Genomic DNA, 104,883 nt, shown 5'->3' on the forward strand with positions numbered 1-104,883 from the left:
TCCCCTCAATGTTTGGCTGGCAAAGCTAAAAGAGTCCAACTCCTGGTTATAAAACTATGATTTTTCAGGCCCAACCTTAGGCAGTTACAAAGGCTTCGCCTGGAAGGTCTCATAAGGAAAAGCTGCTCTCCCAACACAGACTGGTATACAGTCAATGAATCACAGTCACTGGCTGCAACTGTAGCCAAGGACTGTTCATGTCCTTTCACATATTTGCATTCCTAGCCCACGTGATGTTTATTCTTAGGTCTCTGAGGCCTTGGGCAGAGGTCTTCACGCTCCTGTGCTGGGACCTTATAGGAGGAAGAGGGGAATCTGAAGACACTTTTCCCCACTGATTCAGTATCCAGTACTTTTCCACTCCTAGACCCTCGCCCTTCCATGACCCCAGGGTGCATCAAACTGCCACAGCTGGGTCTCCCTCAACAGTGTAACAACCCCATGTCTTTGGTGAGCCACGTGACCTTCAACTGGTGCACTGGTCCACTGGAGAAAACAGAAGATGGAGAAATATACAACGGAACTTCCAGTTTTAGCTTCTTGGTTATGCCATCACAGTAAGTGATTAAATTCTTACCTCTTTCATTTTCGGCTTGTTGCTTTAACTGGCTTCTCTGACCCTTCCATGTTCAGCTCTCCCAGCTCAACTGAGCTCCTCCTGACAAGACTCATTTTTCCATTCCTAAAACAAACGCCAAGAATCACAGTCCTAAAACCTGTGACCACAGTGAGCAAGTATGGCTAGTGCTTGAAAAAGAAAATGAGTTTTAGTAAATTTGCTCCCAAATATTTTATTAATAAGTTTTATATAAAAAAGATAGAGATGTGTCACACTGTAGAAAAGGCATTGAAAGCATGTGTATGGTTGTAGGTTCTATTTTCTCTGCCAAATTAACCAGCCATGATGGAGTTAAGAGAGTATCATTCATATTTTTTGGAATACTTCAAAGTACAAAAAGCAGTGTTAATATTTTAAGTGCAAAGAAAGTTTATAATAAAATAGACTTTAAAAATTACAAATAAAAATCTGTACATCAAGGATATTTTCCAGGCCTTCCTGTGTGCATAGCACGGATATAGAAAGAGAAGGGGAACTGCCGAGAGAGGACCCGTCACATCAGGTGTTGCAGGTCTGGCCCATTTCAGCTTGCAGGACCATCTCCTCTTTTCTCAAGGGGAAAGTGTCGATCAAGGTGAAGAGGGCCACAGGCGTCACCAGGGAGACATAGCGCTCCCTGTCCATGCCGTGCTTATCCACTAGCACCATACTGAAGGAGTAGAGTGGGATTCTCAGCAACAGCCTAGGGCAAAGAAAAGAGAAGCCTAGGTCAAAATTGGCTCCCCGAGGCTTCTGGTGGACCCACTAGAGTCCTAGAATGACACTGTGTGCAGAGAAAGGCTTAATACCACAAAGGACTGAATTACCCTTTAGACCCTTGCTACTCAAACCTACTGGATTAGAATCTATATGATGAGTAAGAGCCACTGAAGACTGGTGTGCACGTGACAGGTTGAGTAGCATGGCTTTAGAGTCTAGTGGCCAGGAAGACTTTAGACCTGCAGTGGTGCTATGTACCAATAGGTGCTCCAAGGCATGTATGACAATGCTAACAAAATTTTTCTGTATTAAACTGGAGTCAACCCCCATTCGCAGACTAGGTTTGCACAACCACATACCCACTAGAGTCATTGGTTATCACTGGTTATCAACACAAGTTTTGGTGTTCACAATGGCAGGGGGTGTGCTACTGGCCTCTAGTGGTTGGAGGCCAGGGCTGCTGCCTAACATCCTACAATGCACAGACCAGCCCTCTCCCCACCAAAGAACGATCAGGCCCCAAATGTCCATAGTGGCAAGGTTGAGAAACCCTGGCCCAGGTGAAGCTGATTGAGATGACGTTCCAAACATTGTAGCTCTGGCCCATCGAGCTCACAACTGCATAGAGGGAATCGAACTGGCTCTTCACCCTGGGCTGAAGGACTTGGTTAATTAGAATTTTTTTTATACCTCAATTTCAAAAAGCATTTGAAGTGATTTCAAGGGCCTGTTTTTTTTCTATTCTACCCCCATTAGAATTGAAACTGTAAAAAAGAATGTATTTCAGTACCATGTTTAGATGAAAAAAGCCAGAGAAAGCAAACAGATAAGCTGAGACCAAGGGAAAAAAGAGCACACTCAGCTAAACTGAACAACAAAATCTGGAGAAGACACTTTCTTATGCCTTTTATGAGGGACTTTCAAGGAAGATGGGAATACTTTCTATCTTATCCCCATGGGAAACTAAATTGCTAATCCACTTCTAGTGAGTAGAGATAAAAGCGTTACAGTGTCTGCACTGGTTTCTTGTGGTAAGAAGAGGGGACCTCAAGAAGTGCATTAATGAGTTTTTGAACATGTAAACGTAAAGCATGAAAGTGAGGTGAGAATGTTAAGAAGAGGAATATTTAGAGTTTGGAGGCAGGGGGAGAAGGGGGAAGTCCTAGGGCAGGGGTGACCCAGGAAAACAGAGAAATAGGAAAGTCTGGAGGGAAAAAAAGGCTATGCAACTTTGTGGTGGCTGGAACCTGTGGGAAAGGACCTGGAGCATGGGGTGGTCCAGTACTTAAGTCAGGATAGAACCCCCCCACCATGGTGCTACCATCTACCACACGCATTCCTCCTGTGAGCTTTGTGCCCTGACTAACAGAATATTATGAGGGAAAACTGCCATGAGAGGAGATGAGTGGTCAGGGCAGCAGGCTACCAACAGGTACAGAAATGCATCCGCCATGGCTAAGAGACCACAGAAATTCAGGGGATGGATAGACACCCGATGGATGAGGGGTGGTACCCAGCCACAGTTCAGAGTTACACAAATGTCAGACTGAAATGAACTCCTGGAGAATCTTCTAGAGAACTAGACAAAAAAAAATACAACCCTCCTCCTCCTCCTCCCACGGACACACCAAATCTACAACTACATATGGAACAATATTCTCTGCCAGAAAGCGAAAAACTAGGACTCTTGCATATCAGGCAAGCGAGAAGGAAATCACACCAAAGTGGGTAGAAGAGGCTGAGACACAATCTTGTCCAAAAACCTAGCAATACATCCAGCCCCAGTCACTGCCCCCACCCACGTGGAGGGAACTGGAAACCTGGAGTTTCTCCCTGAGGAGCAAAGGGTTCCAATCCCACATCAGGCACTCCAGCTTTTAAGACCCACGCCTGAGAGACAAACCCCAAAATATCTCTTTGAAAACCAACAGGGCTCACACCCACAAGATCTGCTGGGCTGTCGCAAACTCAGAAACACCCCAAGACACAGTGCAGAAGTATCCGTTTGAAAAGTACCCACACTTTATGTGAATAGGCTCATTTAATAACCTTAAAGCATCAGAGTGGGGCAGGGATGTGCCAGTGGAAGCAGTTTTCAAACTCCCCCTCCACCTTGCTAAAAGCCAGCAGAAACCATCTGTAATCTCTTTTCCAGCGGGTTGCCACCTTTACGTTCCATCTAGCAGAGACATCTTCTTGCATTCCTCCTGCCTTGCTAAATCCAGCAGCACCTTACATCTCTCTCTCTCTTGCCTGGCTCCAGTGGCCAACAGGCCTTATGCTTGCAGACCCTCAGGACTGCATCTACTTGCTAAGCTGCTGCCTGAGGGTCTGCCTTCCAATCAGCCTGAATCTAGGTGCTGACTGATCCTCTCCATTGGAGCACTAACAGGTCTTGGCGCACCCTGAAACTCTGGGAGCTATTACAAATAAAATAAGCTATATAGACAATCACAAAGGTCTGAGAGACAAGAGTTAGGGCAGGGTTGGATAATAAGTTTTATCTCCTACCTGAGGCCACTCCTTCAAGACCAGAAGCGGCTGTTGTGTATTCTAATGCATAGAAACCAACAGAGAGCCAAGTAAAATGAAGAAACAGATGAATATGTTCTTCCATATATAAAACAGATAAACAGGTAAGATAACCAACAAGGACCTATTGTATAGCACAGGGAACTCTACTCAATATTCTCTGATAACCTCTATGAGAGAAGAATCTAAAAAAGAATGTATATATATACACACACACACACACACATATATATAACTGAATCACTTTGCTGTACACCTGAAACATAACATTGTAAATCAACTATACTCCAATAAAATTAAAATGTAAAAAGATAAGGCGATTGTCAAAACTTAAGCTAAATAAAAACTCAGGCCAAAATTCAAGCCCCCCCCCCCAAAAAAAATTAAGAAGGTCAAGATGGTGACAGCACACCACTAAACCAAACACAAGACCCTTTTCAGTGTGGGACCTGTGTGCTTGCACAGGTCACACACCCATGAAACTGGCCCTGGGTCTACAAGTCCACCAAATCTTTCCAAACAATGCAATCATGCTAAGCCAACCTCAAGTTCCAGGATATGACAGTCAAGGAATAGCTAATTACAATTCCTAATGCTATGAGATGTCTTTCTATTACCAGTTCACTCTTGGCAAAATAAATGCATATCAAGTAAAATAGATAAAAAGGGACCTACTGTATAGCACAAGGAACTATATTGAATATCTTGTAGTGACCTATAATGGAAAAGGAGATGAAAGAACAGAAAAACCTCAGGAAAAAAACTTAACGAAACAAAGATAGGTAATTCACCTGATAAAGAGTTAAAAGTAATGGTTATAAAGATGCTCACCAAACTCAGAAGAATGAGTGAACATGGTGAACTTCAAAGAGAGAGAAAATATAAAAAAGTACCAAAGAGAAGTCACAGAGCTGAAGAACACAGTAACTATAGTGAAAAATACACTAGAGGGGTTCAAGGGCAGGTGAAGCAGTGGAAAGTACTGGCAAACTCAAAGACAAGGCAGTGGAACTCACCCAGAGAACTAAAAGAAAAAAGAATTTGTTTTTTTCATTAAGATAACTTAAGAGATTTATGGGACACTACCAAGCACACTAACATTCACAGTATAGGGATCCTAGCAGGAGCACAGACAAAGCAGCAGAAAACTTATTTTAATAAGGAACAGCTGAAACCTTCCCTAACCTGGGGAGAAAAACACAGATCCAGGAAGCCAAGAGAGTTCCAAAAAAGAGGAACCTAAACAAACCACACCAAGACCCATTATAATTAAAATATAAAAAGCTTAACGTCATGGAGAGAATCTAATGAGAAAAAACAGCATGTTACACACAAGAGAATCCCATAAAAATATCAGATTTTTCAGCAGAAACGTAGCAGGCCAGAGGGAGTGAAACTGTTTATTCTCCTGAAAGATAAAAGCTTATAACCAAGAATATATTATACTACCCAACAAAATCATTCAGAATTGGAGAGATGAAGAGTTTTCTAGAGAAGCAAAAGCTAAGGGGAAGACCACCAATAAACCAGCCTTATAAGAAATGTTAAAGGGACTTCTTTAAGCTGAAAAGGGCACTCATTAGTAATAAGAAAAAGTATCAGTATAAATCTCACTGTTAAAAGGTAGGTATACTATGATAAAGGAGGCAAGAACATACAATGGAGCAAAGACAGGCTCTTCAATAAATGGTGCTGGGAAAACTGTACTGCTACACGTAAGACAGGAAAATTAGAACATTTTCTAACACCATCTACAAAAATAAAATGGATTAAAGACTGAAAGGTAAGAACAAATCCTATAAACCTCCTAGAGGAGAACACTAGGGAGAATACTCCTAGGGAAAACACTGTGACATAAATCACAGCAATACATTTTTGGATTTGTCTCCTAGAGTAATGGAAATAAACATAACCAAATAGGACCTAATTAAACTTAAAACCTTTTGCACAGCAATGAAAACTGCAAACAAAATGAAAAGACAACTTATGGACTGGGAGAAAATATTTACAAACAATGTGACGAAAGGTTAATATCCAAAATATACAAACACCTCATGCAGCACATTATCAAAAAAGACAACCCAATATCCCTACCCAATGGGCAGGATACCTAAATAGACAATTCTCCAAAGAAGACATACAGATGGCCAACAGACACATGAAAAGATGATCAGGATCGCTAATTATTAGAGAAATGCAAATCAAATCTACAAAGGAGTTCTCACACCAGTCAGAATAGCCGTCATCAAAAAGTGTACAGGGCTTCCCTGGTGGCGCAGTGGTTGAGAATCTGCCTGCCAATGCAGGGGACACAGGTTCGAGCCCTGGTCTGGGAAGATCCCACATGCCACGGAGCAACTGGGCCTGTGAGCCATAACTACTGAGCCTGTGTGTCTGGAGCCTGTGCTCCGCAACAAGAGAGGCCGCAATAGTGAGAGGCCCACGCACCGCGATGAAGAGTGGCCCCCGCTCGCCGCAACTAGAGAAAGCCCTCGCACAGAAACGAAGACCCAACGCAGCCAAAAATAAATACATAAATAAATAAATTTATATTAAAAAAAGTCTACAGATTTTGGGGGAAGTGTAGACACATTCATTCTCTAATTGTGGCGATGGCTTTATGGGTGTTTACATATGTCAAATCTTATCACACTATGCTTTAAGTATGTACAGTTCATTGTATGTCAATTGTACCTTATGATCTATAAAACTCTTAGGCCATGACTTAGCAAAGTTCTTAAAATATCAAATGTATTGAAGATGAACAGTATGAAGAAATGCAAATGATAATGGCCGGTATTCTCCAGTTATACTAAAATAAATATGAATATTATTTTCTCAAAAAAAAGTCTACAAATAATAAATGCTGGAGAGGGTATGGAGAAAAAGGAACCCTGCTACACTGTTGGTGGGAATGTAAATTGGTGCAGCCACTATGTAAAACAGTACAGAGGTTCCGTAAAAAGCTAAAAATAGAGTTACCATATGATCTTACAATCCCACTCCTAGGCATAACTCTGGAGAAAACTTTAAGCTCACCTCATCTCATGAAAACACCAAAACCACAACTGCTGAACAACCACCAACAAAAAAACACTGGAACCTACCAAAAAAGATATTTTACATTCAAAGACAAGAAGAAATGACAACTGAACAGTAACGGGTGGTTTTGCAACATAATCAAATCCCATACCTGCCAGGTGGGTGACCCACAAACTGGAAAATAATTATATTGCAGAGTTTCTCCAAAAGAATGTGAGTCCCAAGCCCTACATCAGGCTCCCCAGCTTGAGGGTCTGACATCAGGAGGAAGAAGCCCCAGTGCATTTGGCTTTGAAGGCCAGTGGGGCTTGAGTGCAGTAGCTCCACAGGACTGGGGAAAACAGACTCCACCCTTGGAGGGCACACACAGTGTTTCACGTACACTGCGACCCAGCAGAAAGCCTGGGCTGTACCTACCTACAAGTCTTGGAGGGTCTCCTGGGGAGGCAGGAATCAGCTGTGGCTCACTGCGGGGGCGGGGGGGACCAAGGATACTGGTGGCAGAGGCTCCAGAGAATACTGTCAGAATGAGCTCTCCTAGAGGTCGCAATTTTGGCATAAGGACCTGGCCCCTCTCAACAGCCTTCAGGCTCCAGTGCTGGGACGCCTCAGGCCAAACAAACCAGCAGAGGGGGAATACAGTGCTACCCATCAGCAGAGAGGCTGCCTAAAGTCCTCAGCCAACAGCCACCAATAAACACACCCCTTGACATGGCTCTGCCCCCCAGAGGGACAAGACCCAGCTCCTCAGTTCCTCACAGCAGGAAGCCTGTATAAGCCCCAGGACCAAACTCACCCACCAGAAGCAAAGGGAGCAGGCACCAGAAGCAAAACGGAGCTACGATCCTGCAGACAGTGGAAAGGAGACCACAAACACAGAAAGTTATAAAAAGTGAGATGGCAGAGAAATGTTCCAGATGAAGGAACAAGATAAGAACCCACAAGAACAAGTAAATAACTGTAGATTGGCAACCTACCTGAAAAAGAAAATGATAGTAAAGATGATCCAAGATCTCGGAAAAAGAATGGAGGCACAGATCAAGAAGATACAAGAGATGTTTAACAAAGAGCTAGAAGATTTAAAGAACAAAGAGCTAGAAGATTTAAAGAACAAACAGATGAACAATACAATAACTGGAATGAAAAATATACTAGAAGAAATCAACAGCAGAATAATTGAGGCAGAAGAACGAATAAGTGAGATGGAAGACAGAATGGTGGAAATCACTGTCATGGAACAGAAAAAAAATGAAAAGAAATGAGGACAGTCTAAGAGACTAAACCAACTAGAAGAAGAACAAACAAAACGCAAAATTAGTAGAAGGAAAGAAAGATCAGCAGAAATCAATGAAATAGAGATGAAGAAAACAATAGAAAAGATAAAACTAAAAAGCTGACTCTGATAACATAAACAAAATTGATAAACCTTTAGCAAAACTCATGAAGGACAAAAGCGAGAGGACTGGAATCAATAAAATTAGAAATGAAAATGGAGAAGTTACAATGGACACCACAGAAATACAAAGGATCATAGGAGACTACTACAAGCAACTATATGCCAGTAAAATGGACAACCTAGAAGAAATGGACAATTTCTTAGAAAGGTACAACCTTCCAAGACTGAACCAAGAAGAAATAGAAAATATGAATAGACCAATCACAAGTACTGAAATCGAAACAGTGATTTAAAAACTTCCAAACAAAAGTCTAGGACCAGATGGCTTCACAGGCAAATTCTGTCACCTATTCTTCTGAAACTATTCCAAAGATTGCAGACGAAGGAACACTCCCAAGCCCATTCTATGAGGCCACCATCACCCTGATACTAAAACTAGACAAAGATACCACAAAAAAAGAAAGTTACAAGCCAGTATCACTGATGAACATGGACGGAAAAATCATCAACAAAATACTAGCAAACTGAATCCAACAATACATTAAAATGATCATACACCATGATCAAGTGGGGTTTATCTCAGGGATGCAAGGATTCTTTCACATCTGCAAATCAGTGTGATACACCACACTGACAAATTCAAAAATAAAAACCATATGATCATCTCAATAGATGCAGAAAAAGCTTTTGGCAAAATTCAACACCCATTTATGATAAAATCTCTCCAGAAAGGGGGCACAGAGAAAACACACTTCAACATTATAAAAGGCCATATATGACAAACCTACAGTTAACATCATTCTCAACAGTGAAAAGCTGAAAACATTTCCTCTAAGATCAGGAACAAGACAAGGATGTGCAATGTCGCCACTTTTATTCAACAGTTTTGGAGGTCCTAGCCACAGCAATCAGAGAAGAAATACAAGGAGTCCAAACTGGAAAAGAAGTAAAACTGTCACTGTTTGCAGATGACATGATATATATATAGAGAGAGAATCCTAAAGATTCTACCAGAAAACTACTAGAGCTCATCAATGAATTCAGTAAAGTTGCAGGATACTGAATACACAGAAATCTCTTACATCCCTATACACTAACAATGAAAGATCAGAAAGAGAAATTAAGGAAACAATCCCATTTACCATCACATCAAGAAGAATAAAATACCTAGGAATAAATAGACCTGTACTCCGAAAACTTAAGACGCTGATGAAAGAAACCGAAGATGACACAAATGGATAGAAGGATATACCATGTTCTTGGATTAGAAGAATCGATATTGTCAAAATGACTATACGACCCAAGGCAATCTACAGATTCAATGCAATCCATATCAAATTACCAGTGGCATTTTTCACAGAACTAGAAACAAAAAAAAATCTTAAAATTTGTATGGAGACACAAAAGACTCCAAATAGCCAAAGCAATCTTGAGAAAGAAAAACGGAGCTGGAGGAGTCAGGCTCCCTGACTTCAGACTACAATATAAAGCTATGGTCATCAAAACAGTATGGTACTGGCGCAAAAACAGAAATATACATCAATGGAACAGGATAGAGAGCCCAGAGATAAACCCATGCACCTATGGTCAGTTAATATATGACAAAGGAGGCAAGAATATACAATGGAGAAAATACAGTCTCTTCAACAGTGGTGGTGGGAAAACTGGTCAGCCACATGCAAGAGAATGGAATTAGAACGTTGTGTAACACCATACACAGAAATAAACTCAAAATGGATCAAAGACCTAAATGTAAGGCCAGACACTTTAAAACTCTTAGACTAACATATAGGTAGAACACTCACTCTTTGACATAAATCACAGCAATATCTTTTATGATCCACCTCCTAGAGTAATGAGAATAAAAACAAAAACAAACGAATGGGACCTAATTAAACTTAAAAGTTTCTGCACAGCAAAGGAAACCATAAACAAAATGAAAAGACAACCCACAGAATGGGAGAAAATATTTGCAAAAGAAGTGACCAACAAGGGCTTAACTTCCAAAATATACAAATATCTCATGAAGCTCTATATCAAAAAAACCCAAACAGCTCAATCAAAAAATGGGCAGAAGACCTAAATAGACATTCCTCCAAAGAAGATATACAGATTGCCAACAAACACATGAAAGGATGCCCAACATCACTAATCATTAGAGAAATACAAATCAAAACTACAATGAGATATCACCTCACACCGGTCAGAATGGCCATCATCAAAAAATCTACAAACAATAAATGCTGGAGAGGGTGTGGAGAAAAGGGAACCCTCTCGCACTGTTGGTGGGAATGTAAATTGATACAGCCGCTATGGAGAACAGTATGGAGGTTCCTTAAAAAACTAAAAATAGAACTACCATATGACCCAGCAATCCCACTCCTGGGCATATACCCAGAGGAAACCATAATTCAAAAAGATACATGCGCCCCAATGTTCACTGCAGCACTATTTACAATAGCCAAGACATGGAAGCAACCTAAGTGTCCATGAACAGAGGAATGGATAAAGAAGATGTGGTACATATATACAATGGAATATTACTCAGCCATAAAAAAGAATGAAATAATGCCATTTGCAGCAACATGGATGGACCTACAGATTATTATACTAAGTGAAGTAAGACAGAGAAAGACTAATGTCATATGATATCACTCATGTGGAATCTAATTTTTAAAAAAATAATACAAATGAACTTATTTACAAGTGAAACAGACTTACAGATATTGAAAACAAACTTATTGTTACCAAAGGCGAAGTGTGGAGGGAGGGATAAATCAGGAGCTTGGGATCAATATATACACATTCCTATATATAAGATATATAATCAACAAGGACCTACTGTATAACACAGGGAACTCTACTCAATATTCTGAGATAACCTCTATGAGAAAAGAATCTTAAAAAGAATGAATATGTATAAGTGAATCAGTTTACTGTACACCTGAAACATGACATTGTAAATCAACTATATTCCAATAAAACAAAAAAAAAAACATGCATGCATCCCAGTGTACAAAGCAGCACTATATACAATAGCCAAGACATGGAAGTAACCTAAGTGTCCATTGACAGATAAATGGATAAAGAAGATGTGGTACACGTATACAATGGAATATTACTCAGCCATAAAAAAGAATGAAATAATGCCATTTGCAGCAACATGGATGGACTTAGAAATTATCATATTAAGTGAAGAAAGACAAAGGTGGACAAATATCATATGACATCACTTATATGTAGAATCTTAAAAAATGATATAAATGAACTTATTTTTACAAAACAGAAATAGACTCACAGACATAGAAAACAAACTTATGGTTACCAAAGGGGATAGTAGGGGGTGGAAAGGAGGGGGGGAAAATTAGGAGTTTTGGATCAACACATACACACTACTATATATAAAACAGATAGAAACAACAAGGACCTACTGTACAGCACAGGGTACCATATTCAATATCTCATAATAACCTATAATGGAAAAGAATCTGAAAAAGAATACATATATATGTGTATAACTGTATGACTTTGTTGTATACCTCAAACTAACAAAATTGTCAATTAACTACTTCAATTTAAAAATGGTTAAAATAAAAAGATTTTTAATTTTAAAGGTATTAGTAAAAGTAGTGGATTTATAAAGCTAATATAAAGGTTAAAAGACAAAAGTGGTAAGATAACTACAATAACTGCTTAAGGGATACACAGGATTAAAAGATATAAAATGTGACATCAAAAACAAAACGCGTGTGGAGCTTTAGAATGCCTTCAAACTCAAGTTGTTATATTTATAATGGTCCATTTTAAGGTGATAAGTTAAATGTAAGCTTCATGGTGACCACAAACCAGAAACCTATAATAGATACACAAAAGATAATGAGAAAGGAATCTAAGCATACCTCTAAATTCATCAAATCACACAGGAAGAGAATAGAGAAGAATGTTACAGAGGACCTATAAAACAGCCAAAAAACAATTAACAAGATGGCTGTAAGTATCTACCTATCAATAATTTAAGTGGACTAAATCCTCTAATCAAAAGAAAGAGTAGCTGAATGGATAAGAAAAAAACAAACACCTATCTATATGCTGCCTACAAGGGACTCACGTCAGATGTAAAGACACACACAAAGTGAAGGAATGGAAAAATATATTCTATGCAAATGGAAACCAAAAGTAAGCTGGATCACTGTTCTTATATCAGACAAAATAGACTTTAAAACAAAGACTATGGGCTTCCCTGGTGGTGCAGTGGAGTCCGCCTGCCGATGCAGGGGACACGGGTTTGTGTCCCAGTCCGGGAAGATCCCACATGCTGCGGAGCGGCTGGGCCCGTGAGCCATGGCTGCTGAGCCTGTGCGTCCGGAGCCTGTGCTCCGCAATGGGAGAGGCCACAACGGTAAGAGGCCCGCGTACCGTGCAAAAAAAAAAAAAAAAAATTTGGGTTGCTCTGTAATTACCTTTTGGCTGTTGAATTCTGCTTTTTTAATGCACCATTACTCAGAGTCTGAACACCATGATTCTGGCTTTTTAAGTGTTACCAAAAGTTGTTAAAATGGGACTATGTACCAGTGCCCTGGAAGCATGGGGGAAAAAGAGGCCAAGCCTGGAAAGGCTAAATTGGAGGCCTGCCCTCTTAAGAAGACCAAGGATTGCTTAAGTCCTTTTTGCATTCTGTCCCCTTCCCGTCCCACTCCCACCAAGGGAAAAAAAACAAAGACAAAGCAAAAACACCTGGAAGGGGAAGGAACCCTGGTAATTACCCACTGCATCATGTATTCGGACAAGGAGCCACATGCCAATTAATAGTTATAATACTCCCAGAATAAAAGTAATTAAAGGTTGAAGGTTGCCTGGAATCAAGACTGAATAGAGAGAAATCAGGGAACCTGATCACAGAAAAGCACTTTTATAGGTAATAACACTTAAGAACAGAACTTCCCCCTACCTGAGCTGCAGAGCTAGGGCTGGAGGCATAATCTTTGCTCCTATCCTGCCGATGAGGGTCGGGAACACACCTACCAGCTCCACTACGGTGATGTGTCGAAGATCCAGGCCACATTGTGCTTGCTGGAAAAAAAAAAAAACAAAATAAACAAACAAAAAAAAACCCAAGCAGGGAGGTGTGAGCATGGCTAAAGAAAATTCCATGTCAAACTACAGACCCACAGGAGCAGCACTGTTCTGTTTGGGGAAGTTTATTTGCCCACTCCAAACTGTCCTGAAGATAGCTGAGAAATTCGAGTTCAACTAGTGGCTATAAAACCTAAATAGCTTCCTAGAGGAATCATTCAGAAATGGCTTGGCAGTGAGATTTTGAAAACCTAAGCAAAATGGCAATGTATGTATCTCCAGATGGGCTGAGACTTTGCATGAGGCAAATTTCCTAAAAAGTGTCCAAGACCACCCCCAGAGGATTCTAATTTGTCTTTGCAAGGACAAAAGAATATTTCCAGTGTCCCACTATCTGCCCTTGTTTTCACCCCTCACACCCGCCTTCCCGAAGCCCCCCGCAACATGAGCGTGGTGAAGAAATAAGGATAAGCGATTCCAACCCTCATCTGATGCCCTGGATTTTTACATCTGGTGACCTGGCCTTGGCGGTTGCCACCCAGGGAGAGCCCTTGACGGCCTGGCTCTGGTGACCAGAGGGGCTGGAATTCCTGGGTCCCATGCGACTCTAACAGTTCTTGGTGGGCTACCACCCCTGGGGCATTGCACAGACAGCAGACTGAAACACACCCCCAGTGTCTGTGGAAGAGGCCTCATGTTTTTGTCCTGGATCATCAACCTTAAGGGCAGGTTTCAGGCTTGGCGTACATCTAGAGGCCTATAGAGAGGCCCTCGGGGAATGCAGGCCAGGGATGCCATCTTTGTGTTCTCCCTCTAGAGATTTTCCCTGTTACACCCAGGCAGGGGAGGTGATACATGGTCCCACCCACTACAGACTGAGGCTCCTGGCCCTTCCAGACCAGAAAGCCTGTTTGGGAAAATTTGAGAGCTACCTGAAGTGGGCCCTCCCAGTGCCACCCAGGCAGGAGCCCAAGTTATAGCCCTAGGCACTGTGGAGTGTGGCCCACATCTGATAGGAAGGGTTTGTGAGAACACCTGGAAGCTGTGTAACCCAGCAACTCTTAAGCTGAGAGGAGGGTGGGCAGAACTGATGGCTGCCAGGGCAAACAAACTGGCCCTGTTCAGCCAGGGAACTTGCGGCACGAGTTGGCTTGACTCAAGGCTGCCAACAAAGAGCATTAGTGGCATTTGAGGTGTTTTTCCTGCTGTGCCCAGGAAGGGAAACTGATTCCTAACCTCACTTATTACTGAATACTATACCTTCAGACCACCTGACCAAGGAACCTAACCCTAACACACAGGAAGCTGCATCGCCCATCTAACAGCCATGCTTGCGGTGGCACTTGAATAGAGTACAGCCCATGGCTTTCTCTGTCTGCAAAGGAAAACTGGTGGCCTCACCTAACCAAAATATTCAGTGCACACTCTTGCCTGATTTGAGTCCCCAGACAATGAGCCACGCAGGCCCTGGGTCCCGTCCTGCTGCTTTGCCAGGGCAGGGAAGCTAGTTCATAGCCCCACCTACTGCTGGGAATAGTAGTACCCAGTACAAAGCATTTAGTAAGCCTGACCAGAATCCACACAGTCATGAAGCCCATCCTACAGCTGCATTTGGGCAGGGAACCAAGATAGCAGTCCTATTCAGCTGCTCTCAGCCAGTGGCACGCCCCCACCGCTAACCTCAGAGCTCGAACAGATGCCTTGACCAAACTGACCCTAATAACGGGCTCCACCTGCCCAAGGATGCTACCAGCAGACATGTCCAGAAACCTAAACAGAGCTGACTGGTGAAGAACTGTCTCTGCCAAAGTAAACCTGAAAGTCTGGAAAAAGAGATCACTTATTCAAATGAACAGACACTGGTATAAAGAATCAAGGATCATGAAAAAGCAAGTATGTATGATACCACCAAAGGTAAGTAAGAAAGGGCCGATAACTGACCCTAAGGAAATGGAGGGCTGTGAAGTTTCCAAGAATTCAGAATCATCATCTTCAAGAGGTTTCGTGAGCTACAAGAACAGACAACTAAATGAAGTTAGAGAAGTAAACAAAATGAGTTCAACAAAGAAATATAAACCATGAAAAAAATCATAGAGCTGAAGAATAGAATAACTGAACCAAAGAATTCAATAGAGCACTTCGGACTTCCCTGGTGGTGCAGTGGTTGAGAATCCGCCTGCCAATGCAGGGGACACAGGTTCGAGCCCTGGTCCGGGAAGATCCCCCATGCCGTGGAGCAACTAAGCCCATGAGCCACAACTACTGAGCCTGTGCTCTAGAGCCCACGAGCCACAACTACTGAAGCCCATGTGCCACAACTACTGAAGCCCATGCACCTACAGCCCATGCTCCCCAACAAAGAGAAGCCACCGCGATGAGAAGCCCGCGCACCACATCGAAGAGTAACCCCCACTCGCCACAGCTAGAGAAAGTCTGCGCACAGCAACAAAGACCCAATGCAGCCTGAAATAAATTAAGAAGAAAAAAAGAGCTTCAAAAGCAGACTCAACCATGCAGAAGAATCAAATCCTGGAAAACAGGCCATTTGAAATTATCCAGTCAGAGGAACAAAAAGGAAAAATAATGAAAAAAGATGGAAGGGAGCCTAAGGGACTTATGGTACACAAAGAAAAATATTCAAATTTTTGGAATTCCAGAAGGAGCAAAGGGACAAAAAGTGTATTTAAGTCAATAATGGCTGAAAACTTCCCAAACCTGGGGAGAGAACTAGACATCCAGATTCAAAAGGCCCAAAGGATCCCAAATAGGGTGAACCCAAATAGGGCTACACCAGGACGTATTATAATTAAATTTTCAAAAGTCAAAGTCAAAGAATTTTAAAAGCAGCAAGAGAAAAGAGAGATGTTACATACAAGGGAACCTCCATAAGACTATCAGTGGATTTCGTAATGGAAATTTTCAGACTAGAGGAGAATGGTAGGACATATTCAAAATACTCGGGGCGGGGGGAGGGGGACTTCCCTGGCAGTCCAGTGGTTAAGACTTTGCCTTCCAATGCAGGGGGTGTGGGTTCGATCCCTGGTTGGGGAGCTAAGATTCTGCATACCTCACAGCCATAAAACCAAAACATAAAACAGAAGCAATATTGTAACAAATTCAATAAAGACTTTAAAAATGGTGCACATGAAAAAAAAATCTTAAAAAAAAATATTGGGGGGAAAACTGTCAACCGAGAAATTCTACACCCAGTGAAGCTCCCCTTCAGAAATAAAGGAGGGATAAATACTTTCCCTAAATAACGAAAGCTGAGAAAATTCATCATCACTAGACATGCTTTACGAGAAACGTTATAGGAAGTTCTTGGAGTGGAAGTACAGTCAGCCCTCCATATCCACGGGTTCTGCATCCACAAATTCAACCAACCGTGGACCACGTACTATGTGTACAACTGGAGGATCCTTGGATGTGGAACCCACAGATACAGAGGGCTGACAATGGGATATGAGCATCTACAGATTTTGGTGTCCCCAGCAAGTCTTGCAACCAGTTCCCTGCAGATACTGAGGGCTAAATATAAAAGGATGATAATTAACATCATAAAAACATAAGGCAGTGTAAAACTCACTGCTATGGAAAATATAGTCAAACTTGGATTCTGTAATATGGTAATAGTGGTATGTAATTCACTTACAGCTCTAGTTTAAAAGTTACAAAACAAACATGGTCAATGGAGACAAGATGGCAGAGTAGGGGAACATGAGCTCACCCCTTCTTACAAAAACACCAAAATCTCAACTAACTACTGAACAACCATCAACAAAAAATATGCTGGAGGGACTTCGCTGGTGGCGCAGTGGTTAAGAATCTGCCTGGCAATGCAGGGGACAGGGGTTCAAGCCCTGGTCCGGGAAGATCCCACATGCCATAGAGCAACTAAGACCGTGTGCCACAACTACTGAGCCTGTGCTCTAGAGCCCATGAGCTACAACTACTGAGCCCACATGCCGCAACTACTAAAGCCTGTGCTCCACAATGAGAAGCCACCACAATGAGAAGCCTGCACACCGCAGGGAAGAGTAACCCCCGCCTGCAACTAGAGAAAGCCCACACACAGCAACGAAGACCGCAGCAAAAATAAATTAAAAAACAAACAAACACTGGAACCTACCCAAAAAGATACCCTAAATCCAAAGACAAAGAAAAAGCCACAAGATGGTAGGAGGGGCACAATGAAATCCTATACCCACTGGATGGGTGAACCACAAACTGGAAAGTAATTATACAACAGAAGTTCTCCCACAGGAGTGAAAGTTCTGAGTCCCACATCAGGCTCCCCAGCTGGGGGGTCTGACAATGGGAGGAGGAGCCCCCAGAGAATCTAGATTTGAAGGCCAGTGGGGTTTGATCACAGGGATTCCACAGGACTGGGGGGAAACAGAAACTCCACTCTTGGAGGGCACACATGAGGTCTCGTGCTTACCAGGACACAGGGAAAAAGCAGTGACCTCGTAAGAGACTGGGCCAGATGTACCTGCTAGTATTGCAGGGTCTCTTGCAGAGGCGGGGGCGGGAGGGGGCGGCTGTGGCTCACTGCGAGGACAAAGACACTGGTAGCAGTAGTTCTGGGATGTACTCATTGGCGTGAGCCCTCATGGAGGACGCCATTTTCTCATCAAGACCTGGCCCCACACAAGAGGCTGTAGGCTCCAGTGCTGGGACACCTCAGGCCAAACAACATTAAATGCTCCAACATTAGCATCATTGAAGTCCCAGAAGGAGAAGAGAGAGAGAAAGGACCTGAGAAAAATATTTAAAGAGATAATAGCTGGGGCTTCCCTGGTGGTGCAGTGGTTGAGAATCTGCCTGCTAATGCAGGGGACACGGGTTCAAGCCCTGGTCTGGGAGGATCCCACATGCCGCGGAGCAACTAGACCCGTGAGCCACAACTACTGAGCCTGTGCGTCTGGATCCTGTGCTCCGCAACGAGAGGCCGCGATAGTGAGGCCTGTGCACCACGATGAAGAGTGGCCCCCGCTTGCCACAACTAGAGAAAGCCCTCGCACAGAAACGAAGACCCAACACAGCAAAAATAAATTAATTAATTAATAAACTCCTACCCCCAACATCTTCTTAAAAAAAAAAGAAAGGAGATAATAGCTGAAAACTTCCCTAACATGGGAAAGGAAACAGTCACCCAAGTCCAGGAAGTGAAGAGAGTCCCAGGCAGGATAAACCCAAGGAGGAACATGCCAAGACACACAGTAATCAAATTGACAAAAAGTAAAGACAAAGAAAGAACATTAAAAGCAACAAGGGAAGAGCAACAAATAACATATAAGGGAATCCCCATAAGGTTATCAGCTGATTTTTCAACAGAAACTCTGCAGGCCAGAAGGGAGTGGCATGATATATTTAAAGTGCTGAAAGGGAAGAACCTACAACCAAGATTACTCTACCCAGCATGGATCTCATTCAGATTTGGAGAAATCAAAAGCTTTACAAACAAGCAAAAGCTACGAGAATTCAGCACCACCAAACCAGGTTTGCAACAAATGCTAAAGGAACTTCTCTAGGCAGAAAAGAAAAGCCCACAATTAGTAACAAGAAAACTACAAATGGAAAAGCTCACTGGTAAAGGCAAGCATACAGTAAAGGTAGGAAATCATACACACAAATATATCAAAACCAGCAATTGTGAGAAGAGGAGAGCACAAATGCAGGATACTGGAAATGCATTTGAAATTAAGAGGAGCAACTTAAAACAACCTTGTTTATATATAGACTGCTGTATCAAAACTTCATGGGGACCACAAACTGAAAATCTACAGATCACAAGAGAATAGAACAAAAGAAGAAGAGAAGAAAAAAGACCCACAAAAACAAATCCAAAACAATTAAGAAAATGGCAATAAGGAACATACATATCAATAATTACCTTATACATAAAGAGATTAAATGCTCCAACCAAAAGACAGACTAGTTGAATGGATCCAAAACCAAGACCCACATATATGCTGTCTACAAGAGACCCCCTTCAGATCTAGGGACACATACAGACTGAAAGTGAGAGGATGGAAAAAGGTATTCCATGCAAATGCAAATCAAAAGAAAGCTGGAGTAGCAATACTCATATCAGACAAAATACACTTTAAAATAAAGACTGTTACAAGAGACAAAGAAGGACACTACATAATGATCAAGGGATCAATCCAAGAAAAAGATACAAGAATTATAAATATATATGCACCCAACATAGGAGCACCTCATATATAAGGCAAATACTAACAGTCATAAAAGGAGAAATTGACAGTAACAATAATCATGGGGGACTTTAACATACCATTTTCACCAATGGACAGATCATCCAGACAGAAAACCAATAAGGTACACAGGCCTTAAATGACATATTAGACCAGATGGACTTTATTGATATTTATAGAGCATTCCATACAAAAGCAGCAGAATACATGTTCTTCTCAAGTGCACATGGAACAATCTCCAGGATTGATCACATGCTGGGCCACAAAGCAAGCCTCGGTAAATTTAAAGAAAATTGACAACATACTGACAACAATGGACAACAAGCATATTTTCTAACCACAATGTGAGGAAATACTATAAAAAAACAAACACATGGAGGCTAAACAATATGCTACTAAACAACCAATGGATCACTGAAGAAATCAAAGAGGAAATGAAAAAACACCTAGAGACACACAAAAGCACCATGATCCAAAACCTATAGGACTCAGCAAAAGCAGTTCTAAGAGGGAAGTTTATAGCAATACAATCTTACCTCAGGAAAGAAGAAACATCTCAAATAAACAACCTAAGCTTACATCTAAAGCCACTACAGAGAAAGAAGAACAAACAAAACCCAAAGTTAGCAGAAGGAAAGAAAAAATCAGAGCAGAAATAAATGAAACAGAGATGAAGAAAAGTTCAATGAAACTAAAAACTGGTTCTTTGAAAAGACAAACAAAATTGATAAGCCTTTAGCCAGACTCATCATGTAAAAAAGGGAGAGGGCCCAAATCAATACAATCAGAAATGAAAAAGAAGTTACAATGGACCCCACAGAAATACAAAGGATCATAAGAGACTACTACAAGCAACTATATGCCAATAAAATGGACAACCTGGAAGAAACGGACAAATATTTAGAAAGGTACAACCTCCCAAGACTGAATCAGGAAGAAACAGAAAATATGAAGAGACCAACCACAAGTAATGAAATTGTAACTGTGATTTAAAAACTCCCAACAACCAAAGTGTAGGACCAGCTGGCTTCACAGATGAATTTATCAAACATTTAGAGAAGAGTTAACACCTATCCTTCTGAAACTATTCCCAAAAAACTGCAGAAGTAGGAACACTCCCAAACTCATTCTATGAGGCCACCATCACACTGATACCAAAACTAGACAAAAATAGACAAAGATAACACACACACACACAAAATAACAGACCAATATCACTGATGAACATAGACACAAAAATCCTCAATAAAATACTAGCAAACCAAATCCAGCAATACATTAAAAGGATCATGCACAATGATCAAGTGGGATTTATCCCAGGTATGCAAGGATTTTTCAATATCTGCAAATCAATCAGTGTGATACACCACATCAACAATTTGAAGAATTAAAAATCATAAGATCATCTCAATAGATGCAGGAAAAGCTTCTGACAAAATTCAACACCATTTATGATAAAAACTCTCCAGAAAGTGGGCATAGAGGGAAACTACCTCAACATAATAAAGGCCATATATGACAAACCTATAGCTAACATCATACTCAATGATGAAAAGCTGAAAGCATTTCCTCTAAGATCAGGAACAAGACAAGGATGCCCACACTCTTGCTACTTTTATTCCAAATAGACTTGGGGGCTTTCCTGGTGGCGCAGTGGTTGGGAGTCCGCCTGCCGATGCAGGGGACAAGGGTTTGTGCCCCGGTCCGGGAAGATCCCACATGCCGCAGAGCTGCTGGGCCTGTGAGCCATGGCCGCTGAGCCTGCGCATCCGGAGCCTGTGCTCCGCAACGGGAGAGGCCACAACAGTGAGAGGCCCACGTACCGCAAAAAAAAAAAAAAGAAAAAAAAAAAGACTTGGAAGTCCTAGTCACAGCAATAAGAGAAGAAAAATAAAAACAATCCAAACTGGAAAAGAAGACTGTCACTGTTTGTAGATGACATGATATATATAGAGAGAGAATCCTAAAGATTCTACCAGAAAACTACTAGAGCTCATCAATGAATTCAGTAAAGTTGCAGGATACAAAATTAATACACAGAAGTCTGTTGCATTTCTATACACTAACAATGAAATATCAGAAAGAGAAATTAAAGCAACAATCCCACTTATCATTACATCAAGAAGAATAAAATACCTAGGAATAAACCTACCTAAGGAGGCAGAAGACCTGTACTCTGGAAACTATAAGATGCTGATGGAAGAAATTAAAGATGACACAAACAGTTGGAAAGATGTACCATGTACTTGGATTGGAAAAAATAATATTGTCAAAATTACTATACTAGGGCTTCCCTGGTGGCGCACTGGTTAAGAATCCACCTGCCAGTGCAGGGGACACGGGTTCGAGCCCTGGTCCAGGAAGATCCCACATGCCACAGAGCAACTAACCACAATGGGTTCGAGTTGTGTGCCACAACTACTGAAGCCCGCGTGCCTAGAGCCTGTGCTCCGCAACAAGAGAAGCCACCGCAATGAGAAGCCCATGCACCGCAATGAAGAGTAGCCTCAGCTCACCGCAACTAGAGAAAGCCCGCGGGCAGCAATGAAAGCCCAATGCAGCCAAAAATAAAGAAAGCAATAATTCAAAAAAATTTTACTATACTAACGAAAGCAATCTACAGATTCAGTGCAATCCCTATCAAATTACCAATGGCATTTTTCACAGAATTAGAACCAAAAAAAATCTTAAAATTTGTGTGGAGACACAAAAGACCCTGAATAGCCAAAGCAATCTTGAGAAAGAAAAATGGAGCTGGAGGAATCAGGCTCCCTAATTTCAGACTATATACTACAAGGCTACAGTCATCAAAATAGTATGGTACTGGCACAAAAACAGACATATAGATAAATCGAACAGTATAGAAAGCCCAGAAATAAACCCATGCACCTATGGTCAATTAATAGATGACAAAGGAGGCAAGAGTATACAATGGAGAAAAGATAGTCTGTTCAATAAATGGTGCTGGGAAAACTGGACAGGTACATGTAAAAAAGAAATGAAATTAGAACATTATCTAATACCATACACAAAAATAAAATTAAAAAGGACTAAAGACCTAAATGTAAGACCAGATACCATAAAACTCTTACAGGAAAACAGGAAGAACACTCTTTGACATAAATTGCAGCAATATTTTTTTCTATCTGTCTCCCACAGTAATAGAAATAAAAATAAACAAATGGAACCTAGTTAAATTCAAAAGCTTTTGCACAGCAAAGGAAACAATAAACAAAAAGACAACCCACAGAATTGGAGAAAACATTTGCAAGCAATGCAACCTGCAAGGGATTAATCTCCAAAATTTATGAACAGTTCGTGCGGCTCAATATTAAACAAACAACCCAATCAAAAAATGGGCAGAAGACAGACCTAAATAGACATTTCCCCAAAGAAGCCATACAGATGGCCAAGAAGCATATGAAAAGATGCTCAACATCACTAACTATTAGAGAAATGCAAATCAAAACTACAATGAGATATCACCTCACACCAGTCAGAATAGCCATTATCAAAAAGTTTACAAACAATAAATGCTGGAGAGGGTGTGGAGAAAAGGAAACCCTCCTACACTGTTGGTGGGAATGTAAAATTGGTACAGCCACTATGGAAAAATTAAAGTATGGAGGTTCCTTAGAAAACTAAAAGTAGGGGCTTCCCTGGTGGCACAGTGGTTAAGAATCCTCCTGTCAATGCAGGGGACACAGGTTTGAGCCCTGGCCCAGGAAGATCCCACATGCTGCGGAACAACTAAGCCTGTGCACCACAACTACTGAGCCTGCACTCTAGAGCCTGCGAGCCACAAATAGTGAGCCTACATGCCACAACTACTGAAGCCCTCATGCCCAGAGCCTGTGCTCTGCAACAAGAGAAGCCACAACAATGAGAAGCCCGTGCACCGCAACAAAGAATAGCCCCCGCTCACCAAAACTAGAGAAAGCCTGCACAGAGCAACGAAGACCCAACACAGCCATAAATAAATAAATAAATAAATAAATAAATTTATAAGGCAAAAACCCCCTAAAAACAGAGCTACCATATGATCCCGCAATCCCACTCCTGGACATATAACTGGAGAAAAACATGGTTCAAAAGGATACATGCACCCCAATGTTCATTGCAGCTCTGTTTACAATAGCCAAGACATGGAAGGAACCTAAATGTCCATCGACAGATGAATGGATTAAGAAGATGAGGTACATATATACAATGGAATATTACTCAGCCATTAAAAAGAAAGAAATAATGCCATTTGCACTAACATGGAGGGACCTGGAGATTATCATACTAAGTAAAGTAAGTCAGAGAAAGACATATCATATGATATTGCTAACATACGGGATCTAAAAAAAATGATACAAATGAACTTATTTACCAAACAGATATAGACTCACAGACTTAGAGAATGAACTTATGGTTACCAGGGAGGAACAGTAGGGGGGAGGGATAGAGTAGAAGTTTGGGATTGACAGGTACACACTGATATATTTAAAGTAGATAACCAACAAGGACCTACTGTATAGCACAGGAAACTCTGCTCAATATTCTATAATAACATAAATGGGAAAAGAATTTGAAAATGAATAGAAACATGTATAACTGAATTACTTTGCTGTACACCTGAAACTAGGACAACATTTTTAATCAACTTTATTCCAATATAAAATAAAAAAATTTTTAAAAGGTAACTTAGTAAAAAAAAATGGTAAAAATAACTAAAACTACAGTAATTTATTAGGTACACAATATTAAAAATTGTAACATCAATAACCTAAAATGTGAAGGGAGGAGAAGTTAAAGTATAAAGCTTAAGACTTTATTGAAGTTAAGGTGGTATTACTTTAAAATAGTGTGTTTTAATTTTAAGATTTTCTAGAATGTAAGCCTCATGGTAACAAGTGATACATCTGAATTACAAAGAATATGATAAAGTCAAAGCATACTAGTACCTCACAACATCAAAACACAATAAAAGAAAGCAGGGTAAGAAGGAAAAATGGATCTAGAAAACAACCAGAAAACAATTAACAAAATGGCCTAAATCCTTATTTACCAATAATTACTTTAAATGTAAACAGATTCAGTTCTCCAAATGAGAAACAGAATAGCTAAATGGATTTTTTTTAAAAAAGATTCAATGATATGCTGCCTACAGGAATGACTTTAGCCTTCAAGACACACAGAGGCAGAGTAAATGGATGGAAAAATATTTTAAGCAAATAACTAAAAAGTCAGGGGTAGTTAAATCAGACAAAATAGGCTTTAATTTTTAAAACGGTAAAAGGAGACAAAGAAGGTGATTTTATAATGATAAAGGGATCAATATATCATGAAGTTATAAAGATTATAATTATTGATGTGCCCAACATTGGAAAACTGAAATATCAATACATGAAGCAAAAACTAATAGAGCTAAATAAAAGGAGAAGTAAACAGCAATACAGTAATAGTTGGGGACTTTAACACCCTACTTTCAACGATGGATAGATCATCCAGACAGAGAAATCAATAAGGTAAGAGCAAATTTGAACAACACTATAGACCAAATATAATCACAGAATATCCTATCCAACATCAGCAGAAAACACATTCTTCTCAAGTGCACACAAAACATTTTCTAGGATAGACCATATGTTAGGTCACAAAATAATTCTTAGAAAATTCAAGAAGACTGAAATCATACCAAGTATCTTCTCTGACCACATTGGTATGAAACTAGAAATCAGTAACAAGAGGAAATTGGAAATTCACGAATACATGGAAATTAAACAACATTCTCCTGAATAACATATGGATCAAAGAAATTAAAGGGGCAATAAAGTATCTTGAGACAAAAAGTGGAGAAACAACATACCAAAACTTATGGGATGCAGCAAAGGGGGAAGTGCACAACAATAAAAACATTAAAAAGCAAGAAATTTCCCAAATAAACAACCTAACTATGCCTTAAGGAGCTAGAAAAAGAAACTGAGCCCAAAGTTATTAGCAAGAGGAAGGAAATAATGATTAGAGAAGAAATAAATGAAATTGAGAACAGAAAAACAATAGAAAACATTAACCAAACTAAGAGTTGGTTCTTTGAAAAGATAAACAAATTTGACAATCCTTTAGCTAGACTAACCAAGGAAAAAAGAACTCAAATCAACAAAATTATACATGACAAAGAAGACATTACAACTGATACAACAGAGATACAAAGTTTATAAGAAGCTATTGTGAAGAGCTCTACACCAGTAAACTGGACAACCTAGAAGAAGTGGAAAAATTCTTAGAAACATACAATCAAGAGTGAATCATGAAGGAATAGAAAGTCTAAATAGACCAATTACTAGTAAGGTGATTAAATAAGTAATCAAAAATCTCCCAGTGAAGAAAAGCCCAGGACCAGATAGCTTCACTAGTGAATTTTGCCAAACATTTAAAGAAGAATTAACACTAATCCTCAAACTCTGCCAAAAAAAATAGAAAAGGAGGAAACACTTCCAAACTCATTTTATGAGGTCAGCATTACCTTGACACCAATGTCAGAAAAGGACACTATCAGAAAAATACAGATCCATAACCCTGATTAATATAGAAGCAAAAACTCTCAAAATACTAGCAAACTGAATTCAACAGCATATTAAAAGGATAATTCAGCATGACCAAGCGGAATTATACTTAGGATGCAATGATGGCTCAACATACACAAATCAATGTGATCCATCAGATTAATAGAATGAAAAAAATCATCTCAATATATGGAGAAAAAGTATTTGACAAGATACAACTTCTGTTCATGACTAAAAAAAACTCTGGTAGACAAAGAAGGTACCTCCCACAGTTTACATCATACTCAGTGGTGAAAAGCCAAAAGATTCTAATGGCATTTTTACATAAGTAGGGAAAAAAAGAACAATCCTAAAGTTTGTAGAGAACCACAAAAGACCCCTAAATAACCTAGCCATCCTTAGAGAATAGAACAAAGCAGGAGGCCTCACACTTTCTAATTTCAAGCTATACTATAAAGCTATGGTAATTCAAACAGTATGGTACTGGCCTAAAAACAAACAAAAAAATCAAATGGAACAGAATTGAGAGCCAAGAAATAAACCCAAGCATACACAGTCAACTAATATTTGACAAAAGAGCCAGGAATATTCAATGGAGAAAAGACAGTCTCTTTAATAATTGGTGCTGAAAAAACTGGATATTTACATGTAAAAAAAAAATGAAAAAAAGCCCCTATCTTATTCTACTTATAAAAAGGAACTTGAAGTGGATTAGAGACTTAAATGTAAGATCTGAAACCATGAAATTCCTAGATGAAAAAACAGGAAAAAGAGCTCCTTGATACAGGTCTTGGCAATGATTTTTGGGTATGACACCTTAAGCACTAGCAACAAAATGAAGAAAACAAACAAGTGGGATTACATCAAACTAAGAAGCTTCTGCACAGTAAAAGAAACTATCAACACGTGAAAAGACAACCTACAAAATGGGGGAAAAAAACTGCAAACCATGTATCTGATAAGGGGTTAATATCCAAAATATCTAAAGAACTCATACAACTCAATAGCAAATAAATACATACTCTAATTTAAAAATGGGCAAAAGACCTTAACAGACATTTCTCCAAAGAAGATATATGAAAGGCCAACAGATACATGAAAAGATTCTCAATATCACTAGTCATTAGAAAAATGCAAATCAAAATCATGAAGTATCACCTCATGCCTATTAGGATGGCCATTGTCAAAAAGACACATAACAGCACTGCTGCTCTACATGGATGGAGCTTGTGTGCTGTTGGTGGGAATGTAAATTGGTGCAGACACTATGGAGAACAGTATGGAGGGTGCTCAGAAAATTAAAAATACAACTACCATATAATCCAGCAATTCCACTGCTGGGTATTTATCCAAAGAAAAACACTAACTTGAAAAGATATAAGCATCCCCATGTTCTCTGCAGCATTATTTACAATAGCCAGGCTATGCAAACAACCTCAATGTCCACTGATGGATGAATGGACGAGGAACATGTGATAGGTAGAATGGAACATTATTTAGCCACAGAAGAGTGAAATCTTGCCATCTGCAACATGGATGGACCTTGAGGGCATTATGTTAAGTGAAGTACAAGAGGAAAAGGTAAATATCATATGATCTCTCTTATGTGTAGAATCTTAAAATAAAAAAAGAAAAACACTGAGCTCATGGATACAGAGAACAGATTGGTGTTTTCCTGAGGTGGGGGCTGGGGGTTGGGCAAAAATGGGTGAAGAGGGTCAAAAGGTACAATTTACAGTGATAAAATGAAAAAATTATGGGGACGCAATATACAGCTTGGTGACTCTAGTTAATAATACTGTACTGTATATTTGAAAGTAGCTAGGGGAGTGGATCCTGAAAGTTCTCATCATGAGAAAAAAAATTTTCGCCACTAGGTATGGTGATGGGTGTTAAATGGACTACTGTGGTGATTGTTTTGCAATATATACAAGTATTGAATCGTTATGTTGTACACCTGAAACTAATGTTATATGTCCATCATACCTCAATTTTAAAAAAAAGAAAATGGGGCTTCCCTGGTGGTGCAGTGGTTGAGAGGCCGCCTGCCAATGCAGGGGACACGGGTTCGTGCCCCGGTCTGGGAAGATCCCACATGCCGCGGAGCGGCTGGGCCCGTGAGCCATGGCCGCTGAGCCTGCGCGTCTGGAGGCTGTGCTCCACAATGGGAGAGGCCACAACAGTGAGAGGCCCGCGTACCGCAAAAAAAAAAAAAATGTTCCAGCCCCCAGAGCTGGCTCTTGGCAAGAGCCTCGGGAACGTGACCCACTCAACCATATGCCAGAAAATCTCATCGGGAATGCCAATGGCAGTAAGGGAACAAAAAAGTAATTTAAGATGAATATGACTAAATGGGAAAAGAAAATTTAAACTGCTGAATTATTGGAACACCAAGTTTTTATTACAGTTCCACTGAAATATCTCTGGGGTGACAGAATTGGTAGACAAGTTAGAAAAGGTAGAAATATACATTTTTATTATTCTAACTGAATCACATAAGCCAATCAAACCTTTCCTTGAAGGCTCTGCTTAAAATGCCAATGTAAATATGTTGGAGGGGTCACATATAAACACCTTGGTAGCAAATATCTTATCCAACTAGTTGATTAGTAATTTAGCAAGTACCTGAAGGAATAGGATAGACTAGGGCAGGGGTCAGCCAACATTTTCTGTAAAGGACCAGATAGTAAAGGTTTTAGGTTTCATGGGGCTGGATGGTCTCTGTCCTAACTACTCAGCGGCACCTTTGTGGTGCTAAAGCAGCCATAGAGAATATGCACAAACGCATGAGCCTCGGCTGTGCTTCAATAAAGTTTTACTTACAAAAGCCATAGTTTGCCAAACAGAGGAAAAGCAAGTTGTCTGGCTTTTTCATTTTTCCATGGAACTAAGAAGAGGTCAGGGGACTTCCCTGGTGGCAGAGTGGTTGGGAATCCGCCTGCCAGTGCAGGGGACACAGGTTAGATCCCTGGGCCAGGAAGATCCCACATGCCGCAGAGCAACTAAGCCTGTGCACCACAACTAGTGAGCCTGCGCTCTAGAGCCCTCGAGCCACAACTGCTGAAGCCCGTGTGCCCTAGAGCCCAGGCACCACAACTACTGAGCCCACGCACTGCAACTACTGAGCCCACGCACTGCAACTACTGAGCCCACACACTGCAACTACTGAAGCCCACATGCTCTAGGGCCCGCGTGCTGCAGCTACTGAGCCTGCATGCTGCAATTACTGAAGCCTGCGTGCCTAAAGCCTGTGTTCCGCAAGAAGAGAAGCTACCACAATGAGAAGCCTGCGCACTGCAACAAAGAGTAGCCCCTGCTCACCACAACTAGAGAAAAGCCCGCATGCAGCAACGAATTTCCAATGCAGCCAAAAGAAAAAAAAAAAGAGAGAGGGAAAGAAAAGGTCAGGAAACGTATGGTTGTGAAATAGAGCCTGCAAGGCCAATTTCCCACACAATGGAGTGGTGCGGGCTTGTGCTAACCAAAGAGCAACTCCCTAGCCGGGATGAGGCGACACAAGGTGGACGTCAGGTGGCAGGGATTGGGGTTAAAGATGAGATGAATTGGGTTCCTATCAAAGGAGCCCAAAATGTTTTATATGGCTCTTCAGAGTTCATGGGAAGTCCAAGTACATGGGGAGAATAAACAAAGTTTTATCATTATTCATTGTCTTAATGCTGAAATGAGAAGTTAAATTGTAGCCTTTGATTAAACCAAGATTGTTCTAAAAACCTAGTTCTATTCACTGTAATACATGAATGAAACATTCCTCCCAAAATGTGCAGCACCGTGTCCATGACCCAGCATAACACCCTACCTCTTTAGCATTCAATCAGACTGGCCACTCTTATTGACAACACGCTTCAGGACAGAAATCAAACAAGTTCTAATTCAATCCTTTCAATTTCTAGCTTGTTTGGTTTTTTCCCCAAAAGACACTGGTTGCCTCATTCTGTAGCTACAAAACTTACACAGCTAAAAAGGGCACATTCCCTAGCAAAGCGCCCCCCATCAAACTTTGAAGTTCTTAGGAATCACCTGAAGGTCTTGTTAAAATGTAGTTTCTGATCCAGCAGGTCTGGGATGGGGGTCGAGAATTTGCATTTCTAACAAGCTCCCAGGTCATACTGACGCTGCTGGTTCACAGAGCACACCTGGAGAACCGCTTCTCTAAAGGATGGTTACCCCTCTCTGAGGAGCTCCGTGAGAGCTGGGGAAGCTCCCTGCAGCAGGATGTGGGGCCCGAGGGCTCCTAGACCCCTCTCCTCCCTCGAGCCAGCCTTTAGGGCCAACAACTGCTCGATCGCCTCCCTCGCAGGCATATCCTGGACGGGTTCAGCAAAGACAATTCGCTCTTTGGCTGAACCTGGACAGCATGTCAATTAGGCTTATTAGTGAAGACGACCAAACCTCATTAGTTGGAAAACCATTGGGTTAGCTCTGGGGAGTCAATGTTAATTAGGTTACGCCCCAGAGCCAGAAATGAACGGGGGGAGTTCTGAAGTGCCGGTTCCTGAAGCTCCCGGGAAATGGATGAGGCACTGAATCTGGCCTTTGCTTTGAATGAAATGACTGGGCCCTTCCTGTGCAGAGGTCTCCCTCCCGCCCTGGCCCTGCTGCAAGGACTCACCTGCAGCATCCCCAGCTGCAGCCGGTAGAGGAGGTTTCGGGCTGTGGGCGTGGACACGATGAGCAGTCTTCTTTTCTCATAAAACTGATCCAGAAGCGCAGCGGCTGTTCTGACGCCGACATTGACATTCATGGCTGTAATCAGAAATGGCCAGACAGGTCAGAAACTCTCTACTGGTTCTGGCTCAACACGGCCTGTGATGAGACACAGAACCATATGTGTAAGAAGTAAACCCTGAGATAAAGATTCAACTAGAAATATTAGTTTATTCGGGAGGTGGTCCCAAGGAGCACTGGGCTGGGGAGTGGGGAAGCGTGTTAGTTTCCTCTCGCTGCTATCACTTGTCACCACAAACCCCGTGGCTTAACAAACACACATTCTCTCACAATCCTGGCGGTTCGAAGTTTGGGACGGGTTTCACTGGGGTAAAGGCGAGGTTGTTGGCTCGTAGCCTTTCCCCCACCTTCAAAGCCAGCAGCACAGCATCTTGCAGCCTCTCTCCTCTCTGACCTCCGCTCCCCTCGTCGTTTTCTCTGACTCTGAGAGCACGTCTGCCTCCCTCTTATAAGGACGCTTGTGATTGCATTGAGCCCACCTGGTTAATCCACGCTCTTCTCCCCATCTCAAAATCCTTAACTTAATTACATCTTCACAGTGCCTTCTGCTACGTAACCTAATATATTCACAGGTTCTGGGGATGAGGATGTGGGTATTTGTGCTAGGCCTGGGGGGTGGGCATTCCTCTCCTGCCTCAGGAAATGAGACAGGGAAGGAAAGAGGGATGTTCTTTGTACTTTGATGTATGAAATTGAAGAGCCTCGGGCATTTAGCTGACGTATGTGTCTGTGTCTCTCTGTCTCTGTCTCTCAGCTAACTCTGAATGGCTGGGATTAAAGGGAAAGCATAAAGATGAGAAAGTACCAGGAAACGAGAAAACAGTGAAGTATAGAAATAAAAGACATGTCTGGAATTTTCTGGCCAGCCCAAATTTCACACTATGATCACTACCCAGCCCAATCTGTGTTCCTCAATAATAACTGACAGGTATTGAGAGTTTACCCTGTGCCAGGCCCCGCTCAGTTCCACTGTTGAATAGATGACCTCATTTAATACTTACAACCACTCCAGGAGTGGGCAAAGTATTATCCTCCTCCTTTGACATTAGGAGGAAAGATTCCAAATGCCCAAGGTCTGCGGGACTTTCCAGCCAGTGCTGCAAAGCAGGCATTCTATCATCTGTGCGCAGCAGTGTACTGGCTTTGTAAAAAAGATCCTTACATTTGTAGAAGGGAGGAACAAGGGTACAGACTGTGCTGATTCATAGTGCCGCTGATTCATAATGGGCTCTGGGCTCCCACCTCCAGCTTCCTCCTTACAGGACATGAGCGAGAAATCAGAAGATAGGCAGAGGCACAGGAGGAGGGCAGGTGAGGTGGGCTGCCCGGGGATCCGAGGACTGTTTTCACCCATCCGATGAAGAGGGCTGGCACCGAACCTTTCACGGTATACAGAACGAAGCCCTCCCTCCTCCCTGTACTGGAAATCTGGGCCAAAGGGTCTTCAGGGTCTGCTGCTGGCTGGAGACAGGGCTGCCGTCGTACCTGCACAGGTGGGCTCTGTGCCAGACCAGGCCAGGTTGGACTGACACACTCGGGCAGGGCTCCCCTGGAGCTCGTAGCCTCCGATGCAGGAGAATTCACAGGTGGCCCCGTAATTATCGCCGTCGCTGGAGCACTTCATGTAGCCATTCTCTGGGGCGTTGAGTTTGCCGCAGCGTCTGACTGTGTGGGACACAAGCCCAGAGGGGGCTCAGTGCTGAGCTCCCCGCCACAAAGTAACCAGGGAAGGGGAGGGTTCAGAAGCACCAGAAAACGAGCGAGGGGGCAGGCATGGGGGCAGGCATAGCTCTCTGGCCAGTGGGTGGGCCTTGGGATGGTCATTGTTCATACTAACAAGACCACTGAGATGAACTGATTTAGCCCCCTGTGTTCTAGATGAGGAGGTTGAACTCAGAAGAATAAGGAGGAAGGATGGTTAGTTAAGTAACTGCCCATTGAGGCATAAAATAAACCTTTTTTTTTCAGGTAGACCAAGAGTTCTAGAACACCAAGAACATGGTCTCCTGGTGACCCCAGCTGGGGCGGGGGGTTCTCCTAACCTCGTTCATATCAATAGAAGGACTTACAGGCTTTAGCTGGTCACCGAAGCCCAGGGGTGGAAAAGTTATTGAATAATACTCTTCTGGGACAGCCAGCTGTGGGCTCACGTGAGACAAACTCACTGCTCTCTCGGACTCCTTCAATCTGCCAGCACTGGACCTCATCCGGATCGGAATTGTGAAATTCAGGCATTAAGATAGCACCCTTCCCCTAGCCTCATGATCAGAGGCGAATCCAGAGCTGGCTAGTCTCCCTCTGGCAGTGGCCACTCACAGAGGGTTCTTGCTTAAGGCTCTGTTTCCCTTTGTTCTTATAAAGAGAGAAAAAAGCCAAGAACCAGTCATCTTACCTCTTACTTTAACTCGAAATTTGCAAATGCCCTTGTTCTCAGCTCTGTCATACACTGTGTATTGGATCTTGTGGTCTCCTTCTGGAAAATGTGAGCCTGGGGGTAGGCCTTTTAGGATAACACTTAAAGGGGGAAAAAAAATCAGAAACACCAAAGATGATCATTGTAGGCCTAACAACAACTGGGCCGTGATGGGCGTAATGATCAAAGAGGGGCATCACGGGCATTTGTTGAGTACCCATTCTGCCCAAGATACAGAGACTCCAAGGGACAGCCATTAGACCAGTTTTACTACTTGAATTCTCAAAGAATAGAATTTCCTGAGCTTTACTCTGTTTTGGAAGAGCGGTTTGAGACCAGAAAAATGGAAGTCCCCAGTTCCTGGGAAGTTCAGATTTATTTTTCTCCTTGGAATGTAGAACAGAGGATGGGGGATGCTCAGAACCCAGGGCCCAACTCTTCCTTCCTTTGTTCCAAGGGGGACCTGCATTGCCTCCCAGTTGGGAGAATGAAGGAATTTTCTGTGAGGAAAATCATTTGAGAGGGAAGTCCAAGCACTCATTGGCAATTTGGGCCTGCAGGGGGCGCTAGAACTTTCTCTGCTTTTTCTATCTGGGTGGAGACCTTTCCTGAGCAAAAGGCAAGTTCACTGTGATTCCTTGGTGATCCTAATAATAATAATAACTTAAGTTATTATTATTAATAATAAGTTATTATTATTATTGTTCTTTGCACGTACATAAACCTTATACATGTCAGGCATGGTTCTAGGCATTTTACATATATTAGTTTATTTAATCCTCACAACAACCCCATGAGGTAGGCATTATTATCCCCATTTCACAGATGAGGAAATTGAGGCACCAAAAGATCAAGGAACTTGCCCAAGGTCACACAGAATGGGTGACTCCTGCATCTTTCTTCTTGGTTGTCTGATAAGAACATCAGTAGGTACAACATGATCAAATGCCAGGTTTTGTTTGTTTTTCAATAGATAATTTCCCTTCTCTATATACTTCTTAGAAATAATGAGAAATATTGGCTAATAACAGGCATGTGAAATTATCACTGTCACCATTGAGGAGAACCTTCCACATAGGTGGACAAGGTAGCTGTTTACTTGTAAAAGGGTGAAGTGAGGGGTGTTAGGAAAGTGCCAGAAATCCCACCATTAGAGACGCGTCAGTTTGAACCTTAGATGCTTTAAGGTCCTCAAGAAGCACAATTTAAAAGCAGATGAACCTGAAAGGAATCAGACTTCCAATGTGAGTGGCTGCTCACCTCTTGGAGACACTCTTTCATCTGACACGCAAATAACAGTCATAAGGAGTAACTGAGGGAGCTCATAGGAAGCACTTGTCTCAGTGCCTGACACTAGAACCTTCCCTCCTAGAAGGGGACTATATAACAGGAGCTTCCAAAACACATGGGGAAGAGAAATGTCAGAGAAGCAAGGAGGCCAAGCAAGAGCTGAAAAGGGGACAAGACGGCCTTCTCTGAACCCCTCCTTCTGCCCAAGGAAGCGTCCTGCTCCACGCCTCCGCCGGCTCTGAGCTGTAGAGCTCAGGAAGCCGACAGCTGCTCTGAACAGAGGCGTCGGGGCTACTAAGACGTGCCTTCAAAATGTCACATTTCTGGGCTTCCCTGGTGGTGCAGTGGTTGAGAGTCCAGCTGCTGATGCAGGGGACACGGGTTCGTGCCCCGGTCCGGGAAGATCCCACATGCCGCGGAGCGGCTGGGCCCGTGAGCCATGGCCGCTGAGCCTGCGCAGCCGGACCTGTGCTCCACGACGGGAGAGGCCACAACAGTGAGAGGCCCGCGTACCGCAAAAAAAAAAAAAAAAAAGTCACATTTCTAACCATAACACACAGGTTACCCACAGACATGAATATCCTTGTTTGATAAATCATCTGATGACCTGATATTGTGTGTTTATTGTACCAGATTTCAATAGCGATCACAGTTGTGAAAAAAATGTAAGAACCTATTATGGGCTAGGAGTTAGCCAGGCATTGTGCTGGGTCCCAAAAGATTCAACGATAGTTAAAACCCAATCCCTGATTCTATCAACTGTGATTTATTTTTTCATCCCAATTGCCTAAAGTTTCTCCTTAGGGGTTTGTGACATGTGTATACAACAACAAATAAATACTTTTCTTAATACTCAAAGTTTATCTTTGAGGAGTTACAAGGGGAAACATAACAATTATGATCTAAGCTAGATGGTGCACAGGGAGATCATTATCAGGCTGCAGGAACAAAATGTCCTGCTACGGGTGAGAGACTCAGGCTCTTGCTAGTAGAAGATGTTCTATTATGGCTAATAATTGCTTTAAAACATTTCCTCTTGCCCAGCCTGGGTTGACAGGATTCTAGAAAGTCTTTCCCTGCTGTATGGCTCACCAGGGGGTAAGTCAGAGGTATTCTTTGCCCACAGATGGAAACTCGGTAAGGAGGTCTAGCAGGACGGTGAACTTTAAGGCATGAATGTGAACGTGCTGACATGAAGTAGTGGCCTTCAGGGAAGGTGGGGGCCCAGCAAATAGCCGCAGGGGCACAGGCCCATATGCTAGATTAGAACAACATGTGGCTGAACTTCACCGAAGGGAACCACCCATTTTTAAAAACATTTGGGATGTATTTCAAACTACTCATGCAGTTGGTCCTGGAGAATGGGGGAAAGGAAGAAGGCAGAAGACCCCGTCTCTTTTTTCTTTCTTTCTTTCTTTTTTTTGCGGTACGCGGGCCTCTCACTGTTGTGGCCTCTCCCGTTGCGGAGCACACGCGCCGGACGCGCAGGCTCAGCGGCCATGGCTCACGGGCCCAGCCGCTCCGCGGCATGTGGGATCCTCCCGGACCGGGACACGAACCTGTGTCCCCTGCATCGGCAGGTGGACTCTCAACCACTGCGCCACCAGGGAAGCCCCCGTCTCTTTTTTTTTTTTTAAGCTGCTTCTTTAAGTGTTTAATGTGGTTGCAAGTTTTAAAAAATAAAAATCAAATGTTTTGAAAGAAGCAGGTGCCAAAACACAAGGGATAGACTCACAGAGCACAAGGGGGGCAACATCGGGCTCCACCTGGGAGACACAGAGGTTCCCAGCGAGGTGGTGGCTTAGGAAGGTCTGGGGAGGGGCCCCTGGCAGGCAATGGGGGTGAGTCTATCCCTGAATTTACCAGTTGGCTTCCTCTTCCTCCTTCCGTCTCTTCTCCTCCCTTCTTCCCACCACCCTGTCGTCTTACTTCCTTTCTTTCCTTTAACAGATATTTACTAAGTACCAACTAGGTGCTAGGCATGGTTCTGGGCATTAGGGATATGGCAGCGAACATACTGTAGTGGAGACAGGCAATAAACAAATACGAAAGTGAAAAATATAGTATGTCGGACGGTGAAGAAAACTAAAGAAATGAATGAGGAATGGCTGAAAGAGTGCTGTACCGAGTCTGAAAGCATAAATTGACCAGCATAGATACACTTCCTGACTCTGGGTAGTGAATGTCTCACATAAAAGCGGCAGCATCATTCCAGTTGCCAAGTTGCACTTACTCAGTGAGAATGCCATCTGCTGTGTCTCTTCCCTCAGGGGTCTCCCAGGACACCCGGACTGTCAATTTATTGGGTTCCGCAATGCGTTCCTTCACACTTGGGCACTTGATTCTAGGAGGTTCTATATCTGCAAACAGAACCAGAATATTCTCGCCATCAGCAGGGAATATCTCATCAACCTGGGGTTCAACACCCAGCATTTGACATGCCCAAAGGTCTAGGTGCTCCCCACTTTTGAAGGGTTTCTTCACCCCTCTGTATTTCTCTTCCCTCCCTTCATCTTGCCCCTTCTTGCCTGCTGAGTTTTAAAGATTGAGTACTCACCTGTGCATTGCTAAACCTGCAATCAGCTGGCCTTGCTAGGTGTCTCGTGGGGTAATTTATTAGCTACAGCAACTTCTTCCCCAGACTTCCAAACTTTGCCTGCTGACTTGGCAATATGGCAATTACTCAACTAGAAGTCATTCAGCCATTGTGAGTCCCTCCCGCTTTAAAGACAGCGTCACAGGAGACTAGAGAAAGGTGCCTTAGGTATCATCTAGTTCCATTCAATTCAAGGCAACAAATCTTCAGTGAGTACCTGCATTCCCCAAGGCATCATTCCAACTGCTGGGTTTGGGCAGGCACAAAGGCAAGAGAACCATGTACTTCTCAGAGTCTACAGTCTGTTGGGGGATTATGTTACCATATGTGAAATATGACATGAGGTATAAAATGACACTGCCCCAGGCTACATAAAAGTAAATGCTATAGGGACTTCCCTGGTGGCGCAGTGGTTAAGAATCCGCCTGCCAATGCAGGAGACACGGGTTTGAGCCCTAGTCGGGGAAGATCCCACATGCCACAGAGCAACTAAGCCCATGCGCCACAACTACTGAAGCCCGCGCGCCTAGAGCCCGTGCTCCACAACAAGAGAAGCCACCGCAATGAGAAGCCCACGCACCACCATGAAAAGTAGCCCCCGCTCACCGCAACTAGAGAAAGCCTGTGCACAGCAACGAAGACCCAACGCAGCCAAAAAATAAATAAATTTATTTATTTACTTATTTAAAAAAAAAGTAAATGCTATGGAGGCTTAAAAGAATTACCCAATGCTCTCATTTTACAGATATGGAAACTGAGGCTCAGAGTGATTAAGGCCAGGCATGTAAATAATGATAATGTGAATTATAGCCCAAATTAGAGCACTTACCCCTGGAACCAGCTCTCTCTCTCCTGGCTATGTCTATCCCCAACATACTCCTCAATATCTTAAACAATGATCTGTCTGGGTCCACTCTCCCCTCCAACTGCCACTGGACCACACCTATGGTTTTGTATTTCGGGACAGCAGTTTTACCTTGGTTCTGACCCTCCAAAGACTTCCCAAAGTTCCCCAAATAGTTTCCCTACCTGGTAATAGAATTTCTGCCCCCTCACTATCAAGGATGGATTGATAATGAGGGCTAGAAATAAATGAGATGTCAATTTCTTACTCCCTTAGATTTCATCTTATTATAGCTAAAGTGAAATCAGAAGAAGGGGGAATTCAAACTTTGGCAAATTCTACTGGATGATTCTGAATAGGTAAAGAATGTATTTAAAGAGGGCAGAGTAAATTAACGACATGTAGATTTGCATTGCTTTACATGTCAGCTGGTAATTATTTACATGCTACTACAGCCTGAATGAAAATGAAATGTCATTCGATTCTGAATTACAAACATCTTTGAGAGACTAAATGCACCAAGTAAAGTCTTCATATACTTTCTCCTGTGTCTTGTCCAATAACTTCTCATTTAATTTAGGGTAAGAAATTATGAATAATTTGTTAAACAATTTTATCTTCAGCTATCCAAATTCATTTTCATTCTATGGCATGCTTCAATGGAGTGTGAATTTACAGCCCTAATACACTAATCCTAAATTGAATAACTACCATATTTTACTGAATCTAAGTCACTATCGATTGTGAGATGCATCCTAATTTCAGGGATAGTAAAATGTGAAAAAGAAACATGCTTCTTAGAATTGATAAAGTTTATAAATGTGATGGTGCAATGGAAGCTGCTTTAAATACATTAGAGGTGTCTATTTTCAGTTGATACGTTTTTAAAAATAATCCCCCTTTCTGGTTTTACTATGATAGGTAATAGAAGACATACTTTACAATTCAGATGAACATTTCACAGCTTTGGGTGAATCAGGAAGACAAGTGTACAATACCTGCCCCCTGCTGGCCAAATACAGTTGGCAACCTCATAATAGAAGGCATATTTATTTTTTAAAAATTTAAAGCCGAAAGGGAGGGCCTGAGGAGAGGAGATAGATTTCACTGTAAAATTACTTAGTGTTACCAGATTTTCTTGGAGTGACATTGTCAGAGTGAAGAGATACTCTTACCCTCTGTGTCATGTAAACTAAACAGCTGGAGGATAGGCTGGGTTGTTTTCCCTATAAACTTGACATTGTCACTGAGCAAACAGCACTCCAAATTAGGTTACCTGGGTGAAGAGTCTCAGAGCTTCTGAAAGCCAGCTTCTGACAGCTAACAATGATCTGCTGAAACTGGCCTAATTTTTCAGAAGTGGTGTTCCTCCAAGCCAGAAACAAGAAGAAATAAAGCACTAAAAATAATAGCTAATATTTACTGAACCCTCCTACCTGTCCACCCCAGGCGGAGTACTATCCCTGCATTATTTCATTGAATTCTCGCCACCACCTACTAGACTAAGTACCGTTATTATCATCCCCATTTATAGTCTGGGAAGCATCTCCTCTCTTCTGGAATTTCTTTGTGGTCTGAGATTCTAAGCCATGATCGCATCTTTTTCAATTATTTTAATCAGCCGAACACTTCTGTATGTCTGCCTGCTGCTGACCTAGCGTTTTCCTCCATCCTCTGCACACGCATTCTTCCATGGTCGCCGGCTCCAGCTTCCCCTTACATCCTTTAAGAGCGGCAGCAGGACTGAACTCTGTTGCATCCTCCAGCATCATGGCCTCTCTTTCAGCTCAAGAGACCAGCTGGCCTGCCCTTCCCCAGATGCTCCAGGACTGAAGCCTATTATTATACAGCCATGGCCATCATTGCTTTTTCTAAGTTATTATAAATTTCCATGAATGAAATAAATGAAGTTACTATAGAAACATAATCATGATTCCTTGTTGAGTCAGGATGCCCCCAGAGCCAGTTATTGTGTGGCAACTGTACAACTCTGCACAGAAAAGCCTGGCCTCTGCCCCACTCACTGGAGACATTTGACAAACTGTCTCCCTCCTCTGTGCTCTAGTTTCTTCTCTGCATATAAAAATATCAGAAACAAATATACTGCACTCTATCAACTACTGTTTATCTGAGAAGCTTAACTATATACCTGGGAATATTGAACACGTCTAACCAAGTAGGTGGTAGGTGGTAGGTAGTGGAAATAAGAAAGAGGGTGAAAAGGGCAATGTTCTGGCCAACAGATAACAAGGGAAAAAACCCCTTTAAACTAAGGTTATAAATTAACTGCATCCTAAAATGTTTGCTTAAATAATGTTTTCCAGTGGAGACCTGTATTTGAACATGACTGTTAGAGGTATGAAGAATAGGCGCTTCAGAACATAACAGTAACTTGTGTCTGGGACTGCCTGACCTGGGGTGGGGATGCGCGTTCTTCACTCCCTCCACCTCATTCTAAGGCAAGGTGATATTCTTTTTTTTTTTTTTTTCTCACTGTTGTGGCCTCTCCCGCTGCGGAGCACAGGCTCAGGACGTGCAGGCTCAGCGGCCATGGCTCACGGGCCCAGCCGCTCCGCGGCACATGGGATCTTCCCGGACTGGGGCACGAACCCATGTCCCCTGCATCGGCAGGCAGACTCTCAACCACTGCGCCACCAGGGAAGCCCAAGGTGATATTCTTATCTCAAGAATGTAAAGGATCATCACAGCTGCTCACAGCAAGCAGACTCCATTTAATGCTCCTTTCCTCTCTGATGTCCTCCATAACTCATTCCAACTGGATTTACGTTTGGGAACTATCTTATACATTTTCTTTATTAAATACAACTGATTATTGCAATGAGAACCTCAATTTTTATGCAAATTGTTTCTATAAATACTTTTACCTATACGGTATATAATATGATTTTTTGTTGAATTTTAAATTTTATTTTATTGAAGTATAGTTGATTTACACCAACTGGCTTTTTAACTAATCTTTTTCTCCCTTCTTTTCTCCCTTGATCTTTTACACCAACTTCTTCTCAATCTGTACAGTCGATGTGTTCACCTGCTCTCCCATCCCCCTTCTTTTTTTAGCACAAAAGAAGTTTCCCCGGGCCTGTGGCCCTCCAGAATAAAGACTATATTTCCCAGGCTTGTCTGAAGTTAGGTGTGGCCATGGGATGGCTTCCACCAGTGGGTTGTCAGAAGAAGTGATGGGCTTTTCAAAAAGTATGTGTGGCTACCCCCGCTTCCACCCTGGTTTGAATGTCCATGGGGTGGGGAGCCGGGACAGCATCTTCGACTGTGGGATGAAAGCTGCAAGTTGAGGATGGAAGGACAAATGAGAAGGAGTTTGGGTCTAGGACGCTGCCCCGGACAAACATTTATACGAGAACAGAACTTCTATCTTGTTTAAGGCATTATGACTTTGGCCTTGTTAACAGTACGTGAACTGGGATACAAGCAATCACACCTTTTTGTTTTTCAAATTTGGTATGGCATCTTCCAAGATGTATTTCACTAATGATTTCTAAGCTCTGATTTCTAACAAAGGATACTCTGGTGAATTTCCTGCAAAGATGGCCACCCATAATCCCCTTATATACATGCAGCTCCTCCTAGCAAGAGGTGGAGTCTGTTTCCCCTCCCTCTGAATCTGTGCCAGGCTTGTGACTTGCTTTGACTAATAGAATGCAGGGAAAGTGACCCTACGCCAGTCCCAGGTATAGGCCCTTAAAGAGTCTAGCACCTTCGGCTGTTCACTATCTCAGAAGCCAGCTGCCATCTAAGGAAGTCCAACTATCTGACTGGACAGGCCATGTGGAGAAACTGAGAAATTATGAAGGGAGAGAGAAAGAGACTCAGTCAAATGCCAGCCAGTACAGCCGCCTCTGAGTGAGATGCCAGACATGGGAGTGAAGCCAACTTGGATCCTCCAGCCCCAATCAGGCACTTCAGCCATTACTATGTGGAACAGAGGTGAGCCACTGAGCCCTGCCGAAATTCCCCAACCCAACAACTGACCACACAAAACTTAGTGGTTTCAAACAACCATGGTATTCTTCACGGTTGTTTGGATGGGGAATTTTGGCAGGTTGGTGATGGAGGAAGGAGGCGGTCATTTCCTGGGGCACAGGAAGAAAGGGCAGAGGCAGAACAAACCTGGACACGGAAAACTTGCCCCATTGCTTGCCTCCCCCAGCTAGAGTGTAATCCTTGCGGATGTCTCTGGAATGTGGTTCCATTTCTTTGGCACCATGAGGTATTAGAAAACTTTCCCCAATGGACAGAAGAGTCTAGAAGAGAAGCAAAGAACTCCACAATTAGAAGTCACTATCACCAGAAGCAAGATACCAAACTAAAAATTGCAACTTGTTGCAAAGCTGAAACTAGCTTCCTGAAAGTTTGCAAGAAAATGTGTATTTGTCAACCCAGGAAAAATTCGATATGAGTTAAGAGCATCTACAACAACGCACTGACACATTTATTCTTAGCCCCATGATATCTGTATCCTCAACTGAATCTCGGGAAATAATACCATTCAGCCCAGCAAACTTCCTTGTGGGTCATTGGGTCAACCCAGCTGTCAGATGATTGGGAGGCCAGAAACGTATTCCATCAATTTTCATATCTAAAATCACAGATTTTTTTTTATTCCAGACTTCCATTTGTGTTAACTCTCCAACTATTCTATTCTGTAGGAAATATAAAACAAGCAAAGAGTAATTCCAAAAACCAAGTTGGTCTGTATGTGGACCTCTGTTAAAAAAACGAAATGGGGCTCCCTGCATGTCCAAAGATACCTGCTCGGTTTTCATTGCCCATGGATTTTAAACTTACTTGAATTTTGGTCTCTTTCTCTTTTGGCCTAGGAAAAACTGTTGGTCTAAAGGAGAAATCGTGCGTCTACTCAAAATCTGGTCTCTAGATGGGGCCTTGTAATTCTAACTGTCCATTGTTCTATCTAAATGCCAATGTAAACGAAATGAACTAAAAATGGAAAAAAGAAAAAAAACATCCCCCCAAACAATAGTTATTACATTCTATGGTTTACTTTTTTTTATATCAATGGAAGTTGCGGCTCTCTAAATATTTTACCCTCCTGCAATTTGCAGTATGTTGTTTCTCCCACACTGACTGATTTCTATCTATATCTGTTTCTGAAATAACCATGGATTTGAGCCCACTGCCAGAGTGTGGGCTGCCTAAGAGAATGAGTTTTAACTTGCGGTCCTTTCAAATTAGCCAGACCACAGAGTGAAAAGTGAAAAGACCACCACCTCAGAGTGAAAAGGAAGCCCAGTGTTCTCTCTTCCCTCCAGATCTGGAGGAGAACTGAGACGATTTCCTCAGCACTCAGTACAGCTCTGGCCCAGAGGCACTGTTCAAGGCTGTGTGGAAATCTGGGAAATGCTCGGCCACCATGTGTCAGCTCCTAAACTAGGCTGAGGCTCTGAGCTGTGCTCAAGGACCCCTGAGCCTTGCCAACACACAAACAAAGTCATTAAACGAATTTAATAATACATTTAAAGCCAAAAGTATCCATGACAGCCCTGCAGTAAAATTCACCGGGGAAAAGCTCCAGCTTATCTGTCACAAAATCTAAGAAAGAATTGCCTGCTTGCTTTGTCCGTTTCTCTCCTTTTCCTGGGAGCTCATTGCTCTCTTGTGGTTCACGGGTCCCCTTTTCACCATTACCCACCCCCCTCACTGCGCGCACAAATTCCCCTTCCCCCAAAGATGCCTGAACCTTGCCCTGGCCCGCTCTAAGATAAATGCCCTGAAACTGGGGTTCATTTCTTAGTTCTTTCTCTCTCCCTCTGGGAAGTTTCCAGGCCCATCTGGTCTGGCTTAAGACATGCTTGTTGCTTTTTGAGAATAATCAGCATTTTCTTTCCACTGTTGCACACAATCTGGACATCTGAACAGTGTGATCCCTAGAAGATTCTGCCAAAGCTTGCTCAGCATGAAGATGTGTATCTCCTCCCATCCCATCACCTCTGGCCCTTCCAATGTGAGGAAAGAGAGAGTCCAAAATGGGGGGGAGGGCTTGTTTTGAAGAGCTAGCTTGCACATACCAAGTCATAGGGGAGAGAGTGAAAGCAACATCTGCGACGGGCTCTTCTGACCTGAACATCTGGCCTGAAGTCATGTCCTTCCAAAGGAGCGTGTCCAGAGCTCACAGCCTGGGCGCTATCCTACCCGCACTGGCTGAGCGGGGCTGCTCTGCGTTCTTCTCCTTGCCGAGAAGTACAGCGATTCACAGGGAGACGTCTAAGACCTCAGCAAATGGTTGCTGTGCCGAAGATTCTGTTGGTGCTCAGTTTTTCTAGCATCTCCCTTTTACTGCCTGTGCTAAAAGTCACGAAATGACATTTCTTGGACTCCTTCTGCCGGCTGGGTACCAGCTAGGTTTGCCAATGGAAGGCACTCTCATGAGAATAGAAGGCAGGAAGAAGATGGAAGCCCTTATGCTTCTGGTGGGGGCTTCAGTGAGGGCTTCCTGGGCCCCTGGCTTCATTCTCATCCATGATGGTGTCAGGTACAGACATGTCAACATCAGCGTGAGCTTCTGGATTTGGGGTAACACTACCAGGCCACTTTTGCTCCCCTAGCCCTCGGTTGCTATGGGTTTCTGCTGTAACTAATCCCTTGTAACAATATTTTTTCTCTTTTGCTCCTCCAGCTCTTCCTATGTTTTTGTAACCAATGCCCCTTATTAAATTCTCCTCTGCTGGAAATACCTAGAATAGTTTGTCTTCCCAGTTACGGATCAATTCAAACTCCTACCTAAATCCTAGAAAAAGAGAAGCTCAGAATAAATCTGAGTCGGTTATCTGAGTAATTATTTGGACCTGGTGCTCTTGTCAGATGGATACAAGGTAAGGTCCAGGCTGTGACTCTGATGTAGAAGGTTTTTGCTCGCATTGGTAGGGAACCATTGACCAAAACTGCCTGCCTTGGCCAGGCACGATGACAACCGCTTGCCTGGGTTGTCTCACAGCAGGAGGTCCCGACAAAGAACGCAGCGCTGCTGCTGAAAACTAACTGGGCGAATTCGGGAGGGGCCAAAAGGAGGGAGGACAAGACATGCCAGCCCATAGTATGTTTGTAAAACTAAACTGGGTACTTCCCTGGTGGTACAGTGGTTAGGAATCCATCTGCCAACGTAGGGGACGTGGGTTCAAGCCCTGGTCCGGGAAGATCCCGCATGCCGCCGAGCAATGAAGCCCGTGCACCACAACTACTGAGCCTGCGCTCTAGAGCTCAGGAGCCACAACTACTGAGCCCACGTGCCACAACTACTGAAGCCCTCGAGCCTAGAGCCCGTGCTCCACAACAAGAGAAGCCACCACAATGAGAAGCCTGCACACCACAACGAAGAGTAGCCCCGCTTGCCACAACTAGAGAAAGCCCACGCGCAGCAACAAAGACCCAAACGCAGCCAAAAAAAAAAAAAAACAACTAACCTGGAAGAATTCGGGAGGGGCTGAAAGGAGGAGGGAGGAGACGATATGTCCTGCCCTAACCTCCCAGAAACCCTCACGCTGGAATCCATCTTGGCTGAGAGATGCGTGCGCCACCAGGCAGGACCCTGAGTCAGACCAAGCACGAGCAAGATGATTGGCCAGAGACAACCCAGAAAGCTAACATCACCACCATGAAACCTGAGACTGCGAGCCACGTGGCAGAGCCGTTCTCCTGGGTTCCTTTACCCTCCTGCTCTCCTCCCAGGCGCCCCTTCCCAATAAATTCTTCTGCTTTGTCAGCACGTGTATCTCCTCGTACAACTCATTTCCGGGTGTTAGACAAGAGCCCACGCTCGGGCCCTGGAAGGGGTCCCCCTTCCTGCAAGAATATCTTGGCCAGGTCCCCTGGCTATAGCTCATTAACCACATAACTGCAGAGTAAGAACGGCTGATGCTGCCAGGGGATACAGTGGACAGTGGTACCATCATGAACACACCCTGGGGACCAAGGCCAGAGGAGTTGGTGTACAACTGCCCCCAGAGGGTAGCATCCAGTTTCAGTCTCATTCCTGAAGTATCTGCTCCAGGCTCTGAGCAGTCAGGAAGGAGTCCTTGGGGTAAAGCACACGGGCAGACTGAGCTGAAGGACTCTCTGGAGGATGGGCAGACCCAAGCAGGGTAGGAGCCAGGCTCCTGCGGCCAGCTGCCTCGGCACCTCAGTGCCAGAGCTGTCTCCGGATCCAGGGACTTTGAGCCTGAAAGCCTGGAGACATAGGCTTGGCTCTATACAACATCAAGCCAGTCAGGTGACCTCTCAGGCCTCATCCGTAGACGGGGGATTGGACTAGAATGTTCTGCTGCGGTGGGTCCTGGCAGCTCTAACGCTTTATGAGTAAACAGTCTCCTGGGACAGCGGTTTTCAACTACTTGGGGGAGTTTTGGAAAAATACCAGGGCCCCAGATATTCAGATTTAAATGGCAGCCAAAGTTGAAAACCACTGTCCCAGAGCAGTCTGCCCCAACGTTTAAAGGACATAGGAATCCCCTGGGGATCTTCTTAAAATATGGATTTTGACCTGCCAGCTTCGGATGGGTCCCAAGATTCTCCATTTCCAACAGGCTTCCTGCTGGTGCTGAAACTGCTGGGCACTATTTTGAGTAAAAAGGTACTAAAGTTCTTCCCAAATTTGATCTTCTAAGGCAGGTTCTCAACCTTTAGAGCATCAGAATCCAGCAATCCTGCATGTCCGGAAATCTGCATTTCTGATGTTGATGTTTCTGATCAGGGGACCATACTCTGAGATCCACTGCTCTCAGACAATGGTCCTGGAGCCTGGCTGCATATGAAAACCACCTGGGAAGCTTTTAGAATGCCCCTCACCTCCTCCAGCTGTCCCACATCAGACTATTTGAATCAGAATCTCTAGGGTTGGACCAAGCCATGGCTAGGTTCGAAAAGATACTCAGGTGATTCTAATAAGTAGCAGGGGCGGGGGTGGGGAGAAGGGACCCACTGCCCCTAGATGGGTGATTCTCAAGGAGTTGGGGGGAGTGATTTTTCTCCTTCCTCTCCTCTCTCCAGGGGACATTTGACAACGTCTGACATTTTTGGTTGTCACAAGTGGGAGTTGGGGGGAGATGTTACTGGCATCTAATGGGTAAAAGCCACGGCTCTGCTAAGCATCCTGGAGTACAAAAGACGGGACCCCAGGACGAATAATTATCTGACCCCAAATGTCCATTGTTCCAAGATTCAGAAACCTTGCCCTAGAGAATCCCAGGCTACACCCCAGATCTACTGAATCAGAAGCTGCATTTTTACCAAGTTTCCCAGGTGATTCCCAAGTTGGAGAAGCACTGCCTCAGATCAGCGGCTCTCTCTTAAAGCACTTTGAAATGCCCTGCGAGGCTCATGAAAGCACCAAGTGCTGGGGCCCATCCCCAGAGTTTCTGATTCAGCAGGTCTGGGGTGGAGCCATGAATCTGCATTTGTAAAGATTTCCAGCTCCCCGAACCACAACTAAGAACATATATACACTACGAAACGTAAGGTAGACAGCTAGTGGGAAGCAGCCGCATAGCACAGGGAGATCAGCTCGGTGCTTTGGGACCACCTAGAGGGGTGGGATAGGGAGGGTGGGAGGGAGGGAGACGCAAGAGGGAAGAGATATGGGAACATGTGTATATGTATAACTGATTCACTTCGTTGTAGAGCAGAAACTGACACACCATTGTAAAGCAATTGTACCCCAATAAAGATGTTAAAAAAAAAAAGAACTAAGAACTACTATTTGCCCAACAAATCCAGACTAAGGTAAAATAGCCAAATCCCTTCCAGTTTCCAAACTGAGTGTTTGCTGACTACCGGAGTCGATGACAATGGAACTACGTGTGCCAGCTGAAAGACACAGAGATGCTCTCTGCGGGAATGTCCGGCCAATGTCAAAAACTCTGCTCAGTGCTACAGGGCAGATCCCTGAACTAAAGCAGCGGGATTACCCCGTACCTCTGCCAGCCTCCAGCTGCCTCAACGGCAATCCAAGAGAGAGACAAAAGTCAGAGGAAAGCCATGAGCCGTGAAGTCAACTCTAGCGTAGAGACTGAGGCTAGGTCTGCGCTGAGCCAGAGAAATAGGGATGAAGAGAACCACTGAAAGCAAAACGGGGTGCTTATGCTTTACATTCGGGACATAGATGCTTCCTTAAAAATCCACTGTACGGACACCCCCTGCTCCTCCCAAAGCAGGCGCCTCCTGAGGGCTGGCGATATTCTCTTACCAACACAGGAGGCTGGTCGGCCACTCCACGCCTTGTTGTCCATACACGTGACTGTCTGCTCCCCTTTCAATGTGTATCCTGGCGAGCAATAGTACTCACACCGGGAGTTAAAGTAGGCACCGTCGACGCACTTAAACCCTCCATTTGCTGGCATGGCAAGGGTAGGACATCGCTTTTCTGAGAAAGAGAAAACCAGAGATTCAGTATTACTTAGATTTTGTTCATGGAGTTTCAGAGTCCGGAAGCTCTGAAAGCATAGGGTGAAGTTAATTGAAATATAACTGATAGAAGTAGAGAAATGATAGATAGTGTAACCGAGCGGGACCCTATGGGCCCTTCCCGGGGCAGACCCCTCCCCCATACCCTCTGCTGTAGCTCGTCTCTGAAGACCCAGATAATAGCATCTGATGCATATTCCCTGAGTTTTTCAGATGCTAAAACCACCACCAAATGGAAGAAATTAACTACTTGATGATCATGAGCACGTAGCCCCCAGACCTTCTGGCGCCTAGAATGTTAACCTCCGTTTCCTCACCGTCAGCCAATCAGAGAATTGTGTACAAGCTGAATTGTGGACCCTGCAACACCCCTCCCTCACCTGGCCTTTAAAAATGCTGTGCTGAACCCTTTCAAGGAGTTGGTGGGGCGGTGGGTTTGGGCTCGAGCCACTCGTTCTCCTTGCTTGGTCCTGCAATAACCTTTCTCTGCTCCAAACTCCGATGTTTCGATTTGTTTGGCCTCACTGTGCAACAGGCACATGAACTTGCATTTGGTAACAATGGTTGCATGTCACACAGAAGGGACACAAAGTTTTACACCAGACTGGCTTGGGTTGGCATCCCAGCTAAACCACGGTCTTATGCTGGGCTCCTCAGAAAGAGACGCTGAGACCAGGATTTGTGTGCAAGTGATTAAGAAAGTGCTCCCAGGGGAGACCAGTGAAGGGTGGGGGAAGCAGGACGGGGGAGGGGAGGTAGCCGGGCAAGGTAGCAACTCAGGCAAAGTCAGCCTCAGCCTGATTCCGCAGGGAAGATCTGGAGCGTGAGTGATGCCTGAGTCTGCCCTGCCTCCAGGCAGGGCAGCTGGGCTTTCCTAATCCTTTACCAGTCAGTACTGGGCAGCTACAGGCTGCCCATGGGGAATGCTCTCCCTGTCAGAACGAAGAAAGCAGTCCTCTGAAGGCGCAGAGCCTCTTCTTCCTTGGTAGAAGATCAACCGAAGGTGCAAGTCATTAAGAGCAAAGCGCCCAGAAGCTGGGGGATGGACACACAGAACTGGTAGCAGAGCATCCAGGGACATATGGGGGAAGCACTGAAAGTGTTCACTAGAGTCACCCAGAGGCGTAGTCTGCCTAGACTGGATCACACGGCTGCAGACCCCAACCTCAGTTTCCCAACAATAAAGTAATGGCACCCATATCAATAGCATTGTTGCAAAAATTGCATATATGTGAAATGCTTGGCACACAGCAGGCGCTCCATCATGATAGCTTTTCTGAATGGCAATGGCATCTAAAATGCACTTCAACGATGCTGTGTCACTTGCAGTTTCCCAAATGAGATGACTTTCCAGGAAGCTAAAAGTCAGCCCCTGAAATGTGCTTCCAACCTTCTCCCCCGAGGCACAGCGCCTTTCATGGAATCAGCATCCTTCCGCGGTAATTCTCTCCTTGCCTCCCTAAGTTCCACTCCTTGGGAGGACGCTTGTGTCTACTACCAGGAGTCCATGGCAGAGCACCATTCTTATGGTCGGTTTTACACGTCTGTCTCTAATGCTATTCTGTGGGACCCCTGATGGCAGAGTGTGTCTTTACCTGTGTGTCTTGTTTGTTTTTCAATCCCCAAACCCTTTGCTGGGGCCAGCACTTTGCTAAACAGATCTCTGTTCTCTCCCCCTTTCCAAACAGCTGATCGCACCCCTCTGTCTGAAATGTGTCATCTTACTTCCGCCATATCTTAGGAACTAACGCATGGCTTCTGCTCACAAGGGGAGTTTTTCTCATCAAAGACCACAAAGCATTCAGTAAAAATCCCTGATCTCAGAGTAAAAGAACTTTGGCCCCGAATGGCCCCGAGGCCCCAACATGGGGCCGGGCTACTCACGCTTGCAGATGACCTTGTCCGACCACCGTCTGTTTGACTGGCAGATCAGCTGGGAAGAGCCATGCAGCTCGTAGCCCTTCTGGCAGCGAATGTCACACCTGGTTCCCAGGGCTGTTTTGTAGTATCCTCCCTGAGGGGCCCTGCAGTACACATCCCCGTACTTCACCTTGATGGGGGAGCACCACGGGGTATCTACAGGTAGCAGAAACAAAGGAGAGGAGAACTAGCAAGTGACATCTTCAGAAAATGTGTCTCTTCATTCTCGAAGCCCCTGGCTGGCTGGATTCCAGATTTTGGACCTCCAAATAGTGCCCCATGTCTTTTTTTTTTTCTCCCCACCCTTCCCCCCCCCCATGTCTTTTAAGTTGTCTCTGGGTGGGGAGGTTATGATCATGGGAGTAGGCGTCAGACATATACGAATATGGGTCCAGGTTCCTCCATTAGTAGCTGTGTGATCTTGGACAAGTTACTTAACCTCTCTGAGTCAATACCTCTACCTATGTCATAGGACTCTTACAAGTCCTCTTACAAGGACTGAAAAAACAATGCATAACAAGCGTCTAGCACATAGTGAACGTTCAATGAATGCTTGTTCTTTTGAATATTTCCCTTAACTAGATACGTAATTCCCTTGAGAGCAACTGTTACCATTGTGAACCTTAACCCCAGCCATCCATACAGAGTGGCGGGGGAGTCAATAATTGGTTAATTTAGATTTTTTTCCAAGTTTGTATCATATTCACTGTAAAAGCATTTAATACGATCCTAATCAATGTGAACGAAGCAACAATTTCCAGGGTTTTGCCACAGGATATAATTTGGGCTTAACGTCACAGAACAATTTCTCCCCATTGGGAAGCGACCTCCTTTTTCAGATGTCCCCAGTTAAGCCCCATTGAGGTAAGAGATGACACCCTTCTCCAATGGCAAAGTTCCAGGGTGTTTTGATTTTGGTCTCGTAGTTGCCCAGAGCACAGCTTAGGATGACACTATTAAAGCAGAACCTCTCCCCTGGGCCTTTGGAAGGTGTTGCTGAGGGCCATAAAATTAGTAGGGCAAGACTAGCTCCTCGAAAGCTCCCACAGTGGCCACCGTACAGTCAATGGGGACCAGAGACTGGCTCCCTCAAGCCTGTCAGGCTCTCCACGCCTTGAACAGGAGCCCCCTCCCTAGGGCTGCCAGCTTCTCCCTCCACCCCAGCACCTGAGCTGACAGTGAGTGAAGTTCGTGTGCCATCATGTGGCCAAGAAGGAGGAAATCCCCTGTTTGACTTTGCCAGGAATTCTCTTCTGATGATGTGTTTCTGGCTGCTTCTCAGCCATGAAAACCAACAGTTCTGTCCAGGTCTCGTGCGTGGACTGTTTTTTTTTTTTTTTTTTTTTTTACTTATGTGCTTTGACATCTCCTTTGCCTAATATTTTCATCATATAATGTTTTGCAGACAGCTTCAAGTGGGTGCTACCGTCGGGACTCAAGCAGTATTTCCTGGACTTTCTGGGGAGAAGTGATGCCCCACGCTTAGCCTACAGCTGATTAAGTTTGATCTCTTGGATGCAGTCTTGCAAGAGCTTACGCTAGGCCTCCAGGCCTTCCTTGAACAAAGTTTCCTTCCTCTTGGGTTTATACATCTAGTCTGTATATGCTAACATTTTTAAATGAGAAAAAATCTGGACCCTGAAGTAAAGTACAAAACAGCATACATATCTCCATTATTTTCCTCTAAGTATAAAAGAATTTTTTAAAATTTATTTATTTATTTTTGGCTGCATTGGGTCTTCGTTGCTACACGCGGGCTTTCTCTAGTTGTGGCAAGCGGGGGCTACTCTTCGTTGCGGTGCGCGGGCTTCTCATTGCGGTGGTTTCTCTTGTTGCGGAGCATGGGCTCTAGGCGCACGGGCTTCAGTAGTTGTGGCTCGCGGGTTTCAGTAGTTGTGGCTCACGGGCTCTAGAGCACAGGCTCAGTAGTTGTGGCGCACGGGCTTAGTTGCTCCAGGCATGTGGGATCTTCCCGGACCAGGGCTCGAACCTGTGTCCCCTGCATTGGCAGGTGGATTCTTAACCACTGCGCCACCAGGGAAGCCCTCACGGTGTTAAATCTTAAAAGTCATCTGTCGCCTGACCTCTTTGTCTTTGTCCTCTCCCCCGCCCCTTCCTCCTAACTTCCCCACTGCCTCACTTCCTCTTAGTTTCCCTGTCTGCCCTATTCCCCTGCTGGACTGCAAGGCTTCTGTGCTTCCCCAGCTCTAGCCTCTTCTTCTCTTGCCAACTGGTCCCCTTCACTACCCTTTTGTCACCATCTCACAGGCCAAACTGTGAAATCCTTGATTGAGAACTGGGCTCCAGAGAGAGAAAATGAAATCCCCATTGGAGAGGGCAGAAGGGTGATGAGGTGAGAATGAATATGGGAGACCCAGAGGGAGACAATGAAAACAGTGAGCTAGCGGAGTATGGTGGATACTGGGCAGAGTCAAGAGGCCTGGGCAGATGTTATCTATCATCTCCTAGTAACCTGGACAATTCAAAAAAATTTTCAGGGACCCACATTCATAGTCTATACAAGAGAGGAATGGATGAGATTATTTTCAAAGTCCCATCTACAATGGTTATTTTTATTCTGATTAAATTTTATATTTATATAGGTGCTAAAATGTCAAAATAAAAAAGGTCCCATCTAGCTTTGAAGTTGTATGATTCAAATTCTTATTCGTCTCTGATCTCCTACCCCTCTCACACCCATGCCTACTTCCTTAATCCTTCTTCTGACTGATAACTTTGGATAGTCTCTTGTAAACCTTTCAGCTAAAGGCAAATCCTCTTTACATTCTGGGTCCTGATCACAATTCCACAGATGTACAAACTGGAAGAGCGTCCAATTCTCTACTTGTTTTTCGCTCAAATGTTGAAAACACATCCTCCAGCTTCTGGACTTTGGCGTGAGTTTAGGAGGGGCACGATTTTATTTTTTCATTTTTAAATTTATTTATTTTTGGCTGCGTTGGGTCTTCGTTGGGGTGCGCAGGCTTCTCAGTGTGGTGGCTTCTCTTGTTGCGGAGCACGGGCTCTAGGTGCGTGGGCTTCAGTAGTTGTGGCACACAGGCTCAGCAGTTGTGGCTTGCGGGCTCTAGAGCACAGGCTCAGTAGTTGTGGTGCACGGGCTTAGTTGCTCTGCGGCATGTGGGATCTTCCTGGACCAGGGCTCGAACCTGTGTCCCCAGCATTGGCAGGCGGATTCTTAACCACTGTGCCACCAGGGAAGCCCGAGGGGCACGATTTTAGAGTAAACTAATATGAGGCAGTAGACCTGCGATTCTTAGCACACACACATTATGGTTGTCTTTTCCACAAATGTGCCCAGGACAAATATTTAAGGCAGCAGGTCCATTAGAGAATGACCTGCATATACATATATTACAAATTCGCATATTTCAGTACAACCATGCAATTAGCAGACTTTTTTTACTCAGCTATTTTGAGTCTTCAAATCCTTCCAGCGGAGCTGCCTACGCATCCAAGAGCTGTGCTGTTGTCAACATGTGGGGGGAAAAAATCTTGTTTTTATTTATTTGCAAAAGGAATTTCTTTTGGATTACTTTCCAAGACAAACCTTTGGAAGATATTTTGACATTTTAACAGCCCTGCAGTGATAAGAATTAAAAATTCAGTGAGTGACTTGAATTTGAAGTGCATGCAAATAGCATGAGTTAAAAGTGAATTAGCGAAACATTTAACATAGAGATTTAGAGAAAGGAAGCTCTTATGCTGCTTTAATTAAGACAGGGTTTATTTAGGGAGACATCTAAATCGATTATTCAGGAAAAATTTTTCATCTCCCTGGGCCATTGTGGAGCTCCTGGGGTAAGCAGTGTCACGTAGCAGACCAAGGAGCTACTAGTGAACTCTAAATGTTGAGCTAAAACATCTGGATTTCAGACTCAAACATAACGTTTGCTAGCTGTGTGAGTCTGCGCAAGTCACCTCCCCTCTCTACTCTGCGGTTCCTTCATCTGTAAATAATAACATATCTCTACGCTCCTTCCTCCTTCCCTCAATTAGTGTGAAGACAGGATGGCATTCCAAGTAAAAGAATCAAAAGCAATGCTTGCCACATTAAATGTTGGTTACACTTCACTTTCTTTTTTCTTTGATAAATTTTATAAATTATCAATTTAATTCAAAAAAACATTTACTGAGTATGTGCCAGACACTGTATAGGGGCCTAAGGATCTGGAACTAATATCCCAACGGACAATGGTTTGCCTCTAAGTTTTAAAACTAAAAAAAAATGACAATGAAAACAATTTCCTAAGAAGTATTTATTCTTAAACATTCCGGGTAAGCTCTAGGCCAGGCACATATTTTCCTACATCTGGTTTACCTTCCACACTTGCAGTGCTGCGAAGCGAGGATGAACATTGAGAACAATAATCTGAGGGCACTATATAACCCCTCTTGGACATGTGAAGCGTCACACGTGCACGCGTGTGTTTTAGGAAGATTTTTCAATAAGGGACTCGAAAGAAAAAGATTTTTCAAAACTCTCAATTAAGAAGTGTTAGGTATGTATACGTATAGCTGATTCACTTTGTTATAAAGCAGAAACTAACACGCCGTTGTAAAGCAATTATACTCCAATAAAGACGTTAAAAAAAAAGTGTTAGGAATCAGAATACCACCTTACCCCAAACATCTAATTAACAAGTTTGTGCTTTGCTGGATTGGTTAATTCCTGAGGCAGTAATATAGGAGCTGTGGATAGGAATGAGTATCTGTATTCACAGGTCATAAGCAAGCGTGGAACATGGTGGGAAACACCTGGACATAGACACCAGTCATTATATTAGCAAGGTTGTTCACTTGTGTGGAAAACAACTGAAGGACTCTCTCCAACCAAAGGCTGACCAGTACTACCCTGATTCTCTTATAACTCAGACATATCACGACAGAGCAGGGGAGTGTCCTCCTGCCGGAACGCGGATACATTTCCTGGGCAAAATGCCACAATAGAACTTTATTAATCAATGGTCTTCAAATTATTTCTCAACTGTAAAAGGAACTGAATTCAGAGAGAAATCATCTAAATTTACCCTCACTTTTCTCAGGGCTCCCAAAGCTTCAGAGAAACGACTCACCATTAGAAAATATTTATGGACATACTTACCTGAGCCTGCATAGAAGGTTCTTGTTTAGGCTTTTTATACCTGCTGGAGGGGGTGGATTGCTGGAAATGTGTAGAGGTGGAGTTCTTTATCATTAAAGTTTCATTGGGCAACACACTTTACTCATCATTTCAGGAGCCAAGCCAGACTCAGAAAGAGCACAATGAAATGAGCTTATGAAAATCAAGTTTTCTCATTCCTCATTCATCTCAGTACATTAGCAGCACTGGGTCCAGATTTGACCTTGGATGGTTTACTCTGGATGATTCTGGCTGTAATGTATGAATCAGGTAGAACTCATGGCTTGATTTTCACTTTAATCAGCTAGAGCTTGGCTTTGCAGAAGTAAGGACAGTAAAGAAACTGATGAGAATAAAATGACCACTGGGGTGCTGAAGGACAGCACTTCAGAGATTTCCAAATGCTTTTTGTTTTCTTTCATTTGTTTTTCTGTATTTTCTTTCAAATGGGAGCGTATGCATATTAATTTTAAAACATTTTGTTTTCTCGACAGGTAATTAGAACTTAAAATGTGTTGTCTGGTCACTTTATTATAGTCTGCTCTGCAGGGCAAAAAGGAAAGTCCTCCTGGCATCAGCAGGTCTTCATTAGCACATAAGCAAAGCATTCACCTTTATATCTAGCGTGTGAATACGCGACTTCATCGTCTTCTAGTGGTGAGTCTCCAGATCCTACAATAAAAAAGAACAGAAACTGCAGCAAGAAAAGCCACATGATACGGACGAATATTTTTGAAGCACTGCTTTGGCACAGTCCATGCAAGAGGGGCTATTAGAACGCACAGCCAAGAGTAAAAGCTTTTGTGGCCATTCGTGAAGGGACAGGGGACCTCTTAGAGTGAACCTGGCTGGGCTGAGATCACCAGAGCCAATCAAGATGAGCCTCAAATGGTTTTGGAATTACCACGTGCCAACTGAAATTCTCGACTCGGAATTGAAAGAAAGTCAACTTCACTCTGAGAAGAGGCCGATGGCTATGAATCTCATGCCAGAGGAGATGCAGTAAAATGTGTATAACTCAGATACGGCCCAGACTTTCTCCAGCAATCAAGGAAAACCTGGTAGAAGTGGGTGTTTATGTTACCTGAGAATCAGTCCATTGTATGAAATGAACTTGGGTGGAGGATAAGGAGGAAAATCAAATGTCTTATCTTAATGACAAAGAAATATAAAGCTGTCTTGGTATATCTGTAGGAAATGAGTGTTGAAACTGATGATGTGGCTGTTTATTCAAAACCTCTCACCGAGGCATGGCTAAAGTCAAATTGCGTGATGAGTCTTGCTACCCTTGAAAACAACAGCCTCATAGAGAAAGTCTGTGCTTAATTTCAAAATTTAAACTCATTTGGAAGTTGGAACTGACTCATTTTTAACCTGTTAAATATTGAATTCCAGTAAATGGTAGATACTTAATCTTTAAAGCAGTACCAGGCCCCAAACTTCAAAGCGATAATCTTACATTTAGAGCTCTTTCCTCCTAGCCTTCCTAGTCTGATCACTGACTGTTGAGTTAACACCATCTTGATCACACATTTACCAGCAGGGACCGCAACCATCACAGATAAGAACATTCTCTTTTACGAGGTTATTGCAAGTCCTCACATGCCAAAGCCCTGTTACACATCTAAGAGGACTATTACACAAACAAGTTCAGGGCCGACTGTCAGAAACTGGATTTCTATACTCTGGGTTCTGAGTTTTCTCCATTTGCCTTCACCAGGCACATCAGGAATAAACTACATGCATTGTTAAACCACAGATTCAAGACCACAAGCTCAACTCTGGTGTCATTTGAAGAGTGGTAAATGTTTGCCTAAAGAGAGGAACCCTCCTGGTTACACCATGAGACAAGTCTTTATAATGAGTCAAAAGGAGATATAAAGATGGTTCGCGTCACCACCCCCAAGGTAGCAGCGTCCCTGGCAGAGTAAAGCAGCTCTTCTGTTCATTTGTTTTTTTTTTTTTTTAAACTATTGCTCCATCTTGTTTTGGCTTGCTCAGTTCTTTGTTTTTTTTATTTTTGGCTGTGTTGGGTCTTTGTTGCTGCGCGTGGGTTTCTCTAGTTGAGGCGAGCGGGAGCTACTCTTTGTTGTGGTGCGCGGGCTTCTCACTGCGGTGGCTTCTCTTGTTGCGGAGCATGGGCTCTAGGCGTGCGGGCTTCAGTAGTTGTGGCACATGGGCTCAGTAGTTGTGGCTCACGGGCTCTAGAGCACAGGCTCAGTAGTTGTGGAGCACGGGCTTAGTTGCTCCGCGGCAGGTGGGACCTTCCCGGACCAGGGCTCAAACCCGTGTCCCCTGCATTGGCAGGGGGATTCTCAACCACTGTGCCACCAGGGAAGCCCTCAGTTGTTTCTTTGGAAAGCCCATTGAAACCCCAAACCAGGCATTCTCACTACTGCCTTTACTTAAATTAGAGCCTGCAAGGCAGACAGTTCAGATGATCTCAAGAGGTTACCTTGATTAGCAACTTGATTAGTAGCACACTTATATTGGTCCATCCACCTCCACTTAGATCACAACCACTCATTATCTCTCTCTGCCTATCTTGCACTGTGATGACTCTAAGTCATAAATTCCCCTTTGCCAATGATTGTTCCAGGGGTAGGCATGAAACCCAGTATTGGCCAGTGACAAGGAAAAATATGTCTGCTTTGGGGGAACAGGGCTTATGGAAAAGACTTTCCCCCTGATAAAAGAGAAAAGTGCACAAGAAAACTCTTTTGCCCTCTTTTCTCCCTTCCTGCTTTGGAAGCTATGGTGTAAGGATAAATGCCTGAAGCTACAGCAGCCATTTTGCAACCATGAGGTAAGATGTCTCAGGACAAAAGGTTTTTGGCTGAGGATGGTAGAGTGGAACTATTAAAAGAACCTGGGGTCTGTGATGACTTTATTGGGCTACTAAATCAACCCTAGACATCCTACCTCCATACTTCTTGCTAGGTCAATAATAAATGTCCTTTCAATTTAAGCCATTGTGAATAGCACTGTCACTTGCAGCTTAATGCATTCAAACTGATTCACAAATGAACAGGAAATTTACTGCCTATTACTGACAGGAGATAAGAGAATACAAAATAAACGGATATTAGCTACCCCTTCCCCCAGAATCCCAGTTTATATTCAGCCTAAACTCATATATCCACTTCTATAAAAAATGATGACTAGTCTACAAAATGGACATCATGAAGGATACAATAAGATCAAAGACCACTGACTAACTTATGTTCAGCAGACTGTACGTATTAAAGCTCACTAAAGCAGCAAAGGAAATTCACACATATTAGAGAAAGATTTTCCACAGGGTTAAAATAGAAAGAAAGGAATAAAAAGAGAGAGAGAAGTTGGCAGGGAAGGAGAGAGGGAGGTTTCCTAACAAACTCTTCTTTATTTACAAAAGGCTGTCCCTTTAGAATTCTGGCTAATTGAGGTTTTATCATGAAAACAATTAATCAGTCCTCATGTGGTTCAGATTACCACTCTTTGGAAAGAATGCTTCAGTGCTTCTTCTACACAAATACAAATTCTACATTGGCTCAGAAATCAGAAACTCAGTGCCATGTAGGATTCTGTCCCTCAGCCATACCTGGAGCCAATTCCATTTATAATTCTGCTCTCCTTGCAGAAACTTCATCTAAATCAACAGATTTGCAAAGAAATAGTCACTCCTTTTTTTCCAAAGTTCAAAGAAGGGTCTTCCTGGTCCATTGAATCCCACCCTTTCATCCAGTATGTCCAGGTAGTTAACACCATTGAGGCAACCAACACACTCTTAAGAAATATCTATTAAATGTATTAGAATTACACCAGGGATTTAGATTTAGAAGGCTAGGCTGCTCTTTTCATCACCCTAAAAGTTTTTTCATTGTGACGGTGGTGGGTAGAGGGAGCATTTGAAACTAATGGAAGATGTAGCCAATTTGCTAAACTACATTCCTGTATTGACTGTGATACATGATGCAAGTTGACAGGTTTGCTGGTTCTGTGTTAAAGTTTTAGCTCAAAGGGTTGGGTTTATTTTTTAATTATTCTGAAGATAGCTATACATTCTTAACTTTTGTCAGAAATTTTTGTTTTTCCCCCTCATCATCCTTATTCTAATAATAATTTTATTACTATCAGGAGTCATCATATTTAATAGTAAACTGCATCATCAATTTTATACTGAAAGTCAATGGGAAAATCAAACTCACTTCGCAGTAAAGATTCTTAACTTGAGTCCCTGGCCTCCTAGAGGAACAATGGAAGCGCTTTGGGGGAGTCCATGAACCCCTTGCAATTGGACATGCTTTTTGGTACATGAATATACTTTCCTGGGGAAAAACTTGCTAACTTTTAGTAGATTTTAATAAGGGTCTGTGATCCAAAAAATTATTAAGAATCATGGTTTTACAGCATTCTTTATTATGAAGCATGTTAGAGTATTTACTAAAGAAGTATGCAGTATCTCCTTGATATCTGAAACTTTTTAGTATGGGAGAGGAGGGACAAATATATTTAAAACAAGGATAAGTGCTTATCTTTATTAGATCTTACTGCTTTCTTCTCTAGTTTATTGTTATCCAATGGAACTTTCTGCAATGATGGACATGCTCTATATCTATGCCGTACAATAGGATAGCCACTAGCCACGTGTGATCATTAAGCACTTGAAATATGGCTAGTACAACTGGGGGGATACATTTTTTATTTCATTGAACTTTAATTAATTTAAATTTTTACAGCCATGTGGCTAGTGGTTACCATACTAGACAGCATAGGTCTAGACTTAATTTAAAAATATATATTTTGTGGAGATAAATCATGTCTCTAAATTGCTCAATGGTGAGAACCATGTCTAATTTGCCTTGTATACCTAGCATATGATTCAGAATTGGTAGCTGACAAATGTTGGAAAAAAAGAGAAAAATCTGCCTCATGTTTCTTATGACATATAAATCATGTGCCATTATGCTCGTATGTCTGGAATGGTTTTATCCCACACAGTATAGCTTCAGGATATAAATTTGAACGGTGACAATACTGGAGATTTGGATGTTTAGAAAAAGGTATTTTGGGCACTTCCCTGGCAGCACAGTGGTTAAGAATCCGCCTACCAATGCAGGGGACACGGGTTCGATCCCTGGTCTGGGAAGATCCCACATGCTGCGGAGCAACTAAGCCCGCGAGCCACAACTACTGAGCCTGCGTGCCACAACTACTGAAGCCCACGTGCCTAGAACCTGTGCTCCACAACAAGAGAAGCCACCGCAATGAGAAGGCCACACACTGCAATGAAGAGTAGCCCCAGCTCAGCTGGCCGCAACTAGAGAAAGCCTGCACGCAGCAATGAAGACCCAACACAGCCAAAAATAAATAAATTAAAATAAATAAATAAATTTTAAGAAAAAGGAAAAGGTATTTTGCACTGTTGGAAGCCACAGGGTATTCATTTACGGGAACCAGATGATTTAGTGCTAGCAAATGATTTGCCAAAGGGGCTACACTGCAGCTGTAGTAAAGTCAAAAGGACATTTGAATGGCTTCTGAACAAAGATCAAATCCAGGGCACTGCCAGGAAAACACAGCCTACAGATAAAGCCAAGGATATGACCGTCAAATCCTTTGTTAAGTCAAGGTGGTGCTTCAGAGTACTTTCAGTCATACAAGAGTCCCTTTAGAGAGTAAAGGTGTGTCTCCCAGATCCTCTCAAAGAAACAACAGAGAAGAGTTTGTCTGTGAGATTTGTGGATGTGGCTTCTGTCTAATGGACAGAATGTCTAATGGACAGGAGACCCACAAAGTGCTTAATGAGGTATATATTCAGAAATATTACCAACATGACTGAGGGGGACAGAGACATTATAGAGTGAGGAGAGCCCTTTCAACTCCCAGAATTCTACTGTCAGGAAACAGGCTCATAGAGCTGCTTAGCTGTAAATAGGTGTTACCCTTCCTGGAAAAGGAAAGATTGCTTAGAGGGTGAAATCAAGAGCGTAGAGAATAGAGCAGAGAACCATAAAGAATTCTTTCCAGACTGTGAGGCCTGAAGAAAGAACTACCAAAACTTGGCCAGCTAGATTTCAGGACTTCTATGGAACAGTGACTCCTTTATGCCTCCCATTTAACCCCATTTTTAATAGGAATCTCTATAGCAGTTATATTACGGCTATTCAACCATTGTAGGTTGGGTATGTGGGGAGAAGATACCTCTTTGGTTTTACAGGTCTACAGATAGAGGAGAACTGTATTCAAGCAGTTACAGTTAAGGAAGTACATAGAAGGCGCCTCATCCCCGCCTGGCCCTGATTGAGATGATGAGATTCTGGACTTCGAGCTGATGCTACAATGGGATAAGACTTTTAGGGACCTTGGGAGGGCATGAGTGTATTTTGCATGTGGGAAGGACATGGATCACTGGGTGCCAGAGGGTAGACTGTGATACGCAGCCCCCCGTGATCCCTTTCTCCCAGAATTCATACCTTTGTATAACTCTCCCGTATTGGGATGGACTTATTGACTTTGCTTCTAATGAAAAGAATATAGCAGAAGGGATGTTATATCTCTTCTGAGATATAAAAGGACTGTGGTTTCCATCTTGGACATTCTCTCACTGTCTTTCTTGGATCACGCATCCTGGGGCATGCCAACTGCCAAGTCTTGATGGAGTCCCATATGGAGAAGCGCATGTGGTGAGGAACCAAAGCCTGCCAATAATCATGTGAATAAGGTTGGAAGAAGATCTACACACACACACATACACACACGTCGAGCCTTCAGATTAAACCTCAGGCCAAGGCAACAACTTGACTGCAACCTCATGAGAAACCCTGAGCCAGCTAAGCCATGACCAGACTGTAATGTACACAAATTCGGATATAAGAAGCAGCATTTGTTTTAAAAACAAAAAAGGGGGTGTGGGTGGAACTACAACCCTGCAGGATTTATGTGGCTGAGGACCTCACGGTGCTAGATTTTACCTGAGACTGTATCCTTCCTTGGGTCTTTTTCCCTTCCCCTCTCCACTGACATCTTTTCCCTGAGAGCAGTCCCCCTGCAAGTCACAGACTCTGCTTCTAGGGAACCAAGGTAAGACAGCAACTGAATCTCCCTAAAACTCAAATACCCCAATTGGCCGTGCCTCACAGGTTAAATGGCATAGGTATATGTTTCTAAAATACTATATTAAAATAAAGGTTAGGGCTTCCCTGGTGGCGCAGTGGTTGGGAGTCCGCCTGCCGATGCAGGGGACGCGGGTTCGTGCCCCGGTCCGGGAGGATCCCGCGTGCCGTGGAGCGGCTGGGCCCGTGAGCCATGGCCGCTGGGCCTGCGTGTCCGGAGCCTGTGCTCCGCAACTGGAGAGGCCGCAGCGGTGGGGGGCCTGCGTACCACAAAAATAAAATAAAATAAAATAAAATAAAAATAAAAAATAAAGGTTAAATGGCATAGGTATATGTTTCTAAAATACTATATTAAAATAATTACTATTATTCTTGGTTTGTTTTACAAACTTCTCATTTGATAGTTCCTAATCACATTTTCTATTTAATTTAGTATGTATATATTTTAGGCTTCTACTACCTTGACCTGCTATGCATGTAAATGAGCTTCTGGTAAAAATATTAAAATAAGACAAACTTATATCTGGGCTAATATGTTTTCCAAGAATCTTTTAAACCATTAAGCATAGTCAGGAATCTTAGTGCCACCAAATTTTTCTCTGTGTGTTTTTAAATTCCTCTGTCTAAACCATCTTGTATGAGTTATGATTTAGGAAGAAATATATATATATACATTCAATTTAATAAGCACCAGGAAAAGCCACATACTCAATCCTCTCTAGTAAAATAAACTGTTGTCAAGTTTAGTCCGTGAATTCATATGACTGGGTGATAAAATCTGCTTTAGGAATAAGTGACTTTCAGTCTCAAGATATTACATAGTTTATCCTTTGAGGCAGGAAAACCCCTGTGTTTCTCTATATGTCTTCATGTCCTAAAGATCTTTACAAAATGGGAGCCTTATTTTACTGCTGTGAAGCATTACTCCTGAGTCTCTCGCATTCTGTGGCTTTTGCTAACACTTACAAGTGTTCCAACATTTTGGGAGAGCCTGAGGAAGGGTGGACAGAGGGTAGAGTGGTAACGCTTCTCTCCTCCGTGGGTAAATTTGCAAGGGCTTCTTAGCTAGTCCTAATATACGGGGGACCATTGATTGAAGAAGCCCAGGTGTGAGTCTCACATGCCCGACTGGCAGGCAAGACTTGCTCTGTTATGTCTTGGCAAAGTTTTGAGACAGAGGAGAGATGTCCAGGAGTTGTGTATAAATGTGTGTGTTTGAAGGAGTGGAGCAGAGAAGACAATTTAGCTTTTCAAGAGCATCCGCTTCAACTCCAAGATATAGGAGCGAGTACACAGAGGGCCAGATACTGTAAATGAGACCCTCTTCCTTGGAAGCTTTACACCTCTAAATCAGGGGCAGACTAACAGATAAAAGCCCAAGGGTAAGAAAAGGGGGTGGCGGAAGTACACAGAGACGATGCCCGTCCCAAATGGAACAAGGGGATCCAGAAAGATGGATCTAAATAAACCTTTTGCTAATCATGGAGAGTAGACTGAAGGCAATGTTTATTACCAGTATTTTTCTTGGAGGAGAACATCCACGAAAATATTCAGATGGGACAAGTTTACAGTACATCTCAGACATTCACTTCACTATACACCCTCCTCTTTTCCCCTCCCCATCGCCATCCCAAAGCCCTCACATGTACCAACAATCAACTAGAGTAGCGTTTCTAACTTTTGACCCAATTTAATGTCATAACTAGTATTTTCAGAGTGAAATAGAACAGAATTGAAAATGTCAGGGTTCATTGCACATGCTAAAGATAAATACTACTTTGTGCGACTTATGTTGTAATTATATAGGTGTACGTGCAGTAGGGCGTCCCCAGTTTGCATGAGACAGTCTGATTTTGTGTCTGTTGTCCTGGCATTATTATCACTAGCACTCCCTCACACTCAAAAGTGTTCTGATTGGACAATAAATACTATATTAACCCAAATAATAGGTCACAGTATATATTTCTTCTTATGGGTCTTAGTCAAAATAATTGGAAAAACAGTGATTTAGAATATTTTGAAACACCCATAGGTAATAAGAGCCTTGTCTAGTTAATTCTGTTTCTTCCCTCCAAAGGAAGATACCTGACTATCTGAGAAAGGCTTCTGGGGGCAGTAAGGGAAGCCTTTGCTTCGCCCTGATTTGTTCAGGACCTGGATGTTCTATAGCCCATGAGACGCCAAGCAGGGACTGAGCTTCCTCAATCGCGCTTGGCCATCCTCTCTGGTAGGATGCAATTGAAAGAGCCCTGGGATTAAGTTCCAGCTCCTCCACTAATTCTATGGTATTGACTGAGGAAGCCACTTTCCTTTCCTGAGCCTGTTTGCTCATCTGTAAAAGGGAATGACAGTAACGGGGAGAAGAGTGCAGTACATGTTTTCAAATTATGTCCCCTCTGAACATTGCTACAGTCAACCTCTAGTTGGGATCATGGTAGTTCTCCTCCAACTGGTAAGAAACCATGAGCATGGTGCATGACACCTTCACCAGATTCCTTCATTTTCATTGCCTCTTTAAGTAAGTCCTAGGGCAATCCCATGAGGGAGGTATCATTCAGGGACTAGCATGTATAGGTGGGGAGGGCAGCAACCCTTTGCAACCTTGTTCATGCTCTGATGTCAGCTCAGAGAATGAAATGAATATCAAGTACAAGGCAAACAAGGATTGAACTCTTCTGATCATAAATCCTGTCCCGTTTCACAACTTCTTGTTTCTGTCTCTCTGCCTTTACACAACCCACCTGAAAAGCCCTTCCCCTCCTCTCAGCCCCTTTCCTGATTTAAAAGCTATTTCAAAGCCTAGCTCCTCTAAGTTGGTCTTTTCTAATCTTCACTTTAAAGTCTATTCACATTCACATGCTCTGTCCTATTTTTGGATTAGCACTGATCTTATACGGGTTTGGATTTTTCAGAAGTTGTTTCAGATGTGTGTAGGTTCTGTCTTCCCAGATAGACAGAACACTTCTCAGGGAAGTTATGTTGATAATATTTCTGAATATATAACTCATTAAGAACTTTGTGGGTCTCCTGTGAATCTCTTGGAGTTCACTCCATTAGACAAAAGCCATATCCACAAATCTCATAAACTCTTGTCTGTTGTTTGATCGAGAGGATCTGGGAGACACATCCTTGCTCTCTTAGAACTTCAGTGAACAAAGCACCGCTCCACCCAGAGTTCCTCAAAAGGCTTCTTCCCCTCGAGACTTTCGTCTACATACCCCTGATCTGCTGGAGCTGTTCCACCAGCATCAAAGCGAGACACCATCTCCCTGAGTGAAGGCTATACTTACGGAAACAGATACTGTATTTAAGATTCAAAAAAGCTGCCCAAATAAGGCTGCAATTGGCACATCGTTCTTGGCAGTAAACCAGTGGTATAATTTACAAAATTCTGGAACATTGTAGCAAAACTGAGAAGAACAGGATTCAGGAAAGAGAGATACTAAGAAAATAAAATAAAACTGCAGCAGTGTGTACTGAGGATAGTAGGGCAAGCGTCTAACTGCATAGCTGTAGAATGATAAAATGTAGATTAAAGGGAGAGAGACAGGCAGACAGACTGGACGGGGGTAGGGAGAGAGAGAGAAAGAAAGAGAGAAGTGAGGAAAGACACTGCCAGAAAACATCCCTTAAATAAACATCATAGGATTGTCTATGACAGACTGCAGCCTGTTCAGCTGAAACCTGAGGCTTCATCCTTCTGGAACATTCTCTGGCTCCCTGACAGAGGATGGAACACCATCACCCAAGGATGAAAACCTGGACTTCACTTGAAGCCTTTCGTGCTCTGCTGTGATGAGAAGTAGAATGGTTTCTTTTCCGGGTAGTTTCTCTCTTGGATTTTGAAAGCATGATTTTCCACCCAGTGTCCTTGAACTGACAGTCACACACCGGCTGCTGTCAGTTATTATTACCTTCACTGGGAGGCTCAAGCTCTGGGGAGAAAAGAAGGTGGACCTGAACTGATGGCAATTCTGGGTTTCAACATGCTAATCAGCAAGCCTTGTGCACTACCTCGTGGGAGTGGCTAAACGCCAATGCACAATGCCTGGTGCCACCCCTTTCTAGGTGTGCTGGGCATCCACTGTGTTCTTCTGAGGGAAACAGGACCCCTCCTTTTCGAGAACTGTACCATTCCCCCATGCTACCCGCATGCTTCTAGCGGAGATGGCTTTTTCCTAACCCCTGACCACAGGGACGATCACGGGAATCAAGCTGGAACGATCAGATCCTTCAGAGGATTTTTCTCTGGTCGTAAAATATGGTAAAAGGAAAATACAGTGGTAAAAAGAAGCTATGATCCCTGTATATGCCAATGACAAAGGTTAAGTCTCGTAGAGAATGCAAATCCGAGAGAACGAAATCATCGCAGAAAAGCAGGGACAAAACAGAGATAGAGGGAGAGAAAGAGCGATCTCACGGTATTTGAGCCCTTGGTTCCATTATGCCTTGGGCCCACCAGCATACCCCCGCCCTTACAGAAAACAAAACCTCCCTTTGGCCAAAGCTGGTTCAAGATGGGTTTCTGTCACTTACCATCAAGAGGTCTGACTTAAATAGCAGGCCATCGGTTCACATTTGAATGAAATGAATGACCAAAGGATATGGTACGACCTCTGATTTGGGATAAGAAATCAGTCTCAGAACATAACCTCCAATTCCTTATTTCAAAACAATAGTGTAGCTCAGATTTAAAACAGCTTCGTGTGCTGTTCAACAAATTTAGTGGGATCAGCTTTTTTTAAAAATTTTTATTGGAGTATAGTTGATTTATAATGTTGTGTTAGTTTCAGGTGTACAGCAAAGTGAATCAGTTATACGTATACATATATCCACCCTTTTTTAGGTTCTTTTCCCACATAGGCCATTACAGAGTATTGAGTAAAGTTCCCTGTGCTATAACAGTAGGTCCTTACTAATTATCTATTTTATATATAGTAGTGTGTATATGTCACTCCCAATCTCCTAATTTATCCCTTCCCCCCCTTACCCCCTGGTAACCATAAGTTTGTTTTCTACATCTGTAACTCTCATTTCTCTTTTGTAGATAAGTTCATTTGTATCCTTTTTTAAAAAAAAAATTTTCATTTCATTTTTGGCTGCATCAGGTCTTAGCTGCAGGATCTTCGTTGCAGCATGTGGGCTCTTTCGTTGCGGCGTGCGGGCTTCTCTCTAGTTGCTGCGGGTGGGCTCCAGAGCCTGTGGGCTCTGTGTTTTGTGGCACACGGGCTCAGTAGCTGTGGCGCACAGGCTTAGTTGCCCCGCGGCATGTGGGATCTTAGTTCCCCGACCAGGGATCAAACCCGTGTCCCCTGCATTGGAAGGAGGATTCTTAACCACTGGACCACCAGGGAAGTCCCTGTATCCTTTTTTTTTTTGGTTTCCACATATAAGTGACATCATATGATACTTGTCTTTCTCTGTCTGACTTACTTCACTCAGTATGACAATCTCTAGGTCCAACCATGTTGCTGCAAATGACATTATTTCATTCCTTTTTATGGGGGATCAGCTTTACTTTTAATAAAATACATTAGATCAGAATGAGAAAAAACAGTCACTGTATATACTAAAGGTTTATGAAACTTCTGGCCCAGTAATATAATTATGTATATTATATATATAATATTTCATTGATTCTAAAAAAGCATTTTTTTACATTTTAATTTCTCTGAACTCACGATGACCTTTATAATCGATGGAATGGCGTAATTTAATTGGCATCACTTCTTTCTTTCTTAGTGGTATTTAAAATAACGATGCCTTTGACAACCACTGGAGTCTTAGATGTGATGACATACTGTGTGTGTGTGTTAGTGTGTGTGCGCACGCATCTGTGTGCTCTGGACTGTGGTGTAAAATACATTTCTTACTGCTGGTAGCAATAGAAAGAATTTGAAAATAAGTGCATTACATGACTTACCTAGGGATTCCAAATTGATAATCAACTTTGATTTAATAAAGGAATTTTTTTAAAAATTGATAAAGTAATCTTTGATAAAGTAATATATATCAACTAAGGCATTTATCCACTCTCATACTTACATAATGCCTTAACACAGGGGTTCCCAACCCCCAGGCCGCAGAGAGTCGTTAGCTCAACATCACTAATCATTAGAGAAATGCAAATCAAAACTACAATAAGGTATCACCTCACACTGGTCAGAATGGCCATCATCAAAAAATCTACAAACAATAAATGCTGGAGAGGGTGTGGAGAAAAGGGAACCCTCTTGCACTGTTGGTGGGAATGTAAATTGATACAGCCACTATGGAGAACAGTATGGAGGTTCCTTAAAAAACTAAAAATAGAATTACCATATGACCCAGCAATCCCACTCCTGGGTATATTCCCAGAGAAAACCATAATTCAAAAAGACACATGCACCCCAATGTTCATTGCAGCACTATTTACAATAGCCAGGTCATGGAAGCAACCTAAGTGTCCATCAACAGATGAATGGGTAAAGAAGATGTGGTACATATATACAATGGAATATTACTCAGCCATAAAAAGGAACGAAATTGGGTCATTTGTAAAGACGTGGATAGACCTAGAGACTGTCATACAGAGTGAAGTAAGTCAGAAAGAGACAAACAAATATCGTATATTAACGCATATATGTGGAACCTAGACAAATGGTACAGATGAACCAGTTTTCAGGGCAGAAGTAGAGACACAGATGTAGAGAACAAACGTATGGACACCAAGGAGGGAAAGCAGGGGTCGCGGGGGGGTGGTGGTGTGATGAATTGGGAGATTGGGATTGACATGTATACACTAATATGTATAAAATAGATAACGAATAAGAACCTGCTGTATAAAAGAAATAAATAAAAGAAAAAATTAAAAGAAATAAAAACTATGAAAACTAAACTTACTTATATAGAGAGACTGCCAAGACCTCCTCTTAAAGAGTTCTCAATAAATGGCGGCTATGATTGTCTTCTTAAAAAAAAAAAAAAAAAGATGTCCCAACTCCCCTCACCATCTCCCTACACAAAGCTGACATTCCAAATGTCTACGCACTCAGTGTAAAGAATGAACTAGAAATAAATCCATCCTGTGTACCAGGGCTACAAAGATAAGTTCTTGTCTTGTACATGGGCACTGAGTGGAGGAAGAAAAAACTTTCCCATGAGAATTCATAGCCACATTATTATGACTATTATATTATTACTAAAATCTCAATAATAATGGTGAAAACCACAGTGATAACCATTTCACACCAAACCAAGTTGGCAAACATTTGAAAATCTGACAAGATCAAGTGCTGACAAGGGTGTTGAGCAGTAGAAACACACATTGGTGCTTTAAATGGGTACAATCTCTTTAGTAAATCATTTGATATTACTGAAGAAAGTCAAAGTTATATATGTACTATGATCCAGCCATTCCACTCCTAAGTATTTATCCTAGAGAAATTCCTGCACATCGCTCCAGAGAAATGAACAAGGATCGTCCCAACAGCACTGTTTCTTATAACATAAAACTAGCAATAACCCAAATGCACATCAAGAGTAGCATCAGGGCTTCCCTGGTGGCGCAGTGGTTGAGAGTCCGCCTGCCGATGCAGGGGACACGGGTTCGTGCCCCGGTCCGGGGGGATCCCACGTGCCGCGGAGCGGCTGGGCCCGTGGGCCATGGCCGCTGGGCCTGCGCGTCCGGAGCCTGTGCTCCGCAGCGGGAGAGGCCACAACAGTGAGAGGCCCGCGTACCACGCAAAAAAAAAAAAAGTAGTATCAATAAACTATGGCATATTTATATAATGGGATTTCATATAGTAATGCGACTAAACAAACTATAACTACATGCAACAATATGAACAATTGTCAAGAATCTAAAAAGCGAGTTACAGAAGAATACATTCAGTATGAGTCCATTTGTACAAAGGTCAAAACCATGCAGATGTAAATAATATATTTGATAGATATAAACATATTCCAGTGATACTATAAAGAACACCAGAGGAATGATAAACCCAAAGTTAGGATATTGGTTACTTTGAAGAGATAGGAGGGTTAGAATCCAGGAGTAGCATAACAAGGACTTCAAGGTAACACTTATGTTTTTTGGTTTTTTATAATTAATTAATTTGTTTGTTTGTTTGGCTGTGCCAGGTCTTAGTTGCAACACATGGGATCTTCGTTGCCGCATGTGGGATCTTTTAGTTGCGGCATGTGGACTCTTAGTTGCGGCATACAGGATTTAGTTCCCTGACCAGGGATGGAACCCGGGCCCCCTGCATTGGGAGCCTAGAGTCTTAACCACTGGGCCACCAGGGAAGTCCCCTTATATTCTTTTTTGGTAATGTTCTTCTTATTTAACTGGCTGGTAAGCACAGAAGTATTTGGTTTTTTATTACTTTATCTATATTATATAAATATTCTTTTGTTCTACCCAATGTTTAATTTTTAAAACATTTTTTAAACCAGAGCAATTATAATGTCTATGATGTAAAAAGTTTGTTCTATTACATTGGCTTCTCATTTCTTTGCAATGATAAGAACTTGTTTGCCCTTGAAGTTAAGAATGACTGTTTCGGCCTCAACTAAAAGGCATGCTTTGCCAATAAAATTAGAGAACCTTAGATCTGGAAATGCCCTCGGAAGACAATCTGATGCAGAGAGCAGCCTCAAGGACTGATAGCGTCCCAATGAAAACTCAAAGTTCAGAGACGTAGACATCCCAGCCTAGTATCAAGAAGCTCTCAACTTTTATCTCTATGATGGTCTAAAGTTCTTCCTTAAAGTCCACTTAAAATTTTTCTTGCTTTGCTACGTATGCCAATATCCTACCATTGCCACGATCAGAGCTCAGGAGAAGCTTTCTGTGTGGGTCAGATAAACCTGGGAAAGGGGGGATGACACTATATCAGAGTGGAAAGAACGGCCCTCTTGGGGCTCAGGCAACAAAACTGGGTCAGATGGAGGCAGGGCCTAATCCATAAAGTCACCCAAGCAGACAATGGAACTTCCCATCTCTGCAATGGGAAGACGGGCCTCTGAGTCTAGACTGACCAAGGGAGGAGGACCAACAAGCACTGACCGCCACAGCCGGATGAGAAGGGGTTTGAAGTCTGGGAAAGAACAAATTAAATCCAGAAACTATATTTTCCCAAAGAGATTAGGAAAACTTTAAAAGATTCGTAATATCTAGTGTCCGTTAGCGTATGGGGACATAGCCTTATATATTGCTTACAGATGGACAATTGGGAATGGTCTTTCCGGAAAGCAAACTGGCATACACGTGAAAATCCTTAAAAACACACATGTACCTTAAGGCAGCCACTTCCAGAATTCATCCTAAGGAAACAATCAGGTGAGTGTGCATAAACAAGGATGTTTGTTGTGATGGTGTTTAATACTAACAAAATGTTGAAAATACTGTACTAGTCCATTAAAAGGGGACTAGTTAAATAAATTGTGATATAGCTATTAAAAGCAATGACACAAATAGTAATTGAGATGATACTGGTCTGCAGACTAAAGCATGGGGGTGCTAATGTCTATAAGTTTGAAGTGTATTTAAAAACTAGATGTTTTGAGGGAATTCCCTGGCGGTCCAGTGGTTAGGACTCGGTGCTTTCACTGCCGGGGGTATAGGTTCGATCCCTGGTCAGGGAACTAAGATCCTGAAAGCCATGCGGTGTGGCCAAAAAAAAAAAAAAAGAAAAGCAAAAAAAAAAGACTAGATGGGTGGAGGGATAGATACATATGCAACGCAGCATGTACAGTAAAATGTTCTTTGTAGAATCTAGTTGGTACCATATGATGGTTCACCATAAAAATGCTTTCAACTTCTCAGTGTGTTTGAAATTTCTGTCAATAAATTTTGTTGACACTATTAATTGGAATGAAAAGATGTCCACCATGAATTTTAAGTTTACAAAAAGACTCCAAAATAGATGGATAAATAACATCATTTTAATTGTGTGAACGTGTATGTGGAAGAGCCTATAAACAACTATATTCAAAGTGGTTATCTTCTGGGACTTCACTGGTGGTCCAGGGGTTAAGACTCCCCACTTCCACTGCAGGGGGTGTGGGTTCAATCCCTGGTCAGGGAGCTAAGATCCCACAGGCCAGGCGGCCAAAAAAACAAACAAAAACAAAACAAACAAAAGTGGTTATCTTCACGTGGTAGATTAAGGCGATCAGCTTTTCTTTTTGTATTTTATGCTTTTCAGTCTTTTCAGATGTTTTTCTATGGCCCAGTATTACTTTTACAATTATTTCATAAAGTTATTTCCAAAAAAAACAATAGAGAAAAGAACTAGAGAGTATCAAGAATGGAAGGCAGGAAGGGGATTAGTTTGGGAGTGAGGCAGAGAGCAAGCAAGCCCAGAGCCCAGGTGGGTGGTCCGGACCCTCTGCTGATGCTGAGGCGCTCTCAGGACCCCAGTCCTAAACGCAGTCACGCCCCCAAGGAATCTGGCAGCTTCCCACCTCTCCTGCGATTCCCACAGCCATGTGACAGAATTGCTGAATGAGTCACGAGACCAGGGCAATATCTCGTTCATCCTGTTAGGACGCAAACTGCCCAGATTCCATATATTTTCGTGCAAATGAGGAGTTTTAAAGTGATGAGAATATCAAGATGAATTTGACACTACTTGAGAAGCGGTGGAAACATGAACTGATTAGCAGACTAAAACCAGATATTCTCAACTCCTGCTGTGCATGTCACCTCTATGCAGATGAACCATCACCAGACTAGGAAAAGCCCCACATTAGGACGAGGGTCTTGAAACAAGAGCAGTGAGACCCCAACTGGTGCTTTACCTGAACTCAAACGTCCCGATCCAGGGAAACTACATCTCAGGGCCTGACAGAATGTAGTGGACAGACTGGAATTATCCCTCACAATCACGGAAATAATAAAGAAAACCAAAGAAGTATCAAAAACTAAGGATGGGCAATTTTCAAACAGGTAAAAATATGGAGTGTGGAAACCATAGGCATGAAAAATTTCAATTCCACCCTAGGCTTTATTTTAGAACATATTACTAAACAGAAAAATAGGAAGAATTTTTTTGGGTTTTTGTTTTTGTTTTTTTTATTGAAGTATACTTGATTTACAACGTTGTGTTAGTTTCAGATGTACAGCACAGTGGTTCAGTTATATAATATATATATATGTGTGTGTGTGTGTGTATATATATATATAAACACACATACATATTTTTTTTCTTTTTCAGATTCTTTTCCCTTATAGGTTATTACAAAAGATTGAGTGCTATACAGTAGGTCCTTGTTGTTTATCTATTTTATATATAATAGTTTGTATCTGCTAATCCCAAACTCCTAATTCACCCCTCCTCTCCCCTTTCCTCTTTGGTAACCATATGCTTGTTTTCTATGCCTGTGGGTCTATTTCTGTTTTGTAAGTAAGTACATTTGTATCTTTTTTTAAGATTCCACATATAAATGATATCATATATTTGTCTTTCTCTGTCTTACTTCACTTAGTATGATAATCTCTAGGTCCATCCATCTTGCTGCAAATGGCATTATTTCCTTCTTTTTTATGGCTGAGTAATATTCCACTGTATATACGTACATCTTCTTTAACCACTCCTCTGTTGATGGACACTTACGTAGCTTCCATGTCTTGGTTACTGTAAATAGTGCTGCTATGAACACTGAGGTACATGTATCTTCTTAAATTCTTTTAAATGGTGATACTTTGGAATCAGGTTTGGTTAGCCTCATTTCCTTCGTTTACTCAAGAGAATGTCTCCTCTGATATAAGGCATCTCATTTGCATCAAGACACATACACCCTCATTTTACATCCCTGTGACTGGATGGTAATATGTTCAGTGGTTGTAAATACCCTAAAGAAATATTGATTTATAAACTGTGTTTGTAAAAGCAGGGACTTTTCAGCTTTTTTGACCACAACCCACAGTAAGAAATAAATGTTATGTCAGTACACACATACATTTGTATGACTGAAAAATAAGTTCTTCAGAGCAATGCTTAAGGTGTGATGCCCTCTTGTATTTTCTACTCTATTCCATTTAAGTTTTGCAAAAGTGCTGGCGTGACCCACTAAATGGACTTCATAAGCCACAAATGCGTAACACTCAGGAGATGTGGTGTAGGGCTCTGTGTAGACTACGAGGGAAAGAAGAATTAAGAAGAATAGATTTTGTGGATGAAAAATGTCACCTGCCATATCAGTAAACAAAGGATGGTGCAGCCCTCAAGCCCTCAGCCACTGCAGCCGCCCCCAATGGTGCACCCTGAGGGTACTCAGGATGGAGAAAAGCAGGATACTGGCCCTAGATAGCTAAGGTGCATATCTAAGGAATGATTTCCATGAGCCCAGACCCTTGCATCTTCCCATACATAGAAAAGCGCTAAATTCAGTAACTTGATGTCTCGTTTTCCTTCATTAACAGTAATGTTAATGTTGATGTTCAAACTACCTGGTTTTTGTTGCAAAACTCCTGTATATCCTTGTTGCTCCCTTACCTCTTGGGAACAGTCCCTCAGAGCGATCTAATAGGCTGTCTTCGGGGCTTAACTCCTCAAAAAAATCGGCCAAATAAAACATAATTCTCAACTTTTATGTTGTGCATTTTTTTTCAGTCAAGTTTGGAGAAGATACAAAGCTGTAGAGGACAGGATCTTAGTTGTGTTCCCCCCAAAACAGGCCCTGAGACAAGGACGTGGGTAGGTCACTGGGGAGGTGATCCCAGGAAGCCCGATGCAGAAGCAGGGAAACTGACAAAGGAGAAAAAAAGAGAAAAGTCCATGATGATTGGTTACAGAGCAGGCTGTTTCCGGGGACAACCGGGATGCATTCCCATGGGGGACCCTCTGGGGAACTGCAACCAATGGGACTTGGCAGCTCGGGCACTTATCCACTGACTCCTGCCCTGCCTTGACTGAGGGCTGGCCCCAGGGCTGTTAAACCTCCTACTCTTCCAGAACCTCCTGCTGAGCCAGTTCCCACAACACTGGAGAAAGCATGCAGGCAGAGCCTCTCAGACACAAGGACATCTGAGGCGAAGAGCCATCCCCAAGAGTGGGAACCGTCCACCTGGGCTGCAGGAAGACAGACAGGTGGGCTGAGCGGGGCGGGGGTGGTGGTGCATTGGATACGGGTGGGCAAAAAGGACAGATGAAGACATTATCAGAGGCAGTAGCCGGTTGGACACCTACAAGGAGATTATAAACATGAAGTCTTGTATTCCTCTTCCCACTTTAAGCTCTACATACCCAGTATGGGGGGAACTGGCAGAATTGGGAGAGAATGGTCAGCTAGTTGCCCAGATTGTGAGCTAGCAGGTGAAGCCGCTTCTAAAACAAAAGAGAAAGCAACAGTGACCAGGAAGAAGACAGACACTAAACCACAGAAGACTAGTTTATCCTACACTGAACCAACTGCACTGGGAATACCAATTAGGTTCACTCTTGGGGCCACTTGAGAATGACACAGATGTGCTGGAAGATGCTAGAAAGAAGAACCGAAAAAATGACCAAGGTGGGCTACCTTTCATAGCAAGTATATAAGTAAAGAAAGAAGAAAAAAAAGGAATAAAGTTTGTTGAATGGTGAGGAAACTTTAGATTTATAGCCTGAAGAAAATTAAACTTAAGGGAAATAGAATCCCTGTGTTTTGATTTGATTTCTCCTGGATAAAAATAGAGACAAGGAGACTCACTCTGTATAATTCCAAAAGTGAAAACGAGGGACAGTGTCTGGAAGTTATCCAGAGGCTGGTTTCACCTCCATTTGAGGCAGGACTTTCTAAGGCTTCGAGACCATCTTGGGACACCGTCAAAGCTCACTGAGCCTGGACATGTTCCCACAAGGCTGGAGGACGCTGGTGGGGCAAGTGAGATGGGGGTTCCTACTCTGGGGATTAGGCTGGAGGTCTAAGGCCCTTTCCAAGGTTAAAGTCTATGGTTCTGTGGGCTTCCCGGGTGGCGCAGTGGTTAAGAATCCGCCTGCCAATGCAGGGGACCCGGGTTCGAGCCCTGGTCCGGGAGGATCGCACATGCCGCGGAGCAACTAAGCCCGTGCACCACAACTACTGAGCCTGTGCTCTAGAGCCCGCGAGCCACAACTACTGAGCCCACGTGCCACAACTACTGAGCCCACGTGCCACAACTACTGAAGCCCGCGCGCCTAGAGCCTGTGCTCTGCAACAAGAGAAGCCACTGCATTGAGAAGCCCGAGCACCGCAACGAAGAGTAGCCCCCACTCGCCACAACTAGAGAAAGCCCACGCGCAGCAATGATGTCTCCCACACAGATCCCCGGATCAACCTATGTCATTGAAGAACAACCTTTGGGGAGGGAGGGATGGGCAGAAAGATGGAGGAAAGGACAAAAAAAGACTCTAAACACAAGAGAGAGGAATACTAAAAGGCAGAGTGCTGAACACCTACAAAAGATCATTCCATCAGCTCTGGGGAGGAGGGATAGATCTATGGCTTTCAATCCACCGTTGGTTACACGCTTGGGCTCCTGCTCCTGTAAAAGAAAGGTGGGGAAGGGGGGGAGACAGAAGCCTCAACAAGTAAGCATTTCCTATACCTCAGATTCAAAGTAAAAGCAGAGAAACAAGAGGTGTCAGCGCTGCCATTTTAAAAATAAGCTACAGCCTCTCACACATATTATATTGTTGGAGCCTCAGAGCACGGATGTGCAGGAAAACTATAAATCCAGATGTGCCCTGGCTTGTTAGCAGCGTGCACAGCAAATATTAAACAAGCAAGAACCCCAGGGTGGGGCTAAGATCCCTGCATGATTATCGGTCTGATTTTTGGCTACAACAAATGCCTCTTTTTAAGTAGGATTCAGCAGCGCTGATGGTACAAAGATTATGCAGGTGCCAGGAAGCAAAAGTACCCTGGAGAACAGGATAAAAGGGCTTTAAGAGGGAAATGAATTTTTATTTTTTTGCGGTACGCGGGCCTCTCACTGCTGTGGCCTCTCCCGTTGCGGAGCACAGGCTCCGGACGCGCAGGCTCAGCGGCCATGGCTCACGGGCCCAGCCGCTCCGCGGCATGTGGGATCTTCCCGGACCGGGGCACGAACCCGTGTCCCCTGCATTGGCAGGCGGACTCTCAACCACTGCGCCACCAGGGAAGCCCTGGGAAATGAATTTTTAAGATGGATGAGAGAGGTGACTTGTTGCACAATAAAGGGTATTAGTAGAATATTAAGTTTGGAAGCCCAGGCACGAAATCAGGGCTCATGCCCTATGCTACTGGTCTCCTCTTATGCTTTTCCCAACCTGTCCACCACCAGTCATCACTATTCTGTAGACTTTTTATAAATGTTTTATTTAAAGAAAAGTGCATAGTTCAATGACTTGTCCCAAACTGAACACACCCAGGTCAAAGCGCTCAGATCAAGGAATGGATCACGCCACTGTCCTAACTTCTGACACCATTACAAGGTGACTTCCTTTCATATACTTAAAAAGTGCAGAAAAGAGGGACTTCCTTGGTGGTCCAGTGGTTAGGACTCCGCACTTCCACTGCAGAGGACATGGGCTCGATCCCTGGTTGGGGAACTAAGATTCTGCAAGCCTGACTTCCCTGGTGGCGCAGTGGTTAAGAATCCGCCCGCCAATGCAGGGGACACAGGTTCGAGCCCTGGTCCGGGAAGATCCCACAGGCCACGGAGCAACTATGCCCGTGCGCCACAACTACTGAGCCTGCGCTCTAGAGCCCGTGAGCCACAACTACTGAGGCCCGCACCCCTAGAGCCCGTGCTCCACAACAAGAGAAGCCACCGCAATGAGAAGCCCACGCACCGCAATGAAGAGTAGCCCCCACTCACCACAACTAGAGAAAGCCCGCGTGCAGCAACAAAGACCCAATGCAGCCAAAAATAAATAAATTAATTAATTAAAAAAAAAAGGCTCCGCAACGGGAGAGGCCACAGCAGTGAGAGGCCCGCGTACCGCAAAGAAAAAAAAAAAAAAAAAAAGATCCTGCAAGCCATGTGGTGCGGCCAACAAAGAAAAAAGAAAAAAAAGAAAAGTGTGGAAAGAAAGTTGAGAGCAGACGAAAAACTCAGTGTGGTATCTTTGGTTGTGAGTGGATTAAAAATCCAATGTGGTGTCCTGAGAGGTGAGGTTCTGCGAACAGCACAGTGCCTTTCTAGAAGACTTGGAGTAAAACAATGGAGTGGGATGTTAGGAAGCCTCATCCACCTCTACGACCACCCAGTTGTGTGCCTGTGGCCAGCCCCACCACCCCTCAGAGCTTTGGGTTCTTCCTGTTTAAACGTGGGGTCGGTGCGTTCTATTGAAGATTTTCAAAGTAAGACACAGGCATTGTATCAGAGGGAAAGACTTGATTTCAAGAGTGTGGGCATGACTTCCCTGGTGGCACAGTGGTTAAGAATCCGCCTGCCAATGCAGGGGACGTGGGTTTGAGCCCTGGTCCGGGAAGATCCCACATGCCACGGAGCCACTAAGCCCGTGCGCCACAGCTACGGAGCCTGCGCTCTAGAGCCCGCAAGCCACAACTACTGAGCCCGCGTGCCACAACTACTGAAGCCTGCCCGCCTAGAGCCCGTGCTCTGCAACAAGAGAAGCCACCACAGTGAGAAGGCCGCGCACTGCAACGAAGAGGAGCCCCTGCTCGCCGCAACTAGAGAAAGCCCGTGCACAGCAACAAAGACCCAATGCAGCCAAAAATAAATTTTTAAAAAGAAAACAAAAAAAGAGTGTGGGCAAAAGGATACAGATGAAGAGGGAGATGGGACTGATAAATGACAGTTGCTGGAGAAAAGGAGAGGGTCTCAGATAACAGGGTTGGATGCTCTAGTTGAAAGGAGCATCGTTCCATCTTAGACTTCAAGCCTGATTTATATTCCGAAAGTGTTTTTCTAAGCTAATGATGAATTACATGTCAACATTGTTGGTTCACAAGACAAGACTTCAAAAGAGCCTATTAAATTGGGGGATTTGGCTTTGTGGATATTTCCAACAGAACTTGGATGTTAACACTAATGTTGTTTTCTGAACCTCAGCTATCACTGAGGAATTATGCTACAGTCATTTTCAGACATCTGCTCAAAATAAGGATGTGTGACTGGTTCATCTGTGATTAGAAATAGCTTGGGTGGTGTAGGAAGCTGAGCTAATTACTGTGCTAGGGCCACCTCGTACATGACCTGCGCAGAGAAGCCACACACTTCCTCATACTTCACTCTTATAGATAAGTGTCTATACTTTCAGTTGTGTTTTAAAGCTGCTTACCAATACTAGTGCCCAAAGAAAAGCAATTAATTGAAAAGTTTACCCAAAGCCTCATCTGCATGAAAGATTATGTTTTACTGACTCTCTCCCAATTTCACAATTTCCATTTCTCAGACTGAAGGCAGGATTGTTCAATCGCTACTATAGGACACATAGCATTGGATGCATAATCATTCTGCATGGTTATGTTCCTTTAATTATTAACATATATTTGTCGGCATTACCTCATGAGAAAAAAGCTTTGGATGGAACTGGGTTTGCTTAAAGGAACAAAAGTAACTTATACCTGTGTCAGATACAGATACATGATCCTTTTGCACTTTCAGTGTGACTCCATAAGAGCAGTATTCTCCACTTTTTAAATTATGATTCTTTTATTCTCTCATCCTGGTAGATATATCTTTGGAAAGCAGAAAGTGTTTTCCAGTGATAAGCATTCCAATCATTTCTCTAAATCGTAATATTTATAAAACCTCATGCAAAAGAATTTTCACCATCTGCAACAAAGTCGAATCAAAAGTTATTTATCACGGTCTAATAATCTACTTGGTACCACAGTCAAGAAAATGTAGGAAAGAAAGAAAAGAAGAAACAAAAGAGAGAGAGAAAGAAGGAAGGAAATCATCTATTTGACCACCATGAAAATGATCATGTAACTTTAGAAAAACAGATCACAAGATTCCAATTTCGGGTAAGATGGAGTAATCACACTCCAACTCGTCCTTCCTACCAAATGCAACTAAAAAACCTGAACAAAGTGCACTGAACAGCTATCTGAGGACTCTGAAAAGTAAACATGGAGAAGAAGGCAGAATTTGAAGTACCACAGAATTGGTGGTGACGTTCCCCTGGGAAGAACTCAAGTCAGCCCAAATACAGAAGTAGACACTGGATGCTGAGAGGGTTCCAGAAGAATCTCTCTAGCTCTGGTTCAAAGAGTGGGAAAGAGGATTCCTAATGCTCAGAGAAAGTGGGGAAAATTCTCCAGTTTTTGCTTGTTTGCTGTCTTTGTTTTCTTGTGTCCCAGTCCCCAGGTAATCTTGTGGTGACAATGGGCAGCTATAGCAATAGCAACATAGGTCTGCAGGCACCTAAGACTCTGGGTAAGGGGAACTTTTCTTATTGGAGAAGCTGTGGTCTCAAGAGGGTGGGGAGATCACCCATGGCTTTTTGCCCTTCTCTGTCTTCCCCTTGCTTGGTTTATTTTTCTCAAGCTTTTTTCTCTATTGTTCAGGGGACTGTAGGACAAGATCAAAAGGTCTAACATTCAAGGCATCAGAGTTCAAGAAGGAGAGAAGAAAGAGTGCAGCAGGATGCAGCTAAAGCGGTACTTAGAGGGAAATTTAGAGCACTAGACACTCATATTAGAAAAAAGGAAAGGTCTCAAAACAATAATCGCAGCTTCCACCTTAACAAATTAGATAAAGAAGAACAAAATAAATACAAAGGAAGAAGGAAATAATAAAGGTAAAAGCAGAATCAATGAATACAATAGAGAAAAATCAATCAAACCAAAAGTCGGTCCTTTGAAAATATTCATATAATTGATACAACTCTAGCAAGACTGACAAAGAAAAAGAAAGAAAGAAATTACCAATATCAGCAATAAAGCAGGGGATATCACTTCAGATACTATGTACAACTCTACACATAACTTTGACAACTTAGATGAAGTGGACCAATTCCTCGGAAATCACCAACTACCACGAATCACCCAGGATGAAATCAATAACCTGAATAGTCTCCAAATATTAAAGAAATTAAATTTGTAGTTAAAGTCTCCAGGTCCAGGTGATTTCACTGGTGAATTCTACCAAACATGTATAGAAGAAATAACACCAATTCTGCAGAATCTCTTCCAGAAAGTAGAAGAGGAGAAAACATGTCCAAATTCATTTTACAAGGCCAGCATTACTCTGATGCCAAAACCAGATAAAGAAATTACAAGAAAATAAAACTACAGGACAATATCTGTCATCAACATAAATACAAAAGTCCCCAATATAATATTACCAGATAAAACTCAGCAGTACATAAAAAGAATAATATACCAACATCAAGTGTCATATACACTGTGAACGTAAGGCTGGCTTAATAGTTTAAAAAAATCAATCATGGGCTTCCCTGGTGGCGCAGTGGTTGAGAGTCCGCCTGCCGATGCAGGGGACGCGGGTTCGTGCCCTGGTCCGGGAAGATCCCACATGCCGCGGAGCGGCTGGGCCCGGTGAGCCATGGCCGCTGAGCCTGCGCGTCCGGAGCCTGTGCTCCGCAACGGGAGAGGCCACAGCAGGAGAGGCCCGCGTACCGCAAAAAAAAAAAAAAAAAAAAAAAAATCAAACAATAAAAGAAATCAATCAATGTAATCTACCACATTAACAGACTAAAGAAGAAAATTCACATGATCATATAATTGACACAGAAGAAACATCTGTCAAATTTTAACATCATGACAAAAACTCCCAGCAAACCAGGAAGAGATGAGAACTTCCTCAACCTGATGAAGAAAATCTACAAAAAGCCTACAATTAACATTATACTTCATGGTGAAAGATTGAGTGCTTTCCCCCTGTGACTGGGAATAATGCAAAAATAAATGCAAATAATAATCCACTCTCACCACTCTTATTTAACATTATATTGGTTGTCCTAGCCAGTGCAACAAGAGGAAGGAAGGAAGGAAGGAAGGAAGGAAGGAAGGAAGGAAGGAAGGCAGGCAGGCACATAGATTGGAAAGGAAGAAGTAAACTTGTCCCTATCCACAGGTGGCATGATTATTTATAAAGAAAATCCTAAAGAATCTATGAAATAACTCCTGAGGTTAGCCAGGTTGCAGTATACAAAGTCAAAACACAAAAATCACTTGTATTTCTATATACTAACAAAGAATAGTTAGAAAATGAATTTTTAAAAAATATCATTTCCAATAGCTCCAGAAAACAAAATACTTAAGTATAGTTGACTCTTAAACAACACGGGTTTGAACTGTATGGGTCCACTTATGCAGATTGTTTTCAATAAATATATGGTCAGCCCTCCATATCTGTAGGTTCCGCATTGGCTGATTCAACCAACTCCATATCATGTACTATGTTTCTGAACTGTGGTTGGTTGAATCCATGGATACGGATTCTGCGGATATGCAGGGCCTACTATGGGACCTGAGCGTCCACAGATTTTGGTATCAGCGGCAGGTCCTAGAAACTAATCCCTCGCAGATACCAAAGGATGACTCTATAAATCTAAAAAAGCATATACCAGACCTGTATACAAAAAAACCTCAAAATGCTGATGAAAGAAATAAAAAATGATCTATATAAATGGAGAGATAACCGTGTTGGTGGATTAGAAGATTCAAAATAGTAAGGATGTTATATCTCCCCAAACTGATTAATAGATTTAACATAATTCCAATCAGATTCCCAGTGGGCTTTTTGGGTAGATGTAGACAAGCTTATTCTAAAGTTTATATGGAATTTTTAACCAAAACAATTTTGAAAAAGAAGAATAAAGCTGGAAGAAGCACACTACCCAATTTTCAGACTATTTACGAAGCTACAGTAATCAAAATAACGTGGTATTGCTGCAGCAATAGGCACACACATCAATGGACCAGAATAAAGAACAAACAATCAGCAAAAAACCTGCCAATTAATTTTTGAAAAATGTGCAAAGGGAATTCAATGGAATTTATTATATGTCAAGTATACCTCAATAAAGCTGCTTAAAAAAAAACAACCTGTGTAGGGACTTCCCTGGTGGTTCAGTGGCTAAGACTCTGTGCTCCCAATGCAGGGGCCCCGGGTTTGATCCCTGGTCTCGGAACTAGATCCAGTCCTGCGTGCCGCAACTAAAGATCCTGCATGCTGCAACTAAAGATCCCGCACGCCACAAAGATCCTGTACATGGCAACGAAGATCCCGCGTGCCGCACCTGAGACCCGTCGCAGCCAAATAAATAAATAAATAAATTCAAACAAAACAAAACCTGTGTATTCCTCTGTTTTTATTTTTTTTCATTTTAGGAATTTCAGGAATGTTAAATGCATGAAGGGGGCCTTTGGGATTCATAGAAATGGAAAATTATTTTTGATACTGCAGCTGTTCATCCAAGCTTCTTTATCCAAATTTAGAAACTAGGTGAAAAATATTCTGTTACTTACTCCTTATGTAATCAGTGTCCTTATTAAGCATTCAGCATTGAATTTAACATTAGGTCCTGGAGAAAAAATAATATATGAAAATGTAAAATAATCCATTTCAGATTACAAATGAATTCAAAGAAAAAATTAAGGTCAAAGTAAATCTCATAGATATTGATAGTGCCAAGGAACAACTAAAGCTCTTTGTTAAGGGGCACAAATGATGCAAGTTCCTTGAAATGAAAGGACATAAGAACACTTGAGGGCAGAAAAAAGTAGGTAGTGGGAGATTTTTTAGGGAGACCTAAAAACCAGGCTGGCTTGGAAAAGCATGGTGGGAGACACCCACGTCCACTTGAGCTTACAGTAAATGACCTGCCTCAAATTGCTAGTGGCCAGTGGTTACCTAACAGTCATGGTCAGCAATCTGTGGGTGTCTGTCACATAAAGTCCAGTGAGGGAGAGAGAGAAAATGGCTAGTCAGCCCTCTACAAGGAACAGAAATGTGTGCAAGTTGTTTTTTGGGAGTTCTAACCATAACTTATATTTGCACAGTGCATTACAGATCACTCCCCTAGGAGAGCAGGTGGCATTGTTCACATTTGGCAGATAAAAGCAGGAACGGGGTTGGTCAAGTTTATCCAGCTAGTAGGTGAATAATGATGTTGAGCATCTTTTCATATATCTTCTTTGGTGAAGTGTCTGTTAAAATATTTCCCCCACTCTTTAAACTGGGTTACCTGTTTTCTTATTGAGTTTAGAGAGCTCTTTATATATTCTGGATAAAAATTCTTTATCAGATATGTCTTTGCAAATATTTTCTCCAGTCTGTGGCTTGTCTTTTCATTCTCTTAACTTTGTCTATCAAAGAACAGAAGTTTTAAATTTGGATGAAGTACTTTTTTTTTTTTTTGCAGTACACGGGCCTCTCACTGCTGTGGCCTCTCCCGTTGCGGAGCACAGGCTCCGGACGCGCAGGCTCAGTGGCCATGGCTCACAGGCCCAGCCGCTCCGTGGCATGTGGGATCTTCCCGGACCGGGGCACGAACCCGCATCCCCTGCATCGGCAGGCGGACCCTCAACCACTGCGCCACCAGGGAAGCCCCCCTTTTTCTTTTTTTTTTTTACTTTTTATAGCTCATGCTTTTGGTGTCATAACTAAGAAAGCCTTGTCTAACTCAAGTTTATAAGGATTTTCTCCCACATTATCATCAAGAAGTTTTATAGCTGTAGTGTTATATTTAAATCTATGATCTATTTTGAGTTACCTCTTCTTTAATAAAGCGTGCCTTTGATGAAAATAAGAGAGAGAAGTACTAGGGAGTAAAGAACAAAGGTGATGCCAGTACCAGTCAGCATTGGGAAATGGACCTTGGATATTCCCAGGACTCCGCATTTATTCCGTTCTATGGACCTGCAATGAATCTGGGCATGCCACATTCTGTAGCTAAACAGCCTAATACATTTGGATAGCTAACCTGGGATCCAGCAATTAATCAGAATGCTCCCAGGAAACATCCTGGGAAATTAAGCTCACATCTCCAATACACTCTTCCAAACCAGCTCTGTAGTGGATTGCTTGCAAAGTTGGTCACCAACAGTTCCTCCCATCCTGCACATGTATACCACTCTTCCCATCTTAAGAGGTGGAACCTATCCACTACCACCACCACCCTGAAAGCAGGTGTGCTTAGCAATCTGCTTTGATGAACAGAATGTGACAGGAGTGACGTGCCTAGGCCTTAAGTGTCCTGGCAGCTTTGGCTTTCATCCCCTGGGAAGCCATCTGCATGTTAAAAAGTCCATTTACTCTGCTGGGGAGAAAGGCAACTGTGGGGGGGAAGAGAGAGAGAGAGAGAGAGAGAGAGAGAGAGAGAGAGAACATAGAGAATAGGAGACTGTAAAGAGGTAGAGAGAGAGGCCCAGCCGTCCCAGCCATTCCGGTCATCCCAGATGAAGTGCCAGACACGGGAGGGGAGCCATCTTGGATTTGCCAGCCCCATATGAGCTGGCCCGGCCAACATCACATTAAGCAGAGATGAACCATCCCCACTGAGCCCTGCCCAAACTGCAGAACCATGGCCAAATAAATGGTGGTTGCTGTTATAAGCCACTAAGTTTTAGGATGGTTTCTTACACAGCAATAGCTAACTGAAACACTCCTCAAGCTTCCTCGTAGAAGTCTGCCTTACAGTTCGCTTCCTAACCTAGACAGCTCTATTCAGCAGGCATCAATTCAGCAGTAGAAAGAACTCTGAATCTTGGGTTAAGTTCCAGCTGAGCCATTATTTGTGTGAATGCCCCCAGAAGACTCTAAGATGAGGTGCAGGTGGTTCATTTGGGAGGCATCCCGGGAGGCACACTCACAATGACAGACTGGGGAAGAGAGGCAGGGAAGGGAGGAAACTCAATAAACGTACCGCTGGCTGGGCAACCGTGGCTCCATCCTACTGGGGACTCTTCCTCCCTCTTTTGCATCCAAACCTCAGCTTTATGTAATTTCTTTCCCCATTAAGGCTACTCCTCCACTTTTAACTTTATTTCATCCAGGAAAAGAAAATAATAGTGGTAAGGTAGGGGACTGGTAAGAGAGTGACCCCCGCCAGGCATGAGGTCTCAGAGATGTCCTTGCTTCTACAGCTGCTTCACCTGAGAGGATGCTCCATCCTCCATTCAAGCTCTTTTGCACAAGACCCCATAGGGACAACTTTAGGCAGAGTTGATGGTACCCACCGTCCCCAGGCCCTCCGCCTTGAATTAGCAGAGACAATTAAGACAGCATGTGGCTTGTGCCATTTTAATTTTGGTCATATTTTACACGGCTAACAAAAAGAAAGTTAAAAGGATAACTTTTATAAATGAAGGCATTACCCTTGTCCAAGGGAAATTTTTTTTCCCCCAGTTTAGTCTCCTTCTATTATTTAATTTTCGGCTCATTGTCTAAAGCTGGAAAAGAGGCAAAACAGGAAAAAGGCACCTAACTCTGTGGAGATCAGCACAAAGCAAAGGCCCTCAGCAAATGCCAACTCCGGTTCCCACCAAGGGCATTCCCGAAGCCCTGGAGCCTGACTGTTGGCATTCAGCACAGTCAGAACCAAAAAAGGTCTAGCCTTTAAAGTAAAACCAGACAGCGGAACAAAAGCAACAGCGTATGTGGTCTTCCAAGGGCTCAACTGTCCTCCACAGAGGTCAACTGAGATACAGTCAAAATCCAAGAAGGGAGCGAGGCTGCAGCGAGGCCTTCAGCAGAAGGTTCCTGATCGAGGCACTGGCTGAGGGAGACTCTGAGGCTGGATTCGAGCTCTCTCTTGCTCCATATTCACACTGGGGGGCCATCACATCGCCTCTGTTTCCTGGCAAACATGGTGCTTCTGCTTCTTTACAATTCTGCTCAGAAGGCGAAACCACATCGAGAAGCTGCCTCACCTCCATTTAAACAAAGACACAGAAAAGATCTGGGCAGCAGAACTCGGGGGATTCCTCTCACCTTCAAGCTCGAGCCTCACTGCCACTGGGATTTTCAAACTAAGTGACAGTACAGCATTGACAAACTCTCTGACGGCAAAGAAATGAAAAGCGTTCACCTGCAGGTCCAAGGCTGTGACACCACTGGCCCTGATAGCAAAGGAGAAAGTTCTAGAATGAAAGGGAGGGAGCTGAGCTCTGAGAAGGAACGCACAGCTACCCTGGGCTAAGAGGCTCTGTCTGGGGACAAACCACCTCCTCAGATCTGAAAGCTTCCTGAGACTTTACATGGACAGAAAGAGGGCCACTCACTGTGGGCAAGGGCACCAGCAAAAGCCACTTGGACCACGCTGACCTGGAAAGATGGGTTTGGGATTTGCACGAGGAAATTCTGCAGGAGAGGAAAGAAGAGTATTCTGAAAGGAGACAATGTTTAGAGGAGGAGAGAAATACATCCCAATGGCTGCTCCCAGCTTTCTTCACATTTTAATACACAAAAACGTTGCAAAGAACACAACGTTTACAACAGCCAAACGTTGGCAGCTTTCAACTGGAGTAAACTTCTTTTAACCAAGTAGGCACAGAACTGCCTAGCAGGCCAGAAGTGGGACAGATGGTGTTACCCAAAGATTTTTTTTTTTCGTTCTTTCCCCTCTTTATAGCCTGCAGTGCTCACTGCCACCAGTAAATGCTCCAGGCAATTCAATGTCATCTTCCCAAAGGACCTGTGCTGAAACCCAAAACACAGTTCCCTTTAAAAACAACAAATAAGAAACACTAGTCTATTAAGATGCTGTGAGAAAATAACTTGGAAATGTCCACACCAGTGGTTCTCACACTCGAGCGGGCATCAAAAGCACCTAGAGAGTTTGTTACAACACGGTTGCTGGCCTACCTTCCCCCAGGCCCAGCTTCTGATTCAACAGCTCTGGGGTGGGGCATGAGAATTTATGCATCTATTAAGTTTGTAGGTACTGCCGTTGCCGGTGGTCTGAGGACCACACTTTCAGATTCTGTGGTCCTTGTTATTTGTTCTCTCCCAGAGGGGAACAATTACGTTAGCATATCGATGACCCTGAGCCATCCTGCAGTAAAGAAACCTACGGAACTTATTTACCATGCATTCTGCTGCCCATAGAACATCTAGGAATCTCTCTGGGAAGCAGCGCTTCAAGGAAGCCACTTTGGGAAAATGTTCTACTAGGGATGGTCCTGACCAGCAGAAAGATCACAGGCTCCTGAAGGAACAGCCACCAGCAAGAGGCAGACAGCCAAGTCAAAGCCTCAGCAGCGATCGGGGTAAGGGGCAGTGAAGGGCTTCAGGCCACACCATAGAGCAGGACTGTGGCAGGGCAGCAGGTCTGGAGAGCCCCGAGCCTGCGGTCCAGAAACCCATGCAGCATCCAGGACGTCTCAGGAGGTAGCCAAGGCCAGTCTGCCTACAGCTTTGGATCAGGACCCTAGGCCTTGGCCAAGAATTGGTGAGAATAAACGGTCCCAGTTTCTAGAGGCTATCAGGAGGTTACCAAGCCTCAAACAGAGAGAATGAAACACCCAGTTATCTGTCAGATAAATGTGTACAGGGCTAGTTATAGCATGCTGGCCTAGGCATCTTAAAAGACCCCCTGACTAAGGCCGAGACGAGTCCTGAGCTGAGCATCATGGTGAAGGCGCAGGAGCCACAAACACTTAGGGATCTTGTTAAAGGGAGGCTCTGATTTCATAGGTCGGGTTTCTACATGACTGTAGAGCTCCCTGGCCAAGCAGGTCTCAGTCTATACTCTGAGTAGCAAGGCCCTAATTAAGGGGTTGGCAAACTATTTCTGTCAAGAGCCAGAGAGCAGATACTTTCAGCTTTGCAGGCCATATGTTCTCTGTCACAACTACTCAACTCAGCCACTTATCACCAAGTAGCCACAGACAACACCCAAACAAATGAGTGTGGCTGGGTTCCAGTGGCACTGATATCTAAATTTCAGATAACTGTCACGTGTTACGAAGTAGTCTCCTTTTGATTTTTTTCAACCACTTGAAAATTTTAACACCATTCTTAGCTCACTGGTCATACAAAACCAGGAGTTGGGGTGCTGTGGCTTGGCAAGACTTAGGTTGCAGACCCCTACCACAGATTGCTGCTCTCCCCACCCCAGGTCTGCCAAAGCAAGACACACAGAGGAGGGGGGATCAGGAAAACCTCATCTCACCAGACTCCCTGGGTAATCCCGATGAAGCCTGTCCAGATATTGGGTTGGCCCAAAAGTTCGTTTGGGTTATTCCATACCATCTTACGGAAAAACCCGAACAAACTTTTGGGCCAAGCCAATACCACTGCTGGGCTGGGAACTACTTATTCACTCAAAGCCCTGAAACGGTGGGAGGGCCCCCCTTTTAGTGCTAACAGTTCAGCCTTCCTGACTTGCCCAGTTCAGGGGGGGTTGGGGGGCTTCACATGAGGGGTGGGGTGTGCTGTCCTGACTTCCCCATTGGTGTCAATCTCACCCATCCTCCAAGGGGCTGCCTTCTCCCTAAGCCCGGCGGCGTCGGTCTCTGGCACAAAGATGTGTAGCCCCTGTGTCTTTAAGGGTTGGTCAGTTGCAGAAATTCTCAATCCCAGGACAGGGTTTTGCTAGAGAGGCAGGGACCGCCCTAATCACACTCGTGTGGCCTTTTTTTTTTTTTCTTGCGGTACGCGGGCCTCTCCCTGCTGTGGCCTCTCCCGTTGCGGAGCACAGGCTCCGGACGCGCAGGCTCAGCGGCCATGGCTCACGGGCACAGCCGCTCCGCGGCATGTGGGATCTTCCCGGACCGGGGCACGAACCCGTGTCCCCTGCATCGGCAGGCGGACTCTCAACCACTGTGCCACCTGGGAAGCCCTGTGTGGCCTTTCTTAAAGAGCTGCAGTTATTTCTAAGCTGCAGCTGAGCTGCTGGGCAAAGGCACGTGAGGACCCTGTTACCCATCACCGAAGATGTGCTTTGCTACTGCTGGCCGCACTCCAGGCAGGAGGACTTCAAAGGAGATGAAGTCGAGTGCACCCCGAAGAGTTGGGTTTGTTTTTGAGTTAGAAGAGGGAGCAGAAAACGAAAGTCTGTACACGCTTATCTCAGGAATGTCGGGGACTTAGGAAAGGAAGTCTAGAAGATGCCATGATGACGGCAAAGCCAAGGGAAGAAGGGAGAGAGGAGGGAGGACAGCTATTTGGCGGCCCTTATAAACAGGCCAGCCACTCCGTCTTGGCAAAGGGCTGAATTCACCCAGCGGACCAGTCCTTCTCAAATTTCACTGTGTATAAGAATCATCTGCGGGACCTTGTTGAAATGCATACGCTGATTCACTAGGTCTCGGGTGGGGCCTGAGCTTCTGACTTGCTTGCTAGGCTCCCAGGTGACCCAAGGATTCAAGCTCGCGAGGATGCCGCTGACACACAAGCACAGCTTTTTGTTTTGTTTTTCTTTTTAATAGAAGCAAACTGTCAAAGCACATGGCGCCCATAGCTCTTTCCCACCTGGGGCTGAGCTACGGACACCCAGGACTGCAGCATAGATGGGTGTCCAGGGAGTTGTCTACACCACAGCACCCACCATCACACCCGTCCAAAGAGCAGGCGGGGTCTCACACCGTGCTGCCCTCCACTCTTTAAGTCTTGAGTTCTGGGCCTGCCTCTCTATCCTTTTCCTACTCAGCACAAAGTCTGTCCCCTGACCAAGCCCTGTGCCCACGCATTACACGTGCCTAGACAAGGCATCTTTTTCTAATCCACCCAAAGGCACCTTATGGACTAGCCGCGCCCTGCAGCCAGCAGTGAGAGGGTGGCAGGCATCCTTAGATGACTCTCGCCAATATCCTGCCACAGCTGGCAGCACAGACACTGCTTTGTCACTCAACCCTTGAGTGGATGCTGTTAATGAACTGAGCTTTCATGACATCACTTAACCAAAAAGACAGATAATCTCAAGAGCTGATAAAAATGTAGAGAAATCAAAACCATCACACACTGCTGGTGGGAATGTAAAAGGGTACAGTCACTTTGGAAAACAGACTGGCCGGTCCCCAAATGGCTAAACACAGAGTTACCATATGACCCAGCCATTCCACTCCTAAGGATCTACCCAAGAGAAATGAAAACATAGTCCACACAGAAACTTGTATATGAATATCCACTGCAGCATTACTCGTAATAACCCAAAAATGGAAGCAACTCAAATGTCCATCAACTGATGAACAGATAAAATGTGGTCTGTCCATACAATGGAATATAATTCAGCCATAAAAAAGGAGTCAAGTACTGATACCTGCTACAATATGGATCAATCTTAAAAACATTATGCTAAGCAAAAGAAGCCAGACACGAAAGGATACTGTGTGATTCCATTTATATGGAACGTTAAAAATAGGAAAATCTAGAGACGGAAAGTACTTCCGCAGTTGCCTAGGGCTACGGAGAGGGCGTGGGGAGCAATGGCTAAAGGGTGTGGAGTTTCTTTGGAGGGTAATGAAAATGTTCTAAAACTGTGATGGATACAGAACTCTGAATATACTACAAGTCACTGAAGTGGTTTAAATGGGGAAATGGTATGTGGATAATATCACAATAATGCTGTTAAAAACAGCATGACCTATCAGCTGGGGTGCTCAAAGCAAGTGGCACAGAGAGGGATCCTTTGGGACCTCGACAAGACGGGGCAAGGGCTAGCTCTGGGGCAGCAACTTCTCAGAGCCCTGAGGAACACCCAAGCAGCCCCGGGTGTGAGACTCTGAGATTGCGGCCAAGTGTTGGTATGAACAACCACGCGGAAATACACCAGGGCGCGGCTCTGGGAGTGCCCGAGGTGCCACTGATCCTTGCCTGCCTATCCCTGGTGCCCGGCCCGATGCCTAATGTGTACTGGCTGCTCAGAAACTGAACTCTGTCCCTGCCTGTGGAGGAAAGGGAATCCTGGAGTCGGGGGACTGAGTTCTAAGGCCAGCTCTGCTTCTAACTCCCCGTGTGACCCCAGACAAATCCCTTCCACTCACTGAACCTCAGGGACTCATCACTGAGACGTGGGGAGTTCCGTCTCGGGCGCCCTCCCAGGCTGAGATGCCACATGAATTAGGTGGCCCATGCAGGGGAGCCTGGATGTGGATGAGAAGCTCCTGTGGGCATCTAGATAGAGCCCGAGACACCCAATCAGCAGGTCAGTCCCGGCCAGAGGTGTGCTCCCTTACAGATTTCACCGAGACCCACCGAGAGTCCCCCGGGGGCCAGGCTCCCTGCTCGGCCACAAGGGCACAGAATGAACAAGACCCCAGTGCCTGCCCACGTGGCTGAGGCCGTCGGGTCCGTGAGTAGCTCCTGGTGAAATAGTATGACCCTCCTCTTTGAAAAGCGGACTTCGAGTCGAAGTGGAAACAGGATTTCAACCTCAGATATTTAAAGGAACCGGAGACTTTGTGTGGCAAATGCTGAGTCAGTGGCAACAAGTCTGTCAGAGTTCCTAGAGGGAACGGCCACACTGGGGGCAGAGTCTCAGAAGGCCGGGGACGTGGCCAGGCCACCGCTTCCTCACCCCTCCACCAGGGGCCTGCCAAAGCTCGGCTCAATTCTCGCTCGCCCCGTGGCCCTCATTGAACCAGTGTTTTGGAACATTCTTGAATCCCTGGGACTGGTAGGGTCATCAGCTCAGCCACCCACACAGCTAGCGGCAGGCCAGAGGCATTCAGCAGAGGGTCCTGGGCTGCGCTCGGTATGGAAGAGATAGATGTTCATCAGCCCTAACTGGGCAGACGCTGCAAAGAGCCAGTGACAACAGGGGGAACAGCATGGAACCCATCACACAACAGGTCACTGTAAGAGCAGGGCAGAAGAAACAGGGCAACGATCTTCCAAGGCCAAGGCAGAAAGTCCACCCCCAAATTCTATAATTGGATCTATTACTCATTTAAAAAAAAAAGCTTTAAAACCAATATACTCAATTTACAACACCAAACCTCTGGGATAATCCAAGCCACTATGTCCAAACCCATTTATCTTCTCCCTGGAGAACAACGTATAAAGAGGCATGCAGTATGAGCTAAGGATTACGGGGCAGTGAATCACTCAGCTCGGGAATGATGACTCCAGAAGTTTCTGAGCCTAGAGTGTGCCCGTAAGACCCACGTGCAACCAATTATCAGCTGGGCAACTTGGGAGCTCAGCAAAGCTACCAGCGACTTTTCTCTCAAAGAAGCTTTATCCTTAAATCTTTTATCTGAAAAATCCTGCCCCCTCCCCCCAAAGTCCCTGGTGTTTCTAAGTCTCCTAGAAGATTGTCCTGGGGCGATTTGAAATTCAAGAGCCTCAGCAATTAACTATGCTCCAACTTGTTGCCTGTCCAAATGGATCTTTCGTTCAGAGTCCTGCCAATTGCCTCTGATACCTCGCCTTTCTTTCTCTTTGGGGATTAGCAGCTTGGAAATTCTGGTTAAATCCTGCAGGGATATTGAAACAGAATGTGTTGATTCCCTGTCACAATTACCTCAATCATTCAATCAACCCACAAATATCCACTAAAGATCCTGCCCCTAGTCCCAGACACTGTGCTAAGTGACACCGTGCTGTGCCAAGATGCCAGCCCAGACCTGCAGGTAATTACCACCTATGATTAGGACTGTTTTGTTTGGTGTCGATTTTTAAATGAGGAGAATGGGAAATTGTACCGCTGGTTATAATTCCGGAGGCCACCTGATCATTGGTTCAAAGTTCCCCTACTCTGGCAACTTCATCGTACTTTCTATGTTGACTTTTGTGCCCATTAAGTGCACATTCTCTCATAGAATTCACAAAAGTATCTGGTGAGGAGTGATTTTGAATTGGGATAGGGCCTTCTCCCCAGAAAAAGAACACCCACACAGATTTTTGTTTCCAATTTCAAAATGTTCTTAGAGAAGGAAGCCCAGAGACACCCTGCATTAACCTTCCTTGGGCCTGTAGTTGTCACTACCACTGGCATCAGCATCGCTCAACATCACTCTGCAATCTCCGGGCCCAGGGTTCCTGCGTGGCTCCTCTCTGTGCTTCACAGGGCTTGTGGACCCATCTGTGTTATAATATTTACCCCCATGGATAACCTGGGGTCTATTTCCCCACAAGACAGAAAGCTATTGACAGAAGGAATTCCCTACCTTTTTCATCCTAGTATCCCATGCACTCCATCCTTCCATGTCCACTTTAAAAAGAAAGTCTCTGGATAGAGCCAAGGTTCCAAGAGAGCAGGCAGAATTCATATATCCAAGAGAAAGATCCAGGCTTAAAAGACGCCATAAACAATGGCCAATAAAAGCCGACAGTCAAGAAATCACACAATCAAGAACTGAGGACTAATACAACATTGTAAATCAACCATACTCCGATAAAAGTTAAAAAAAAAAAAGAACTGAAGGGCTGGCTTGAGAAATTCCTTATGAACTGGAACCCAGGCAAGGCGATTATTCACACTGCTATTTGGAAATGAATCCTTAACCTGGGTATTGATCATAATTTGGCTGGTAGAATTTCAGACTACGTTACAACCTGGCAAGTCAACCTTCTTCTCGTGAAACTCGATCTTCACTTTCAATTACCCATTTGAGTTGCATTCTCTGAAAGGGGAATTGATGTAGCACACATATTTGCGTTGACTAAGGAAACCATTCAACCCCTTTGGAAGGGGCTCTAGCAAAGCGGCCAACAAAAATAATAAATGCAAACTCCGGCTTGTGGCTGCAGTGTCTCTCATCTTACAAACCCCAGCGGAGAAGGTTATTGCTCAAAGGGAGGGTGTTCACGGATTTAAAAGCAAACCTCTACAGCCAGCAAGGCATCGTCCCTGTGTATGTAGGTTCATGGTGGCACAAGCCCTGTTTACCTGCATGCGTGTTTCTCTCAGCTCCTCCGGCCAATGGTCTGTCACCCGAATTGCAGGAACTATTAACTCGATAAGTACAAATATCCACTTGGCTCCAGGGTCTTGGCTAGGCACCGTGGGAAATACAGAGGGGTAAGACAGAGCAGTGCCCTTCCTTCATGAGCTCAGAATCTACAAGCGTAAAGGAATGCATAGCTCATTGTAAGGTATGGCATGTATGATAAATATCACACGAGAGATATGAAACACCGTGGGTGTTTAAAGGAAGGCAGAAGCTTCCCAATCAAAGGATCAAGTAAAAGTTTCATCGAACTGGGGGGTGTCGCTGGACAATGGGCAGAATTTAGACACACATGTGGCTGCGGGGAAGCATTCCAGGTGCAGAAAGCAGTAATCACCAAAAAGAGGGAAAATGGGACTCCAGGTCCATAAAAACAGGTAGTCTACTTTAGCCAGATTTTAGGAAGCCAGGAGAGAAGGACTGGAAAATTAGGCTGTGGCCAGCTGCCCTGTTTTTTTTTATAAATTTATTTATTTATTTTATTTTTGGCTGTGTTGGGTCTTCGTTGCTGCGCACGGGCTTTCTCTAGTTGCGGCGAGCAGGGGCTACTCTTCGTTGTGGTGTGTGGGCTTCTCACTGCCGTGGCTTCTCTTGTTGCGGAGCACGGGCTCTAGGCGCGCGGGCTTCAGTAGTTGTGGCACGCAGGCTCAGTAGTTGTGGCTCGTGGGCTCTAGAGCGCAGGCTCAGTAGCTGTGGTGCACGGGCTTAGCTGCTCCGCGGCATGTGGGATCTTCCCAGACCGGGGCTCGAACCCTGTGTCCCCTGCATTGGCAGGCAGATTCTTAACCACTGCACCACCAGGGAAGTCCTGCTCTATGTTTTTGAGTAGAGCAATGCGATCAAAACAGTACTAACGTTGCCTCAATTTTAAAAATTAGAAATAAAATGTTAAAAAAAACAGTACTGAAGTAAAGCTGTACTTAAAAGAACAGTATCTGGCCATAAAAAGTAGAATGAGTTGCTATAAGAGAGACTAAAAGTGAGAATGTTATAGAAATCACCGAAAAGAAAAGGGCAATATTTCAACTACAGTGTGAGGAAGGTCTGAAGACGGTGCTTTAGCGATGGTTTCTGGTGTCTCTTTCAGCTCACAAATCTGGGAAATGAGAAACAGTAATAGCAGGATACCGTACTGAAAGTGTTATCAATAAGAAAATGCCAGTTGAAAATGCCCTGCTCTCCCCAGCATTTTCCTTTTTAATGCAGAGGAATTTTGTCAGCTGATTACATGTTTTAAACCCAAATAGAAATATCTAGCCTAAACTGCACCTAATGTGACTTTAATTGTATATCCTGAGCCAGGTGTTCAGTTCCTAATACTTATCTCCAAATGTGGCATTTTAAAAGACTGCTTTGGCTGGTGTGCTCTGGTTTGGCTTTTAGCCAACCCCACTCGGTTTTCCTGGCTGGTGAAACCACACTACTTTACCAGTTTTCTCCAGGCATCAGATTCATGGAGCCTTTCTTAGTTGGCCATAGCGTTCATCCTCCATCTTCAGCCTTGCTTGCAGAAGGAGGTGCAGTGAACCTCCAAAATCTCAGATGTAAATGAGGCTTCAAGAGTTCAGGGCTTCCCTGGTGGTGCAGTGGTTAAGAATCCGCCTGCCAATGCAGGGGACACAGGTTCAAGTCCTGGTCCGGGAAGATCCTACATGCCGCGGAGCAACTAAGCCCGTGTGCCACAACTACTGAGCCTGCACTCTACAGCCCGCGAGCCACAACTACTGAGCCCACGTGCCACAAGTACTGAAGCCTGCATGCCTAGAGCCTGTGCTCCACAACAAGAGAAGCCACTGCAATGAGAAATCCGCACACTGCAACGAAGAGTAGCCCCCGCTCGCCGCAACTAGAGAAAGCCCGCGCGCAGCAATGAAGACCCAAGGCAGCCAAAAATAAATAAAATAAAAAGAGTTCATTTAAGAACATAATAAAACGGAAATGCAAAGCAAAACCACAATGAGGCAGCGCCTCACACCTGTCAGAATGGCTATTATCCGAAAGACAAGAAACAGCAAGTGTTGGCAAGAATGCGGAAAAAAGGCAACCCTTGTGCACTGTCGGCGGGAATGTAAATTGGTGCAGCCACTATGGAAAACAGTATGGAGGTTCCTCAAAAAACTAAAAATACAGCTACCATATGATCCAGCAATCCCTCCTCTAGGTATTTATCCAAAAGAAATGAAAACAGGATCTCAAAGAGGTATCTGCATCCCCATGTTTACTGCAACATTATTCACGAGAGCCCAGTTACGGAAACAGTCTAAGTGTCCATGAACCGATGAATGGATAAAGAAGATGTGGTATACACATACAATGGAATATTATCCAGCCATAAAAAAAAAGAATGGAACGTTGCCATTTGTGACAACATGGATGGACCTAGAGGGCATTATGCTAAGTGAAATAAGTCGGAGAAAGACAAATACCGTATGATCTCACTTAATATATTGTGGAATCTAAAAAATGAAACAAACAAGCAAAACCTAAGCTCATAGATACAGAGAACAGACTGGTGGCTGCCAGAGGGGAGGGGGAGTGGGGAGTGGGCGAAATGGGTGAAGGGGATCAAAGTGTACAAACTTCCAGCTTTAAAATAAATAAGTCATGGGATGTAATGTACAGCATAGTAACTATTGTTAATAATACTCTATTGAGAGTAGATCTTAAAAGTCATCCCAAGAAAAAAGAATTTTGTAACTACGTACAGTGATCGATAGTAACTAGACTTACTGTGGTCACCATTGTGCAGTGCATACAAATATCGAATCACTATGTTATACACGGGAAACTAATGTGTTATATGTCAATTATACCTCAATAAAAGCAAAACCAAAGAACAGAGTAAGAATACTATCTTATAGGCATACAAACGCAATCCAACACAGACAACTTTGCTATGAATTTTCCATACATTTCATGTGGGTTTTTATAGACACTGCGTCTTTGCTAGGCCGCAAAGAATAAATCAGAGAGCCAGAAAAGCTGCATCAGATTCAAAGATGGAAGAACTCCAGAGACCTTCTAGAAGTGGGAATGGGAATGATTTACTCTCTCTCTGACAGATTTGCTATTAAATCTCAGATGTTTATATAAGTGGGGGAGGGGAGATGCCGATGGGGCCCTAGATCCCCATCTCCCTCTTTCAGAGGTTCCTGATTCCAGGCCTCTTACCAGAGACACAATGTCCACTTGCTGAGAGACTGCCTCTGAAATGATCTTCAAAATCTCTCTGTCACCCAGCACTTAGGGTGAACTCAGCTGACATGATTCGCCTCAGGACCCACAGGCCTAGAGAGTCTCCCCTCCCCAGCCTTCCGAAACCTCTGGCTTGGACTGAAATACCCTCCGTTGGAATCAACAGCCCCAGCAGAGCACATTTCCTGAAAGACCTCATTGGGATGTGCCAACTTGGGGGAAGCCTGCAGGCTGGCGCCAGAGGGAGCTGGGCCAGCCAGGGCCAGTTCCCAAAAGTAGTGAGTGCCCAAGCTGGAAACCCACGATTCTGTGGGTGGCTGGGTCCTGGCAGCAAGCTACGCTGTATAAGGGTAGAAGCTGAGGGAAGGAGAGCAGAGGGCAGGGTGAGGGAAGGGAGGAAGGTCAAATGGAAAGAGAGAAGAGGCCCCTTGACTGAGGAAGGCTCTGCCAGACAGATGTACAGGCGGCTTAGAGACGCCTCCCAGTTCAGCAGGAAAGGCTGCTTCTAGCTTCTCAACTTCTCCCCCTGCACCCTGTCCAGTACTGGCTTGCCCCTCCCCTCTACCTTCATATTAACCCGACTCCTGCTTGGGGGGTGGGGGCACTAACCTGCCCGGGGAACAGGGGGCTGGCCCTTGCCTGGCACAGAGGATAAAGTCTCCTTTCCACTTTGCCCTGAATCAGTTCCTACCAAAAAGCTTAACACTTACAACAGTTCAAAACGCAAATGTTCCTCACTTTACACGTTTGATTCATTCATTCATAAGGGGATGTGCAAGGAATTTCCAGCAGCCATCCCTACATCTCCCAAGCATGCCATCTGGGAACCCTCCCCCGTCCATCCTTCACCCAGAACTCGGTAGGTTCGTTTCTCAGACCCCAGACTTAAACCACCCACAGTGTTGAAAGTAAAGCCAGATATTTGCCCGCCACGTCACCCACTTTCCCATTAACACTAAACTAAAATGTGTCCATGGATTTCCTCTCCGGGGCGACAGGGGTGCATCCATGTTCCCCAGCTCCCCCGAAGCTCTTTGCTATCTTAAGACTCTTGGATGAGGGAGTCAGCTGGACCTTTTTAAAGGGCATCTCCAAAGAAGGTTTTGTCCACACCAGAAGAGTTCTAATAAGTACCAGGGTCCCCTTAGATGCTACAGACCACGCCCCCCAGCAACAAGAAGCCACACCCCCTGTCTAGCAGAGCCCGCGTGTGTAGTCCTCTTTCCCTGGGGCTAACCAAGCGCCTGCCACATGTCACCGCTCTCAGCTGGCACCTCTCTCCCGGAGGTGCAGACTTTCTCGGAATCCCCAGCAGGGGGGGTTGGGGGATGCGGGAGAGGCTCCGCCCGGGCCTTCCACGAGAGTCTTTTACTGTGGCTCGTGCCCTGCAGCCCCAAGGGGTGGCCTGGGGCCTCGAGTTGGAGGGGGTAGGGGCTCCTTCCAGGATGAGCTGCCAGCCACCTGGTCCCTGGCCGCAGGCAACTGTGTGAGAGGCAAAACTCCGGCGGGGTGAGAAAGTAACCCGCGGCCAAACTTCTCCTGGTCGCCTCCAGCGCCAACGGGGGTTTGATTGGTCCCCCTGGAACCCCAGGCTCAGAGGGTCCTCCAGCTCACGGCGCCCGGCGACGGGATGACAGTCGGCTCTCCCCTCCTGGTGCCCGGACGCGAGCCCCGTTCCGCGTCCCCCGCTCCCCCGGGCGGCGAAAGACGAAGTCCGCGCAAACAAAGGGCGCCCCGCACCACCCTCCAGACCGAGCCGAGGGTCCCGGCGCCCAGCTGGGGAGGCTGGCCCGCCTACCCTACCTGGGAAGCCGCGGCTCGGCGGGACTCGAAGCAGCAGCAGCAGCAGCAGCAGCGGCAGCAGCGGCAGGAGCGCGGGCCGGAGTGCGGGGCTCCCCATGGCGCGCCCGGCGCTGCGCTCGGCTCGGCTGCGCGGCGCGCTTCCCGGGGGCGGGAGGAGACCAACCCGACCGAGGGGCTGCGCGCGGCTCGCGGAGGCCAAGCTGGAAAACTCCTCCTCTCGCCTGTCTCCCTCCCGCCCGCCCGCCCGGGGCCGGCCCTCCTTCCTCCGCCTCCCCGGAGCGCTGGCGCGGCTGGGGCTCCGACCCACCCCCCTCTTCTTGTGCCAGCGCTTCTTCTGGAAGCGGGGCTGACACTCCCGCACCCGCTCTGGGGGCCTGAGCGCGCCAGGGGCGTGCCCTAGCAAACCAGATTATCCTAAAATATCTTTTTGTTCCCCAATTGCGCGCCCTTTCACCACGAATACACACACTGGTGGCCCAAACACCTCCCAGATCCGGGGCCCCTACCACAAGGTCATCTGTGCAGAAAGCTACGTGAGTCACACGGAAAGAGAAGGGATAACCGAGGGGGTCCAAGAATGGCCCACCGCGGCAGGTTATTATCGCCAAGTTCGCGGGTTTGACCCTTCGGACCACGCCCCAAGTTCGGCGTCATTATGCCCATCCTATCCAAGAAGGAACGACGCTTAGAAACTTGCCCAGGTTCATGGTTACGGGCAGAGCAGGGATTTGAACTTAGGTGTGTGGCTCTGCCAGCGCCAACGTCCTTGCTACGGCTTTTTGGTTTCTCTTTTGCAAGGGAATGAATCAAGAGTTCGTGCCGGCTGCACTGCAGTTTGGGATGGGGCTTGAAGTACTCTTTCTAGGGTCGGCTGATGGGCGAGCACAAGGCCCAGAAAGTTCCCCGCCCCACCCACAGCCTCGGGAATCCAGCTGGTGTAGTTTACTGCAACCAGATTTCCCCATTTCCTGGATTGTTCGCAATCACTCCTAGGACACCACGATCAGCCTGGAGCCTCCACCCTGTGGCCTGGCGTCAGGATAGGGTTTCTAGGTGCCTGCAGGACGGATCAGGTTTCTTCTTCGAGGCTTTCTCAATTTTTTTTTTTTTTTTTGGTAAACCCCTAAGGCAGGACCTCGCCCCTTTCCTGACCGAAGGAGATCTTAGCTAAGGCAGATTCCAACTAGGGCGGCTGCATTTGGTCGTGTAGTATGGGCACTGCACGATGGCCCCGAAGGGGCAAGTGGGTGCCAAAATCCAGCTGCCTCTGGGGTCACAAGAAGCCTGTGCCTTGGCAGAGGCCATGTTCGTTGTGGAAGGGCAGCTTTCTCCTCGCCTCAGCAGTCTGGTCTGTTAGCTAGGCTAAGGGCCCTGGGAACATCCATCCAGAGGTTTTCGATTTTTTTTTAAAATCTAGATGGTGTGCTCTTTTCCCAATTCTCACAAAAACCTCTGCCTTGAACTACCATCTTATCCCCTCCAGTGCCTGGGGAGCTTCGCTCCATCTCCTGCGGGTTTCTCCATTACTGCTACCTCTTCAAGGATCCAACAACCCCTCAATAACCCTCTAATCACAGGACAATGAGGGAGGTCAGGCTCTTCTGTGGCCTCCATCACACCAGACTCTCCAGGGAGTGGTTCTCAATCCTGTGCACACACAAGAGTATCCTGGGGGAGCCTTAGAGAAATACCCTATCTGGACTCGACCCCAGACCAATGAAACTAGAATCTTTAGGGATGTGGCCTGGCGTTTGAACAGATGGATTAGTGTTGTGCCCCCATGCTCAGTGGTGCAGGTTTTACAACGGGATAAATTCTAGGCCAGTGTTCCTCAACCCAGGCACTATTGACATTCGGGGCTGGATTCGTGGTTGGGGAGGGTGGCTGCTCTGTGCGCTGAAGGATATTTAGCTGCATTCCTGGCCTCTATGCCCCAGAGAGCAAGTAGCAAGCCCTCATTTTACTCACTTGTTAACAACCAAAACATGTCTCCAGAAGCTGCCGGATGTCCTCTGGCAGAAAAATTGGCCCCAGTCGAAGACCACTGCTGTAGGCCCATGAGTGGGCACCCCAAATTCTAGGTCCGGGTTGGTCTGTTAATGGGCACCCGGTTAATGGGCACCCCAAATTCTAGGTCCAGATTGGTCTGTCCAGTGGCCTTCCTTTCCTATATCACCTCTGAAGCAAGCTTTGCTCACAAAACGCGGCACACATTCTATTACTGGGCTGACAAGGAACACCTGGCTCTCTCCTAGCCCCTGAATCTGGCTGAATTACAAGCAACACCACATTCGATGTTAGGAGTTGCTTTCTTTGCTACTTTAGAGCAAATTCCAATCAGATTTATAATAATAATTATAATAATAGTTATAATAACTATTATTTTTATTTATTATAATAAATATTATTACCAGGCCTCTCTGGTAGAAGGGATGAGGGCAGAGGGAAGCTTAGAAGAGATTATCCATCCATCCCACAATATCTTGGTAGACAATAGGATGGTTAAGTAGATTCGTAATCTATCAAACAGCTGAACCCAGAAGATGGGGTAATGAGTGGATGGAAACAGGAAGAGAAGCCACTCAGGGAGGGCCACAGAGCTCTGATCTCTTCCTGTCCTGCTGGTCCTAACTACTAATGAATTGGGAAAAGATGCTGTTGGCATGAGACACAAAGATAGGCAAGAAATAGGTTTCAAGCATCTCTATAGGCAGGAATGCTGTATTGACTCTGAACATTAAAAGGTAATAAGGATAAATACGATGCCCTACGTTAGATCTCAAAATCCAACTACACAGATGCAGAGTACGGGAAACGTGGCTTCTCAGTAGTACCTACCATACTTAGTTGCCTACAGGCTACGACAGACTTCCCAGGCACCTCAGGGCGCTGCTGACAGTGACTGTTCTGTCCTCTGAAGCATTCCAAGCGCTGGGCAAAGCGCCAAAGGTGAGAAGGGAACACAGCCCTCAAGGTCTGGCATGGGTGTGTGGGGGGCATGTGTCTTTCCACCGTGTACAGTGTGGAGGAGGCTGGATTAAACAGCACAGCCTTTGCCCCTGACTCAGAGCAGAATGACCCACAGTGGAGAAGGAAGGAAAAGGAGTCTCAGGATTCCCCGCCCCTCCACTTTCTTCCTTGAACTTGTAGACTCCAAGAAGCCATTGAAGGAGAACCTGGCAGCCCCCTACCTACTGCAGGCGAGAGATTTCCTGAGCACGTCAGTCAAGGCCCTTCCCTCCATGTGCCTCTACCATCTTCCCACACCTCTTCATCCCCCCACCCTCGCAAACCAGTTCTTCTCTTCCCACATCCCTCCAGCGTAAAGGACCGGAAGTTTAAGGGGAACATTGGTGGCTCACTGTACCTTGGGAAATGGTTGGCAGTAGAATAAAAGTTGAGGAGACACTCAGGAGTGATGCGACCTAAGACAGTGCTTCTCAAGCTATCTGTGGCGAAGGACTGTTTTTCAAAATTTCCCAGTCCGAGCCTGGGATTAGCAGATGCAAACTATTATATATAGGATGGATAAACAACAAGGTCCTACTGTATAGCACAGGGAACTATATTCAATATCCAGTGATAAACCATGATGGAAAAGAATATGAGAAATAATGTATATATATATATTTATGTATAACTGAATCACTTTGTTGTACAACTGAAATTAACACAACGTTGTAAATCAGCTATACTTCAATAAAATAATTTTTTTTTTAAAATTCCCAATCCAGGGGCTTCCCTGGTGGCGCAGTGGTTGGGAGTCCGTCTGCCGATGCAGGGGACGCGGGTTCGTGCCCCGGTCTGGGGGGATCCCGCGTGCCGCGGGGCGGCTGGGCCCGTGAGCCATGGCCGCTGAGCCTGCGCGTCCGGGGCCTGTGCTCCGCAGCGGGAGAGGCCACAGCAGTGAGAGGCCCCGCAAAAAAAAAAAAAAAAAAAAAAATTCCCAATCCATTTTTGATCAAGGCTTTTCTAAAATCAATAAACATGACTCACTAGAAAAATAAAATGGGAACAAGTCAGAGAGGAGCACGGGTGTAGGGACTGCACTTTGAGGAGCACAGTTATAGTGGATTTAGTCTTTTCCATCCTGTACTTATACAAACTACAGACCACACTAAACTCTCCAGGTTTCCGAGAACTCAAGACTCAAAGGACAAGGAAATCTGACCTCAGTCTACTGGAATCATGCTAAATGAATGCCAGAAGGGTAGGGTGAATTGGGCTGGTACTTTTGCTCTGGTATCTGTTAAAAATCTAGATCCGAGAGGGTTAAGGTAAGAGTGCTCAAGATCAAGATGAAAAAAAGCTAATGGCAGTCCAAGAATGGTATCTGTTTACAATCCCCTGGCTTAAAGAGATTTCTTCCCTTTCTAGAATAAATATTCAGAATGAAACAACACAAGCTCTAAGGGATGAAAAAGTTCTGCAGCATTAAGGGAAAGGGAATGCTTTGACTCTAAAGATTCAAAGGAAAAACACCTTGTTTGT

General features: G+C 44.1%; 1 protein-coding gene across 3 annotated transcripts; it reads right to left on the minus strand.

Annotated features, from left to right (window-relative positions):
- Window positions 1-775: 775 nt before the first annotated feature.
- SRPX (sushi repeat containing protein X-linked) lies at window positions 776-100,621 on the minus strand. Of its 3 annotated transcripts, XM_004281337.3 has the most exons (10): window positions 100,393-100,618; window positions 56,144-56,203; window positions 50,356-50,547; window positions 48,254-48,430; window positions 36,816-36,942; window positions 33,272-33,393; window positions 32,365-32,544; window positions 30,764-30,897; window positions 13,237-13,358; window positions 776-1,301 (listed from the first exon to the last, which is right to left on the minus strand). In XM_004281337.3, the coding sequence occupies exons 1-10, from the start codon at window positions 100,487-100,489 to the stop codon at window positions 1,118-1,120; spliced, it is 1,395 nt and encodes a 464-aa protein (XP_004281385.1). In that variant the 5' UTR covers window positions 100,490-100,618; the 3' UTR covers window positions 776-1,117. The 3 variants fall into 3 exon arrangements, with proteins under 3 accessions (XP_004281385.1, XP_004281386.1, XP_033264458.1); XM_004281338.3 differs by lacking the exon at window positions 56,144-56,203 and having other exon boundaries at window positions 100,393-100,617; XM_033408567.2 differs by lacking the exons at window positions 33,272-33,393; window positions 36,816-36,942 and having other exon boundaries at window positions 100,393-100,621.
- Window positions 100,622-104,883: the final 4,262 nt, after the last annotated feature.

The sequence above is a fragment of the Orcinus orca genome, chromosome X, assembly GCF_937001465.1.
Source record: "Orcinus orca chromosome X, mOrcOrc1.1, whole genome shotgun sequence".
NCBI classification, from domain to species: domain Eukaryota; kingdom Metazoa; phylum Chordata; class Mammalia; order Artiodactyla; family Delphinidae; genus Orcinus; species Orcinus orca.

Bases quoted from the DNA above. Each gene is read 5' to 3' on its own strand.
- SRPX (XM_004281337.3), bottom strand. From the start codon at position 100,489: ATGGGGAGCCCCGCACTCCGGCCCGCGCTCCTGCCGCTGCTGCCGCTG. The intron at 33,394-36,815 runs GTAAGTGCAACT...TCCCCCTTTAAG, and splicing joins GCAGATGGCATTCTCACTGA to TGTTATCCTAAAAGGCCTAC. The intron at 32,545-33,271 runs GTAAGATGACTG...TGTCCCACACAG, and splicing joins ATTTCGAGTTAAAGTAAGAG to TCAGACGCTGCGGCAAACTC.